The 117401-nt window shown below is 42.3% G+C and overlaps 2 protein-coding genes across 5 annotated transcripts in view; both read left to right on the forward strand.

The window, feature by feature from the left end:
• The window catches only part of TJP2 (tight junction protein 2), a 92879-nt gene extending 61460 nt beyond the window's left edge, over positions 1–31419 (forward strand). For all 4 annotated transcript variants that reach the window (XM_083701918.1, XM_083701919.1, XM_083701917.1 and 1 more), the window contains 21 exons: positions 141–265; positions 1806–1908; positions 2387–2948; positions 3685–3788; positions 3934–4087; positions 4836–4947; positions 5032–5165; positions 5901–5967; positions 7711–7861; positions 9797–9905; positions 10307–10517; positions 11054–11241; positions 12534–12629; positions 12718–12797; positions 12952–13162; positions 19507–19607; positions 20184–20396; positions 20771–20881; positions 21206–21541; positions 22201–22280; positions 30578–31419. In XM_083701918.1, coding sequence (XP_083558044.1) covers positions 141–265; positions 1806–1908; positions 2387–2948; positions 3685–3788; positions 3934–4087; positions 4836–4947; positions 5032–5165; positions 5901–5967; positions 7711–7861; positions 9797–9905; positions 10307–10517; positions 11054–11241; positions 12534–12629; positions 12718–12797; positions 12952–13162; positions 19507–19607; positions 20184–20396; positions 20771–20881; positions 21206–21541; positions 22201–22280; positions 30578–30743 — 3414 coding nt within the window. In that variant the 3' untranslated portion in view covers positions 30744–31419. The remainder of the gene's footprint in view (positions 1–140; positions 266–1805; positions 1909–2386; positions 2949–3684; positions 3789–3933; positions 4088–4835; positions 4948–5031; positions 5166–5900; positions 5968–7710; positions 7862–9796; positions 9906–10306; positions 10518–11053; positions 11242–12533; positions 12630–12717; positions 12798–12951; positions 13163–19506; positions 19608–20183; positions 20397–20770; positions 20882–21205; positions 21542–22200; positions 22281–30577) is intronic.
• Positions 31420–59686: 28267 nt separating this feature from the next.
• LOC310826796 (endosomal transmembrane epsin interactor 1-like) lies at positions 59687–88098 on the forward strand. The gene is made up of 6 exons (XM_083702134.1): positions 59687–59756; positions 60597–60676; positions 62373–62501; positions 63547–63654; positions 63775–63908; positions 87479–88098. The coding sequence occupies exons 1-6, from the start codon at positions 59714–59716 to the stop codon at positions 87681–87683; spliced, it is 699 nt and encodes a 232-aa protein (XP_083558260.1). The 5' UTR covers positions 59687–59713; the 3' UTR covers positions 87684–88098.
• Positions 88099–117401: the final 29303 nt, after the last annotated feature.

A 117401-nucleotide genomic window follows, 5' to 3' on the forward strand; every position in this document is an offset into this window, starting at 1 on the left:
AGTCGGCGGTGGTGGGAGTTTGGGAATCACTGGTCTAACTATGCCTCTATTTTGGTATTCTAACAATTTCAAATTCTATTGGCTCTATTTTTTGTTTTGTTTTTTAAAAAGAACGTTTTTCCTCCCTCTTTTCCCTTTAGGACTCAAAGCGAGGGTTTGGGATTGCAGTTTCTGGTGGCAGAGACAACCCTCATTTTGAAAATGGCGAAACATCCATAGTTGTGTCAGATGTCCTTGCAGGTGGCCCAGCAGATGGATTACTTCAGTAAGTAAACATGCTTGTAGCAGTAGCGCCTGTCTCTCTTTGCTCTGATAATTTTTTTGCAAAACACAAATATACCGTCTTTTTCACTCCACAAGACGCACCTGACCATAAGACGCACATAGTTTTTAGAGGGGGAATGCAAGAAAAAAAATTCTTTAAAGGGAGTTCCCTCTAGCTGTTCTGGCTTCTGGCTTAGCCGCGCAGCCTACATTTGCTCCATAAGACGCACACACAATTCCCCTTACTTTTTAGGAGGGGGAAAGTGCGTCCTATAGAGCAAAAAATACGGTAATTGGGAAGGCATAGATTTCACAAAATTTGTGTAATTATTTGATCCTGCCATTTTTATCTATGAGGCTGTATCCAGCCTAGATAGCTTTACTTTTAGGCAACCTTGCATAGTGGCTAGCACACTAGACCCTGACCAAAATCCCTGCTCAGCTGTGGGATGCATCCAGGTAAGAGCATCTCAGGGGCAGGGGAATGCCGTACGGGAGCTGCATGTTTGTTATGCAGGCAGCAAGGTTCATGCTGGACCCATGGCTCCCAGCTGCTTCCGTAGCATCTGCGTTGGCCTGCAGATCCCTGCCTTTAGATCCCAAACCTCAGAATTCTATGATTGGTTGTATGTCCTGGCTGGGGCTGATGGGATAGTCCAGAGCATCTGGAGGCACCTGGTTGGGAAAGGTCGTAGCAAATTCATGAAAGCTACACTGGTGTGCTAATGAAAATGTCGCTCTCCGCCCCGTAGTGGTGAAGACTGAACCTGGGCATTAGGACTGGGAGGATGTTGACAGGCCTCATGTGTTCCATTTCTTTGCTTGTGTTTTGGTCATTGGAAATTGATGTCTATGGGATTAGGCTCTGGGAATAGTTTGTGAGGACAATTAAATGTAAAACAACAAAGGGAGGAAATCTTCAACTTTCCAGCAATGTTGACCTACAATTATAATGAGACGTTGCTTATGTTATTAAGCAAATATCATTTGTCTTATACTGAATTTAACGGAACATAATGTTACTGTAGAGATAAACGAGCTCAGTTCAGGACTACGCTGGCTGCAGTGCCTGAACACAAAGGGATCTCCATGGGGCATTGCAGAGCCCCGTCTTCTCCCCTTATGTGCTCAGGAACTAAGAATGGCAGCATAGGAAAAGGCCTGGGGGGCCTGTTCATGGCTTCCATGTCCCCATTTCTTGACTGAGCTAAGTAGAGGGGGCTGGATGGGGGCAGAGGAGGCAAACGCAGGCAACCAGTTCCCCATAATGGATTGAGGTGGGGCCCTGCAGTAGGGCTGGACTGACCCCAGTCCCCACTCAACCAGAAAGCTCCCTGGGTGACCTGGGGCCAGTTGCTCACGCTCAGCCTAACCTACCTCACAGGGTTGTTGTGGGGAATAAATGAGGAGGGGGAGAAAAACGTAAGTCACTTTGAGTTCCATGGAGAAAAAGGAGGGATATGAAGGCAATAAATAAACAAACCCCACCCTTTTTATCAATGTTAGTATTTTCTAATTGACAACATGCTTCTGTTTTGCAGAGAGAACGATAGAGTGGTTATGGTTAATAATACACCCATGGAAAATGTGGCCCATTCTTTTGCTGTGCAGCAGTTAAGGAAAAGTGGGAAAGTGGCTACCATTGTAAGTTAACAAGTATTTGCAGAAATATTTGCATTCTATCATTAAGGAGAAGTTAACAACACTGCACTTAGAATAAGTATTAATACGTCTGAAATATAAAGACCTGATATTACAAAAACTGTAATATTTTAAATGGAAAGGGTGGGAAGGGAGATTATTTCTCAGGCCTGCTGTAGAGATGCTGATGTCTTGTAAAAAGCATTTACCTGCGAAGCTGATTATCATGTTTAAAGATGCTCAGCGAGTGCACAGGCTTTTCTCTGCACCAGTGACCTGCTGTTTAGGTGGGCATTCTGCTGGCATCTTAACTGTGGAGCAGCTGCATGGAATGCCAGCTTGGCTGAAGTGCTCTGCTACATTGCGTCTAAGTTGGGTTTGTTGGGTTTTATAAACGTAGTGATAATTTTTTTGCAGCTGAATGTAAAATGATTGTGGCTTTTACAAGGAAATACAAAATTGTTCTCATTTTTGCAAACAGATAGTTAAAAGACCTCGCCAAGTGCAGCTCCCAGCTGTGAGAAGAAGCCCCTCTCTGGACTATGACTACCGGGCCTTTGATGTTATGGATAGTCGTGCCGAGTTTGATGGCAGAAGCACTCGAAGTGGCTACAGTGAAAGGAGTTGGTATAGTGGGAATGGGGGCCGGAGCCAGAGCTGGGGAGACCACCTGGATCGGGGCTACAGGACTGGCCAGCACAGCAGAGAGCGCAGCTGCAGTCGCGATCGAAATCGCGGCCGGAGCATGGACAGAGAGAGGAGCTTCGACCACGAATACCAAAGACCCCGAAGCAGAGGCAGGAGCGTGGATAGAGAGGATGAATATGACCGGCGCTATGGTGGTGATCGGAGTGTGCCCCGAGACTACGACTGGAGAACCCGTCTTGAAGCCCCTCGTGAGAGGGAAGCCAAGAGCGGGAGCAGAGACCGGCTTAATTCCCGCAGCCCTTCCCCTGAATTGCAGCCTCAGTATGACTATGGAGCACATCAGGACCCCAGTGGGCCAGTTAATGTTCTCCTCACAAAAAGCAGATCAAACGAAGGCAAGTGCCCAGCATCTTTTGGTGGGAGGTTGAAAGGAATGCCTCCTCCTTGCTTTTACCTCCTCTCCCCTTGGCCGTTTAACCCATTGATTGCAAACCTCTGTTTGCTTGGCACCTCAGTTTTTATTTTTTCCTTATTGTTTCCTGAAATTTACACAAGCGCAAAAAATTAAACAAGAGACAAAAAATTTAGGATACCTTACAAATATATTGAGGACAAAGTGCCATGTAAACGTCCTAGAAGAACGTCTGGTACACACTCCACGGTGTCAAAACTACTGAGAAGGACCCAAAGATGCCTTAAATTTAAATGTATACCTTGGTTTACAGAATATAGGGCAAGCAATTTGATCCACTTCTTTTTCTCAACATTAGGAGCCCACAAGCTAGCATGGAACTCGGTCAGATCAGGAACCCATGAAGCTGAACTTGCCTGCCAGCCCTGCATGGTACCTTGCCCTGGCACTTGATACTTCCTTATTTTTGCATCCCAGGCAGTCAGCCAGATTAGTAGCTATATGTAAAATCTTGGTGACCCTCCCTACCTGACCAGTAGAGTCTATTTGCCCTGATGTGCCACAGCTGCATTGCTCAGGTCCCCCTTTGTCTTCCAATCCACTGAGAAAGACAAAATACCATTGATGGCTCCCTCCACTTGCATATATTGGAAACCAGTGGCATGTAGCATGCTTCATGTGTCAAGCTGCAAAACTGTCTCTTATTGTTCCACTTACAGAATATGGCCTTCGACTTGGAAGTCAGATTTTCATCAAAGAAATGACCAGCACGGGGCTGGCAACCAAGGATGGCAATTTGCATGAAGGGGACATCATTCTCAAAGTACGTTTTTGTATTAAGGGCCCTTAATTTCTTACGTTTTTGGGGAAATGGACACTTTGCAAGTTTTCCTGTCCATTTGCAATTAGTGAATGGAGAACCGTTTGTGCTCAAAGTGTAAGTAAATATGTTTGTCTCACACATCCAGATCAATGGTACAGTGACAGAGAATATGTCTTTATTTGATGCCAGAAAATTGATTGAGAAATCAAGAGGAAAACTCCAGTTGGTTGTCCTAAGGGACAGAAAACAAACCCTAATCAACATTCCTTCCATGCATGACAGCGAGTCAGAAATAGAAGGTGAGAGCTTAGAAGCAGAGCTAAAGTCACTTTCCTATTTAAGTATTTATTTGCATAAATAAAAATATACCTTCACAGAAATGTACTCAATTAGACACAAAACAAAAGTTGCTAAGTATAAAAGCTTGTGTGTTTTTTGTGGTACAGATTTTGAGACTTGGAAATCTGTACCAGTAACTGGTCTGAAGTGTGACCAAATGTCTTGAGTCAAGGCAAGGCATGTGGGTGAGTTCCTTTGCCCCAAGCCAAGGCCAATATGAGCTAAGAATATGCCACAGAATGTGTTTTTCATACCAGGTTTCTTCACTTCCATTGCATTCATTGATCATGCTGTTCTGTTGTATCCATAGGCTGGCTGAGAAAGAGACTACCTCTGTGCAGGCTGCCCACTAAAGGTCACTTCTTACATGGCATTTTTCCTGGGAAGGAAAAACTGTATTCAGTGCCAGATATGAAGTGATCATGCGGTCATGGATCTGCTGGCTAGAAGGCCACTTTGCATGTAACTTTCCCAGCTTCCTAATGGTGGTTTATGTAACTGGGCATGAGCGTTGGTCCTGCATGTTCCTTTCAGGCTCCCATCTACCTCTTGTGGGCTGCCTTAAGTTCACAGGTCCTGCTTTAACTAAGCCAAAGCGCTCTCTTCTATGTGAAGGGGGAGGAGCACTCCAGTATAATGTCAATAAAACCAACAAGGATGTTCAAATGTTTATTGTGCAGCTAAATTTATGCTCTCCTCTCTCAACAGATATTTCTGAAATAGAGTCAAACAGGTCTTGCTCCCCTCAGGAAGATAGGAGGCTGCACCATTCAGATTTAGATTCTCATTCTTCCAACGAAAAGCTAAAGGAAAAACAGAGGTAGGAAGGACGTGGTGTCACTTACATCTGTTACGGTTACTAGATCCTCAACTTTTCTATTAACTTTGTGGATTTTGTTTTAAGTGCAAAAGAAGATCCAGCCAGCAGACTATCCAAAATGGGAGCAACACCTACGCCTTTTAGATCAACCGGTGATCTCACTGCTGCTTTAATCTCAGAGACAAATAGTGAACCCAAGTACCAAGATGATCCTCCAGGTCAGTTTCACTCTCTCTCGACTTTGAAATGCTTTAATTTCAATAGGAGAAGCAGCCTTGCTTCATTCATAGAAATATAAAACCTGATCAGTTGTTAACACAGATGATTTTTAGGAAGTACATTTCATTTCTGCTGCTCCAGGCTTTCCCTTCTAATAATATACTCTGGTGCATTAAGAATCCTTCCCCTAAGCTACTTTTATAGACGGGAGAGAGGACCGCTTGTCTTTTTCAGCACACCAACTGCATACCAAATTATCTTTCAGTTTCTCTGTTAGCATTTGTTGTTTTAAAACAGAAAATAAGCTGAGACATTGGAGGCAGCCCAATAAAACTGTATGCGTTTCACACGTTTTTTGTTTTTTACTGGTGAACTTTGTGTAAACGTAAAAGAGGGGCACTACAGCAAACTGAGCTTGTGAAATAAATGCAAATGTAAAAAGAAAAATATTTTCCTTCCTCTGTTATAATAGAATTAATATTGGCAGAGTGTATTAAACATAGAGACATTGAAAGCCTTGTACCAGAAAAGGTTGGTTGGCCTTTGAGATCTGATTTGTGATATTCAGGTAAACCAACTTAAGAGAAAGTGAAAGTTATTTCTAAATAAAAAGATTTAGATACCCTAAACGTTCTTCTTTTTACTCTTTTTACTGTCTTTTGTGTTATTTAGAAACAAAATGGAAGCTAGTTCTATGATTCTGTGTGCATCATGTTGTTTTTTAATACATACAGTTGTTCAGCCCAAGCCAGCCCCAAGAACATTCCTTCAGCCAAGTCCTGAAGACCTAGCAATATATGGGTTTGTGTTTTATATTTCACCTATTACTTTCATACCTTAAATATGTATTGTAGTATTCACACGCCCTCTCCACCTCTCCACCTCTCCAAGCCGTCCTCGGCATGTGAAAGCTTTTTCAGAACACAAAAAACAGAACAGTAGTTGGCTGCCACCACTTCCTTATCTCAGAACAGCCCCCAAAAAGTAACCTAAGGAAGGTGATTACTCTTCAGCTTTACCAGGCTGCCCCCCTCTGTGTCACTTTACCGTGAGGCAGACAGAAATCCAACAGGCTCTGGTAGGCGACTAAGTGGTCAGGTACTGGTTCAGCTTCCCCAGTAGAAAGGCACAAAAGACAAAAGTAGGAAAAAGTCCTTTCCCCAGAATTTATTAAAAAGAAAGATTATTCAGAACATAAAATTTGGCACATCTCTTACAAATCCCAAACAAAAAATAAAAACATTCTTTAGTATCACTAACTACAGAACATACTCATCAGGGCAGGCCCTTTGCATGACGATGGTCTCACATGGCAAGGTGTGCTAGGCAAGATGGGTTGCCTGGCAAGATGGGCTGCGAAAAGGTCTGCATTTTGCAAGTTAGTTTCCTAAGGTTTTTTCCCTCTTGAACCCAGGGGGATTCAAAACTTAATCCAATCAGGTCTTTAGATTAATTAGCAATTCGCCAAGGGTTACATGGAGGAACAATAGCTCAGACTTGTTAAGAGACAGCTGAATCCTGTTTATCAAAAGACCTTGAAGATTAAAGCATTCCCAGACACAGACCAGATTCTTTGAGTTGTAAATTAGCCAGATAACAGCCAGGTGTCAAGAACAACAAATCAACTAGAAACTCCCTTTTCTACAGAGGAAGGAGACACCCAAGTTACACTTCTGAAGACAAGAATTCGGCAATTAAAGAACCAGATACACTTTCCCAGGATTCTACAGCATTTGGCTCTCCCATAATGCTCTTCTTTTTCATGAGCCAAAGTTTTAACTTGCTAAGATTTCCCAACATCATTACATGCATACATCAAAATGAGGTGTAATCATAGTTTAGCCAAAGCCACAATTTGCAAAATTAACTTCCAAAGAGGGTTGCAAATTGTGGTTTGGTACCAACCCTATGGTAGTTGAAATTGCAGGTGTAGCTGTAATATTAATCATAATTATCTCTTAGTGGGAGATACATAAAAAAGGAATTTGCACACCTGAGTTGGAAGGAGGCTCTGAGGCACTTCTAATCTCCTAACCATGTTAAGAAATGCAGCAGCGGCACTGCAGTAGACGGTCAGTTCTTGGCATCTGCTTCTGATCAGATCTGTAGATACAGGTCACTGCAGCCTGGGATCTCATGTGTCTGCTCACAATGTCCAGTCCCACCAAGCGCTCACACCTGTGAATACACAATTGTGTAAAACAAGGCTAGGATGCAACGGACTGTGTTCACAGGGAGACAGAGTTGTTCCCATTATTGTGGCTGCCTTTTTTTCCATTGGTGACCACAGAGTTGACTACCAGCTCATGGTGTGCACTGTTTTATGTCAACCTTCCCCCTACCACTATGTTTCAGTATACAGCACATGAAATAAGTGTGGTGGAAATCCCTGTACTTTTGTAATCCCATGGCTGCTTTAAATGTGTAAGTTTGCGATGCTGATGTCTTCACATGGGGACTATGTTGCCTCAGCTTTCATGTGCTCACACATGAAATGCTCTTACACGACTCAAATCATCTCTAAAACTCCTTTTCTTTCTCAAGTCCCGGTACAAAGATGGTGAAGTTCAAGAAAGGTGATAGCGTGGGCATCAGGCTGGCAGGTGGGAATGATGTAGGAATATTTGTTGCTGGAATTCAAGAAGGTACCTCTGCAGAGCAGGAAGGCCTACAAGAGGGAGACCAGATTCTTAAGGTATACATGCTTCTGCATAGCGCTGTTTTCTTGCACGGTTCAGTGGAGAAATTGCTGTATTTCAATATAAGTAGCTATGAAAGTTCTTTTAAAATAATATTTTAGTAAATGTGTTTGTTTCAAAACCTTGGATGGGATTCCTAATTTAAAAACAGTTGCTGAAGCAACTTGTTACGTTAAAACCTCTGGCAGCATCTTGACAACCCAGCTGAGGCAATTGTTACCTAGTTATCATTCTATTGTGTTTTCCACCAATCTTTGTGAAGGCTTACAGTACAGAATAGTACTACAGTGGTACCTTGGGTTAAGAACTTAATTTGTTCCGGAGGTCCATTCTTAACCTAAAACTGTTCTTAGCCTGAAGTACCACTTTAGCTAATGGGGCCTCCTGCTGCTGCCGCCGTGTGATTTCTGTTCTCATCCTGAAGCAAAGTTCTTAACCCGAGGTACTATTTCTGGATTAGCAGAGTCTGTAACCTGAAGCGTCTGTAACCTGAAGTGTCTGTAACCCGAGGTACCACTGTATTCCTTCTGATCTGAACTGATTGATTTCTGAGCTCACGTTCCTCCCAGCAGCCTCCTGGGCATCACTTGTTTTAAAAGAACTTTAAGCCTTCTTCAGGCATTCTAAAGCAGGGGTCAGCAACCTTTTAAAGTAGAGGGCCAGATCACTGTCCCTCAAACCTTGCCGCAGGCCAGAGCACGCACGCGCATGCACACTCTCTCTTTACTACAGGATCCAAAGATTCCATCAAAAAACAATAATAAAGTTCCAAAGGTCTCAGTTGCATGCCACAGCATATCTGTTCCGTTCTGAGACACCCTCCCAGGGTTCTGGGGTGTGCGAAGCTTTGTTCCCCCATTTTTAACTCTGCTACGGAACGTCTATCCCCCTCCAAGACGGGAAAGCGGAGAACATGTGTCCTGAACCGAGCAGTTCCTTCTGCAGAAGGACACGTGTTCTCCTCTCTCCCGTCTTGGAGGGGGAGACGCATTCGGTAGCGGAGTTAAAAACGGGTGAAACAAGGCTTCATACACCCCAGAACCCTGGGAGGGTGTCTCAGAACAGAACTTGTGGCGGTGGCAGAAGGAGTAGCGAGCCAGGGGAGAGCCGGGGAGGGGCTGCCTTAAATCACGCTGGCACAAACAAAGCCCAGGCCCCTTCCTCTCGGCTCTAGAGGGAGGGAGGCAGGAGGAAAGGAAGCTGCAACCAATGAGAAGGAAACAAAGCTGCTGGCACCAATCAAAGGCTAGCCCCCTTCTTCCGCAGGGCGGGGGAGAAACCAGGAGGAGGGAGGGAGGAGGCGCCGCCATCAGGGAGAGAGAGAGAAAAATGGCGCAGCCCAAATGATATGAATCAGAACCATGCAGCGATTTCTGGACCATCCGTGGGCCGGATTCAGAACCCATTTGGGCCGGAACCAGCCCGCGGGCCTTAGGTTGCCGACCTCTGTTCTAAAGCATGCAGCTGCTGACCATGGTTAAGTATCCCATGAAATCCTTCTCAAAGAAGACCCATTGCAATAAATGAACCAGTTAGCCATGTCCATTGATTCATTGGGTCTACTCTGGATACAAATCAATGGTTTTAGCCTCATCCAATGCAGTATTCACTTAGCTCTTGTAACAGGCAAACTGTTCTGAAACAAATAAGGGTGTCTGATCACCCCATATTACACATCTAAAACATTATTTTTAGGAGACGTATAGTGGTTAAAAGTTGGTTGTACTTGCTAGTAGAAAAATGGTTGGTACTGAGTCAGTTCAGAGAGGGAGATTGACATGTTCCTGCCCTCAGTGAATATAACCCAGAAATGTGTAAAGTTGGTTGGCTAAAATTAATATTTTGCACAAAGGCAAAACCAGCTTCTTCCTCTTTGGTGGTCTGTATCAAAGGAATCTTCTCTTAAAATCTGTTTGGTGGTTTTGTATCAGGTAAACACTCAAGATTTCAGAGGTATTATTCGAGAGGATGCTGTTCTGTACCTGTTGGAAATTCCGAAAGGAGATATTGTGACAATTCTGGCCCAGAGCAAATATGATGGTAGGCACCGGCATGTAAATTTTTGTTTATGTACTTCCTGCTTTTATCTATAGCTCAAGCTGTGTCTCAGTGTAGTAGGTGAACAGCAAATATAGCAGTAGTCAGCTGCTGCATTTTGCTCTGTTCATATTTAAAGATTTTACTGCATCTTATTGGAGAAAGTGGGTTAGTAGAAATAATTAAAGCTTCTCATTTCCATGCAGATTTTAAGTCAAAATTACCTGTATTAATGGCTCTTCAGTCATTTGCACACAGCAGATTCTTATGGAAAATATTTGCAAATCTACAATGTCCGGTAGTTTCTTTGTGCTGACTGTAGCAGTCTTCTAAGAGAGTCCCCAAAGCCCTGCTATAGACCTACTGAGAAAAATAATTGAACTAGATCTGGTCTTTATCACTAGTTTACAGAGATATAATGGCCTGCGGCAGAGGAGATTCTTTCTTCATAAGGACACATTTTGAATGTGAAAAGGAAATGCCACAAAGCTTAGCCTTCACCAGAGGGGAGGTCTTCCGAGTGGTCGATACACTGTACGATGGAAAACTGGGTCACTGGCTGGCTGTGCGGATTGAGAGCGAGTTGGAGAAGGGCCTGATTCCAAACAAAAGCAGGTATCTTAATAACCTGTAGATCATGATGTTAATTGATGTTACTCTCTCTTGTAGTTTATTCCATCTCTGTCTAGTGTTATCAAAAACAGATGGAGCATGTAAATAAGTACATGCAGAACTCAATTCTTATTTACAAGGGTCACTTGGGATCCTCTTCCCCAGTGGTGTCCTTGGGTTACACCCCTTTATTTGGTCTCATATAAATAAATAGTTGTGTTTTACTCTTATGTAGAAGAGGAAAGCGACACATTTAGAGGCAAAGACCTACGGTACTTCATGCATCTAACATGTAAAGGGGCTTTTGTGTCACACTGCTGTCCCTGCTCCTGATGTCAGGAGGTATTAGGGGAAGCAGCCAAAGACTTGGATATGTTACCTATACATACATGTACATACATAGGAATATAGTGATGGGGGCCATCCTGTACTATTTTATAGCATCAGTTGTGTCTATGATATGCTTTTCTGCCTGCAGAAATGCACACAAGTTGACTTGCTGACTTTTACAAATGGACTAAATGCTGTTTCTTTTTCAGGGCTGAGCAGATGGCCAGTGTTCAAAATGCTCAAAGAGATGGCTCCAGTGACAGGGCAGACTTCTGGCGGATGCGTGGCCAACGGTCTGGAATGAAAAAGAATCTAAAGAAGAGCCGTGAAGATTTGACAGCAATTGCATCTGTTAGCACAAAGTTTCCAGCCTATGAGCGAGTCATGCTCCGGGAGGGTGAGTGAGTGACAGCATATGAAAACTGACAGCTCATTTCCTCATTTGTAAAAGACAGCTACAGCGATTTTTTCTGGCAACTTAAACAAATCAAGCCAACTGGCTTTATCTCTAGGCTAACTGCAAGTGGTAAAGTCTGTCTCTGGTCACAACCATGTTGTGGCCTGTCCAAAACATCACATTAAATTTGTTTAGATGAGTGGTTCCCCCCCCCTTCAGTAACCAGTTCCTCTGCATGCCCCTCCTGTGGGCTGCCAAATAATGGAATAGTCCACAATACAAAATATGGAAACACAAACTATACTAACGCACAGTGTGTTCATAATGTTTTGAGAAGTTAAAAAAAGACATGTAAGCATTTCAGACATTACAATTGAGCTTCTGTTGTGCTGCTGTTATAACTGTAATGTGTGAGTCAGTTTTCAAAGTCAGGCTGGCTCATTTGTAGATACACTTAGTAAATACTCAGGACAATGGACTCTCTCCATCAGTGCTGTTGTGCGCCCCCTTTTCTTGAACTGTGTTGTGAAAATGTATGCTTAATTTTTTCTCTAAGTGTAGCTTATCTGCTGTCATGCTAGTATTGCATTGGCTAGAATACAGTCCATTCTCATAGATAAGCGTGGATTATTGTATATGTTAGGATAATAAATAGGTATTTTCAAAAAAACAGGCTTTGAATGTTCTTTGTTGGAACAAAATAGTGATGATGCCCTTCAAATCTGAATAACTCTTTTCAAGAGACCTCTTTTCAATATCTCTTGTGGAAAGCTTAGCAAGGAGTGTGCCAACTTTATTCTGGTTAAATGTGAGTTAGCATCTCAGCATGACACACCTGTGACTGCACAAAAGTGTTAAGGGACATGTTATTTTAAAATAACATTTAAGAGACATGTAGGGATTGTTTCAACAAAAGCAAACACACTGAAGCAATAGCTGCTGAGATGTAGAGTTAATAATTATTTTGGACTGCGTTAGAACAGAACATTTGCTGTACTGACTCGTGTGAGAGATGTTTCACAGAGCCATATTGTGTGAAGGGTATCTGCAAGTAATTGTCTCTTAAGTGTGTCAGCTGCTGTTTGTTGGCCTCTGCCAATTTCCAGTGAAAGTATGTCTGAATTGTGAGGAACTTTTCCCTTTGTGAGGACAAAATGTCCTCACGTATTTTACAGATGATTATGATGATTGGATGATTTGGGGGATATTCATTTCTGTATTTTAGAGGGAACAGTTTTTTGTTTTGGTCATTATAAAATAGAAACTAGTCATATGCAGCTTTCTATTTTCAGCTGGTTTTAGGCGCCCTGTGGTGATATTTGGTCCCATTGCAGACGTAGCAATGGAGAAACTTTGCAATGACTTGCCTGAGATGTATCATGCTGCCAGTAAGTCTTTCAGTGCTCCTCTCTTAACACAATCCTTCAGCATTTAGTGATCCACGGAAATGACGACATAGCTGTATTATTCTTGCAGAAACCGAGCCTAAAGATGCAGGCTCAGAGAAGTCCACCGGCGTTGTGCGTTTGAATACTGTGAGGCAAATCATTGAGCAGGTACACATATTCACTCCCCCCACCCACCCCTGGGCCGGTTCTCTTAGCTTTTTATCACGTTGGGAAGCCAAGTAGGAGATGCTGGGGATGGGGATGCTGTTATTTTGCTGTCCTTTTTGTACCTGTAACCTTCCTATTGCTGCACTTTTAACAGGATAAACATGCTCTATTGGATGTGACCCCAAAAGCCGTGGATCTGTTAAACTACACCCAGTGGTTCCCAATTGTAGTTTTTTTCAACCCAGATAGCAAGCAGGGTGTGAAAGTCATGAGGCAAAGGCTAATTTCCACCTCCAACAAGAGCGCACGGAAGTTGTATGACCAAGCAAATAAGCTGAAGAGGACCTGCTCGCATCTTTTCACAGGTAGGTGGAAATAGGTTGCTCGCTTCTTTGTTTGGTTTTCTTTGAAAGCATCTCTAGGTGCAGAGTGAATTTCACATGACAGCCCTTCTCAGTGCATGGAGCAAGTCTTATTTCAGTGGAGGTCGAGTAGGGATTATGTATTGGATGGTGTATGACCCATGCTTTTAAAATATGCTGGTCACTTAGTCCCATGCATGAAATATCTTTCTTGCTTTTTTCCTGTACTTCCTTTCATCACAGAATGAATGCAAGGATCTCAGCTAAAGCATCCATACAATAAGGTTTTTAGTTTAACTTCTCAACTTGCCCATGTCAGGCCTGGTCGTTGTCCTCTTCAGATCACCACACAAACGCTTCTTGTTCTTTTATAACTTTTTATTGCGTATTAACAAAACAATCTTATAAACGGTTCTTAAATATCATTCCTCAGAGTCACTTCTTTCAGATCCCTTCTGAGCTCTGCTTCTCCGTGACCAGCCACTCTCAAAATGGCGAAGGCGCCCTTCCCTTCGCTTTCCCACTCTTTTTCCTACCCTCCTGGCTAGAGCTGGCCTGTATCTCCCCTCCTCCCAATCTGAGCTAGAACTGAACCCTGGCCTTTCCTGGGAACAGCCGGTCCCTCCCTCTTGTTCCTCTTGCTCCCTTCTATTAGATTCACTGCTCTCCCTCCCCCCTTGGGGAATGCTTTCTCCCTCTGAGAAACTGGAAACGTCTAACTCTTCCCTGACATCACCCCCTCCCCTAAGCCCCCCTTCCTCCTCCTCCTCCTCGCTCTCCTCTGTTTCTGAAGGACCGAACCCTATGAACTCTTCTTCCTCGCTATCTGTCTCTTCAAAAATTTCTTGAAGATGCCAAAACAAAAAAAATTCCTTCCAGTAGCACCTTAAAGACCAACTAAGTTAGTTCTTGGTATGAGCTTTTGTGTGCATGCATACTTCTTCAGATACACATCTGAAGAAGTGTGCATGCACAAGAAAGCTCATACCAAGAACTAACTTAGTTGGTCTTTAAGGTGCTACTGGGAGGAATTTTTTTTGTTTTGACTATGGCAGACCAACACGGCTACCTATCTGTAACTTGAAGATGCCAGTTATGGGGTTTTGGCTTGTGGGGATATTTTCTATGAAATTCTCTCTGCAATTCTGGAACGTTTATTTTTTCTGCTGGTTCCCATGAGTTCTCAGACTCATCTAACCCTTTCCATGCAACCAAATACTGTAATTTCCTCCTACTTATTCTCGAGTCTAATATCTCTTCCACTTCGGTCTCCTCTTCCCCCATCATGCTGGGAAAAGGAGGTGGTTCCCTTGAAATTTGATACTTAATGCGCTGGTACAAACACTGACAATAAAGATCTATGAAATACAGGGTGTATTCTCATATTTTCAGGCAAATGAAGCTTGAAAGCAACTGGGTTAATTTGAGCCTTTACTTGGAAAGGTCCCAATCTCCTTGGTTCTAGCTTTTTACACCTCCCTCGTATTGGTTGTCCCTTGGTAGACAGCCATACCCAGCTCCCTACTTGGATTTCTTCCCCTGTCTGCAGCTCTCTTGTAAGCCTCTTTAGCTTCTTCCAAATCCTCTTTCAATATCTCATGAATGCACCTCAACTCCTCTATCATTTGTTCTGCTGCTGGTACTGCTAACTGCTCCTCTTGACCTGGGAATGCCCTTGGGTGCAAGCCATAGTTTGCCACAAATGGGGCTCTGCCCGTAGACACATGCATTGCATTATTATACGCAAACTCTGCTAGACTCAACTTCTCTAACCACCCGCTCTGCATAACACTGCAGATATTGTTGTAGTGTTGCATTCGTTCTTTCAGCTTCCCCATTGGTTTGCGGGTGTCCCGCTGACGTGAGGCTTAGCTCCACATCTAGTAACTGCATTAACCTCCTCCAAAATTGTGATGTAAATTGGGCCCCTCTATCTGAAATGATTTGTGATGGCATACCATGCAACCTAAAAATATTATCTAAAAACATATTTGCAGTTTCCTGCGCGGTCGGAATTTTGGCACATGGTATGAAATGCGCCATCTTGGTTAGCATGTCAACCACCACAAAGATCACTGTATGCCTATGCGATGATGGTAGATCCGTTATAAAATCCATAGACACCACATCCCAAGGCCTTCCCGGCGTGGGCATAGGTTGTAACAACCCTGCAGGAGCTGCTCTGGGTGCCTTGGCTCGTTGACATACTTCACAACCTCTTACATATTGCGTTACCTCCTCCCTCAACTTTGGCCACCAGAACTGCCGTGTGATCTGATACAGGGTCTTTTCTCTACCAGAATGTCCTGCAGTCGGGTTATCATGATGTTGCCTCAACACTTTACCTCTTAATTCACCTGCAGGTACATACAGCACCCCTCTCCTGTACAACAATCCACCTTTTTCCTTGAAACCTTCCTCTTCCCCTCTACCTTTTCTCAGTCCCTCCATTTTCTTTTGTGCAAACTCATCTGTTACTGTCAGTCGCTGGAATTCCCTGCCGTCCACTACTACGGCTGCACCCCCCCCCCACTGATCCGATCTCAGCATTTCTCGCAACTTGGGAGGTGCTTCTCCTTCCATATACTCAGGTTTGCGCGGTAGCGCGTCTGCACGAACGTTTTGATGCCCAGGTATGTACTCAATCCTAAAATTAAACCCAGCAAAAAACTCCGCCCACCTAATTTGCCTTTGGTTTAGCTGTCTAGCAGTTCTCCAATACACTAAATTCTTATGATCTGTTTGTACCACCACCTGATGTGACGCCCCTTCCAAAAAATGTCTCCACACTTTAAAGGCAGCATGCACAGCTAAAAGTTCCTTATCAAATATGGTGTAGTTTTGTTCTGATTGATTTAATTTTCTAGAGTAGAAGGCACAGGGTCTCCAGTCCCCTTCCTTGTCCTGTTGCAGCAGAATGGCCCCAATAGCCCTATCAGAGGCGTCAGTTTCTACCTTCATACGTTTACTTGGATCTAGGTGCATAAGATATTTTTCTGAAGCAAACACCGCCTTTAATTTGTCAAAGGCCTTCTGTGCTTCCTCAGACCATCTGAATGTCCCCTTGCCTCTTAGACAATCAGTCAGTGGTGTTGTGATTTTGGAGTAATTACCTATGAATTTACGATAGAAATTAGCAAATCCTAAAAACCTCTGTAGATCTTTCTTAGTTTTAGGTGCCTCCCATTCCACCACTGCCTGAACTTTACTGGTGTCCATGTATACCCCTTTGTGGGAAATGCAATATCTCAGGAACTCCACATTTTGTGTGTGGAACTTACACTTTTCTAACTTCACATATAACCTGTTGGTCCTCAATCTCTCTAACACCTGTGTGACATGTTTTACATGTTCTTCCATACTTTCACTATATATTAAGAGGTCATCTAAATAAGAGACACAGAACTGATCCAGTATACGTGCCAAGACGTGATTGATGAAGGTTTGAAATACCCCTGAGCCATTTTGCAAGCCAAAAGGCATTACCAAGAATTCAAATGCACCATACTTAGTACAAAAACTGGTTTTCCACTCATCCCCTTCTCTGACCCTTATCAGATTATATGCTCCTCGTAGATCAAGCTTGGTAAAGACTTTGGCTGACCTTACTCTCTCTAAGAGGTCATCTATACGTGGCAGTGGGCACACGCGAGGCTTCATTTGGCTGTTAAGGATTCTGAAGTCACATACTAATCTCGGTGCCCCTTCCTCTCCTTTCTTTTTGACAAAAAAGACGGGAGCACCCCCCGAGGCCGTGGACTCTCTAATAAAACCTCTCTGCAAATTCTTTTGCAGGAACTCCCTCAATGCTGCAGATTCTACTTCCGACATGGCATATATCTTGCTTGGTTGGAACTGTGCCCCAGGGACTAGATCTATCTTACAATCATAGGGCCTATGTGGTGGAAGTTTATCCACTTCTTTTTCACAAAAAACATCCCGATAAGCAATATATTATGATGGAATCTCACTTTCATTCCCCAGCAACTTCCCTTCTACCTCTGTTCCCATTACTTCCACTGAGATTTTTCCCTTTTGCCCCAAACAATGTGTCATACAATAGATCGAACCAAAAACCAAAGACCTTTGATGGCAGGCAATCACCGGATTATGACGATTGAGCCAACTCATGCCCAGCACCATCGGGCGCCCAGCTAGTTTGGTCACATGAAATGCCCTGGTCTCTGAGTGATTACCCATATCCATTCTCATTGGTGGAGTCTCGTAAGTCACTTCTCCTGAAAGTAGCGGTCTGCCGTCGATTGTTTTCACTCTTAGTGGGAAATTCAAAGGTAACAAAGCGATTTTGTGTTCCTGTACCAATTTCTGGTCTATGAAATCTGCTGACGCTCCTGAGTCTAACAGCGCCTCTACCTGGACCCTGTGTCCATTGGGTAGTTGTAGTTGCACCTTCACTGTTAGTCCTGGAATAGGTGGTTCAGCGTGAGAGCCTTCTATTGCTCCTCCACCCGGCTGCAAGCTCCCATTTCCAGCTGGGGACATTCGTTTCCCTGATGCAGTTCCTTCGGGCAATTGTCTTCTCCCATGTCTGCTCCAGATAGAGACTCCCATCCTTTACGATTGCGACATTGTCGTGCTAGATGCCCTGGTTTTCCACAGACAAAGCAACGCCTCGTGTCTCTTCCTCTCCCTGCATTTCCTCTTACCATGGAAGAGGTAGTAACTGGGAGGGGTCTGGCTGCCCCCAATTCCATGGGCTCTGGCCGCTCTTGTCCTGGCACGTTGCCCGCTCTGCTCTCTGTACTTTCGATAATATTGTTTTCCCGCCACCGTGGTCTCCATTGTTCCTTCTTTTCACTAGCCCTCCGTTCCACGCGTAGGCTCAATTGCAGGCACGTTCGGACCAGAGAGTCCAAGGAACTAGGTTCTGGCATTTGGGCCAATTGGTCTAAAATCTCATTATTCAGTCCTTCCCTAAAAAGGGCTGCACCTGTTGGGGAATTCAGATCCCATTTTAATTTCTGCACCAGCAAACTAAAGTTGGACCAATAAACTCCCACAGTGTCTTTTCCTTGTCTCATTCTCAGCAGCTGCCTAGCTGTGGTTATTTCATGCACAGGGTCTAAGAAAATCGCGTCTAGATACTGCAGAAAAATTTGTAGATTTCCTAGGGCGGCATCCCTCCGAGATATTAGGGGTATAACACAGTCCTTAGCCCTCCCTTCCCTGAAATTAATCACATAAGCAACCTTCTCTTGCTCAGATTGAAATTCTTCATCCTTTATCTCAATTATGAAAGAAATTTCTGTCTTGAAAGCCATGTATTCCGAGCTTTCCCCCTTGAAGCTACGTGGACGTATAGTAAATGTTTTACTCACTCTATCTCCACACGTCGCTTGCAGCATGGTTCTATGTTCTCCCAGTGCTGCTGATAGTACGTCGACTTGACTTTTTAACTGTAAGTTCTGTTGCCATAAGTCCTGTAATGTTAGCTGGAGCGCTGGGGTTTCTCCTTGCCCAACTGGCGCCTCAGCTCCCTCCATTTTGGCTTCTCCTTCTTACTTATAGTGAAGAGGCGCAGAGCAGAAGGTGTTCTGTCAGGCCTGGTCGTTGTCCTCTTCAGATCACCACACAAACGCTTCTTGTTCTTTTATAAAACGTTTTATTGCGTATTAACAAAACAATCTTATAAACGGTTCTTAAATATCATTCCTCAGAGTCACTTCTTTCAGATCCCTTCTGAGCTCTGCTTCTCCGTGACCAGCCACCCTCAAAATGGCGAAGGCGCCCTTCCCTTCGCTTTCCCGCCCTTTTTCCTACCCTCCTGGCTAGAGCTGGCCTGTATCTCCCCTCCTGAACCCTGGCCTTTCCTGGGAACAGCCGGTCCCTCCCTCTTGTTCCTCCTGTTCTCTTCTATTAGATTCACTGCTCTCCCTCCCCCCTTGGGGAATGCTTTCTCCCTCTGAGAAACTGGAAACGTCTAACTCTTCCCTGACAGCCCACCACATTAAATACATAACTGGTAGAATCTCTTGCTCCATCTTTCCAGTAGATAGCAGAATATACAATCATGTTTACAAAATATTTTAAAGATGCTATAAAAAACAGTTCCTTCTGAAATCAGGATAAGAAGCAATGGTTTGAGGTGATAGGAAAATAAAAAATAGTCTTGGCATTCTCATCAGTTAAAAGCAACAGCAGCAAAGCTTATTAATGATTTCTTCGGGAGTCTGGAATAACTATATAATCAGTGGAGAACATTAACACTATGGAGTGTTATATGGAGTGTTTCCATTGTTTTGAAAATGACTGAAGTAATATAGTGTCGTGTATGAGACTAATGCTTTGAAAATATAACCATTTTTTATTTTAAAAAATATCTGCAGCTACTATTGATCTAAATTCAGCCAATGATGGTTGGTATGGCAGCCTAAAAGATACTATTCAGCAACAACAAGGCGAAGCCGTGTGGGTCTCCGAAGGAAAGGTAGGTGGTCATAAGAATGTAGCAGCCCTTTTGGGTAAGGCCAGAATCTTGTTCTCACAGTGGCCAATCAGATGCCCATCGGAAGCTCATAAGCAGGGCCTGAGCACAAGAGCAGCCCTCTCCCCTCCTGTACCTCCCAGCAACAGGAATTCAGAAGGAGACTGCAACCAAGATTGCAGGCAGAGTACAGGCACCCCCCCCCACTTCTACACAATTGACTCTTCTGCACAATGTTTCATCGTGTTTTTAATATTCTGTTGGGAGCCGTCCAGAGTGGCTGGGGAAACCCAGCCAGATGGGCAGGGTATAAATAATAAAATTATTATTGTTGTTGTTGTTGTTATTATTATTATTAACTGGGGGGAAATGGCAAAAAACTTTGCCAGTGAGAATTGCAACCTAATGAAAACTTCCAGTATCTCATGTTGCTATTAGTAGTGAAAATAGAGTGCTATCATTGCTTTTAATGGTAGTCCCATCTATTGAAACTACTTTATACTGTGTCTTACTGTGTTACATAATGTGAGCCCTGATGTGACAAGGAGAGCATAACCTCTTCACAAAATCCCTTTACAGCTGGAAGGAATGGATGATGACCTGGAAGACCGTATGTCATACTTAACTGCGATGGGCGCTGACTATCTGAGCTGTGACAGCCGACTGGTTAGTGACATGGAAGACACCGATGGAGAAGGCGGGGCTTACACAGACAACGAGCTTGATGAGCCAATCAACGAGCCCAGAGTTTCCTCCATTAGTCGGTCCTCCGAGCCCGTGCAGCAAGAGGAGGTGAGAGATCCAGAAGAAGACTGCTGTTTTTCTCTCAGGGCATTAGGTGGTAAAACATTGACAACACATGCTCACTGAAGTGATGTGGGTGGGAAATTCAGTGGCATTTTGAGTTGTTGGTGTCTATTGTGTGCACTCCTATGTAGAAAGGAAGATGTTTTATTGCTCTAACAAGGGGGGGGTGTCCCTGCTTCAAATTACCTTGTGGTAAAATGACTGTACTGTACAAGAGCAGTACTGCTGGTGAATTATATTTAAAGGAAGAAAAAAACAGAAAACAAAACACTTTTCCCAGCAGTTGCAGACTGTAACTATGCCTCCCACAAGTCAATGCGTGACTGTATGCATAATGAGCTACTATTACTTGTCCATAGAGTTTAAGGAAATCCAGCCCAGAACCAAGAACTCAAATGAGAAGAGCTGGTAGCAGGGAAGTTCTGAGGGATCCCAGCCCACCTCCAGCATTCAAGCCTGAACCCCCAAAGGTAATTGGAGAGGAAGAGAACAACTAACTGGGGTCGAGTGTTGCATTTGCTAATAAGGGTTACTTACTGTATCTAAGAGCATTTTCCTCAGAAGGCCTCTCAACATTCCCTGCTTGATTCACAGCTCCACATTTTCATCTTAGCTAAACTTTTTCCCAGTGTGGTGCCTCAACTACCTGTTTTTCCTTAGCTCAAAATATCAGTAACCAGTTTAGGCTTTACAAACTATATTAACCAGTTTCTCATGGCTGATCATTTCCAGACCAAAACTGCTACTTCTATGTAAATACTAATGCTGTACTGGCTGTTGCCTTATGCTTTCAGGGTAAACTGCAAAACAGAGAAGATCCCTATGATATCCCTAAGAATTACGAAGCCAGAACAGGCAGCCCTAATGCTGCTAGCAGTGAAACTTATGGAGTACCAATGAAAGTGGCCCCTCCCCCAATAGCCATCAAACCTACTTTTGGGCGCCCCATATTGAAATCCTCTCAGCCACCTGTCCCATCAACGGAAGTGGAGGAGAAATCGGAGGAGGGGATAGAAGAACCAGGGAGCACACCAAAATCTGTGCTGGGGAAAGTTAAAATTTTTGAGAAAATGGACCACAAAGCAAGACTTCAACGAATGCAAGAACTACAAGAAGCACAAAATGCCAGGGTATGAAGTGAACCACAAACTGATTTTTTGCATTTGTGTCTGTTTTAGAAATTATTGCCACTCAAACTATTGAAACATCATAAAAACAGTGGATTAGATCTAGAGATCCTGTGAGCAGAGGATTGTACCCAATGCTAGTACATCACAGAGTAGACCTGTTGAAATTAATAGAAATGGCTATCTTCATTCATTTACTCTGAGAAGAAGTTAGTTGGCTACAAGCCACAGTTCCATTTGCAGAAAGAGTAATAGAGGTGATTTTGGCTGATTCCCCTTGACTATCTGCTATCTGCTATGGGGTTGAAGGACTCTCCAGAAGAGTGGAGCTGGAGATTGCTGAGGAGAAGGATGAACTGGAGCAAACGGCCTCTCCTTCTGTCAGCGGCAAACTCTAGAGCACAGCCACTTGTGGGAAGGCTAGGCTGATTCATTGGTAAAGAGAGAAATATTTTAATCTTTCCCAATAACAAGTAGGATTTTGAGTACTAGTAGCAGTGTACTAATAGCTTTATTCTCTGCTGCTTTGTATGCTTTTTGAATACTGTGACAATCTGTAAATTGGGGAAATGGAACTTGTTATCATGTCACAGTTACACTGGGTTTAGTCACCCATTAAGGGAAACTTCAAAATGTTTTGATTATACACTCTCCTTTTACAGGTGGAAATAGCTCAGAGACACCCAGACATTTATGCTGTCCCAATCAAGACACAAAAACCAGACTGGACCCAGGCTGCCAGGTAAAATGTTGCATGTTCAGGTATATGTTCAATATATCTCAAGCCAGTTCTTCATCATTACTAATCCCAAAGTGGATTACAATAAAATAATGGAATTATTTGTGAATATTACTGGCTTTGTGTCTTTGGGTTAGGGATTCAGTTATGATAGAGGTCTACAAGCTGGCAAAATTTACTTGCTGCCAAAAATAATAACTGATATACCGTATTTTTTGCACCATAGGACGCAGTTTTTCCGTCTTAAAGGAGGAAAGTCTGTGCGTCCTATGGAGCGAATGCAGGGGGGGAGGCAAGCAGGAAAAGCCCCCAGGAGCCACACACAAGCTTCATGCGGCTCTTGCGGGCTTTTCCCCAGGAGGGAGAAGGGACTGACGCGGTCAGTCAGTCCCTTCTCCCTCCTCTAGAAAAGCCTTGCGCAATCTCTGCAGCCGCGGGAGGCTACGCAAGGCTAAAGAGGAAGCCCGGCAGCGAGCACGATCCATCCCCTCGCTGCCCGGGCTTCCTCCTTAGCCTTGCGCCTCTCCAGTCGCGGGAGACTGCGCAAGGCTAAAGAAGCCAACTTTTAAAAAATATCTTTATCTCTACCTCTTTTCTTTTTTCGTCCTTTCTCCACCCCCTTCTTTTCCTCTGGATCAGTGTTATCATCTAGATTAACGTTTTAGTTTGGGGGGGGGATATTATAAAAAAGGAAACTTTGCAGCTTTTATTTTAGTATACAATAAAAACAGATTAAACAAAACACAAAAGAAGGAAAGAGCACAGAAGAAGAAGAGAAAAGGGAAAACCATTTACCAGAGGTAGATCTTAACCCTTGCCTCACCTGGGAGCTTCTCTGGGCACGAATTCCCTCGGCTTAAGTGAGGTGGGGGGAGAGTGGCAGGTAGGGGTGTACCTACCTAGACACTGAAGCCACATGTCTCTCCAATGAAAATTGGGAGTGGGCATTGTGTGAAGTGGCTGTGGATCTCCTGCCGAAGACGTGTAGGACTGTATAGAGTTGGGAGGGCCACCCAAGGGTCATCTAGCCCAGCCCCCTCACAATGTAGGAATCACAGCTAAAGAACGCCAGGCAGATGGTCCCCCAACCGCTGCTTAAAAGCCTCCAGTGGTGGAGACCCCCAACACCTTCCAAGGTCATAGAATTGCAGGGTTGGAAGGGAACCCCAGGGGTCATCTAGTCCAGCCCCGGTGGACAGCGGGCACGATCCATCCCGTTGCGCAAGGCTAAAGATGCTGCTTAAGGCTAAAGAGGAAGCCAAGGCAGTGAGCGGGATGGATCACTTCTTCTTTAGCTGCGCTGGAGAGGTTTAGCTCCTGGCTGGAGAGGTTGAGCGGCTATGGATCCCGCTCGCTGTCTTGGCTTCTTTGCTCTTTGGGGCTGGGGGGGGGGGGAATAATATTTTTTTCCCTTGATTTCCCCCTCTAAAAAGTAGGTGCGTCCTGTGGTGCGGTGCGTCCAATAGAGCGAAAAATACGGTACATTTACAAGTAACTAAGTTTATTACCTTTTCAGACTGCTCAGTGCCAGAATTGCTCTTTCCTATTGCTCATTGTGGTTCTGAATGGAATCCTGTCTGCATCCATCACCAGCCACTTGCCCGTACTTTAAAAGCTGCCCACAGCCCTTCCTCCATCTTAACTTGTTTCTTCTTATATTCTTGGCTGTGACCTCCTGCCCTTAGCCAACCAAAGATCTTCTGCTTCCTTAACTGGCTCCACCATTCCCCTTTGCTGTTCCCTAGACATGGAAGTACTCCCCCCGTGTTCATGGTGTCGCCACCACCCCTTTCTCTACATCCTTCCTCAAAACTCTTTTTTTCCTTCAATTTTTTAATTGATTTTCCACAAAATTTATAAACACACAAATAAACAAACAAACAAAAATCCTAACCTTATTAAAATTAATCTTATTAACATTGTTAAGCAATTTCCATGTATCCCCTTGCTTGAATTTCAGTGTATATCATTTTAACGGTTTTCCAAAAACAAAATTCTTATAAAATTAACTTAATCACTTAACATCTTTCTTTCTTTCTTTCCAATTTAGCATTAAACATATTATTTCATTGCATTACATATTTCACTCCTAAGCCTATCTGGTATTTGCAAACATTTCCAATTAAGTTAACTTAACATGTTTAACTACATAGTTTTAAATTTCGACCATTCTTGCTGATACTCCTCCTCCTTCTGATCGCGAACTATTCCAGTCAGGTCAGCCAGCTCCGAAAAGTCCATTATCTTCATCTGCTAATCTTCCACTGTTGATACTTCTTGTGCTTTCCAGTTCTTAGCTAATAAAATTCGAGCAGCAGTTGTGGCATACAAAAATAATTTAGCATGCCTGGTATTACAAGCCTGGTAGATGAAGGGAACGCAGTGGATGTAGCCTACCTTGATTTCAGCAAGGCATTTGACAAGGTGCCCCATGATATTCTTGTAAAGAAGCTGGTAAAATGTGGTCTTGACTATGCTACCACTCAGTGGATTTGTAACTGGCTGACTGACCGAACCCAAAGGGTGCTCATCAATGGTTCCTCTTCATCCTGGAGAAGAGTGACTAGTGGGGTGCCACAGGGTTCTGTCTTGGGCCCGGTCTTATTCAACATCTTTATCAACGACTTGGATGATTGACTCAAGAGCATGCTGATCAAATTTGCAGATGACACCAAACTGGGAGGGGTGGCTAACACCCCAGAGGACAGGATCACACTTCAAAACGACCTTGACAGATTAGAGAACTGGGCCAAAACAAACAAGATGAATTTTAACAGGGAGAAATGTAAAGTATTGCACTTGGGCAAAAAAATGAGAGGCACAAATACAAGATGGGTGACACCTGGCTTGAGAGCAGTACATGTGAAAAGGATCTAGGAGTCTTGGTTGACCACAAACTTGACATGAGCCAACAGTGTGACGCGGCAGCTAAAAAAGCCAATGCAATTCTGGGCTGCATCAATAGGAGTATAGCATCTAGATCAAGGGAAGTAATAGTGCCACTGTATTCTGCTCTGGTCAGACCTCACCTGGAGTACTGTGTCCAGTTCTGGGCACCACAGTTCAAGAAGGACACTGACAAACTGGAACGTGTCCAGAGGAGGGCAACCCAAATGGTCAAAGGCCTGGAAACGATGCCTTATGAGGAACGGCTAAGGGAGCTGGGCATGTTTAGCCTGGAGAAGAGGAGGTTAAGGGGTGATATGATAGCCATGTTCAAATATATAAAAGGATGTCACATAGAGGAGGGAGAAAGGTTGTTTTCTGCTGCTCCAGAGAAGCGGACATGGAGCAATGGATCCAAACTACAAGAAAGAAGATTCCACCTAAACATTAGGAAGAACTTCCTGACAGTAAGAGCTGTTCGACAGTGGAATTTGCTGCCAAGGAGTGTGGTGGAGTTTCCTTCTTTGGAGGTCTTTAAGCAGAAGCTTGACAACCATATGTCAGGAGTGCTCTGATGGTGTTTCCTGCTTGGCAGGGGGTTGGACTCGATGGCCCTTGTGGTCTCTTCTAACTGACCGAACCCATCTTTCTTGGGCAAGTCCAAACTTGTTATTCCAAGAAGAAAGGGCTCTGGTTTCTTAGTAAATGTATATTTCAACATTTTTTTCAATTCATTATAAATCTTTTCCCAGAGGTCTTTCACCTTGGTAAAAGGGTATGATAAAATGTACCCTCTTTTTCTTTACATTTCCAACAAAAATTATCACTGTTATGGTAAATCTTCGCTAGTTTTACCGGAGTCAAATACCATCTGTACACCATTTTCATTGTATTTTCCTTTAACACTGTACATGCAGTGAACTTGACCCCTTTCTTCCACAATCTTTACCAGTCTTCAAACATTAAATTATGTCCCACATCTATTGCCCAATCTATCATCACTGATTTGACTTGTTCATCCTTTGTATGCCACTCCAACAATAAATTATATATTTTAGACAAATTTTTAACTTTAGAATCCAACAACTCCATTTCCAACTTAGATTTTTCCAAAGCAAAACCATTTTTCTTGCCTACTTTGTACAATTCATTAATCTGGTGGTAATGTAACCAATTTATATTATCTTTTACTTGATCAAATGGTTTTAGTTTATAACCTTCTTTATCCTCCAATAACAAATCTGAGTATCTCAACCACTTGATGTCCATATTTAACTTTTTCTGGGCCTTCGCCTCCATTGGTGAAAGCCATCTGGGTGTCTTCCTTTCTAAGAGATCTTTATATTTTATCCATACATTATATAGAATTCCTAATTACATGATTTTTAAATGCATTATGGGCCCTTACTTTATCATACCATAAATATGCATGCCATCCAAATACATTGTCAAATCCCTCTAAGTCTAAAACATCAGTATCTTCCAATTGTATCCATTCTTTAATCCAGCAGAGAGCTGCTGCTTCAAAGTAATTTTTTAGATCTGGCAGGGAGAATCCCCCTCTTTCCTTAGAGTCTGTAAGTAGTTTGTATTTAATTCTGGGTGTGTCCCCCCCCCCCCCCCCCGCCGGTAGATAAATCTAGATAAAGCTTTCTGCCATTCTTTAAAACATTTCACATTGTCAATAATTGGGAGGGCTTGAAACAGAAAAAGCATCTTTGGCAATACATTCATCTTAACCACTGAAATCCGGCCCATTAATGACAATTTTAAATTTGACCATATCTCTAAATCTCTATTAACTTCATTCCATAGTTTCTCATAGTTATCTTTATATAAATTCAGATTTTTCCCAGACAGATTCACACCCAGATACTTAACTTTTTTCACAAAATCTAGGCCCGTCTTTTCTTGTAGTAGTTTTCTTTCCTCATGGTCCAGATTTTTCTCTAACACTTTGGTTTTGCTCTTATTTAACTTGAATCCTGCTACCTGCCCATATTATTGTATCAACTCCAGTGCTTTTACTGCACTGGAGTCTGGATCTTGTAATGTCAGTACTAGATCATCAGCAAAGGCTTTTAATTTATATTGTTTGGATCCTACTGTAATACCTTTGATTTGTTCATCTTTTCTAATCATACTTAGCAAGACCTCTAGGACTGAAATAAACAGCAGAGGGGAAAGTGGGCACCCTTGCCTGGTTCCCTTCTCAATTCTAATTTCCTCCGAGATCACATTATTTACAATAATTTTAGCTTTTTGTTCTTGATAGATTGCTTTAATACCATTTTAAAAATCTTGACCAACCCCCATACTCTCAAAATTATATAGCATAAATCTCCAAGATACATTGTCAAAGGCCTTCTCTGCGTCAATAAACATTAACATTGCTTTACAAATCTTTCTTGCTTCTAATTTTTCCAAAATATCCGCAACAGTATTCCTAATATTCCTAATATTGTCTTTCATATGTCTTCCAGGCAGAAATCCTGCCTGGCCCTTGTGGATATATTTAGATAAAACCTTCTTTAGCCTGTTAGCCAATATATTTGCAAAAAAATTATAATCCACATTGAGTAGGGAGATTGGTTTTTAAGATTGGATCTATCTTGACCCTGTTTAGGAATCAGAGTAATATACGCTTCCTTCCAGGTTTCAGGTGCTTTGCCCCCTCACAGAATTAAATTGGTTACTTCTACCAGTGGTTGAATAAGCCAATCTTTCAATGTCTTATAGTATTTTGCTGATAGACCATCAGGTCCCGTTGTCTTGCCAAGTTGCACTGAAATTATTGCCTCTAAGCATCTTCTCTTTATCTTTCAATTGCTCCATAATTTTATCTTTTCTCTCATTCTGTGACTTTCTCCTGATGAAATTTTGCTGTTTCAGAAATCCTCTCATCACTGCTTTGCTGGCATCCCAAATAACCCTAGTTTCCGTTCCCTGATTCATATTAAGTTCAAAATAATCTTTTAGGGTTTTTGGGCTTTATTCACAATTGAAGTACTTCTCAACAAATCATCATTCATTCTCCATCTGAAGGAACCCTCTACAAACATTTTCAGGTCCATAAAAACTGCATTATGATCGGAGCAAGTTTTAGGGGAAATTTCCATTTTCAATACTTTAGAAACCAAGTCTCTGGATCGATTCTCAAAAATGATTGGTTTGCATCTGAGAAAAAAGTGAAGTCTTTTTCAGTTGGATTTCTAACTCTCCATATGTCTGACAAATCAAATTTGTCACATTATATTAAAAAAAAGTCTTAGGTAATCTGCCAGTATTCAAATTCTTTTGTCTCTGAGTCCTATCCATCAAAGTAGATGCAACTCCATTCAAGTCTCCCATTAAAAATAATTTATAATCCAAGTGTTCCAAAATACTTGTTTCCAAGTTCTTAAAGAATTCTGCTTTGTCATCATTAGGTGTGTAGATTCCTAGTAACAAATATTTTTCGCCTTATGCTATAATTTCCACTGCTATGTATCTTCCCTCCTCATCTTTAAAAATCAATTTTTGATTCCATTTTTCCTTTATATAAAAAAGGTAAAGGTACCCCTGCCCGTACGGGCCAGAAAAATTTTAATAAATAAAAGACTTGGACAAGAATTCATTTCCTCGGACAAAGTGAAAAAAAGAGGAGTGGTGTTTTTTTTAAATAAAAAACCCACTCCTCTTTTTTTCACTTTGTCCGAGGAAATGAATTCTTGTCCAAGTCTTTTATTTATTAAAATTTTTCTATGTAATCTCATGATATGGGTTTCCTATAAACAAATTGCATCCAAATTCTGTTTTTCCAATACATGAAAAACCTGTCTCCTTTTCTGAAGTGAATTTAAACCATTGATGTTCCAATAATAGATTCTCAAAGCCATGATTAAAAACAGGCTGAGAAAATTCTTAAATGTTTTTTGACATTTAAAATCAGTTCTGAAGAAAGAAGACACTTTTTCCCCAGTTTAGAATGTTTCAGGGCAGCCACAGGATACAAAGTAACAAAGTCAGTAGGAATGGAGATTAAATGTTTCTTCTTCCATTGAGATTAAATGTTTCCTCCCAGAAGGTCTGTTGCCAAATGAAGGAGCCCAATTGTTGTTTAACACAGTCTTGCAGGGATTGTAGGCTTTTAAATCTTTTTTCCCCCTCTTCCCCCTACTTCAAAGCGCTGGGGCTCTTTTAGCCGAAAGAGCTCCCGACTGCCATTACCGTGCCATCCCTCTTTTGATTAATGTTGACTTTGGCCAGTAGCAGAGCTTGAGGTAGAGCAGAGCCACAGAGCCTCCCTCTCAAGACTGGGGTCACTGCTGCTCACCTGAACAGTGGTGGTGGTGGAAGGTGGAGGCCATTTGACACAGATGCACTGACGGGAACCATGCAGTGGTGAGGCTTCTCCTACTCATTCAGTTGTGTGGTATTAACCCAGTCCCAGTCCCATGTAGGGAAGCTGCAACAAAGCTGAAATAAAGAGGGTGGCTTATCAGCTCTACCACAACTGTGTAACACTGTAAAATGTCATGCACACAGAAGGACTAAATAAATAAGTAACACAACACAACAGTATGTTACCTTAACTAATTTTAATACTGATAACTCCAGAGGAAAAAAGATTCTGATAGTATGACAGAGAAAGAAGAGGACGGCTGGACTGACTGTTGTTCACAGTAACCGAAATGTACAAGTTGACACATGCACAACGGCAGTCCTTTGCACACTGCTCTGGAAGCTTTGTTGAACACAGTGGGTCATTATTTCTGCATAGGATTGGGCTGTATATTTGCAGAGACCTAAAGGAGTGGGGGTATATGAAATGCTGAATTGTTTCTTAGTCAACACTGATTTAATGTTTGCAACCCGAAAGCTATTCCCTGTGCAAGTAGTAATGGCTTCAAGCTGTTGTCCAGGGCAACTGCCTGGATTCATGTTTGCCCCGTGGCAGCAGTCCTGGGCAAGGCTGCCTGCTCCATTGGGCAGGACAGAGCAGCTCAGCTCAAGGAGTAGATTTAGGAGTCCTGTGAAATGGCAGTGAATGGTCAACCACTTACGACTGCTTATGGACTGCTGATACAAAACAAATAATGTAAACAGTTAGCCTTTTTTTGTCACAATGGGATGTTGGATTGACTCTTAATTTTCCTCCTCATGTGCCAAAAGGTAAATGGGGCCCTGGCAGGCACCTGCTGGTCAGGTTCCAATTTTTGCAGTAGGGAACTTTTAAACAGAACTGTTATTTGTGCAAAGCACAACGATGTGGAAGAGCACCATGCCAGCATTTTATATGGTGGGGATAAAGCTTGAAAAGAGCCTTGGAAGTAGTCATAAGACTGCTTTTAAACTGGTTATAGAGCTGCTTGAGACACTCTCTTTCTGAGCACCAGCTGTATCTAAATTCACATAATGTGCTTTGATGTTAGTTCCAGACCTCCAGAGCCGCAGAAAGCAGCAGGTAGACCTTACCTAGAAAAGCAAGGAAGTTACGGCAGTGATGCAGAAGAGGAGGACTATCGACGACAGCTAGCGGACAATTCTAAACGTGGATACTATGGACAAGCAGCTCGATACAGGGATACAGAATTATAGATTTCTTGGCTACCAGAACCATTGTATTGGGACACACCTGCATGGCCAAACTGAAGCCCTGGTAACTTTCAAAAAGTATATGTATATTTGGAGCTACTGATGAACTCAAGATGTATCTGCACACTGGAATGGCCAATATAAGTATTGGAGGGAGTGAATCACTGTTGCCTGAACGCTGTGGCCTATTTTATAAAAGGACCAAAAATTTATTTTTAATATTTGCATTAATTCCTGGCATTTATCTCTTTTTAACTCACTCTCTTCTTTATTTACATTGCCTTTTTAACTATTGTTTTAATTATTGTGACATTATGGAAGCATGATGAAAAACAGTTTTAATGCAAGAAAAACAAAAAAGTGCCTTTCTAACAAAAACTGTCCTGAGCTGATCTCTGACATCTGATGCTTCTGCAAAGCCATCGTGTTTCTGTTGCCTAACTTTGTACGTTTCATGGCTAACATTTTCCCTTTGGATGTTATTTTTCTACTTTAAATAGATCAGCATAAAAATTTTCATAAGCAATTGCTGTACATACGAAAAGGTAACTTTGTTGGCTGCCTGCCACAAGGCAAGGATGCCCCAAAACTGAGAAAATTATGTAGAAAATAAATCAGATGATCTGTGTCTTAAACCTTTTTGTGAGTCATGAAATAATAAAGGGATATATTCTACAAACAGTTGCCTTTTTCCTTTCAAATTTCAAATTAAATATTTTAATAATGCCTTGAATATTGAGTTGTTTATTAATATCAGATGTTTGAATGGAATGAAGTCATTATTGAAGATATTCCTTATTTTGTTTTTTGTCTACAAAGCTTACTTTTTCATTATTTAGAGGTCTTGCAGAAGAATGTTAGGAAATTAAAAGTTGGCCTCTTCAAGTGGTGCAGTCCATGAGCAAGGGAAATACAAAGAGATCACAGTGGTGGTGTAATACCCATTTTTGTGCCAATCCCATCCATGCTATTACGGACAGTGTATTTCCTCTTGAACCTGTGTGCATCCTCCACAGTTCGGAAATGCTTTTCAGACAGAGTCAACTCTGCACCTGGACAAGAGTGTGTTTTGGGGGGAGTATCTGTGCCTTTTGAAGAACTGTTGCAGCTGGAATGCTGTGAGGAGACAGGCAGGAGTTGGGGAATCTTTAGCCCTCTTGAGTGCAGGCAATCTGTGCTACTCTGTGGGGCTCTGTAAGGGAAAGCCATAGATCTGGCCTGTCAGCCACCTTGTTTTTTAAAGGATGCAAGTGAGATCTGCAAGAAAACATTGCACTATATCTATTCCCTAAGGGAAGTGCTTGTGTTCATAACTGAAAAACTGGCAAAAGAGTTCAGGCTTCTGGTGAGGTGGGAAAGGGATAACAAAAAGCCTCCCCCCAGACTGCTGGGGGGCATCTGGCTGAGGCATAGGACTCCCGGACAGCTAGTGCAGGCTGATCAGACTAGCTGGGGGAGGGGAGGTGACTGTTCCCCATTGTCATAGGTAGATGACTCCTTGGTGAAATTTGGGTTGGCTGCAGAAACACAGCCGAGGCGGAGAAATTTTGGAGAAAATACAAAAAACAGGAGGTGCGAAGCCTTTGCCAGCGGGAGAGGGAGGAGGAATATCTGAGGATAAAGAGGGAAAATGAGGAAGAAGAAAAGGAACAAGACTCATAATTAGATATAATAAAAAATTAATAAATTAGAATGGTGAACTTAAAAATATTAACATGGAATGTAAATGGGCTGAACAGCAAAGTAAAAAGAAAAAAAAAGATAGAACGTGTTACAGAAACAATTTAGATATTAATTTGCTTACAAGAAACACATGTAGCTAGGAGAGACAGGAGTCTTGATAAAAGAATTGGATTGACTTTGTAAATTTAGATAAAACAAAGAAGAGGGGTGGTATTATACATAAAACCCAAATTTGACCCGAAACAATTATTTGAGGATGAGAAGGGAAGAATGATTGCAGTACAGATAACAGCACAAGGTGAGAAAATAGTAATAGTTGGAATATATCCACCAAATGAGAAAAAGTTGGAATTTTACAAAACGTTAGAAGACAAAATATTTGAATATATGGATCAGAAGATAATAATCAGAGACACAAGTGGGGTAGTATCCCTAGAGATGGACAGGACAATTTAAAAAATGACTCAAGAAAGGGAGACTACCTACAACATTTCAAAATGGTAGAAAACTTTAATCTGATTGACATGGAGATTTAAACACCTATGTTCTCAGAACCACATCTGTCTAGCAGGAGAATTGACTTGGTATGGATCTCTAGAGAACTATATACAGTGGTACCTTAGGTTACATTTGCTTCAGGTTACACACTCCGCTAACCCAGAAATAGTGCTTCAGGTTAAGAACTTTGCTTCAGGATGAGAACAGAAATCATGCTCCGGCGGCAGCAGGAGGCCCCATTAGCTAAAGTGGTGCTTCAGGTTAAGAACAGTTTCAGGTTAAGAACAGACCTCCGGAACAAATTAAATACTTAACCCGAGGTACCACTGTATGCCCTGAAAGTAGAGATATTACCAAGAACACTTTGGGATCACAATCCAGTATTGCTTGAATAAGAGGAGAAAAAAAATACCTCATTTAGATGGAGATTAAATGAAGGAATTTTAGATTACCAAAATATTTTACAAAAAGCAGAAGGAGCCCTGAGGGATTACATTGAGTTAAATTTAAATCAAGGAACAGATAGAAAGATGGTCTGGGATGCCAGTAAAGCAGTAATGAGAGGTTTCTTCATACAACAATAAGCCTATCAGAAAAAAGATTGGGGGGGTACTGAAAGAATTGATTTAAAATGTTGGTTTTAAAAACCTGGAAAGGAGTCGATAAAACAAACAATGTTCAATGATAGTAAACCAGGAAACAGAGTGGAAAATAAAAAGGATGAAGCAGAAAAAAATTGAATATGCCAACAGGCCAGGTAAATTATTGGCATGGCAGTTAAGGAAAAAACAGGGCATAAATTAAATATAGAGGGGAAAGTGATAGACAATCTGAAAGACATGAGGCAATTTGTAAGATACCATACAGAACTGTATACCGAGCAGATAATGAAAATAAGGAGAAAATTGGTAGATACACAAAAACCCCAGTAGAACATCGTTTATGTCCTTGCCTTATGAAAATTAAAGAGGATCTTACACGTTACTTCCTCTATTGCCCCATTTACTCGGGCTTTAGAGACGCATTGCTGCAAATTATACCCAACTCTATAACCAGTCCTGAAGATAGAGTAAAATTTTTGTTAGTTGATGCAGACCCACGCATTACCCATGTAGTAGCGGTTTTTGTGATGAAGGCCATGAAAGCCAGGGAAAGATTTATGGACGACAATGTAAAGACCCCTTCATCGTCTGTTTAACTCGTTGCTCGTTTCCCCTCTTTTTCTATTTTGTGGGAAGAAGGTTTTGTTGGCATAGTATGTAATGAATTTTAATATTTTTAACTATTGTAGTGTTGATTTTTGTGCACAGGCATGGTCCTCTCAATAAACGGATTTGTTTTTGAAGATTATTTGCAAATCATATGAAAGGCGTGTTAAAGGACATAATTCATTAAGATCAGGCTGGGTTTTTACCAGGCCATCAGATGAAGGACAATATAAGAAATATAATGATATCACAGAGTATCTGGAGGTTAGGAATGAAAAACAAGCGACACTGATGTTGTTTCATGGTTATTTATGAAAAAAAACAATAGAAATTATGAACTTTGGGGAGGCATTTGGCAGAGGAATTGAGGCAATTTATTCAGACTAACAGGCCATGCTGATTGTGAATAATGTGATAACTGAAAAATGTAAAATAACAAAGGGGACAAGACAACAGTGTCCTCTGTCACTGTTATTGTTTCTTCTAGTTTTAGAGACACTGGTGAGAAATATAAGATAGGATGAGGAAATAAAAGGAATAATGGTAGGAAGTGAAGCATATAAAATCAAAGCTTTTGCAGATGACCTTGTGATTACTATGGAAGACCCAAGAAACAGCATACCAAGGGTCTTGGAGAGGATCCAGGAATTGGGTCAGGTAGCGGGATTCAAGTTAAAAATAAAACAGGTCTTGGTGAAAAATGTGACAGAGCAATATAAAAAGTATTTACAACAAACTACAGATTTATCTATATGGGGGGATCAAATATTTAGGTGTATGGTTGACAGCTAAGAATATAAATATTTCTAAAGTTAATTACACAACCACTTGGAAAGAAGAATTTAGAGATTTGGGGAAGGATGAACTACCGTATTTTTCCTTCTATAACACGCAGATTTTTTCTTCTAAAAAGGAAGGGGAAATGTCTGTGCGTGTTATAGAGCGAATGTGTGGTCCCTGGAGCCGAAAAATCATGCAAAAATCAAATCGCAGCGCTGCACGCTGCACGGAGAAGCGAAACCTGAAAAGAGGAAGCGTCTGCTTTCCTGCATTCTGCCTCAGGGTCTTACTGCCCACCCCCCTCTGTTTCGTTGCTGTGTTTGCTGAAACGGAACAAAGAGCAGGGAAAGCCCCTCCCCTCCAGGCAAGCTCCGGTGCTGCTGGGGGAGAGGGAGAGAGAGGGGGGAAGGGAGAGAGAGAGGGGGGAGGGAGAGAGAGAGGGGGGAGGGAGGGAGGGAGGGAGGGAGAGAGGGAGAGAGAGAGAGAGAGAGAGAGAGAGAGAGAGAGATGGCTGGCTTGGGTGGGGGGAAACTTTTGCCTTTCTTTCCTCCCTCCCGTTAAATCCCTCTCCTGCATTCTTAGCCAGCTGCTTCTCTGCACACCCCTCTAATGTCCCTTCTTTGTTTTTCCTTCGCTCCCCACTTAAAATGTGGTTACAAAGCATGGATCCTCAGGATCTTTGCATTGGGTCACCCCAAATTCACCATCAGATCACATAGCATGTCCATGGCTACAGCCTGCCCCCCCAAAATCACGCACCCACTGTTGCCTGGGGCTGCAATGGTGCAAAAATGTGGTTAAAAAGCATGGATCCACAGGAATTCTCAGGATTTTGGCATTGGGTCACCCCAAATTCACCATCAGATCACATAGCATGTCCACGGCTACAGCCTGCACCAAAAAAATCACGCACCCACTGTTGCCTGGGGCTGCATTGGTGCAAAAATGTGGTTATAAAGCATGGATCCACAGGTATTCTCAGGATCTTTGCATTGGGTCACCCCAAATTCACCATCAGATCACATAGCATGTCCATGGCTACAGCCTGCCCCCCAAAAATCACGCACCCACTGTTGCCTGGGGCTGCAATGGTGCAAAAATGTGGTTAAAAAGCATGGATCCACAGGGATTCTCAGGATCCTTGCATTGGGTCACCCCAAATTCACCATCAGATCACATAGCATGTCCATGGCTACAGCCTGCACCAAAAAAATCACGCACCCACTGTTGCCTGGGGCTGCAATGGTGCAAAAATGTGGTTAAAAAGCATGGATCCACAGGGATTCTCAGGATCCTTGCATTGGGTCACCCCAAATTCACCATCAGATCACATAGCATGTCCATGGCTACAGCCTGCCCCCCCAAATCACATACCCACTGTTGCCTGGGGCTGCAATGGTGCAAAAACGTGGTTACAAACCATGGATCCACATGGATCCTCAGGATCTTTGCATTGGGTCAGCCCAAATTCACCATCAGAGCACATAGCATGTCCATGGCTACAGCCTGCCCCCCAAAAATCACGCACCCACTGTTGCCTGGGGCTGCAATGGTGCAAAAACGTGGTTACAAACCATGGATGCACAGGGATTCTCAGGATTTTTGCATTGGGTCAGCCCAAATTCACCATCAGATCACATGTCTGTGGCCACAGCATGAAGCACAAAAATTATACATCCACTGTTTCATTCAGAATGTTTTTTCCCTTGTTTTCCTCCTCTAAAAACAATGTGCGTGTTATGGTCAGGTGCGTGTTATAGAGCAAAAAATACGGTAATTGGGGAAGAATATCATTAATAAATATGAATGTATTGCCAAGAATCTGATTTTTATTTCAGTCGATAACCATGATCAGTGGGGTAGGACACTTCAAAGAATGGAAAAAATATATTTCTAGATTTATCTGGTAGGGGAGTAAACCAAAAAGAACTGGGATCGGAAAGTCCTTCCTTACTGGGGGCAGGGGCAGCAGGCCCCTAAAAAAATCAGGATGGTTTTAAAAATTTGCTCCTGGAATGTGAATGGTTTAAATTCTCCTCGAAAAAAGGGGCCAAGTTTACCACGTTTTGGCAAGACAGAATTTAGATGTAATCTGTTTACAGGAAACACATGTTATTAGACTTCATGTTGTTGTTGTTTAGTCGTTTAGTCGTGTCCAACTCTTCGTGACCCCATGGATCAGAGCACGCCAGGCACTCCTGTCTTCCACTGCCTCCCGCAGTTTGGTCAGACTCATGTTTGTAGCTTCGAGAACACTGTCCAACCATCTCGTCCTCTGCCGTCCCCTTCTTCTTGTGCCCTCCATCTTTCCCAACATCAGGGTCTTTTCCAGGGAGTCTCCTCTTCTCATGAGGTGGCCAAAGTATTGGAACCTCAGCTTCACGATCTGTCCTTCCAATGAGCACTCAGGGCTGATTTCCTTAAGAATGGATACGTTTGATCTTCTTGCAGTCCATGGGACTCTCAAGGGTCTCCTCCAGCACCATAATTCAAAAGCATCAATTATTCGGTGATCAGCCTTCTTTATGGTCCAGCTCTCACTTCCATACATCACTACTGGGAAAACCATGGCTTTAACTATACGGACCTTTGTTGGCAAGGTGATGTCTCTGCTTTATAAGATGCTGTCTAGGTTTGCCATCACCTTTCTTCCAAGGAGCAGGCGTCTTTTAATTTCTTGACTGCTGTCACCATCTGCAGTGATCATGGAGCCCAAGAAAGTAAAATATCTCACTGCCTCCATTTCTTCCCCTTCTATTTGCCAGGAGGTGATGGGCCCAGTGGCCATGATCTTTGTTTTTGTTTTTTATGTTGAGCTTCAGACCATATTTTGTGCTCTTCTCTTTCACCCTCATTAAAAGGTTCTTTAATTCCTCCTCACTTTCTGCCATCAAGGTTGTGTCATCTGCATATCTGAGGTTGTTGATATTTCTTCTGGCGATCTTAATTCTGGCTAGGGATTCATCCAGCCCAGCCTTTCTCATGATAAATTCTGCATATAAGTTAAATAAGCAGGGAGACAATATACAGCCTTGCCGTACACCTTTCCCAATTTTGAACCAATCAGTTAGAATCAGTTAGAATCATAGAACCATAGAGTTGGAAGAGACCACAAGGGCCATCGAGTCCAACCCCCTGCCAAGCAGGAAACACCATCAGAGGACTCCTGACATATGGTTGTCAAGCCTCTGCTTAAAGACCTCCAAAGAAGGAGACTCCACCACACTCCTTGGCAGCAAATTCCACTCTCGAACAGCTCTTACTGTAAGGAAGTTCTTCCTAATGTTTAGGTGGAATCTTCTTTCTTGTAGTTTGGATCCATTACTCCGTGTCCGCTTCACTGGAGCAGCAGAAAACAACCTTTCTCCCTTTCTCTTAAATATGGAAAACAAATGGTTGAGATACTCTGATTTACTGATAGAGGACCAAGAAGGCTTTAAATTAAAACCATTTGAAGAAATTAAAGATAAGGTGAGTATGGGCACAAAGATTGAGAAAATTTCCACATTAATAATGGATCTTTCTAATCAAGTGAACCAACTGACAATAAAGAACAAAGAGCTAGACAAGATGGTACAGGAGATAAAGAATAAGTCATTAAAACAAGAGTAAGCCATGAAAAAAATTCAGGCTGATCAAAGAGATTCAAGGAAACTCCAAGAGAAAAACAAAGAGGAAACTGAGGAACTGAGGAAGGTTCAGGAAGAGACCCTGGATGCAATTGCTGTCCTGGAGATGAAGCAAAAGGAGATGTTGCACTTCCGAGGAGTTAAAGAGAACCAGGAGGAAGAAATTTCAACAAAACTATGGGGTCGAGGAAGATGAATTACTTTTGGACATTGAAAAAATATTTAGGATTAACAAGTCAAGAAACAAAAAGGGAGATTGTTTAGTATTTCTGAACTCGAGGCTACTCAGGGAAAAAATCCTATTAAAGAATAGGACTGATCCCTTGTGTATAGAGGGCAAAGTAATTGAAATTATGAAGGAGATCCCGACCAGGTTTTTAAAGAGAGACAATTACAGATTCTTAACAACAGCGCTGAAGAAGAATAAAATTCTGTTTAGGTGGGAATTTCCTGAAGGACTTACCTTTACATATAAAGAGAGAAGAAGAACCCTTAGATCGGTGGAGGAGACCATAATTTTTTGGAGGAAGTACTGGGAGGAGCTGGGAGGAGAAAAGCTCCAAGAGCGAGAAGAAACAAGATAAAGTTAGAATTATTATAACGACTTCTATCTTTCGTGCCCTTATATTATTTCTTTTTCTTTTTCTTTACCAACTACCCCTGATTTTAAAGTAGTTCATATAAATTTAATAAAACTGTATGGCCTTTAAGTGTATTTCCTGGAATATTAATGGTTTGAACAGTAAACTGAAAAGGAACAAAGTAGAATGTACCTTAAAGAAAGGAAAATGGGATATAATATGTCTACAAGAGACCCATGTATCTAAAGATCATATACAGGTACTAAAAAACAAGAACTTGGGTCTGGAGTTTATAGCCGCAGCGGCGGAAAAGAAAAGATGGGTGGTAATTTATGTAAAACCAGCGTTAAGTCCACAACTAATATTTCAAGATGAGGAAGGAAGAAATGCAAATACAAATAAATCAAGAAAGGATAATAGTGGTAGGAGTGTATGCTCCAAATAATAATAAATCCGAATTTTACAGAAAATTGGAAGAGAAGCTTTGGGAATTTGAGAATGGAAAGATAATTATGATGGGAGATATGAATGGAGTTATATCTATTGAAATGGATAGAACTGAGAGAGGGGGGAAATCAAACTCAGGCAGACTACCATTATCATTCTTCCAGTTGACTGATAATCTTAATTTATTCTATACCTGGAGATTGAAGCACCCCACTGAAAAGGATATTACCTATTTTTCCAAAAATAAAAAATTGGGAGGGAGAATAGACGCAATTTGGGCTTCGAAAAAATTGACACTGAGCTTGGTAAAAGCAGAGATTCTGAATAAATCTCTCTCAGACCATAATCCAGTTACTATACACATAAGATTTAAAAAACATACGAGAGGGAGGTAGAGGATGAACGACGAGGTTTGGAGAGATGAGCAAAAGGTGATTAAAATGAGGGAATTGTTGAAGGAATTTTTCGAAATTAATGAGAGACATGGGACAGACAGGAAAATCATCTAGGATACCATTAAAGCCTATATGAGAGGAATTGGAATACAACAAATGGCAAGAATAAGCAAGGATAAAGCAAAGGATACTATGGAAATAAATAAACAGATAAGGGAGAAGGAAAAAGAACTGTTGAAAAATCCAAAACAAGAGAGCATAATCTAGAATATTAAAATTTTACAATCCCAATTAAACAATTTAAAAAACAAAGAGGTAGAAAATAAGATTAAATGGACAAAACAAAGGTATTTTGAATCGGCAAATAAACCCCGTAGAATGTTGTCCTGGCTAACAAAGGAGAAACAAGCGGATAGGGTTATAAATAAGATTATTGAACAAGGAAAATAAATTACAGACCCGGACCAAATAAAAATGATGTTTAGGAATTTTTATAAAAAAATATACAAGTTGGAAGACAAAGATGAGAATAAAATAAAGAGTATGTAAGAGAAAACAAAATCCCTGAAATAGATGGCAAGGAATTTAGTAATTTAAACTTGTGCATAAGCTCAGAAGAAATAAGAGAGGTGATAAGGAAAATGGAAACTGGGAAATCACCAGGCCCAGACGGAATACCGATTACATATTATAAGAAACTAGAAGATGTAATAATCCCTAAATTTAAAAAGATCATGAATGAGATAATGGAAGAAGGGCAAATTCCTGACTCTTGGCGCGAAGCGTAGATAACCTTACTACCAAAACAAGGAATGGACCCAAATATTATAAAGAACTACAGGCCAATTTCACTATTGAATATTGATTACAAAATTTTTGCAGGTGTGTTAGCAAATAGATTGAAAAAGAGTAATAGGCAGGGATCAGAATGGCTTCTTACCAGGGAGACAGATAAAAAATAATACAAGAATAGTGATTGATCTTCTAGAATATATTGATATGAAACCTAGCAAGAAGGCGGCAATGTTACTGGTAGAAGCGGATAAAGCCTTCAACAGTGTGGCCTGGAATTTTCTGGTCCACACTGTGGAAAGTTTGAAACTTGGGAACAAAATTTTGAATGGTATTAAAGCGATATATGAGAACTAGAAAGCTAAGTTAATAATTAACGAGCCGTCTTAAGAACAGCTTCTTCTCCAGAGCGATCTCGGCCCTGAATGGGAAGCCTGGACTTTGAAAGTCATCTAATCTTCCTTGCTGTATTATACTGTATTGTTTTAATTAGTATTTTTATAGTTGTTTTGATTATGTGTGGAGTGCCCTACCTGGGTGGATGGAGCAGCCAAGTAATTTCGTTGTCCCCGAGAGGGGGCAATGACAATAAATATATTATTATTATTATTATTATTATTATTATTATTATTATTATTATAACTGAAGAATTCCAAATTGAAAGAGGCACCAGACAAGGATGCCCTCTATCCCCACTTTTGTTTATTATGACGCTGGAAACACTCCTAATAGCGATAAGAAAGGACCCAAAAATCAAGGGGATTAGTCTAGGTAATAGACAATATAAAGTTAAAGCGTTTGCAGACGATGGACTCGATGGCCCTTGTGGTCTCTTCCAACTCTATGATTCTATGATGTAATCATTACTACAGAAAACCCAGAAGAAAGTATACTAGAAGCACTAAAGAAATTGTTTGAATATGGAGGAGTATCAGGTTTTAAGTTAAATAAAGAAAAATCTAAATTATTAACGAAAAATATTGGGGTAAAGGAACAGGAAGAATTGGAAAGAGTAACAGGCCTTAAAATTACCACAAAAGTTAAGTATTTGGGGATCTGGATCACAAATAAAAATACCAATTTGTACAAGGATAACTATGTGAAGAAGTGGAAGGAAATAAAAGGACATCTAAATAAATGGAATAAATTGAACTTGTCCTTATGGGGAAGGATATCCTTGATAAAAATGTCAATTCTACCAAAAATGCTCTTCCTTTTCCAGACGATCCCAATAATTATCGGGACAAAATGTTTTAAAGGTTGGCAAATAATTTTATCTGGCAAGGTAAGAAGCCAAGAGTAAGGTTCAAAGTACTGATGGAGCCTAGAGAAAGGGGCGGGTTCACAGTCCCAAACCTCAAGCTGTATTTTGAGGCTGCATGCATGACATGGCTGTAATATTGGATGTTACTGACAGATACCGAAATCTTAGACCTGGAGGGCTGGGACAAAGTTTTCAGGTGGCATGGCTACCTGGGTCACGATAAAATAAAAGCACATAGAGGATTCACTAATCATTTGGTGAGAAAAGCCCTATTCGAAGTCTGGGAAAGAAATAAAACAATAGTAACAGCCAAAACTCCCTGGTGACTATCACCTATAAAGTCATCAGCCTTGCATAGAAGCAATATGAAAGATAGCTGGCTAACATATAGGGAACTCGTAGAAGAGATAAAAGATTGCCCAACAGTAAAGAAATTTGAAGAATTAAAAGAGAGGGGGGTGAATTGGTTAGAATATTTCCAATTAAAAAGAATATTTGAGAAGGATAGTAAGCTTAAGGGGTTTGATAAAAAAAATCTTGGTATGGGAAAAAGAAATTTTATATAACAACCAACAGACTCTTTCAAATTATATATATATATATATATATATATATATATATATATATATATATATATATAAAGATATTTATTAAAGTTTAACAATTACAAAGAAAGAAAAACAGACAATAATAATAAAAAATACAATACTTCAAAAATACAGGAAAATACAATGCTAAAAAAAGAAAAAGAGAAAAAAAGAAAAAGAAAAAAGAGAAAACCCAAAAACAATACAACTAAGCAATAACATTTAAAAACAATAACATCCAGTATTTTCATATCTTTATCTTTCATTTACTTATTTCCATGACTTCCTCACGCCTCCCTTTTTGTATTCTTAATTCATTATTGTTTCAGCAAGTCCTTTCCCTCTTTCTCAGATTTTATTCCATAATTTATCTTAACACAATTTAACCTTAAATTTTACACTTTAACTCATTAACAATCCATTTTAACTTAATTCTTTATAACCTTTCTGCTAAGACCATGTAGGTTCGTTCCGGCATCTTTCTAAAATTCATTAATTTTACAATACTTTTTAAAATATACTTTAATTTTTTTTCAATCTTCTTCCATTGACTCTTCTCCCTGGTCTCGGATTCTGCCAGTCATTTCCGCCATTTCCATTTAGTCCATCAGTTTCATCTGCCATTCTTCCCTGGTGGGCAGATCTTGCGTCTTCCAATACTTTGCAATAAGTATTCTTGCTGCTGTTGTGGCATACATAAAAAACGTTCTATCTTTCTTTGGCACCAATTGGCCAACCATGCCCAAAAGCAAGGCCTCTGGTTTCTTCAGAAAAGTATATTTAAATACCTTTTTCATTTCATTATAAATCGTCTCCCAGAATGCCTTAATCTTTGGGCATGTCCACCAAAGGTGAAAGAAAGTACCTTCTGTCTCCTTACATTTCCAGCATTTATTATCAGGCAAATGGTAAATTTTTGCCAGCTTGACTGGTGTTATGTACCACCTGTAGATCATTTTCATTAAATTCTCTTTTAAGGCATTGTTGTTGTTGTTGTTTAGTCGTTTAGTCATGTCCGACTCTTCGTGACCCCATGGACCAGAGAATGCCAGGCACCTCTGTCCTCCACTGCCTCCCGCATTACATTTAAGGCATTACATGCCGTAAATTTCATACCAGTGGTCCATAACTGTTCCCAGTCAGCCATCATAATATTATGCTCAACATCTTGTGCCCATTTAATCATAGCAGATTTCAAAACTCTGCAATTTTAGTCTGTCTCCCTCTTGTTCCAAAATTTCCCAATACTTCAGCCATTTAGCCTCCATATTAAGTTTTTTCTGAGCCTTTGCTTCCATTGGTGACAGCCATCTTGGAGTTTTATTTTCTAGCAAGTCCTTATATCTTATCCAAACATTAAACAATGCTTTTCTAACAATGTGGCTTTTAAACGCTTTATGTGCTTTAACCTTATCATACCACAGATATGCATGCCAACCAAATACATTATTGAAACCTTCCAAATCCAACACATCAGTGTTTTCAAGAAGCATCCATTCTCTCAGCCAGCAAAATGCGGCTGATTCATAATAAAGTTTAAGGTCTGGCAGGGCAAATCCACCTCTTTCTTTAGCATCTGTTAATATCTTAAATTTTATACGAGGCTTCTTGCCCTGCCAGACAAATCTAGAAATGTCTCTCTGACACTTCTTGAAACAGTCCATTTTATCCAAAATTTGCAGTGTTTGAAACAAAAACAACATTCTTGGCAATACATTCATTTTTATAACAGCAATTCGGCCTAACAGCGATAACTTCAAATTTGACCATATTTCTAAGTCCTTTTTCATTTCAGACCAACATTTTTCATAATTATCTTTAATTCACATTTATTCACATTCTTAGCAGTCATGTTTACCCCTAAATATTTCACTTTCTTAACCAGTATCAATCCTGTCTCCTTTTGAAACTTATCTCTCTCAGTCTCAGTTAAATTTTTCTCTAAGACTTTAGTTTTCATCTTATTCAACTTAAAACCTGCTACCTGGCTCCCGGTGGAGTACAGGGTCAGATTTAAGGTGCTGCTTTTGACCTTTAAAGCCCTTCACGGCCTAGGACCCTCGTACCTACGGGGCCGCCTCTCCTGGTATGCCCCACGGAGGACCTTAAGGTCCATATATAGCAACACCCTAGTGGACCCAGGCCCTAAGGAAGTTAGATTGGCTTCAACCAGAGCCAGGGCCTTTTCAACTCTGGCTCCGGCCTGGTGGAACGCTCTGCCTCATGAGACCAGGGCCCTGCAGGATCTGATTTCTTTCCGCAGGGCCTTGTAAGACAGAGTTGTCCCGCCTGGCCTTTGGCTTGGAGCCAATTTGATTCCCTCCCTCTCTCTTTTCTTTCTTTCTTTTTCTTCCTTTTTTTTCTTTTCCTTCTCCTCCTGCGATGAGGCTACATTTTAATATTTTAATGTTCCATTATTTTAATGTTGTATTTTATTTTTGTTTTTAAGTTGTAATCATTCATCTTGTTTTTATTATTGCTTGTAAGCCGCTCTGAGCCCAGCCTTGGCTGGGGAGGGCGGGGTATAAATAAAATTATTATTATTATTATTATTATTATTATTATTATTATTATTACCTGACCAAATTCTTGAATCAGTTCTAATACTCTTTTGGTGCTTGATTCTGGCTCCTGTAAAGTCAATACCAAATCATCAGCAAATGCTTTCAATTTGTACTGTTTGGCTCCCACTTGTATACCTTTTACCAATTGGTCCCTTCTAATCATATTTAACAAAACTTCCAGGACTGATATAAAAAGCAATGGAGAGATTGGGCAACCTTGTCGTGTTCCTTTCTCAATCTTAAATTCTTCCGTCACTACATTGTTCACAATTAATTTAGCCTTTTGTTCTGAGTAAATTGCACCTATACCGTTTCCAAAACCTTGACCAACCCCCATCCCCAATAAATTCTTCTTCATAAAACTCCAGGAAATATTGTCAAAGGCTTTCTCCGCATCCACAAAAATCAAAACTGCTTTAGTATTAATCTTCACTTGTAACTTTTCTAAAATATTGATTATATTCCTTGTATTATCAGACAAATGTCTACCCGGGAGAAAACCTGCTTGATCTTTATGGATTTCTTCTACTAACACCTTTTTTTAATCTTTTAGCCAAAATGTCTGCAAAAATTTTGTAATCCACATTGAGCAGTGATATGGGGCGGTAGTTCTTAAGCTGTGTCTTTTCAGACTCTGTTTTCGGTATAAGTGTAATGTACGCTTCCTTCCATGACTCTGGCGCCCTTTTCCCTTCCATTATTTCAATACAAACATCCTTTAAAGGTTGTATTAACCATTCTTTCAAAGATCTGTAATATCTAGAAGTCAGTCCATCTGGTCCTGGAGATTTACCTAATTGCATATTCTGAATGGCCCCTTCTACCTCCTGTTCCGTTATTTTATAATTCAGCATTAATTTGTTTTCTTGGGAAATTTTTTGTAGTCTGTTTATTTTCAAAAATTTGTCAATATCCATTTCTTTCTGCTTCTCCTGTGTATATAGTTGTTTAAAATACCTCTGGAAACACTTTCCGCTGGATTTTGTATATTCTTTCCTTCCACTTCCAAATTTGTAATAGTATTAAGTTTTTGTCTTTTTTTCAATTGCCAGGCCAACAGCTTCCCACACTTATTTGCTGATTCAAATGTCTTTTGTCTCATCTGTTTAATCTTCCATTCTATTTCATGATTCATCATTTTCATATATTGTACTTGGTATAACTTTATTTCTTTCAAAATCTCCTGAGACTTTGGTTTCGCCCTCAATTTATTCTCTCCTTCATTTATTCTTTCCAAAATTTTATCTTTTTTCTCATTTTGCATTCTCTTCTTAATTGCATTTTGTTGTATCAAAAATCCTCTCATGACGGCTTTACTTGCGTTCCAGATTACTCTTTTTTCCACTGTTGTGTTCATGTTTATCTCAAAGTAATCTCTCAAAGTTTTTTGGGCTTTTTTGGTAAATTCATCATTCCTAAACAAAGAGTCATTCATCTTCCATCTAAAGGAACCAGGTGGCATCAATTTCATTTCCATCTTCACAGCGTTATGGTCAGAACTGGTCTTAGGGCAAATTTCAACTTTGCTTATCTTCAGCGCCATTCCTCTGGTTACCCAGATTTGGTCAATTCTTGTCCATGTCATTTTAGCCTCAGAGAAGAAAGTTCCCTCTCTTTCCAGAAGGTTCTTCATTCTCCAGATGTCAATTAAGTCCATATTTTCAGTCATATCAAAAAAAGTTTTTGGTAGTCTTCCATCCTTAGTAACTATTTGTCTTTGTGCCTTATCCATATTTGTAGACACTACACCATTCATGTCTCCCATCAAAATCATATTGTAGTCAAATATTCCATCAATGTCTCATGTAGCTTTTTAAAGAATTCCGGTTTCCCTTAATTTGTGCATAAATACCTATTATCAAAAAAATTTCTCCTTGTTTTTGAATTTCAATTGCTACAAATCTTCCCTGATCATCTTTAAATATAAATTTAGGTGATAGACTCTCCTTTGCATAGAGAACCACTCCTCTTTTTTTAACTTTATCCGATGAAATAAATTCCTGGCCTAATTTTTTATTACTCAGTAGCCTCCTGTGTGACCTTATCACATGTGTTTCTTGTAAACAAATCAAGTCCAATTGCTCTTTTTTCAACAAATGAAACACTCTCCTCCTTTTTTCTGGGCTGTTCAGTCCATTCACATTCCAACTCAAGGCTTGCAATGCCATCTTGTGATTACTTTGATACCCCCCCAACTGCCCCCAGAGCTTGTTCCTCTTCTGTCAATAGTATTGGTACATTCACTGGGGAGTCCAATCCAAAAGACAATGTTGATATGTCCAGAATTCCCTTGCTTGGTGATATTCTCTCCCCTCTTTGCTCCGGTCCTCTGTCTGGTGATCCTCTGTTCAATGTTGTTGGCTCTTTTCTGATTCCCTTGTGTAAATCCTCTCTGTGGTTGTATCTTCTCCTGATCTTATTTTTATTTTCCTTCCTTTAAAACTAAATAACAGGCCTTGAGGGAATTCCCGCCTGAAATTAATTTCGTTCCTTCTCAGCAAAGCGACCAGATCTCCAAAATTGAACCTCAGGTCCAAAAGGTGTTTAGGAATGTCTTTAAATATTTCCACTCTTGACTGATGTATTACCAGAGTCTTTTCGTAGTGCCAACTCAAAATTTTATCCCTCTCTTCTTTAGATCGGAGGGTAATCAAACAGTCTCTTATTCTGTTCTTCTCCTTCTTACCTCCTCTTCCAAGTCTGAAGGCTCTCACAATTTTAAACTCTTTTTTCAAGTCCCGGTCCCAGTAAGATGCAAATTCCTCCGTGAGATAATCTATCAGAGAGTCTTTTTCTAGTTCAAGTATTGCTCGAATCCTCAGATTTGTCTGTTTCTCCTTAAGCTTAATCATAGACAGCGTCAGCTTGTGGTCCTCCACTTGCTTCTTCAGATCTGGAACCTCTGTTTCCAGTCGAGTTACCTTCGTTTCCACAGTAACAAACTTTTCCTTAACCTCCTCTGCAATCTGCCTGGTTAGATTGGACTCCTTAACCAATTTCTCAATTGCTTCTGTATTAGAATTAACTTTTTGTCCCAAACTATTTATGCTTTGTGTATTTTGGTCCAATTTTTTATTCATTTGTTCCAATGAATTATTAATTTTGCTCAGAGCACTTGCCAAAGCTTCTTCCGAAATCATTCCTTTTGTTTTAGAATGCATCAATGCAGCTGTAGATGAGGCAGGAGCACCAGATGTAGAGGCTCTTCGAAAAGACTTCCCAAACCTTGTTGTTTTTTCTTGAATTGAGGGATCTATTTTTTCTCTGCCATCTGCCATAACACACAGACCCTCAAGGTCAAAATACAGTCCCAGAGTCTTATCTTTAAAGTTGGAAAATTCCACTCCTTGTAGCAATTTCAAAGTCCTCCTCTAGAGGAAAATAGATATTGTTTCTCTTATGTTAATCCAAAGTATCCTTTTTTATATAAAGTTACAGTTGCACCAACAGACTCTCTCAAAAATATATAAACTGTTACAAAATGGGAAAGTAGAAAAAGAGGAAAAAGGAGACGCTATTAAAAAATGGGAACAAGATCTGGGCCACCCAATTGAATATAATGAATGGGAAAGACTATGGACAAAAAATATAAATTTTACAGCATTTTACTTAATAAGAGAGAACTATATGAAAATGTATCACAGGTGGTACCTGGCACCAGAAAGGCTTGCAAAAATGAATAAAACATATAATAATAAGTGCTGGAGATGCAAGATACAAAAAGGAACCATCTACCATATGTGGTGGACATGCCCCGAAATTGGGAAATTTTGGAGCATGATCCACAAAGAAATAAAGAAAATATTAAGAATATCATATAGTAAAAGGCCAGAGGCATTCCTTTTAGGAATGTTAAATGACGATATCCCAAAAGACAAAACTATTTTTTTCTTATACGCAACATCTGCAGCAAGAATCCTGGTGGCTAAGTACTGGAAAGGGAATCAGTTACCCACTAGGGGAGAGTGGCTATGTAAGCTAACTTAGAATTAGCCAAATTGACAGATATAATGAGACAAAAACCAAAAAGTGAGGTAAAAAAAGAATGGGAGTGCCTAAATGAATACCTCAAAAGTCAAGGTTTGAGGGCAGAAATCTGGCTGAGTCTGGAATAACCTTTTGAAGTGAAAGGATATGAAAGAAGGATTTATATCAAATGTTAGCATAGAGTGAATAAAGAAAACAGGAAGACAGGAAAACACAATGAGAGATAAAGGAGGTGCTGTGGGATTGGTGGAAGTCAATGTCTTATTGTTTTAATGTTTATAATATTAACTTGTAAGATATGGATTTGTTTGTTTTTTTGTTTTTGTTTTTGTTTTTTTAGTTTTTGAATGTTGATTTCTGTGTGTTGTGTATTGGTTTTTGATACCTTTCGTGTTGTTGTGTGGAAAATACTAATAAAATTCATTTAAAAAAAAGATAAGGTGAATTGGCTTCAATACTATCAAATCAATGAATTATTGAAGAGCGATAAGAGAAATGGTTTTGCAACAGAAAAAAACAAATTGGAGACGGAGTTGTTAGATACTAATGTTAAAAACATGTCTAAAATGTATAACCAGTTGTTGGAGTAGCATACAAAGGATGAACAAGTTAAATCGGTCATGATTGATTGGGCACAAGATGTAGTACATAATATAATGACGGAGGATTGGGAGAGGCTATGGAAGAAAGGGGTAAAATTTACTGCATGTACGACGTTAAAGGAAAATATAATGAAAATGATGTATAGATGGTATTTAACTCCAGTTAAATTAGCTAAGATTTATCACAGTTGTGATAATATATGTTAGAAATGTAAAGAAAAGGAAGGTACCTTTTATCACATGTGGTGGACATGCTCCAAGGTGAGAGACTTCTGGGAAAAGATTTATAATGAATTTTAAAAAATGTTGAAATATGCATTTATAAAAAAACCAGAGGCCTTTCTCCTTGGAATAATAGGTTCTGAAATGACCAAGAAAGATGTAAAGTTATTTTTGTATGCCACAACTGCTGCTCGAATTTTAATAGCCAAGAAATGGAAAACACAAGAACTACCAACTGTGGAAGAATGGCAGATGAAAATGATGGAATATATGGAGCTGGCTGACCTTACTGGAGAAATCTGTGACCAAAGAGAAGTGGAATACCAAGAAGAGTGGAAGAAATTTAAGGACTATTTGAATAAATACTGTGATATTAAAAATTAGAAATTACTTGAAAGTACCAGAATAGGCCTAGGATTAAACTAAGAGTTAATTAAATAAATAAGATTTAGAACCTAAAGGAAAGTTAAGAAATTTTATTTTAAAATGATACCAGAAAACTGCTGCATTTTAATTACAAGGAAATTCAGACGGGAGGGCTCAGAGGAAGCCCAAAATATGTTTATGAGGTTAGAAGTTTAAATAAATAATTAATTAATTTGTGTTGTTTAGTTGTTTAGGTTGTTAGGTATTTAGGTACCTTGTTTTTATTTTCTTTTTTGTTTGTATTTGTGATCTTGTCTTTTTTCTTTTGTTTTTTCTCTGTTTTTCTTTTGTTGTGATATGTGTTATATCTGTAAGAAACTTAATATATTTTTTTTAAAAAAAGCAACAACTAAGAAGAAACTCAGGCCTTGAACAGGAAATGGATTTTCAGGAGCTTATCATAAGTTTGAAGGGGGACATTGGAGGAATGAGAGGAGATTTGGAGGAAAAAATCAATACAATTGATGGGAAATTAGAAAACACAATGGGGGAAAATGAAAAAGAAAATGAATAAATAAAGAAAAAATTAACAGAAGTCTTAGAAGGAATGAAGGAGACAGATAAGAAAGTAGAAGAAATAAAGAATAAAAATCATCAAATGGAAGAGATGGTGAAGAAAATTAGCAAAGAACAAAGGGAACAAAGAAAATAAATGGACAGATTGAAAAAGGAGATGGAGGAACAAAAAGCAATCCTGGAAGCTACTGGGGATGAGCTGGCAATGATACAGATGCAGATTAAAGAGAAGACCTTGAGATTCAGAAATGTTCCAGAAGAGGAGAGGGAGAATATCTGGAAGAAGATGATCAAAATTTTAGCAAAGTGGCTACATTTACAGGAAAAAGACATAATAGAACAGACGGAGAAAATCTTCAGAGTGAACTCAAGAAAAGCAAAAATGAACAAATGGCTAGCGGATTGCATCATTGTATTCACATCAAACTGGATGAAAGATAAGATCCTCCAAACAAAGAGTAAGAACAAGTTAACCATGGATGGAAAAGAAATAATAATTCTGATAGACCTCCTACCCAGGTTAATAAAAAAGAGACAGCAATTCCAATTTCTAACAAAAGCATTAAAGGCCAAATCAATAGCCTTCAGATGGGAATACCCAGTGGGAATTTCCTTCAATTTCAAAGGAAAAAGAAGACGACTTGAGACATTTGAGGAAGCTGATATGTTTTGGAGCAAGTACCAAGGAGAATTAGGAGGAGGGAAAAATGAACTAAGAAATGAGGAAGGAAAAAAGGGAGAGCTATCGGATGAGGCGGAAGAAGAAGAAAGCTCAGCCAAGGGTGGAAGGATAAAGAACTATGCCAGTGGTAATAATCAGACCAATAACTACTACAGAACTCTTCTCCTTTACCACCACAGATAACTTAAACTCTTTCTACTAACTTTACAATTTTTAATTAATAAAGAGTGAAATTTAAATTATCTTGGAACGTAAATGGTTTAAACAATAGGAGGAAAAGGCAGAAAATAGAGAGACAGAAGTGGGACCTTGCTTGTTTACATGAAACCCACATTAATATTAAGCATAAAAGATTATTGGTAAAGCCAAAGTTAGGGGAAGAATTCATCGCATCTGATGTAAGAAAAAAGAGGGGGGTTGCAATGTATGTTAAAAGCAAATACAAACCAGAATTGCTATATGAAGATAAAAAGGGGAGGATTGTAAGTCAAAATATCACTAGAAGGGGAAACAATTGTGGTAGCGGGAATCTATGGATCAAACAAAAGAAAATCAGAATTCTATGTTAAAGTAAGATCATTATTAATGGAATATATAGATATGAGAATTATTGTGTTAGGCGATTTAAATGGAGTAATTGAACCAGAAGTGGACAGATCGCAGAAGAGAGGGGGAAATGAAGGGAAGCTACCAAAAAGTTTTGTGGAAATGGTAAGGATTTTTTATTTAGTGGATATATGGATATATAAATATCCTGTTGAAAAGGAGTTCACTTATTTCTCAGAAGCAAAAAATTCATAGAGCTGAATCGACAGTATATGGATTACTAAGGATATGACAATTAAAGCAGAGAATGCCTAAATATTACCAAAAACACTTACAGATCATAATCTAGTATCATTAACTCTTAAAAGAAAAGAGAAGAAAGGGGGGGAATGTGTAGAATGAATGTTTTCCTATTAAAAAACCAAAGAGTAATACAAGGAGCCAGAAAGTTGATGGAGGAATATTTTGAAAGCAATTGGAGGAAAGGGACAGATGTAAAAACAGTGTGGGATGCTGGGAAGGCAGTTGTTAGGGGATATTTCATACCACAAAACTCAATAGCATATAAGAATAAAGAAAAAAAAGGAAAGGGAGCTTTTAGAAGAAATTAAAAGGAAGGAAAAATTGGCCTATGCAAGCAAAAATAAAGAGAGATTAAATCAAATTAAATTAAATTAAATTACTGAGAGTAGAATATAATAAAATTATAGAACAGGAGGTAGAAAAACAAATTAAATTCTGGAAATATAAAAATTTTGAATGGGCAAATAAACCAGGCAAGATCCTTGCCTGGCAATTAAAGAAACAAAGAAATGAAAAATTAATAAATAAGATAAAAGCAGAAGGGAGGACAATAAGGGATATTACATAAATTTAAAAAGAAAGATGAAGTGTCAATAGAAGAAATAGAGGAATAAATAAATAAAAATAAATTAATAGAGATAGCAGAAGACCATAAATTATTAAATGAACCAATATCAACCGGAGAAATCAAGGAATTGATTCAAAAATTACAAATAGGGAAATCCCCAGGCCCAGACGGCTTACCAGCAGAATACTATAAAGAAATGTTAAATGAATTAATCGACCTACTAAAAGAAGTAATAGAGGAAGCAGTAGAGAAGGGGAATATTACAGACTCTTGGACCCAAGCATATAAAAAGCTCCTGCCAAAACAAGGTATGGACTTGGAATCTGTCTCAATCAATCAAACCTTTATTGCAGGGGTGTCAAACTCAAATTCATCGGGGGCCGCATCAGCAGTTTGGTCACCCTCAAAGGGCCGGTTGTATCTGTAGGACTATGTGTCCACTCTTTATTATCATAAATTATTGTCACTGCATTCAATTATTACTGTTTTTTTGTAATAATGTAAGTAATAACTAGCTTTGGTGACTGGGAGCGGCTGCAGAGACCACATAACACCGGTCTTGAAAGACCTACATTGGCTCCCAGTACGTTTCCGAGCACAATTCAAAGTGTTGGTGCTGACCTTTAAAGCCCTAAACGGCCCTGGTCCAGTATATCTGAAGGAGCGTCTCCACCCCCATCGTCCATCCCGGACACTGAGGTCCAGCACTGAGGGCCTTCTGGCGGTTCCCTCACTGCGAGAAGCAAAGCTACAGGGAACCAGGCAGAGGGCCTTCTCGGTAGTGGCACCCGCCCTGTGGAACGCCCTCCCACCAGATGTCAAAGAGAAGAACAACTACCAGGCTTTTAGAAGACATCTGAAGGCAGCCCTGTTTAGGGAAGCTTTTAATGTTTGATGTATTTTAATATTCTTTTGGAAGCCGCCCAGAGTGGCTGGGGAAGCCCAGCCAGATGGGCAGGGTATAAATAAATTATTATTATCATCATCATCATCATCATTATTATTATTATTATTATTATTATTATTATTATTATTTATCCCGTGAGTCCTGTATCTAGCAGTATTTTGCTTTTGTCTTCCCAGTACCCACATGCATCAGGCCAATTTTATTCCAGGCAGTAAGTACTGGTACCTTACTCAAGACTGGTTAACGTGCTGTAACTACCAAAGCCTGATTTCCAATACGTGCTTTCGCGTGTGTGGGTGGCATTTTAATCCGCATTAGTGACTGACAAGGTGAAACTGGAGCAGGGTAGTGATTCCAAATCACCGCCACATTCAGAATAAAGGTTTGCCATCGACTGGTGTATTTGTCTCATCAGTATTGTAACAATTCGATTCGGACCATTGGTCCATCTAGCCCGGCACTGCCAGGCACTGACTAGCAGCGGCTCTGCAAGGGTTAAGGCAAGAGTCTTTCCTGCGCTAAACAGCCTCTCCCCAGCGAGGGGTTGCTCGCAGAGCACAAATGGTCACGTTCAGACCAATCCACAAACTCCTTACGTTGCGTTAGCGGCTGATGTGGATCGGTAGCCTGCAAATAGTTTAAACTGCCACTTCTTGAACAATAGACCCTGCGACAGGAGTAACCACTCTATTATGTCGACAAGCAAGGTCGAAGTTCCACTGGGATTTATTTAAGTGTTTGCTCCGGAGGAAGCGGTTTGCGGATCGTGGCCCTAATGCAATTCCCAGCTAGTTTCCCCATCCCAATGTAATTATCCTTATGGGATTTTTATGATTACCAGGAGCTTTCCTCGCCTTGCAACTGCCTCTCTGCAAAAAGTGAACACGTGCCTTGGGAGGAACGAGACTTCTTTAGAAACCAGCGCGCTTTTTCGCGTGGTTGCCGCTGGTGCCAACCGGGGAGGCGCGGAGAGAGGAACCTATAACTTGATATCTCTTTCTCCGCAACAACTGCTTTTCGGAGAAAGCTCTGCAGAGCGAGCCGCTAAGCAGGTGTGAATCCGGCGCTCTGATCCCCCGAGCTCGGCTGGCGCGCCAAAACGCCGCCGCCCGAAAAGGAAAAGTCCTCTGTCACCTCGCCATTGGCTAGCAGAAATGGTCATGGCTTGCTATTGGGCAGCGTGGAGGAGAGAGCCCTCCTTTAGGAACGTACTATGGCTTGTCTGGCATTTTTCTCTCCTGGGGGGGGACGGCGCGTGCCTCCTTTTCCGCTTTGCTGCTCGGAGCAGGACTCCCGTGCGCTTCACTTTCTGCGCGCTAAAGCGAAGAGGCGGCACTGCGGCAGCCAGATTTCGTGCGGAGGGAAAGCCCAGCCTTGTTTGCACAACTTCGAGCCAGTCAGTCACGTAATAGCATCAGCCCACCCCCGGGGCCGGCCTCCTTTGCTCTGAATGTGCGGTGCTGCCAGCCCCTCCCCCCCCGCCCCGGTCTTTCCCTCAATACACACAAGCTTTCTCCTTAAAAAAAAAAAAAGCGCTGGCGGCCGGCGGCGGCTACACAGGCCGCATGAGGAGGTCTGCCGGGCCGGATTTGGCCCGCGGGCCTTGAGTCTGACACCCGTGCTTTATTGCATTAGCATACAGCCATAGCAAGATAAGACAAAAATGCTAGAGACAAGCAACCAAATAAAATTCAAAGCGATATTACTGGCATTATGACATTTAAATTATCCTAAGACAATAATGTAAAGATTTAGTTGCCAGCACCGGGAATCTAAAGTGCGGATGTATATAAAGCATATAATGAGGCATCTAATCATAAGCCTGCATTTTTATCAGAGCTTGTATATTTCGATCAGGGCCTGTATCTTAAAATGAGCTTAAAGATTTTCAAATGTTTCATGCCAGGCAGAAGACTAAAAAACCTTGGCAAGATGTTTTTCCTCCTAAGACAAGGGGGCCCCCTGATTTATAGCAGAAAACAATTCTCAAAGTCGTAAAAAGGGAATTACAGGCTGAGAGCCAAGGTTACACTGACCCTACAAATTAAGGGTTGGTAAATAGTAAAATGAGCCATATCTTCTTCCTAAGGTTAAAAAGGCCAAGAGCAAATGGAAAAGAAAAGCAACTGGTCTGGCTGGAAGAAAGAGAGCATTTTTGGAAAAGTCTTTTCTAAAGCTGTTTCTTGAACTGAGATCCTTTTAAGATTTCTTTTCCTTTTAAAAGGCTACCTATGATAATGTATGAAATATATTAGCTTAAATGTAATTATGCAAAGGATTTAAGAAATGCTAGATTCTTATTTCATAGAGTCATATTGCAATAGGAGACCAGAAGGGCAAATGAGCCCAGCCTCCTGCCAGACAGGAGACGCCATCGAGCACTCCTGATATATGGTTGTCAGGCCTTTTTGTTTAGACACCTTCAAATGAAGGAGATCTTTCAATGTTGATGTGAACTAAAGATCCTTGAAGATAAAAATTTAAGATTAACCATCTGTTTTGGAAGGCAATAGGGCATGCTATTAAAAAACACCAAAGGCACGCAATTAATAAGATAAAATTGGGGCACCTAGCCCCTTTTTTTTGTAACCAGAGAGCTAAAACCTTGCAGAGCATCATTTCAGGCTCTAGTCATAAATTTGGGTTAATGCAAGGTATTTTTAGATATATTTTTATTTTTGTGGAGTGTTAGTAAACACAAGTGCCTGTTCTTGCAGAGATAGCAGAGTTGGGGAAGGTGGAGGGAGTGTGGAGTCAGTACCCTATCAAAGACCTTCAAAGCAGGTGATTGATGCTATGTGAATGCAGCAGTCTATAGCTGCTTATATGCAGGTGGGTCACGGCCCATGTGGATAGTTGCTCATTGATAAGGGTTAGTCTCATGAGGTGAGGCTTTGGCTTGGAACAGAGCGGAAACTTATTTCTAATTTCTTGTCCATCTCTAGACAAGAAGAGGTAGAAAATGAAAGTTTTTTGGAAAATTTTGATATTATGTCTCATCATACAGCTCAGGACCAGGGTAGTCTCTTATACACCCAGAAGATTACTGCGGTCTGTAGGAAAGTTTCACCTGCAGATTCCAAGGTTCTCAGGAGCAGGGCTGTTATTATTATCATTATTATCATTATTAGCGTGGCTGCCCCTGTTCTATGGAACAACATTCCTGTTGAGATATGTCAGACACTCAATTTCTGGTAACAATTGAGGAAGGTCACAACCAAAGAAGATATCTTATGCACATAACCTTGGTCAAATGAGAAACATGTACAAATGGGTGCTGTGTATTTAGTGTGGTGTGTCACCTCATGCAGCAGTTGGTTTTAAGAACAGGCCATGTGGTCAAATATGTTGATAAAGGAAGAGCAGAAGGATAAGCAGGGACCTGGGCTGCCCTTGCCCAGATGATGGACATCATTGCTGATGTTATGGCTCCAGGCCTGCAATTGTCCCATCTGTATAGTTATTTTATTCTGTTCTGATGTTAAACCACCAGTTGTGGGGGTCTGTGATTTGAATCATAGAATCCTAGAATCATAATTTATAATTTATTGTTGGAGTGGCATACAAAGGATGAACAAGTCAAATCAGTGATGATAGATTGGGCAAGAGATGTGGGACATAATTTAATGTTTGAAGACTGGTAAAGATTGTGGAAGAAAGGGGTCAAGTTCACTGCATGTACAGTGTTAAAGGAAAATACAATGAAAATGATGTACAGATGGTATTTGAATCCGGTAAAACTAGCGAAGATTTACCATAACAGTGATAATTTTTGTTGGAAATGTAAAGAAAAAGAGGGTACGTTTTATCATATGTGGTGGACCTGCCCCAAGGTGAAAGACTTCTGGGAAAAGATTTATAATGAATTGAAAAAAATGTTGAAATATACATTTACTAAGAGACCAGAGCCCTTTCTTCTTGGAATAACAAGTTTGGACTTGCCCAAGAAAGATGGGTTCGGTCAGTTGGAAGAGACCACAAGGGCCATCAAGTCCAACCCCCTGCCAAGCAGGAAACACCATCAGAGCACTCCTGACATATGGTTGTCAAGCCTCTGCTTAAAGACCTCCAAAGAAGGAGACTCCACCACACTCCTTGGCAGCAAATTCCACTGTCGAACAGCTCTTACTGTCAGGAAGTTCTTCCTAATGTTTAGGTGGAATCTTCTTTCTTGTAGTTTGGATCCATTACTCCGTGTCCGCTTCTCTGGAGCAGCAGAAAACAACCTTTCTCCCTCCTCTATGTGACATCCTTTTAAATATTTGAACATGGCTATCATATCATGAATACTGATGCTTTGTTCCATATTAGATGTTCGTTTTGTAGCTGATGGCTTTTAGTATCTTTTTTAATAACCAAGAAGAAAAAAGTGAAAATTTAAAAGTTCTCAAATTTATACAAGTTTATGATTCATATATGAAAGTAGAGATTTCAGTTCTGCTTATATCATCTAGAAAGCAAGCATTAGTTTGTCACCACTTCCTTGTCTCATTGGTTTTAAAAATTGATTTCAAGAGAATGTAAGTGCAACTAACTTAATTTTAATATGGATAACAAAATTGATTTGAAAATCAGTACAGCACAGATGGCAGAATTTATCATTGAACCACACTCCTCTTTCCCCCTTTTCTTTCTTTTGTAACACTAATGTCTCAACAAATGAAACTGATCTGTAGAAAATGTAACTTGAAAAAAGAGACATTGGACATACTTTTGTAAACCAAAAAATCTTTAATAAAAATATCGTGTTTGTTTTTATTAAAAAAATCTACACTGATAGAGAAGTTTTCTCTTTGTGAGCATGAGACTTATAGAAAATTGTGCAAAATCAATAACAAACAAAAATGACTAATAATGTAAAGTGTAAAAAACATAAAGAACATAAAGGCCTGTTAAAGATAAAATTCTCTAAAAGTTTGCCAGTCCACCACCTGTTTTTGCTTCCTGGTTAAAAGCATTCTGTGATAGAATTAGATGAACATCCTTTTATGTTTAAATTTAAATTTAAATTTTAAATGTGTGTTTTAATCTGTGCTTGGAAATGGATCTTTTTTTCTTTTTACATGTATATGCTTACTCAACTGAAGAGCAAAAGAAATAGTGCAACAAATTTTGGTTCTATTAGCAAAGCAGGAAAATTGGCATCCTACATTCAGCACTGAAACTGCTTTTCTGTATTTTACTAGTACAGTCATACCTCGGGTTGAATGCGCTTCGGGATGAGCGCGTTCGAGTTGCGCTCCGCGGCAACTCGGAAGTAACGGAGCATGTTACTTCCGGGTTTCACCGCTTGCGCATGCACACTCAAAATGACGTCATGCGCAGAAGCGCCGAAACGTGACCCGTGCAGACGTGCGGACACGGGTTACGTTTGCTTCTAGATGCGAATGGGGCTCCAGAACGGATCCCGTTCGCATCTAGAGGTACCACTGTAGAGCTTAAAATGTGTGGAATACCCTTGAAATTAAAGGGAACAGTGGGAGTCCTCTACTGTCCCCATTCCTCTTCAATAGACCATCCAGGTGTGAAGAGTTGTGTGCTTGGGAGGGTGCACACGTGTGTTACAGGCAGCACACTGAATTTATCAGATATGTATTCCTATTGTGACCCAGTCAGTGGGTCATGAGCTCCTACCTTTATAATCAGAATTTTGTCAGTGCTCTTTTAGAGCTTCACAGTTAGAGCTATTCAACATGCAAATGATGGGTGATGAACTCTCACTTCTTAATAACTATTTGTTTTTTATTGTTCCAGGTAATTTTATCGGGAATTATAGGATTAACCACATGGAAGAGACCAATGATAATTCTGGTATGTGTTGGTTAATATGTTCTGGTTTGGTTATAGCACAATAATTTATTGCCCAACTAATGCTGTTCTATAGAATTTGTGTGGGTGAAATATTGAATCCACTTACTTGTGAGTAGTGTCAAGAAGATTATTTGCAATAAGAACAAAAACCCTCTTGAATTAATTAGAAAAGAAAGATCTCTACACAGTAGATCAATACTTTCTGCACTAAGAAATGAAAACTGACAGAAAACCCTATCTGTATCCAATGTTATACATTATATTAGCCTGGTAATTTTTAGATAAGCATGAAATATACTTGGAAACAAATTACCATATTTTTTGCTCTATAGGACGCACTTTTTCCCCTCCAAAAATGAAGGGGAAATGTGTGTGCGTCCTATGGGGTGAACGCAGGCTCCCTGACTTCATTGATAGCAACGCAAAACCTTCGAAGCCTGTGCTCCAGAGGCTTCGCGTTGCTTTCGCTGAAGCCAGGAGAGTCTGGTCTTTGAGGCTGGCGGTGGGGGAAAGCAGCGCTTCCCCCCACTGCCAGCCCCACAGGCTCGGGGGGAAGCAGGAAGGCGCGCGACGCCTTTGCATGGCTCCCGACCTAGTTTTGAGGCTGGTGGTGGGGGAAAGCAGTGCTTCCCCCCCACCGCCAGCCCCACATGCTCGGTTGAAAAGCCCGCAGGAGCCATGCACTCTTTAAAGGGTACGCGGCTCCTGTGGGCTTTTGCGGGAGATGGGGGAATTCCCCCACCTCCTGTAAAAGCGTGCAAAAGCCACGCCCACAGGAGGGAGAAGGGACTAACTCGGCCAGTCAGTCCCTTCTCCCTCCTTGGGGAAAAGCCCCCAAGAGCGGGGCGCTCTTTAAAGGGTGCGTGGCTTTTGCGGGCTTTTCTACGAGGTGGGATTCATCCTGGGATGCCAAGGTGCTCAACACTAGATGTGATCTGGTGAGGAGACAGTTTACCTGATTGTGTCTGAAGCATGACTGTAGATGACTGTGCTTGTCATGTAAAGCTTTACTGTGCCAGGAGACTTAGAATTGCAAGCACTGTATATACAAACTATAAAGCAAACTATACCTCCCTCCAATACTAACTAAGGCTGCAGTCCTAAGTTTGTTTTCTCAGAAGTAAGAAGTCAATTTAGTTAACAGGGCTTACTGCCAGGTAAGTGGAGTTCGGATTGCAGTCTAATTATATCCTATTATGTTTTGCTCTCTTAACAAAAAAGTGGCTTAGAAAAGGAATAACAGTAACCATATTATCAAATAATAAACGGATTAATTCGTGGATCTATAGATTATCTGTGTTCAGATACCAAATCTGTACTCCTATTTCCATAAGCCTTTGGCTTACTTGCTTAGTCCTTATCTCCCTGAGCATAAAAATGCAAAACATGGAGAATACTAAAAAGAACATACCCATGTGGTGTTCAGACCCTAAATTATTGGGATCACAGTAGATGTCCATTACATTGGTAATGAGGATGTTGATACAAAGCTTTCTCAAAGAGGAGAAGGGGTGATCTGAAGGAACCACATTTGGTGTCCATTTGGGGCCAAATAATCCTAATTTATAGTCTAATGGAAGAATGCCTCAGCATGCTTTATATTTTGCTAAAGCTGGCAAAGAACACTGGCAAGCTATGATTTGAGCAGTTGCTTTGAACAAGGATTGGCTTTCAGTTCTGGTTTGAATATAATGGCAGTTTAGGATTATATCAGACCAGGAAGCACTAAGTCCTTCATGAGAGGAGAAGAAGGGGGAGCTCTTCTATTGTTTATTTGGACTTAAGAGTTATAGGAGGGTGGTGCTTCTTAACCACATGCCCAGCTCAGGGGCTGATGGCATACCCTCCGACATTCTCTGATGAAAATAGGGACGTCCTAAGGGAAAGTGGGACATTCTGGGACCACATCAGAAACTGGGATGGCTTCTGTAAATCTGGGAATGTCCCTGAAAAATAGGGACACTTGGAGGGTCTGTGATGGACCCCAGCACCTTTGGCCGGTGAGAGCAGTGGGGATACCCTGGATGTGGTTCACATCCTAAGCGGACTCCTTAACATTAGTCTACCCCATCTGACTCTGTGCCTACAGCAAACCTGCGTTCATCTGTAAACAATAAAGTTGTGGCCAAATTTGAACCCAGTGTATGTTTTCTGTTTTATTTGCTGTTCATACACCCTTCTATACGGGATGCAGGTGGCGCTGTCGGTCCCAGCTCCTGCCAACCTAGCAGTTCGTAAGCACGTCAAAGTGCAAATAGATAAATTTCGCAGCGGGAAGGTAAACGGCGTTTCCGTGCGCTGCTCTGGTTCTCCAGAAGCGTCTTAGTCATGCTGGCCACATGACCTGGAAACTGTATGGCGGCTCCCTCGGCCAGTAAAGCGAGATGAGCGCCGCAACCCCAGAGTCGGTCACGACTGGACCTAATGGTCAGGGGTCCCTTTACACCCTACAGACCTTACACCCTTCTATGGCCTCAGTGCAACTGGGCCCACAATTTTTCCTCAAGCAATACATTTATTAGAGTCGGAAATTGCTTTATGGATTTTAATTCTTCTGTACTTCGCTTTTGCATTCAGTGCAGTATTTTTCAATTTACTGATTCAAATTCCTCTTTACTTTTCACAATATTGAAGGCTGATGTGGGTGAAAGTAAGTTTTGTTTCTGTTGTGAAGAATTTCTGCCAGAAAAATGCACAGAGAAAGACAATGCGCTGAAGCTGTATCCTGCCCAACCATGTGGTGCAGTTCACCTTCTACTCAAGGTAAGTCGCCATGTGACATGGACTGCATTAGCAAAGAATAAACTGCAAGAAAAATGCACTTTGGCATCATGTTGTAATTTCATAAAGAACCCATTGCTCAGAATGAAAGAGGAGGTTAACTTATAAAGTCTTGGCCTATAGAATGAGATAGCCCTTGAAAGTCGTAAGACACCTTACTTCTAGGGTATAGACGCAATCTACAAAGCAGTGGTTGCTGTTATGATATAAGCAGCTTGTCCGTAGTAGTTATGGATTTTGGAATAGTTATGGATCTTTTTTAACACAGAGTGATCCCATTATCCTAGTACGGGCATCCTCCCCCATTTATGCATGTTCAATTCCTGTGCAGCTGTGCATATGTGTGGTCCCAGAATCCTGGAAGTTGGGGCAGAGACGCAAAGAGCTCCTCAGCAAAGACCCGCTATGTGGCTCACAAGGAGATGCTCCCTGGAGCCTGGAGTGGATATCCTCTTGGAGCTCTGGGAGGGTCTCCGGGCAAGCCAGAGGCTTGCTGAGGCTGCTCAACTTGACACAAGGAAAAGTTTTCCTGTGCGTCAGGCAGTGGTGTAGTGTGGGGGGTGCAGGGGGGGCCAGCTGCACCGGGCGCAACATCTGGGGGTTAGGGTGCGCAAATCCACGGGTTAGGGGGGCAAATCCATGGGTTAGGGGGTGCAAATTACTTGCCTTGCCCCGGGTGCTGACAACCCACGCTACGCCACTGGCGTCAGGTGAGCAGCCTCAGCGAGCTTCTGGCTTCCTTAAATTTCCTGAAAAGAAATGCAGGTGACTTCCAATTTTACACAATTTCAGTGAGGTGTGCAACAGTTTGGAACGTAACCCCCATGTAAATGGAGGGACATCTGTGTTTCAGGGAGTGGAATGTAGCAAAACCTGATGCAATTAAAATGTTTCCATTTTGTTTCGGTGTGCTTTATAGAAAAAGTCCACATTTTAAAATGATGCTTATTGTCATCTGTTCTGTTGGCTCACCTTTGCATACCTTTATTATTTTTGTAGTCTTTTTTTCCTTTTTGTTGCACTACAGAAAGTTCTTTTTGCTCTCTGTGCTCTGAATGCTTTGACCACTACTGTCTGCCTAGTAGCTGCTGCCCTACGTTATCTGCAGATATTTGCCACAAGAAGATCCTGCATAGTAAGTGAGTGCAGGGCACAGTTTTGTTTTCTAAAAGTGCAGAAGGAAGTCAGTCTTCCATGAATTCTGCTTGTGGTTTCAGTGCAGAAGTCTTTACAAAACAAACATTTATCTTGTCAGGGAGAGCCCCATGTTTATGTGGAAGAAGCTGAAGAACAAGGCCACGCTTCTGATCCAGAAGATTTTGTGCCACCAGTACCACCTCCCTCATATTTTGCTACATTTTACTCTTGTATGCCTAGGATCAATCGCAGGTAAAATGCTGAAACTCAACTATCCCTGGATATTCTGGTTCACCAATAACTGATTTAAGCAACAGTCTTATTGCCACTTTCATTGAAATCATGATTTACATGTAACTTCTCGCACCAGTGGTACCTGCAGTAATTTTTGACTGACTTCAGATTATAATTTTGTGGTTTTCATGTAAAAACTTCTTGACACTTGTTTCTGGATAAAAGATATATAGTGATTTGTTGAAATTTGATATTATAAAGCTGCTGCCTTGAGCCACCATAAAAACTGATTGCTAGACTCCCAACTGCTTCAGCACAGAAACTCTCTGAAATAGCTTAGAGAAGGGTGAATTGATTTTAAATTTTAAAAATTCCATTTATACTGTAGATATTTCTAAATAAGGTGCATATGAATTGATTTTTCTAAGCATTAAAGCCTATTGATCAGGCTGGTGCTGCCCTTTGGCAGAGTGAGGCAGCTGCCTCAGGCAGGAGAAGCTAGACGGAGGTTGGCCGCGCTGCCTGCCTTGCACCTCTTCAGCTAGCTTGCTGTCCTCAGGTGTGGTGAAGGATGCTATTTCATTGCCCGTGTTGAAATAAGAGTCAGCAGCCAGGTTGGTTTCTGTATGTGGAATAAAAATGCTGGTATAAACTATTTGCCTCCAACCTATTTCAAAATAAAAAAGGAGTATAAAGCTTTATTGGCTGTGGGAAAAAAGGCAGTTTGAACACAACTCTTGGTCTCTGCTATTGAATGCTTCGCTAAATAATGAAGTTAAACTTTTTTGCCAACTGGTTTCTGGTATGCTCAGAAGTAACTCCCCAGCCCCTAACTGCGCTATTCCAGCCCATGTATGGGAGAACCATTATAAAACAATATTTACTGACAATATGAATTTCCCTCCGACCATATGTGATGATTATTTTGTAGAGTTGACAAAGCTCTCACTTTGGAGGCCAGTTACAGCAAAAGAAGTCTGTGCGTTAAAGGACAATCTAATGTGCCCTCAAATTATAGGCCAGGTAGTCTCCTTTCTATAATGGGAAAGCTTTATGCTTGTTTCCTCTCTGACAACTTTTTAAAATTATAATATATAATGTCTGAGGCCCAGGCTCCCTTTCGTGTGGTGGAGTCTCCTTCTTTGGAGGTCTTTAAGCAGAGGCTTGACAACCATATGTCAGGAGTGCTCTGATGGTGTTTCCTGCTTGGCAGGGGGTTGGACTCGATGGCCCTTGTGGTCTCTTCCAACTCTATGATTCTATGATTCTATGATAACCTTTCAACATCAGATCACTGCCTCGTGATGTTCCACTTAGCAGAGAAATACACTAGACCTCTGCAGTGAAAACTATCTGTTGCCTTTATGGATTTGAAATCTGCTTTCGACTCAGTTTCCAGATTGAAACTATGGACCAAATTACATCTGTTACTGCAGGATAAATGACTCTTCTTCCTATTAAAGCTCTGTACAGTGAAATCAAATTGCAGGTTAGATGTGGATTGCAGGGCCAGCTTTTGGACTGGATTGAGTTGGCTAGGGGAGTGAGACAGGGCTGTATTTTGGCCCCCACATTGTTTAGCCTTGTACTAAATGATTTAGAGCAAAGTCTAATGGACCCAGATGGTCATCTCCCAAAAATAGGAACCAGAAAGACCAATTTTTTGCTAAATGCAGGCGATGCATCCATCCTCTCTCGTTTCAGACCTGGCTTGAAATACCAACTAAGAAAGTTCTCAGATTACTGTTCTGTAAACAGGTTATCCATCAACTCTGAGAAATCCAATATTTTGGTCCTCGAGAAAAGATATGCCCCTTGTAAATGGGTACTAGATAGCCATAATCTAGAGCAGACTAAATGCTTCCTGTACCTAGGGCTGTTGTTTCACCACACAAAGTCCTGGAATTGCCACTGGCAGACTATCTGTCAGAAGGTGGAGATGAGAAAATTTGCTATACTCTGTTTCTTTTTCACAAAGGGAGGTCACTATGTTCCATCAGCGATAAGGCTGTGCAATTGGTGCTGTGCAATGCCAGGTCCATAGGCAACAAAACCGTCACCATGCGTGACTTTTTGTCTCGCAGGGGATTGACCTGGCTTGCGTGACGGAGACCTGGGTACGGGAAGACGAAGTAGTCTCCCTACATGAGATAACACCCACAGGTTTCTCTGTCCTCCATCAATCGCGGACTGTGGGTCGGGGGGGAGGAGTAGCGTTTGTTAATCCAGGAGGATTGCTCTTTCAGAGCTCTTCCATCACCGGCGATCTCCGGATTGAATGTGTTGGTCTCGTGTGGGGCACCAAGGAGAGCTTGGCTGTCTGGCTGGTGTACCGACCACCCAGCACACCGGCAGCCACCCTGTCAGACCTGCTGGAGGTGGTGGCGGGCTGGGCCTTGGAGTTCCCAAGCCTACTGGTTTTGGGAGACTTCAACGTCCATGCCGATGCCACTCCCTCCTCACAGGCTCTGAACCTAGTGACTTCCATGGCAACACTAGGGCTCTCCCAGTTTGTTTTGGGCCCCACTCATCAAGCAAGCCACACGCTGGATCTGATCTTTGGGGCTGGCATAGATGTGATCATGCTCTCCCCTGTGGAAGTGCCATGGTCTGATCACTACGTTCTGAAAGCCAAGATTGACTTCACACTCATCCCCTGCTCGGGTGGCAAACCTATTTGGGCTCGTCCGCGAAAACAAACGGATCCTGATAGATTCCGACAAGCCTTGCGGGACCCTGCTCCTCCTGGCGACTCATTAGATGACCTTGTTGAGGACTGGAATAACCGGCTCTTGGCAGCCATTGATGAGATCGCGCCTAAGCACCCTCTGCGACCCCCATCGAAACCGGGCCCCTTGGTTTACTGAGGAGCTCCGGAAAATGAAGCAGGATCTCAGACGGCTAGAGCGAGTATGGCGATGGACTCGTGACGGAGCTTCAAGAACATCCTATAGGACGCTTATGAAAGCCTATGAGATGGCTATGAAAGCTGCTAAGAAATCTTACTTTGCATCCACTAGCTCTCACCCGGAACAACTTTTTAGAATAATTAGGTCAATAACATCCTTAGGAAGACAACTAAATTTAAGAACAAATTCGACCCACAGCTGTGAAGCATTCGCGAGCTTTTTTGCGGAGGAAGTCCTGTTGCTCCGCCATGACCTCCCTGCCAATTTAGATATAGTGACTGAACTGGAGGCCCCTCGACTTTTGGACCATTTCGATCGGATACTCCCTGCTGATGTGGATAGATTCCTCCAAGTTGGTAGGCCCACCACCTACCTTCTTGATCTGTGCCCGTCTTGGCTGATTAGGGAGTGTCCAGATGTCGTGCGGACCCCCCTGGTTGAAATTATCAATTTGTCCCTTAGCACAGGGACATTCCCAGGGGAACTGAAGGAAGCAGTGGTGAGTCCACTCTTAAAGAAAACTTCACTAGATCCCTTAGACCTATCCAATTACCGCCAAGTTTCAAATATTCCATATCTGGGTAAGGTAATTGAGAGAGCGGTTGCTGAGCAACTTGGTAGGTTTCTGGAGGAAACAACAGCTTTAGATCCATTTCAGTCTGGTTTCCGTCCTGGTTTTGGAACCGGAACGGCTCTGGTTGCCCTAACAGATTATCTCCGTGGACAACTGGATCGAGGCAGGTGAGAACTGCTGATTCTTCTAGATTTGTCAGCAGCCTTTGACATGGTTGATCATGATCTTCTGGACCACCGCCTTGCAGACGTGGGGATACAGGGCATAGCTCTAGCTGTGCTCTTTTATCTCTGGTCGGGCACTGAGGGTTGCACTATGGAGGGAAATGTCATCACGCCATTCCTTGGTGTGCGGAGTGCCACAGGACGCAATCCTCTCCCCGATGCTTTTTAACATCTTTATGCGCCCCCTTGCCCAGATTATCCAGTGCTTTGGGCTGGGCTGTCACCAATATGCTGATGACACTCAGCTCTATCTGCTGATGGATGGCCACACCGACTCGGCCCCGAATGTACTGACCAGATGCTTGGAAGCTGTGGCGGGATGGTTTTGTGGGAGCCGATTGAAACAAAATCCTTCGAAGACAGAGGTCCTATGGCTGGGTTGGGATGGCATGGGGATGAGGGACCAACTCCTTCTCTTGCGGGGGCCCAATTAGTGCCATTGCCTTCCGTTAAGAGTTTGGGTGCAATCCATGATGCCTCCCTTTCCACGGAGGCGCAGGTTACAGCAACAGCCAAGGCAACATTTTTCCACCTTCACCACATCAAGCAATTGGTCCCTTACCTTTCCTGCCCCGACCTGGCCACAGTGATCCATGCGACGGTCATCTCCAGGCTTGACTACTGTAATTCATCTACGCGGGGCTGCCCTTGAAGCTGTCCCAGAAACTCCAGCGGGTGCAGAATGCGGGTGCAGAATGGTCTCTGCCATGGGAGCATATTCACCCAGTGCTTTTCAAACTGCACTGGCTCCCGGTAGAATACAGGGTCAGATTTAAGGTGCTGCTTTTGACCTTTAAAGCCATTCACGGCCTAGGACCCTCGTACCTACGGGACCGCCTCTCCCGGTATGCCCCACGGAGAGCCTCAAGGTCCATAAATAGCAACACCCTAGTGGTCCCGGGCCCTAAGGAAGTTAGATTGGCTTCAACCAGAGCCAGGGCCTTTTCAACTCTGGCTCCAGCCTGGTGGAACGCTCTGCCTCATGAGACCAGGGCCCTGCAGGATCTGATTTCTTTCTGCAGGGCCTGTAAGACAGAGTTGTTCCACCTGGCCTTTGGCTTGGAGCCAATTTGATTCCCTCCCTCTCTTTCTTTTTTCTTTTACTTCTCCTTCAATGAGGCATTTTAATATGTTAATGTTTCAATATTTTAATGTTGTATTTTAATTTTGTTTTAAGTTGTAATCATTCAACTTGTTTTTATTATTGCTTGTTAGCTGCCCTGAGCCCGGCCTTGGCTGGGGAGGGCGGGATATAAATAAAATTATTATTATTATTATTATTATTATTATTATTATTATTATTATTATTATTATTATTATCTTCAATGCGAAATCTGTTTCCCAACTCCTTTATGCTTCAAACGTCTGGTACAATGGTTTGTTTTCTAAGTTAGATGGGTTCCAAGCTAAGTTCCCTACTTCACGTCCCAAACTGTATCCCTAACTCAGTTCTACTGTTGGAAACAGGTGAATGCCCACTCTCCACCAAAGCATGGTGGGCTGCCTTGAATTCTGGCCTGGGGAAGAGATTACTTTTGCATCTAATCAATGAGGAGTCTATCAGCTCATGGTCAGAAACTATGGCCGGAAAGCCTCAATTGGTCTTTCACCATCCTTTTTACATCATCTGGGCTATGATATTCCCTTTAAATCCCTGAGGCAGAGGTTATGGGATATTTCACACAGCGATCTTCACTCTAGATTCTATGTAACCTGTGGACCGTTTGCATCTAGAATCCACTATGGCCATGATCTTCAGTTACCATCATATTTCATGAATCTGTCTGTACCTATCGCCGATTATTCACCAAAGCCAGACTAAATGTATTTCCATCAGAAGTACTAAATGACAGACTGTCTGATATACCCTGTCAGAATAGGCTCTACTTATGCTGTCAGGGTGTTGACACTATGAAGTATATTCTACTACAGTGGTACTACCTTGGTTCCCAAACTTAATCCGTTCCGGAAGTCCGTTCCAAAACCAAAGCGTTCCCAAACCAAGGCATGCTTTCCCATAGAAAGTAATGCAAAATGGATTAATCCTTTTAAAACATTTAAAAACAACCCCTAAAACAGCAATTTAACATGAATTTTACTATCTAACAAGACCATTGATCCATAAAATGAAAGCAATAATCAATGTACTGTACTATAAAATAAAAAGATAGTATTGTAGATGATAAAAATTACAATTTTTTTTTCTTACTTGCACTGATGATAGTCATTGTTTGGATGGGGGGCTTTTATCCATTTCTGCAGTCACACAATCAATCAATCAATCAATCAATCAGTAGCTGAACTGGGTTCCACACAGTCACAAAAACAAATTAACCGAAAAAGCCTCAAAAACAAAAACGCAAAATAAATAGCAAAAACAAAAGCGCCAAACTTAATCCGTTCTGGAAGTTTGTTTGATTTCTGAAATGTTCGAAAACCAAGGCACAGCTTCTGATTGGTGCAGGTGCCCTGGAAACAATAGCCAACAGCCGCATCAGACGTTCAGCTTCCGAGAAACGTTCAAAAACCGAAACACAGGTTTTCAGCATTTGAGAACTAAGGTGTTTTGAGTGCCAAGGCGTTTGAGAACCAAGGTACCACTGTACATTGTGAGCAGTTCAAACAAGCCAGGGATCAGTTAATTAAACCTCTGTTGGTAAACATAACTGGAAAATCTGAAACCTTCCACCTATCCTTGGAGATATGTCAAATGATACTATTCTGGCTGGGGCTAAGTTCCTCTCAGAAGTATTAAGAAACAGAAACCTACATGCTCAGATGAAGCATAGCGATCACCTTGGAACCCTTTCCCCGTATTTCTGTTTTATTTTGCTTTTGAAAATGTTTTTTGGGTTCTTTGGACTGAAATAAAGTGTGTGTGTGAATGTAGTGCTATTTTATGCTATTTTGTGCAGCAAAATGTCTTGGACTTCCCTGCCGTCCATTAGTATCCATATAGAACTTAAAGAAGTAACTTTCTCCTGGTGTAAACTATATACACTTTCTTATATATGTAATAGGGACACAGGTGGTGCTGTGGGTTAAACCACAGAGCCTAGGACTTGCCAATCAGAAGGTCGGCTGTTTGAATCGGCTGTTTGAAACGGCGTTTCTATGCACTGCTCTGGTTCACCAGAAGTGGCTTAGTCATGCTGGCCACATGACCCGGAAGCTGTACGCTGGCTCCCTTGGCCAATAAAGCGAGATGAGCGCCGCAGCCCCAGAGTTGGCCACGACTGGACCTAATGGTCAGGGGTCCCTTTACCTTTATATATGTAATAATAAAATTGTTTTTTGCAATTTTAGAAGATATTTCACTTTTAGAATTTTAGCAAATGGTATATGATGATATATTCTTAATTATTTGTGTCAATTAGATAAAAATAATTTGTGTACTTTGTACACATAATTTACTTCAAAATATAGGCTTCTGTTCTGTTGTTCTGTTCTCTATATTCATTCAAGGGACTGTATTTGCAGAACTTTGCAGAAGATACTGTGCTAGTTACTAGTTGAACTATATTTTTCCATGGGGAGCAAATTTTCATGTTGTTTAGTTATTTTATAATTCGGAACTGAGTAAATAGGAAGGCATAAAAAGTGTAAAACAGGAATAGAGTAATCGGTTGGTGGATTGCTCTAGTGAGATACTAAATGACATCTCTTGGGACCAGTGACTAGATACTAATACATATGATGATTTGCCAGACCCTGGTCCCCAATATCAATCCCATAATAATAAATTTAGTAAATGAGTAATTGTACCCTATAATTGTACTCTATAATGTCTGCTTTGAAACCTTGCTAGTTAACACCCTTCTCCTTAAATTGTGTTTTTTTTCAAAGACTTTAATTATCTTGGCATTCTGTTACTGATGTTTGGAGGATCTTAGCAAGGGTGGGGAATTGGATCAGGCCAAGAGGCCAGATGGTTACCCCCACCTTGTGGGTCAAGTTTGGGTGCTGCTGCCCACTTTCACCATTTTTTGTTTTTTAAATAATATTTATTCAGAGTTTCACCGTTACAAAAAAAGAAAATCAGAAAAATACAACAAGAAAAAATAAAAGAAAAAAGAAAAAAGAAAAAAATACAAATCTCAAATTACATCTTTTCATTTACTTATTTCTTGGACCTCCTCACACCTTCCTTTTTGTATTCTAAGTTAATTCGTTATTCCAGCAAATTCTTCCCATATTTCTCAGTTTTAATTTAAATGATTTGTCTTAACAAAGATTTAACAATCTTATTAATTAAATCCACATATCCTTTCCATCTTTTACTATATTCTGTTATTCAATTTACCTTAGTTTCTTTAATCTTATCTTGCCTAAAGTACCTTAACATTTCAAAATTTAAGCCATGTTTATACATAACGTCTTGACTCCTTTCTACTAAAGCCAATTAGTTCCTTTCCAACATATTTCCTAATATTCCATTAGTATTACACTAATTCCAAAAGTAAAAAATAATTTTTCTTATTATAAACTTTTCCTCTAATTTTAATCCAACATCCCTTCTTCCTGGTCATGGGTTATGTCAGTCCCTTCTACCCATTACATCCAGTCCATCAATCTGGTGATCTTATATCCGAGGTCCTTAAGTCTCTTCTATGCCCCTTCTGCAGATTTTCTTGTTCTTGTTTGCGCTTATGCACTTCTTTGTCTTTTGTTGATTTCTTTCGTAGTTTCTTATCATCATCTTTGTAATCCAAAAAGTAGTTTTCCAAAAAGTAGTTGTCAACCTGTTTCATAGTCCCACCAGAGTTCAGAGCTTCCTTGACTCCAGACACTTCCAGACAGACTCCAAATTCCATCTTCCACTGCAGCAACTTTTGCTCCTGCAGGATTTTGGATCTCTCCGTTTGTGTTGTTTCAGTTGTAATCACAACTTCTTCTGTCTTCTTCTGCCCTTGGACTTGCCCTGTCGAACCAGTTTCCTGAATTGGTCACTGTATAACTTCTTTATCCTTGTTTCCTGTTAATCCATATTCGCTGGTTACAGCAGTCATCAAGTCCAACTTTTCATTCATCAAATTCATTTTCTCCTGCAGCTGCTCCAGCATAGCATTTGTCTTGCCAAGGGCAGACACCAAAACTTCCTTGCAAATCATTTCTGTTCAAAGTCAAACGTCTGGTCCCACGATCACAATCTGACAGATGTAAAGTCTCAAGTAAACTGCAACAACAGACTGACAGGCTCCCTCTAGGGGACACAATTTCTATTTGTGTCCATCTTTAAAATGTATCCAACAAAGAAGATTACTTTCGATTTCAAATACTTTGTTTCTTTAAAATGCAGAGATGCAGAAAGCGGCGTTGAAGTTAATTTGTTTCTCCTTTTTTAACTATCTGTCAAAATGCTCCCCTTTCAATCAATGGACATCTCAAACAATTTCTGTCCTGACACCCCGTCCCCAGATTTGGGACGATGGAAACTTAAATTCCTTTACTCTCCTCCTGCAGGATTAAACAGTCAATTCCCCCCCCCCCTTTTCTCCTGCTTCCCAGGGGGTTTTCTTGGTTGTGGATGCAGGAAATTTCCAACTTTAAAATGATTTCCAGGCTATTAGATTACAAGGTCTTTGCTTCAGTCTGTTTACAAAAAGCGGAAGGCGGACTTCCTGTTTAAACCTTCCCGCTTCGTTGCCTAATTCACAAATTTAACAAGTTTCTTGATCCAATTTTCCGTTTTTACTCACGGGTACTTGTTTTAGAGTCCAATTGTCATCAGGAAAAAGTCAGCGCTCTCCGGCGATGGCTGTGCGGCTTCCCTCCGTGAAGGTAGCAATCGGTTCGCAGCACCGTGCTGCTTCACCCCACTTCACTCCGGAGCCCCCAAAAAGGGGTTTCCTCGCGAGTAGGGGAGGCGCTCTTGGTGCTCAGCCGAACCCCACGTTCCCAGGCTTCTCCACCTGGGATTTCTAGCGGGTCCCCGCCTTCGCCATGACGGGAAGACCCAGTTTCCACGGAGCCTGTTCCTCCGGTTGGAGGAACTCCGCCATTCGCCGATGGTGCTAATCCGGAAGTCCAACTTTCACCATTTTGGCTCAGAGGCTTCTAGAATTGGTATCTGAACACCTAAAGATAGAATTCCTCACAGATGTATCTAGGATATGTATTTTCTCCCATGGAACATTATCCTCTTTTGCGAGCTGTCGTATCATAGTGCATGCTTATTACCTAGTTCTGTATACAAGTATAACATGGTGCCATCCCCATTTGAATTATATGAGATGTTTTCCCTTTCATCCTGAACGGAAGGGATCTCAGCTTTCTGTAAGGAGGCAATTTGAAAGCTGCTCTGCAACCTTTCAGATGTCAAAAGACCAGCATTCTGATTCCAGGACGGTTCCCATGGAGCCTGTCCCTTCTGTACAGGCCTGACTTGTCCCAAAACATTCCCAAGTGCCTAACCAATCCAAACTCCTCCTCCCAGCACCCCTATCTCTTTTTTCCCCCTCATTCTTTTTTATTAGTTATTTCCAAAAAGAACACAAGGTAATACACAAATACAAAGAAAATACACAGAAAAGAAAAATTAAGAATAATAAACAGCAATTATCATTTCCATATCATCCATATAACATAGTCGTCTCTTACGGGGCTTCCTTCAGCCTGTCCGTAAATCATTCGAAGCAATAAATAAAATTACAGGTTTCATTACTTATATTGTCATTATACCGATTCCTAATTCCTGTTTGCTTTGCACAATAACTCTTAGTCTTTCACAGTGCGTCTCTAAATCCCTTTAGCGTTATTTGCCCTTCACTAATACATTCCAGATAATCTACATACTTTTCCCAATCTTTGGTGAACACTTGGTCTCTTATGTATCTAACTTTTCCTGTTAATCTATCCAACTCTGCGTAATCCGACAACTTAGATCTCCACTCCTCCACCGTTGGGGTTTCCTGTAGTTTCCACTTCTGGGCTAATACTACCCTTGCTGCCGTAACCGCATAGTATACCAATCTGCGATCTTCCTTTTTTATCTCTTGTCCTAATATCCCTAGAAGAAAGATTTCTGGTTTCTTTATGAACGTGTACTTTAATATCTTCTTCAATTCAGTGTGTACTTTCTCCCAAAATTGTTTCACCCTTCTGCACTCCCACCACATATGGTAGAAGGAGCCCTCTATGTCTTTACATCTCCAGCACTTATTATCCACCTTATACATTTTTGATAATTTCATGGGTGTCAAGTACCACCTATAAAACATCTTCATGACGTTTTCCCTTATCGAAGTACACGCCGTAAAGTTTACCCCCTCCTTCCAAAGTTTCTCCCAATCCTCAAACTGTATACTATGACCTATATCCCTTGACCAATGGATCATCACCGATTTGACTTCCTCATCGCCTAAATTCCAGTCCAACAACATCCTATATATCTTAGATATAATTTTCACTTTATTATTTATTATTTCTGTCTGGAATTTTGAGTCTTTATCTGCATAACCTCTTTCTTTGATATCTTTACTAAACATCTGATTCACCTGATGGTGATGTAGCCAATCGTAAACATGTTCCTTTGTTTGCTCATACGGTTTTAGCTTCCATTTCCCTTCAACCTTAGTTAGTAGCTGATCATAAGTTGCCCAATTGCTTCTCATATTAATGGTTTTTGTACTCATTACTTCGAGAGGTGAAAGCCAATGTGGTGTTTTCGGCTCTAACAGATTTTGATATCTTTCCCAAACTTCGATTAAAATGTGATTCGCAAACCCCTTGTGTTCTTTCCTTTTGTTCTTCCATAAGTACGCGTGCCAGCTGAATCTATTATCGAAGCCCTCTAAGTCGAGCAGCTCCGTATTCACCAATTTTACCCATTCTTTTATCCAACATAGGCATGATACCTCATAGTACAGTTTCAGATCCGGCAGGGCAAAGCCCCCTCTTTCCTTTACGTCTGTCAGTAATTTAAACTGAATTCTGGGTTTTTTGCCCTGCCATATGAATCTTGAGACTATCCTTTGCCATTCCTTAAAGATTCGACTCCCTTTGATTATAGGGATGGTCTGGAATAGAAACATCAACCTTGATAAGACATTCATCTTGATTACATTAATCCTTCCCCAGAGTGAGAATTTTAGCCCTCCCCATTTCTCTAAATCTTTCTTTATTACCTTCCACATCGGCTCATAATTATTTTTAAATAAGTCTATGTTTTTAGGTGTTAACCAGATGCCGAGATATTTGACTTTTTTGACCATCTCTATCTGCGATTGTTGTTGGATTGTTTCAATTATCTTTGGGTCCACGTTTTTTCCTATCATTTTCGTTTTTGTCTTGTTTAATTTAAAGCCTGCCACTTCTCCAAATTGTTCTATTTCCTTTAATATTTCCCCTATTGCCGTTGCTGGTTCTTCTGTCATTATTACTAAGTCGTCGGCGAAGGCTTTGGTCTTATAAACATTCTGTCCTACTGATACTCCTTTTATATTCTCGTTTTGTCTTATTGAGTTCATAAGGACTTCTAACACAGTTATAAATAGTAACGGAGAAAGCGGACATCCTTGTCTTGTTCCCTTCTGTATCCTTATCTCCTCCGTCACCATATTGTTTATGATCAATTTGGCCTTCTGTTCTGTGTATATTGCTTTTACCCCATTAAAGAAATCGTTACCCACATCCATGTGTTCTAAGTTCTTCAACATAAAGTTCCATATCACGTTATCGAATGCCTTCTCGGCATCTACAAACACCATTATAGCTTGTTTGTCAATCCTAACAGACAGGTATTCTAGCATATTAATTATATTTCTTGTGTTGTCTCTCATTTGCCGACCTGGCAGGAATCCCGCCTGGTCCCTGTGAATAATTTCTGATAGCAAAATCTTCAGCCTTCTTGCCAGAATTCCTGCAAATATCTTATAATCTGTGTTTAGGAGTGAAATTGGTCTGTAATTTTTAACCTGGGTTGGATCTGCATCCTGTTTGGGGATAAACGTAATATATGCCTCTTTCCAGGTCTCTGGGGTTTCTCCTTTCTTTAAGATATTGTTCATAATCGTTTTTAGAGGTCCCACCAAAATAGATTTCATTTCCTTGTAGTAGCCGGCTGTGACTCCGTCAGGGCCTGGTGCCTTACCCCTCTTTAAATCTTTAATTGCCTCCTCTATTTCCTCATTTCCAATTGGTGTATTCAAACGTTGCTTTTCCTCTATTGAGATTTTTTGCACCCTTTTATCCTTCAAGAATCTCTCTATCCTCCTTAAACCAACTTTCTCTTGATCTTTATACAAATTCCTGTAATAGCTGAGGAATTCGCTCTTAATTCATTGGGGTCGGTTCTTTCTACTCCCTCCACTGTTATTTTATTAATTACACCTTGCTCCTTCCTTTTTTTGATTTGCCAGGTAAGCCATTTGCCTGATTTATTCGCAAATTCAAATTTTTTTTGCCTTAGTTTTTTAATGTTCCACTCCACCTCTCTATTTATTATTATAGCAAACTGGGCTTGTAGAATTTTAATTCTTTCCTTCGCTTTTTGACAATTTGGTTTTTGTGATAGTTTTTGTTCGTTAACCAGCACCCCTATCTCTTTCCACACACTGAGACCTCTTAGCTTTACCTCTTCTACTGTTCCTGCACATCACAGGAAGATACATTGCATATATATCTTCTTAAACTGATTGTGGAGCCAAATCAATTATCTTCTAAAGCACTGAAGGAAGGAAGCTACACACAAACACTGTACTTTATACATGCTGAGCATTTCACTGCTACCTGCAATCTTGCTGTCATCCCAGTGATGAAAATACTAATTAAGTAATTGCTAATTGAGATAACACTATTAACTGTTAAGGCTTCCATAGGGGAAGAAGGATAACAAGTGAATATTTCATTAAGAGCAAGGATAAGTTCACAATTTTGTGTTGAAGTAGTATGGATTATAATCTTTCTTTGAGAAGTGTATGTTTTTCGTTTTGGTGGAACACTATTAATGTATTTTTCACTCTATAGGACGCACTTTTCCCCCTTTTGAAATTATTATTATTATTTCAAAAGGCATAATTTGTGTGTGCATGCATACTTTCCCTCCCCTTTTTTTCTGCTGTTGGGTGTCTTGATAAGTCTATACCATATGTGATTATTGTTGTTCATAGACCAAAGAAACTGAAAACAAATCCAAACCTGGATCAGTCTGGGTTCCTCTTGTGTTAGCATTTCTGTACTCTGACAGGCACAGAGGTTGCTGCTGCTGACTAGCAGGATGATGAACGGATTGAATTCAGCCCTCTCTTGCTTTCTGACCGCATGCCAAAGACTGCATCCGTTGTGACTGTAGCCTCATAGTAAACCATCAGAAAGCTAGGCTCTTCAGTGGAAAGAGCCATGTCCTCTAGAATACTAATAATAATAATAATTTTTATTTGTACCCTGCCCTCCCCAGCCAAGGCTGGGCTCAGGGCGGCTAACAAGCAATAATAAAAACAAGTTGAATGAACACAACTTAAAAACAAGATTTAAATACGACATTAAAACATTGAAACATTAAAATGCAGCCTCATCACAGGAGGAGAAAGGAAAAAAGAAAGAGGGGGAGGGAATCAAATTGACTCCAAGCCAAAGGCCAGGCAGAACAACTCTGTCTTACAGGCCCTGCAGAAAGAAATCAGATCCTGCAGGGCCCTGGTCTCATGAGGCAGAGCGTTCCACCAGGCTGGAGCCAGAGTTGAGAAGGCCCTGGCTCTGGTTAGGCTAATCTAACTTCCTTAGGGCTCGGGAACTCTAGGGTGTTGCTATTTATGGACCTTGAGGCTCTCCGTGGGGCATACCGGGAGAGGCGGTCCTGTAAGTATGAGGGTCCTATGCCATGAAGGGCTTTAAAGGTCAAAAGTAGCACCTTAAATCTGACCCTGTACTCCACCAGGAGCCAGTGCAGCTGGAAAAGCACTGGGTGAATTTGCTCCCATGGCAGAAATCCTGTGAGGAGCCTCGCTGCAGCATTCTGCACCCGCTGGAGTTTCTGGGACAGCTTCAAGGGCAGCCCTGCATAGAGTGAATTACAGTAGTCAAACCTGGAGGTGACCGTCGCATGGATCACTGTGGCCAGGTCGGGGCAGGAAAGGTAAGGGACCAACTGCTTGATGCGGCGAAGGTCACCTTGGCTGTTACTGTAACCTGCGCCTCCATGGAAAGGGAGGAGTCAAGGATTATACCCAAACTCTTAACGGAAGGCAGTGGCACTAATTGGGCCCCCGCAAGAGGAAGGATTTGGCCCATCTTCCCCATGCCATCCCGACCCAGCCATAGGACCCGCTGATTTAGTTTCAATTGGCTCCCACAAAACCATCCAGCCACAGCTTCCAAGCATCTGGTCATTGTGTCCTGGCCTGAGTTGGTTTGGCCATCCATCAGCAGATTGTGCTGGTCCCGGGGGCTAACCGAGAGCCGAGGTCCGAGTCCAGTCTGAGGTCAGTGGTGCGGTATGAAGGTTGTCCGTCAAAGCTGTAGCTGGGTCCATGGCGGGGAGCCAGGTGGAATCAGGAACTCTGGCAGAAGAGCAGGTCAGGCTGCAGGCAGGAACAGGCTAGCAACAACATGGGACTAGGACCGCAACCTGGGACTGGGGGGTGACTGGCTTTTATCTGCCCTAAGGCACAGGGCGGCCCCGGTCCACAGGTGACTCGCCTTTCCTGGCCCGGAGGTGAGCACTCCTCCTGCAGGAACTTAGTTCCCTCCGCCTCTCTGCCCTGAGCCTCTGCAGCTCAGGAGAAGTTGGAGGGTTACCGGACCCAGAGGCAACCTCAGCTTCCTCTGATGGGGCTAAGAGTGGGGCACCTGCAGGCAATGGGTCCTCCATCACCTCAGGAGCCAGAGCAGACTCAGCTGGTGCCTGCACCTGAGGATCCAGCACAGGTGAGGAGCCTTCAGGCTCAGGCCCCAGCCCCGGCTCAGCTGGTTCTGGAGGCGGGCACTCCTGTGCAGGCTGGTGTTGGAGCCAGCCATCACAAGTGACACTTCTTTAGGGTAAAATAAAGACGCAGAAAGCCAGTAATATTTCCATGATAAGAGAGAGCAGCCCCTCTGCCTGCCCTTCTCCGATTTATTCTCCTTTGTTCTGTCCAGCCGCATGGCCGTTTGCCAATCTCATGTTACCTACATCCGGCCAAGCTTTTATTGCCCCCATCATTACATTCCAATACATTGTAAAGCTCAGAGTGCTGGTCACGAGGTCCGGAGGTACCCTGCAGTATTTACAAACCTCTGCCATGGCTTTATGACTCCCACATGCCCTCTTTCTTTATTTTATTAATCAGAGTCATAATTGTCCGTTCCAATATGGTTATATCGAGTGCGATAAGCGACTCTTGTGAAACCGGAAGCGGGCCGCGGACTGGAGAACCATGCAGTACACATAGAAATTAAAGAAGGAATACATTGTATACAGCAACACAAAATAATGCAAATAACTACTATAATGATCACTAAAATCAATAAATGTCGAAGCCAACTTCCATCCGGAAGCCAAGAATATAACCATGCCCATGGATCAACGGAAGGAGGGGGGGCAAACGGATTGTGGGCTACCATAGTTTCCATATGGTCGATCGTCGCAGATATGCTGACATTATTATCAGGAATAAACGTACAACAATGAGAATGAACAAGTGCACAAACTCCTCCTTTTGAGGCTAAAATCACATCTAAAGTATAACGATTCTGTAAAACCACTTCTCTCATTGCGGACACCTCCTGGTTGAGTTCCTTCAAAGCTTTTATGGTATCACTGAATAATCCTTCAGTCCAATTTGCTAGCCGATGGAGGTCCCTATAGTTCATTGCTGCACCCACTGAGGGCAGCAAGGCCCGAGAGATCTGGGTACCGATATATTGATTTATAGGTGAATTAACCTCCCGACGATTTCGTAGTCTAAGAGAAGATGGTAACTTATCAACCTTATACAACAACGGAACCACGATACCTAAGGTACATGTGCCTGTGAGGTTTCGAGGAATGGCTTTGTATGCTTTTTTGCCACAAAGCAACCATAACTCTCTTTGGAGTAAATAGCTGATATTACTACTCTGTTGGGACCAATTAAAGGCTTCAGTAAATAATGAACTGATATGAAATTGCTCATCTGCGGCATTTGCTAAGCCAGGGATAGAGGAATTCAGACTCCATATTTGCATGGTAGGTTTCTTTCCCAATTTTTAGCCATGCACTCGTGTCACTCCTACAGCACTGAGATTGGTCACTGTATGTTCCTGTAAGAGAACAAGAGCTATTAAAAGTGAATTTCAATGTATATTGACAGTTTTGATATATTCCCCATGATTCTTTCCCCTCTCTAATTTGAAAACAAACGGGGGCAGGCTCATGGAGGGTCAATTGTACTGGAGGCCAAAAGGTTTGCTTAGGGGATATAATATTAGTAAATTGAAAGGATCCATTGACAGGCACACCATGAAACATTAAGCCTGAATGGCTGGCAAAAGGGGGCATGTGCATACACAGCCAGCATCTAGAAGCATGCAATAAACTAGTAAACTTAATCATATCTTGTACAAAAATATTATTCCTCCATATCTTATGATAATTTTCTCCCCTAAAAGTCTTATTCAACAACACAGTTCTTCTAGTTCGAGAGTGGCTGAGCCGTGGAAACTGCCAGCCTGAGTAGGATTCTGACGACTGCGGCTTGCCAGCTGATAAGGTGAAATATGGTGGTTTCAACTGGACTAGGTCGTCTGCTTCTCTTCCTTGTATAACGGTGCAGCAAAGGATGGCAAGGCAAATGGTTAGGAAGGCGCTTCCATGGTTGAAGATGCTCGCCATGGCCGCACGCATCGAGCTGGAACCCACAAAGGCTTGTCCTCTAGGTGGCGCATGCGGAAAGGTTTCAATGCTTCACCAACAAAATGTTGACAAAGTGTAGGGGAGTTCCGCATGCTGTGAGGCAGGACAACCCACTGATATTGCTGGGTGGGTTGAGAATTGTTATATACTGGCAATGTAAAAGCAAACCATTTCTGTCTGCTGTGGTCAGTGGGATGAAGACGGTTCACTGTGGCCGAAAGTCAATTGTTCAGAAATAAGCTGTTCAGAAACAAGTTGGTGCTGCTGCTGCTGATTTTTCTTTTGGTAGATGCCGTTCTACCCACCCTGGGGTATCGGTGATCCTGGTTTGCCACACTGGAAATATGTTGTATCGTTGGCTACAGGCTGGTTTTTATTTAGCGCTGCTGCCAGCAAATGGGCCTTGTGGGTGGCTGTACCAACAGACTGACAAATGCGAAGCATAGCTGCTGTGTCTGTGGTAGGATTGTGTATTATCGGGCGCAACGCAACTTTACAATCCTCATTTGCATTTTCAAAGGCCAATTGTTTGATAATTATTTGTTTGGCTTCAGGATTTTCAATTTGTCTACTCACTGCTGTAATCAGCCTGTCCATAAAGGAAGAATATGATTCTCTAGGTTCTTGTCTGATTGAACCCCACCTAGACTGGATACTGGTGGGTTCCGGGATTTTTCTCATTGCTTGTTGAGCAGCAAGAGCAGTATCCCTCAATAAGATCTGCAGCAGTGCGGCTTGCACTGAAGCCTGAGCAAAGGGCCCACGCCCCATCATAGCATCCATCACATCTGCGAGGGTAAGATTAGGATTATTCCCTCTTGCTTGTTGCGATAAGGAACAGGCAAGTACTGCACGTTGAAAAGGGGTAGCTTGTTCTGCCGCTGAAAGAGTAGGGTCATTTCCAGCCAGACCACTGTATTTTTGCAGGATTGGGTCCTCTGGTAAGGCACTGTAATCTGGAGGTTTGGGGTCTGGAGCTGCTGGCAAAACAAGTGCTGGAACACATGGCAGGACAGCAGGCTGAATTAAAGAAGCCGAAGGTTGTGTTGGCAATACAGCCATGGAGATATTTTTTGGTGATAAAGAACCCATAGCATATCGAATTTTACACCAAGCATTTAAAATTCGAATTCCTATGCTGGGATGTCCATGAAAATGAGTCCCGATCGTATCCCAATGTTTTATTTCCCATATTCCATCCAAAGGGAACCAGGGACAATGTTCATCGATGGCCAGAATGAGCTGTATCAAATCACCTTCTGGAACTTCCAATTTGTTGGAGGAGAGGAGAAATTTTAAATCTCTTAAAAATTTCTGTTGTGGAGAAGACAGACAGCTGCCCATTTTTCTAAAATCAATATAAAAGGGATCAAACTCACCGGGATCTTTTTTTAAAGATGTAAAAGCGCTTTGAAATCCTTGCCGGACGTGGTGAGCCGATGATATCCACTGCTTGGATCGAAAATCCTCTCACAGTGTCTTTTAAAATCCTCTTAGTCTGCCTCAGACTGTTTCCTTTAAGTTGCTTCTCACGGTTCTCTTTGAAGTCTGTCTCACACTGCTTTCTTTTAAGTTTTCCTCTTCTTTTAATTGAGCCTCAGAGAGGGCACCACTTGTTGGAGCCAGCCATCACAAGTGGCACTTCTTTAGGGTAAAATAAAGACGCAGAAAGCCAGTAATATTTCCATGATAAGAGAGAGCAGCCCCTCTGTCTGCCCTTCTCCGATTTATTCTCCTTTGTTCTGTCCAGCCGCGTGGCCGTTTGCCAATCTCATGTTACCTACATCCGGCCAAGCTTTTATTGCCCCCATCATTACATTCCAATACATTGTAAAGCTCAGAGTGCTGGTCACGAGGTCCGGAGGTACCCTGCAGTATTTACAAACCTCTGCCATGGCTTTATGACTCCCACAGGCTGGGATTCCTCAGGTTCAGCCTCTGAGTCCGAATCCCAGACCGTCACACAGATAGAGCTGAGTGTCATCAGCATATTGGTGACAGCCCAGCCCAAAGCTCCAGATAATCTGGGCAAGGGGGCGCATAAAGATGTTAAAAAGCATCGGGGAGAGGATTGCACCCTGCGGCATTCCACACACCAAGGAGTGGCGCAACATCTCTCTCCCTAGCGCCACCCTCTGTCCCCAACCAGAGATAAAACAGCACAGCCATTTACGGGCTTTGCCCTGTATCCCCACGTCGGCAAGGCGGTGGTCCAGAAGATCATGATCGACCATGTCAAAGGCTGCTGACAAATCTAAAAGAATCAGCAGCTCTCACCCGCCTCGATCCATTTGTCTACGGAGATCATCTGTTAGGGCAACCAGAGCCGTCTTGGTCCCAAAACCGGGACGGAACCTGGACTGAAATGGATCTAAAGCTGATGTTTCCTCCAGAAACCTACCAAGCTATTCAGCAACTGCTCTCTCAATTACCTTGCCCAGATATGGAAGATTTGAAACTGGGCGGTAATTGGATAGGTCTAAGGGATCTAATGAAGTTTTCTTTAAGAGCGGACACAGCACTGCTTTCTTCAGTTCCCCTGGGAATGTCCCCGTGCCAATGCTTGACTATGTAACATAGCTAGACTCTTAGAGCAGTCCAGTTTTCTCTGCATCTTTCCCTTTCCTCCTTCCACACAACAGTTTTATGAAGAGCCTGGAGACAATCTCAATCAATTTCCTTTATTCGACCGATAGTCATAAATAAAACACAGAAATAAAACACAATACAGAATTATGAACTAAAACATCATAGGGGTACATGAATAAGGTAGGGCCACAGCACTAAACCTCTCACAGATAACCCACATCAAGGCATTCAATTGTACGTTTCCGACGCTTGAGTGCCAGGAAAAGGAATTTAGCCACTGACAAAGTTGTTTTCCTAGAAGACTTATTTAGCAGGTATGCTGTCTGCTTTCCTCTTTGTCGGGGACTAAGCTGGGGTAAGTATGGGGTTATAAGATACTGTCTTAAATCGTTGTAGAAGGGACAGCTCATTAAAATGTGCTCTGTGGATTCTACCTCACCCAACGCACAATGGCATAATCTCTGGTCATATGGGACTCCTCCATATCTTCCCTTCAGGACCGCCGAGTCAAGAACATTCAGCCTAGCCGCGGTAAATAGTCTGCGGTATTCCACGTAGTGGATATCCGCCAGGTAGCGAGCTGGAGCAGCTCGGTACATCTGCTCCCCCAGAAACAGCCCAGGTTTCACACGGGCTATGTCCTCCTGTCTCGCAATATCCCTTAATCTTTGGGCGATCACCGCCTTTGCGTGGCTATACGTCATGGACTCTATATAAAGGGGGGACAACCCGCACTTCTGCACTTCCTCCACTATCTCCCCTTCCCATGGAGATTTAAAGTTATCCCTCAGAATCAAGGGGGCCAAACCCACCGGTCTGAAGCAAAGCTTAAGCCAAAGCCATAACTTCGCTTTCAGGGCCACATACCTAAAGGCTTGGCAACCGGTTTCCAATCTCATGATTGCACCTGCCACGGAGGGGGGCATCCTGAGTATGGCCCTGAGGAATTGGGTTTGGATAGATTCCAATTTTTCAAAGTCCCTACGTGAGCCCAAGGCAATGCCCACCAGTAGAAGAGGGAGGACTTTCATTTTAAAGAGTCGCAAGGCAACTTTGACAGTTTGTGCTTGTTTCTTAGAGTACAGGGTTCTAATCACCAAGGCTGCTTTCGATGCGTTCGAGGCTATGTATTCTCTGTGCGCCAAGAAGGACCTATTTGATCTAACAACCTGACCCAGGTATTTGAAGCAGCTGACCTGCTCTAAAGGAATACCATTAATTGACCATAAATTAGGTTTCGGTCGAGCGGCAAAGACCATTATTTTGGTCTTGGCATAATTTAGTTGGAGCTCATGTTGGGTCACATATTCATGAAGAGCTCGAAGCATCCTCCTTAATCCGATGGGGGACGTAGCTAATAGGGCGGCATCGTCCGCATACAGCAGGACATTCAAGGCTCGTCCTGCCAGTTTTGGTGGATGGAAATCAGTATTTGCCATATGCACCACTAGCGAATTAATATAGAAATTAAACAGGGCAGGGGCAAGCAAACAGCCCTGTCTTACCCCCCTAGTGGTGGCAACCGGATTGGAGACTAGCCCCTTGCTATCTAGCCTAATCCTCAGGAAGGTATTTGTATGCAAATTAATAATCAGCAGGAGAAGGCGGCGGTCGATAGATGTCGCTGCCAATTTTGCCCATAGCTGGTTCCTGGGAATTAGATCAAAAGCCTGCTTAAAGTCTATAAAGGCGACGTGGAGTGCTTTTAGGCCATTGTCAGCATACTTGGTGGCCAAGTGACTTAGGATCAAGATTTGGTCTGTTGTTGATCTTCCAGGGCGGAAACCCGCCTGTTCCTCTGCGATGATGTTGTTACTTTCCATCCAGGTCGTTAATTTGTTAAGTAGAAATCTTGAATAGATCTTCCCGATAACATTTAGCAGGCTAATTGGTCTAAAATTGGCCGGGTCTGTGCGTGGCCCTTTCTCGTGGATTAACACAATCAGTGCAGAGTTCCAGCTTGGAGGAAATTGTGCTGTTTTGTTTATATAAGTAAAAAGAGCTGCTAAGGGTGGACACCACCAATCCTTATTGGCTTTAATAACATCTATGAAGATAAGATCGTCTCCGCGTGCCTTGCCCGCCTCAAATTGGCCTATAAGTGTTTCCACTTCAGAGCAGGTAACAGGATCCCACTCAGGCAAGGGGGCCAATTCTATCCTTTCTCCGCTGGCAGCGTGAGCTGCATATAAATCGGAGAAGAAGCTTTCCCAGGTGTCAGATGAAATTTGGGGTTCTATCCTTGACCACGGTCTACCCAGGTATTGAGAAATTTGGTGCCAAAAGGAGGAGGGATTTCTGTTCGCAGCCCTTTACAGTATGAGGTGGTGGCAGCTGATAGTGTCTTGCAAATGGAAATGGCTTGGACTAATGGAAAGTAAATTGATTGTGCAAGATAAAATACTAATCAAATGCTGGCCATCCCTGCCACCTCCTGTAGTCTGCCTGATCTATACAGAGTCATTACTATGCAGATTCCCTTCGTCAAAATAAAAAATAGAAAGCAAGAAGTGTGAAACAAAACTAAGTGAAGCAGAGTTCATGGAAAGAGTGGAACTGAAGTGTTCCCCTGTCTTTTCCCTAGTCCCAGATTGGTGCACCTCTCTTCTCTTCACTCACAGTAAAATAGTAGGATGTTTAGACACATTGGACTCAAGCAGGGCTTTAACCCCTCTAGTTTCCCTAAAAAAAATAATCTCAAAAAACTGGAATGGTAATTATTGCTCTTTACTTAAATCCTGTAGGTATCAGTTTCAAATTTTCATATAAAGCCAACATACTAAGTAAAGCATAGCATAATAGACCATTTAAGTATGGGGAGTTTAAATATATAGGCACATTATGCACCAGATAAAAATATGTCTGTTAATTAGGAAATGTGAATGGCTTGGGATTCAGAGTATAAAAGTTTGCTGTCTAAGGGATGAGCGAGAAATTCAATTCACATTTCATGATCATGGCGCTGAATTTTCACACAGCCTGATCTAGACTTAGCTGTGAAGGTTTTCTAGAGCTGCAGCCTAAACATGAAAAGGAACTGAAGAATGTAAGGAAACATTAATAGCACATAGGAATGTGAGAGAGGATCCTTCTGGGACACCACAGAGGCCTTTCCTGCCGACCTTTTACCTGGGAGTCAGCTGTGCAGCTGGCTTAAAATATAACAGCATCTCCAGCTGCTTATGCCACTTTCTGTTGCTCATGTGATGAATTTCCAAGATTATGTGTCTAACTCCCAGCATTTATTTAAATCACATATACTTTTATTGGATTTAGTATTTAAATGATTTGGCTTATGTTTTCACAGATAACAGTCTCTGTTTGGGTTATGTTAGAGGCCCTGTGAAGATTCTTGAAAGAGTATCCTACAAATTGCTCTTCCACAAAAGAATGATATCTGCTGTGGTCACTGAATTCTGTGGGACCACTTTCCATAGAAGAGTCGAGGGAACTTTATAGCTGATACAACCTTTTTCTCCTAGGATGCTGGGTTCTGATGTCATCCACTGCCACATATTTATGGAGCCAGAATTAAAGGAGTTGAGGTTTTTTGTCCGCTTGATTCCCCACCTCCTTATGAAGCTGTGGTTGGCCAGAATCATGCGCAGGTACTGTCCATTGGATTCCACCAACTTGATGTGCTTTCACAGCAGGTTATTGGATTTTCATTTTTCTGCTGAGGAATAAGTAGCTAAATACGTTCAGGTTTTAACTGGAAGTTGCTAAATTGGGAATGAAAGATATTTAGCTAGTTTGGATTTTATGTCTCTTGAGTATATACTTTTGCTTTTTTTGTAGTGTTGTTTTTTGTAGTATCCTAGTATTAGACTATATGCATCTTGACTATATACTTTTGGTTTTTGTAGTATCCTAGTATTGGATCCAAACATAGTCATGCACTGAGTAGACCCATTTAAACCAGTGGAACTCAACCTCATTGATTTTCAGTGAATCTACTCCATGTATGGTGAGAATCAGAGTCCAGTCCCTAAACCTGAGTGTAATACTAGAAGTTGAAAAGGCATAAATAGTATATTCAATTTCACTGGTAATCTGAATTTTAAAATATATATAACATGTTTTGCTGTTCAAAGCAGGCTTTGGCACTGTTCAAAGCGGAGAGCGAGGGAACGGTCAAGAGGAAGGTTGCCGGCTGGGCGCACGTGCCAAGTTCAAATGTACAGGCGAGCGGCACAGCAGGTAGCTCGGATAGGGAACCAGGTCCTAAAGCCCGCCGGAAGGAGGGGCAAGAATCAGGGGGGTCAGTGTCAGAAGAGTCCAGAAAGGATGAAACCCCAGCGGGCAGGAGGGCCCAGAGGAGGAAGGAGCTAAGGAAGAGGTGGAGCAAGGCTAGAGTCTTAAACTGGTGTGGAAGGGGAGGAGATTCAGACGGAACTTCGCCGGTCTAGACTTTGAGACGTAGAGCTGCACGCTGCGGCTTTGAAATGGAAACTGAACTTCAATAAAGACTTTTATACATAACTACAGCCGGGCGTTGGTCCTTTGTGAGCTGGGACCTAGGGGCGGCTCTGACACCCTCTAACAGGAGGGAGAAGCTCCGTGGAAATTGGGTCCACCACTGCAGCGAAGTGGCAGACCCTCAAAAAACCCACAGGCGGGAGAAGCCTGGGGCCATGGGACTCAGTGGGCACGTCGTGCGCCCCTCCCGAACTGTCAAAGGAGCTCTGAAAAGAGCTCCGGAGCGGAGCGGGGGTTTGGCGCTGTGCTGGGAGTCGATCGCTACTTCTGCAGAGTGAAGCTGCACAGCAGTTGCCGGAGAGCGCTGACCTTTTTCCTGTGAAACATCGAACTGAAACATCTACCCGTGAGTAAGAACTGGGGAAATTTGAAAGGATCAAAGAATAAGACTTAAAAGAAGTGAACTTGGAACTTGACTTTGAAACTTTGATCCGGGACTTTGATCTTGAATTTGAACCTGAAAACGGCAAAGTCTAAACAGGAAGCCCGCTTTGCCGATCTGTAGACAGCATGAAAGCAAGAGACAAAGGAGCTTGGAACCAAAGAAATTGATTTGTCATAAGAGCTAAATTGCATTGCCTGACAGGAGACCCCCCCCCCCTTAAAAGAGAAAGGGGGGGATAGAACCCACCACTCAATCTTTGATCCTGGACTGCCTTAAGTAATTGAATGGTTACTTTGATTGCACCGCTTTAGAGACATTGTAAGTAGTACTGCAGACCTCTGCAAAAGAATAGCTACTCTTTCAAGAGAAACTTTGAGCCTGTAACTGTTGCTTTCTGAGTAACATTGATATACTTGTAAAGACATTGTTTTAAAATTACCATCCAGGATACATTTTGCTACTCTGCTCCCCTAGAGGAACTCTTTGTTATAGCTGGGGATTTTCCGTTGCAGCTGTTATTTTCGTTCACTGCTGAGAAACAAACCTGGGAGCTGTGAGAACTTTCTGAGTGACCTTGACTTTTTGAGACACAGGAATGGATCAAGACAATTCACAAGATAAGCCGCAGGAGAAGGCGCAAGAGAAAGAGAAAGAGAAAGTAATAAAATATAAAACTAGACAACAGTCGCAATTGTTGACACAGCAGCAACAACACTATAGAAGAGCATCTGTAACAGGTCTTTCTGCCTCACAAGCCACAGAAAGAGAAGAACTTAAGGGAGCAAGACCAGCAGGACCAGAATCTACAACGTTGGACAAGATCCTTTCAGCTTTACGGAATCTGACAACTAAGATAGATCTAAATACCTCAACTATCCAAGACCTTGGACAAAAGGTGAATGACGTAGGACAGAAAGTGAATTCCAACACCCAGGCAATTGACAGGTTACTGCAGGAATCCAAGGAGACTAAGCAGACAGCAGAGGAAGCGAAAGAGAGGATTTTGGCGGTAGAGGGAAAAATACCGCCAATAAATAGAAAACTGGATGACTACAAGGCACAATTCTCCCTGATTGAACTTAAGGAAAAACAGGCCAATTTGAGATTAAGATCAGTCCCAGAAACAGAGGAAGGAGAATTAGTAGAGGTTTTTTGATTCAACAAAATGCTATAAAGAGGAGACTTCAAGAGGAAAGAAAAGGAAAGATTTTAGAGAAAATTAGAGAAGGAGAAAAGAGACTAAGGACTAAACCAAAGTCGCAGGAGATCCTGCAAGAAATTAAGTTATATCAGGCACAATACCTGAAATTGGTCAACCAGGACATAGAATGGAAGATTAAACAAATGAGGCAAAAAACCTTTGAATCGGCCAATAAGTGCGGAAAGCTGCTAGCCTGGCAACTGAAGAAAAGACAAAAACTAAACACAGTGACTAACCTTGAAGTAAATGGAAGGAATATACAAAACCCACAGGAGATTAAAGACTGTTTCCAGAGATACTTTAAACAATTGTATGCACAAGGACCACAGAATGAGACTAAGATTGAGAAATTCTTAAAAACAAATGGATTACAAAATATATCTCAAGAGAATAAATTAATATTGAATGATAGAATTTCTGAACAGGAGGTTGAAGGTGCCATTAAGAACTCGCAACTTGGCAAGTCTCCAGGCCCGGACGGGCTTTCCTCCAAATACTGCAAAGTAATGAAGGATTACTTAATTCAACTTTTAATGGAGGTCTGCAATGAAATTATGGAGGGGAAAAGAGCGCCGGAGTCATGGAAAGATGCTTATATCACGCTTATACCGAAAAATGAATCAGAAAAGACACAACTTAAGAACTACCGCCCCATATCCCTACTTAATGTGGATTATAAATTTTTTGCTGACATTTTAGCTAAAAGATTAAAAAAAGTCCTAGCAGGAATCATACATAAAGACCAAGCAGGCTTTCTCCAAGGCAGACATATGTCAAATAACACAAGGAACTTAATTGACATTTTGGAAAAATTACAAGTTAACATTAACACAAAAGCAGTACTGATATTCATTGATGCAGAGAAAGCCTTTGACAACATTTCTTGGAGTTTTATGAAGAAAAACTTGCAAGGGATGGGGGTGGGAGAAAGGTTTGGAAACGGTATAGGGGCGATTTATTCAGAACAAAAGGCAAAATTGATAGTGAACAATGCGGTTACAGATTTCCCCTCTGCTTTTGCCCAATTTCCCCTCTGCTTTTCATTTCAGTCCTGGAGGTCCTGCTGAACATGATCAGAAGGGACCAACAGATTCAGGGTATACAGGTCGGAGCTAAACATTACAAACTGAAAGCTTATGCAGATGACTTATTTTTGACACTACAGGAGCCAATCTCTAGTACCAGAAGAGCTTTGGAAATAATACAAGAATTTGGTCAGGTGGCAGGGTTCAAACTTAATAAATCAAAAACAACGGTTTTGGAAAAGAATTTGACACCAATAGAGAAGGAAAGGTTTCAGGGAGAAACAGGTTTAACAGTGATGAAAAAAGTAAAATACCTAGGGGTGAATATGACTTCGAAGAATGCTAACTTATTTAAAGATAATTATGAAAAGTGTTGGTCGGAAGTGAAAAAAGATCTTGAAATGTGGACAAATCTAAAGCTTTCCTTACTGGGTAGAATTGCAGTTATCAAAATGAATGTATTGCCAAAATTGTTGTTTTTGTTTCAAACCTTACAAATAATTGACAAGATGGACTTTTCAAGTGGCAAAAAGAAATTTCTAGATTTGTCTGGCAGGGCAAAAAGCCCAGAATTAAATACAAAATTCTTACTGATGCAAAGGAACGAGGGGGGTTTGCCCTGCCGGACTTTAAGTTATATTATGAGGCGGCAGCCTTTTGCTGGCTGAAGGAATGGCTACTTCTTGAGAATACAGACATTCTTGATTTGGAAGGACATGATAATGTTTTTGGTTGGCATGCATACTTGTGGTACGGTAAGGATAAAGCTCATAAGGCGTTTAAAAACCATATTGTCAGAAAAGCATTGTTTAATGTCTGGGTCAGATATAAAGATTTCTTGGAGAATAAAACCCCAAGGTGGCTTTCACCAATGGAAGCTAAGGCCTTGAAAAAACTTAACATGAGATCGAAATGGCCAAAATATTGGGAAATTTTAGAACAGGACGGGGACAAAATGAAATTGCAGAGTTATGAGAAACTTAAAGATAAGGTGCAGGATTGGTTACACTACTTCCAAGTAAGAGAGGCCTATAACTTGGACAGGAAAATTGGCTTCCAGGTGGAAAAATCGAAGTTGGAAACAGAATTGTTAGAACCCAGTGCTAAGATTTTGTCGAGAATGTATAATCTGCTGTTGAAATGGAATACTGAGGATGAAACGGTTAAATCTGCTATGATAAAATGGGCACAAGATATTGGTCATAACATTATGTTTGCTGACTGGGAACGGTTGTGGACCACCGGTATGAAATTTACGGCATGTAATGCCTTAAAAGAAAATATTATGAAAATGATTTATAGGTGGTACATGACCCCAGTCAAGCTAGCAAAAATTTATCATTTGCCCGATAATAAATGTTGGAAATGTATTTTTTTTATTTTTTTTTATTCAATTTTTTAAACACATACAAAAAAGACAAGCACAACACATAATAAAGACAAACTAAAACAAAAACAAACATGTATAATTTCACAATCTTATTTTCGTATACCTTCTTTCATCCGACTTCCCCATACCTCCCTTTCACTGCATCCTTATTTTACAATTTTTTAGCAACCCGTCAATCCATTTATCCATTTAATTCCCTTTCATTAAGTTTTCCTTAATTTATTAGTTACAGCTGTCATTCTCTACTTCTTACCCCTTGACATCTAACCCTCCTCAATTTTACAACAATTTTTGAGATACATTTTAAATTTCTTCCAGTCTTCTTCCACTGTCTTTTTCCCCTGGTTGCGGATTCTGCCGGTCATCTCTGCCAGTCCCATAAAGTCAATCACCTTTGTCTGCCATTCTTCCAGAGTAGGTAGTTCTTGCATCTTCCAATACTTTGCCAGAAGAATTCTTGCTGCTGTGGTAGCATACATAAAAAAAGTCCTGTCCTTCTTTGGCACCAATTGGCCAACCATGCCCAGGAGAAAAGCCTCAGGTTTCTTAGGAAAGGTCCACTTAAGGACTTTCTTAATTTCATTATAGATCATTTCCCAGAAGGCTTTGATCCTCGGGCAGGTCCACCAAAGGTGATAAAAGGTACCTTCCGTCTCATTACATTTCCAACATTTGTTATTGGGCAAATGATAGATTTTTGCAAGTTTGACTGGGGTCATGTACCACCTGTAGATCATTTTCATTATGTTTTCTTTTAAGGCATTACATGCCGTAAATTTAACACCAGTGGTCCATAACTGTTCCCAGTCGGCAAACATAATGTCATGACCAATGTCTTATGCCCATTTAATCATGGCTGATTTCACCATTTCATTCTGTGTATTCCATTTTAACAGCAGATTATACATTCTTGACAGATTCTTAGTATTGGGTTCTAACAGTTCTGTTTCTAACTTTGACCTCTCCTTCTGAAATCCTATTTTCCTGTCTTGTTTGAATGTCTCATTTATCTGATGGTAATGTAACCAATCTCTAACTTTGGACTTTAATTTCTCATAACTCTGAAGTTTAACCCTTTCGCCTTCATATTCTAGAATTTCACAATATTTTGGCCATTTAGATTCCATATTAAGTTTTTTAACCCCCTTAGCTTCCATTGGTGACAACCACCTGGGAGTTTTACTTTCCAACAGATCCTTATATCTAATCCAGACATTGTATAATGCTTTTCTGACAATATGTTTTTGAAACCCTTATATACCTTTACCTTGTCATACCATAGATATGCATGCCAACCAAAGCTATTGTCATACCCTTCCAAATCCAAAATGTCTGTATTCTCAAGAAGTAGCCAGTCTTTCAACCAGCAAAAAGCTGCCGATTCATAATAGAGTCTTAAGTCCGGCAGGCCAAACCCCCCTCTGTCTTTTGCGTCAGTTAGAATCTTAAATTTTATTCTGGGCTTTTTGCCCTGCCAGACAAATTTTGATATATCTTTCTGCCACTTCTTGAAACAGTCCATCTTGTCCAATATTTGTAAGGTTTGAAATAAAAACAACATTCTAGGCAATACATTCATCTTGATAGTAGCAATTCGGCCTAACAAGGAGAGTTTCAACCTTGACCATATTTCTAGGTCTTTCTTTACTTCTGACCAGCATTTTTCATAATTGTCTTTAAATAAATTCACATTCTTAGATGTTAAGTTTACCCCCAGGTATTTCACTTTTTTCGTTATTTCCAGACCTGTTTCACTCTGAAATCTCTCTCTTTCCTCTGTAGTTAAGTTTTTTTCTAACACTTTCGTTTTCTGTTTATTAAGTTTGAATCCTGCTACTTGACCAAAAGTCTCGATTAGCTCTAATACTCTTTTAGTACTAGTGTCTGGCTGTTGCAAAGTCAATACTAGGTCATCTGCAAATGCTCTTAGTTTATAGTGTCTAACTCCGACCTGAACTCCTTTAACCAACTGGTCCCCTCTAATCATGTTTAACAAAACCTCCAGGACCGATATAAAAAGCAAAGGGGATATTGGGCACCCCTGTCATGTGCCTTTTTCAATAGGAATTTCTTCCGTTACCACATTGTTTACAATTAACTTTGCTTTTTGTTTAGAATATATTGCACCTATACCGTTTTCGAAACCTTGGCCTACCCCCATCCCTTGGAGATTCTTCTTCATAAAACTCCAACAAATGTTGTCAAAGGCTTTCTCCGCATCCACAAAAATCAAAACCGCCTTTCTGTTAATGTCAACTTCTAATAACTCCAAAATGTCTATAATGTTCCTCACATTATCTGACATATGTCTCCCTGGGAGAAAGCCAGTTTGGTCTTTATGAATCTCCCCTATCAACACTCTCTTCAGTCTTTTTGCCAAAATGTCTGCAAAAATTTTGTAATCCACATTAAGTAAAGATATTGGGCGGTAGTTTTTAACCTGGTTCTTTTCAGACTCTGTTTTCGGTATAAGTGAGATGAAAGCTTCTTTCCACGATTCAGGTGCCTTTTTCCCCTCCATAATTTCATTACAAACTTCCTTCAATGGTTGCATCAACCATTCCTTCAACGCTTTATAATATCTAGCGGTCAAACCATCTGGTCCTGGTGATTTTCCCAATTTCTGAATGGCACCCTCTATTTCTTGATCTGTTATTTTTTCATTCAAAATCATTTTACTTTGTTCTGAAATTTTTGGTAGACCATATTTTCTAATAAATTCTTCTATTTCTTGCTCATTGACTGGCCCTTGTGCATACAATTTCCTAAAAAAACTTTGAAAGCAATTACTTATCTCATTAGGTTTGTGGATAATCTTTCCGTCCATTTCTAGACTTGTCACGGTGTTCAATTTCTGTCTCTTTTTCAATTGCCATGGCAGAAGTTTCCCACATTTATCCGCTGATTCAAATGTCTTTTGTCTCATCTGCTTTATTTTCCATTCTATTTCTTGATTCATCAATTCCATATATTGCATCTGGTGATACTTTATTTCTCTCAGAATCTCATGAGACTTTGGTTTGGACCTCAATTTCTTTTCTCCTTCTTTCATTTTTTCTAAGATTTTTTCTTTCCTCTCATTTTGTTTTTTCCTCTTTATAGAGTTCTGTTGAATTAGGAAACCTCGCATCACGGCTTTGCTTGCGTCCCAAATTGTTCTTTTCTCCACATCTGTTCTCAAGTTTATCTCGAAATAATCTTTCAATGCCTTTTGGGCCTTCTTGTGAATCTCTTCATCTTTAAGTAGGGTGTCATTCATTCTCCATCTAAAGGATCCAGTTGTTGTTAGTTTCATCTCCATCTTTACAGCGTTATGGTCGGAGCAGGTTTTTGGGCAGATTTCTACTTTTTTTACTCTTGGCGCCAGGCTACTAGTAACCCATATTTGGTCAATTCTTGTCCATGTCATTTTTGCTTCAGAGAAAAAGGTTCCCTCTCTCTCAAGAGGGTTCCTTGTTCTCCAGATGTCAATCAGATCCATAGTTTCAGTCATTTCGAAAAAAAGTCTTTGGTAGTCTCCCTTCCTTAGATATCACTTGTCTCTGTGCTTTGTCCATGTTTGTGGAGACAACTCCGTTCATATCTCCCATCATTACGATTTTATAGTCCAGGAAGTCCATTAAAGTCTCGTGCAACTTCTTAAAGAATTCGGCCTTCCCTTCATTTGGTGCATAAATTCCAACTATCAAAATTTTTTCTCCTTGAACTTGTATTTCAATTGCCAGATATCTCCCTTGTTCATCTTTAAATATCATTTTTGGGACCAATTTTTCTTTCGCATAAATCACTACGCCTCTTTTCTTCACTTTATCTGATGAAATGAATTCCTGTCCAAGTTTCTTATTTATTAATAATTTCCTGTGTATTCTGGCAATGTGGGTTTCTTGCAAACATATTAGGTCTAATTGTTTCTCTTCAAAATATGAAAAACTTGCCGTCTTTTTCGGGGAAGGTTCAAACCGTTACAATTCCAGCTAAGAAGTTGCAGAGACATTTTGTTACTTAATATCTGTTCCTCCAACTGCTCCCAGTTTTTGTTCTTCCTCTGATGGTGGTAAAAGCCCAAATGACAGGTTAGCAATGTCAGTTGGTTCTTTCTCCTCTACTGTCCCTTTCTGTAGATCTTCCAGGTATCTCCCCAGAAACTGTTCTTTATCTTGAATTGTTCTTATTTTTATCTTCCTTCCTTTGAAATTAAAAGATAGTCCTTGTGGGAATTCCCACCTGAAAGGAATGATATTTTTCTTCAGCAGGTCGACCAAGTCTTTAAATAAGGTTCTCACCTCCAAAATATATTTAGGGATATCTTTAAAAATCTGTACTTGACAATTCTGGATCACCAGCGCCTTTTGATAGTGCAGGTTCAATATTTTATCTCTTTCTTCCTTGGATCTCAGTGTAATCAGGCAGTCCCTTGGTTTCTTCCCCTGTCTCCTGCCAAGCCGAAAGGCCGTTGTTATTTCAAGCTCATCTTTTTCCTCCCATTCTTCATGCCAAAATTCTGCAAAGTTGTTTCTAAGGAATTCCGCAAGGTCATCCCCCTCACTCTCAGGTACCAGTCTTAATTTCAGGTTTTTCTCCTTTCTCTGTAGTTCCAGTAAGGACAGGGCTGCATCATGTTCATTTACTTTTTTTCTAATCGGTTCAAACTTTTCCCTTGTCTCTTCTGCAGTATTTTTTGCACTTTCCGCGATCTTTCGTGTCTCAGAACTTTCTTGAATTAGTCTATTTATAGAGTCTGTGTTAGATGATACGCTTGCTGTGTTCAAATCCAATCTTGCTGTCAGTTCTGTCAATTTTTTTGGAATTCTCTGTGGATTGCTTTGTTAGTGCCTCCAAAGATTGATTTATTTTTAACAATGCCTGTGTCATAGGATCCATAGATGCTGTTATTGTCTTTTCCTGTGCAGCTGGTGTTGTTCCTGATGTTGAGCCCCTTCTCTTCTGCTGTGCTTGCTTTGTTTTGAGTCTGGTTACTATCTCATCTGAACCACTCATGTCCTCAAGGTCGTTCTCACAGGAAAAAGTTGCAAGTGGAAAATCCCACTGTTTCTTTCTCAATGTAACAGTTTCTCTTTAGGCCCTCTAGAGGGAGCATTCAATTGTATCCAAAGGAAAAAGGTAACAAAGGAAGCAGGGAGAACATAGAGCAATGAATAAAAAGTTCAAGAGCTCACTCTGTAAATCCACAATTGTTTCAATATAACCAAAAAGTCCGCAACTTTCTTCCCTTAAAGTCCAGTAACTTTGTTTCAGACAGAGACCCCACTTTGTATCCAGTTTAATCTGACAGTTCACTTTTCACGGTGCCTTGCTCTGGCAGCCCGACTTAGGGGGGGTTTGACAGTGAAAGATCTTTTTTCCCAATTATTTTCACGCAGGTTAACAATGTCCGATTATCCTCCCCCCTTCTCCTGCCTGTTGGGGGGAAATCTAAATCCGATGTCAGGTTTGACAAATTGCAAAAGGTTTTTCCTTTCAAATGCAGCTTACTCTTTTCGTTGCTTTGTTAGTCATGCAGTTCGGGGAGGCAGACTTCCTTATTTTATGCCTTTCCCGTTTTCAGTCAAATTTCCAAATTTAGTGTCCCATTCAGTCCCTCAATCTTACTCACGGGTGTTGCAGTCAATTCTCAGTTTCAGGAAGGAATCGGCGCTCTCCGTTCATGGCAACGCGGCTTCACTCCACGGGCTGGGTAGCGACTCTCAGCACCGCGCTCACTCCCGATGCCGCTCCGGAGCCTTTAAAAAGGCTCCTTCACAGTACCGGGGGGCGCAAAAGGTGCCCACCGAGTCTCCTTGCTCGCAGGCTTCTGCGCCTGTGATTTTAGGGGTCCCCCGCTCACCGTAGCGGGTCAGACCCGAACACGCGGAGCAGTCCTGCCTCGGAGCTCGAGGCAAGGGCAGCCATTAAACGCTGGCGCCAACCGGAAGTCCTCTAAATGTTGGAAATGTAAAGAAACGGAAGGAACATTCTTTCACCTTTGGTGGGCCTTCCCAAGGATCAAGGCTTTCTGGGAAATGATATATAATGAACTGAAAAAAGTATTTAAGTATACTTTCCTAAAGAAACCAGAGGCCTTTCTCCTGGGCATGGTCGGCCAATTGGTGCCAAGGAAGGATAGAACCTTTTTTATGTATGCTACAGCAGCAGCAATAATACTCATCGCAAAGCACTGGAAGACACAAGACTTACCCACCCTGGAAGAATGGCAGATGCAAGTTATAGACTACATGGAACTGGCAGAAATGACCGGCAGAATTCGAGATCAAGGAGAAGAGCAGGTGGAAGAGGACTGGAAGAAGTTTAAAGTTTATCTACAAAAACATTGTAAAATCTATGAATGCTAAAGGCACTGTAAATGAAATGAAGGGGTTCTAGTGATTAAGATAAATAAGAGTGTAAAGGGAAGGATAAAGGATGAATTTGAATAATATGAGAATTGCTGAACTAATTTTAAAGTGGAATACGGAAAGGAAGGCGGGTGGAAGCAAGGAAAATAAGATCTGGAAGGCTATTAATTTGAATCAGAGTTTTTCTTTTTAATCCTGAATTTTCTTTTTCTATGTTTCTTTAATTTTTGTTATTTTGTCTTTTTGTATGTATTTTTGATGTATGTGTTTGTTGGTTTTTGTGATGCGAGTTAACTTTACTGTTGTTAATTTTTGTGAAACTTTAATAAAATATTATAAAAAAATAAATAAATAAAACTAACCACAAAACTGGGAGCGTTTTAGCGCTTACGCACAAGCAACCCCTTATGCCATTACAGCAATCCGTCAGTTCTTGACGTTGTTTGTGCGAAGGAAGGGCATCATGAGCAACCCAACGGGAGTCGGAGGAGCGGAGGGAGCCGGAGGAGGACCAACTCTAGAGGAGAGAAACAGAGATTTGGAACACCAGCTGGCTCTGCTATCAGCGCGACTCGATGAAAGGCGAGCTCAGGATGCACAGGGGAAACTCACCCCCATTGCAAGGTAGGTACCGGGACTGGTGCAGAAATTCGGGGGGGATCCAAAGGACTACCAAGCCTTTAAGACAGAGATGCAGTATGCTCTGAACCTGCAGTATGATGACTTTGCCGACGAGGGGGCGAGAGTAGCCTTTGTGATCGGACACCTGGAAGGAGGGGCTAGAGAATGGGTTAGACCCCTGATGGCATCGGATAATGACGCCTTGAAAGACTTGAGGAATTTTTTTTTAGCTATGGACTTGATGTTTTCCAGCCAGATTGAGCAGGGCATTGTACGCAGGCAGTTGATGGCGTGCAAACAGGGGAATCAATCAGTCCGAGAGTACTGGGCGCGATTTGCTATGATCATACACAGACTGGGGTGGGATCTGGCTTCGGACCCGATACAGATGTTATTCGAAGAAGGCCTAGCCCCTGCAGTGAAAGATGAACTTTCCCGCACGCCCCGCTTGCAGTCGATGGATCAGCTGACCAAGGCTGTGCTTGCGATTGGTGCGCAACAGGAAGCAAGGGCTCTAGAGAAGCGGGAAGGCAGAGGAGAGCGTTGGAATGATTTCTGCATTCCTGAGATGCCAGAACAGTCTTCCCAGCCAGTGGAGCCAATGGAAATTGGAGGCGTGCGCGCGCGCACGTGGGGCTTCAAATTCAAACGAAGGGCGAAAGAAGGAGGGGAAAGCCGCCAAAAAGTGTTTCCTCTGCCAACAGCCAGGACATTTTGCCAGGGTCTGCCCTCAAAGAAAGGCATGGCAAGGAATGGTGGGGGCTGTTGGGAGTGAGGAGGAGGGGGTTAAGGAGCAGGTAAAAGCCAACGCCTGGCTGCCGACGACAGGGCACAGCAGCCAGGCCAAGGACCTGTGAACGTGCCCAAGCCTGAACCCCCCCGAGCAGCCATCGCCATAGGGGTGGTGCTAGAGCTGCCCAACGGACATCCACTCACGATAAAAGCGCTGTTAGACTCAGGCAGCTCTTGCAATTTCATGAGTAAGGAATTCACGTCAGAGCATCAGATACAGACTCTGCCCCTAAGTAGTCCTTTGCAAGTCACCACGATTGATGGGAGGGAACTTCTGGGGGGAGAAGTAACCCAACAGACTGTCCCATGAGAATGAGGGTGGCCAGGCACATGGAAGTCATTGCCTTTCACGTAGCCACCCTGGCGGGACCACCCATCATATTGGGAATGAGCTGGATGGCGCTACATGATCCGTTAGTGGGATGGCACCAGCGGACAGTCTCTTTCGGGTCAGCTCACTGCTTGGAACACTGCCACGGGGGGGGGGGGGACCCAGGGATGGCAATGGCCAGTTTGGCAGGACTGGCGGTGGGGGGAAAAGGAGAAATACCACCGCAATACGCCGACCTGTGTGACGTCTTCAGTGAAAAGGAAGCAGATAGACTACCCCCTCATAGGCCCTTTGACTGTCAAATCAACCTACTCCCAGGAGCTCAGCTGCCAGTGGGCAAACTGTACGCCATGTCGGACAGGGAGATGCAGGAGTTAAGGGAATTTATAGACAAGAACCTAAAGAGAGGTTTCATAAGGGAGTCGAGAGCGGTGGGGGGCAGTCCAGTGTTTTTTGTAGACAAAAAAGACACTAATAAGCCCAGGCTTGTAGTGGACTTTCGGGCCGTCAATTCGGTGTCAGAACCAGTAGCCTTCCCCATGCCCAGGGTTGACGACATTTTGACCAGGGTTAGGAAGGGAAAGATTTTTACCAAGCTGGACCTAAGGGGGGCGTACAACCTGATCAGAATGAGGGAGGGGGATGAATGGAAAACCACCATGTTTACCCCCCTGGGGGCCTTCGAGTACCTCGTTATGCCTTTTGGATTACAAGGGGGTTCAGCATGCTTTCAATCTTTCATGCATCACGTTCTAGGACCCTTGCTGTACAAGAACTGTGTGGCCTTCTTAGATGACGTGTTGATCTACTCAGAGGACGAGGAGCAGCATGTCAGAGATGTCCGGGAAGTGCTAAGCAGGTTACAGGTGAACCAGCTATGGGTCAAACTGGAGAAGTGCCAGTTCCATACAAGAGAGGTGGAATTCCTGGGGTACCGGTTGTCCGACAAGGGATTATCCATGGATCCCGGCAAGGTACAAGCGATACTGGAATGGAAGACACCTAAGACCACGAAGGACGTGCAGAGATTCCTGGGGTTTGGAAATTTCTATCGGAAGTTCATCAAAAACTTTGCCCACTTAACTGCACCCATCACCGATTGCCTCAGTAGCAAGAAGACGTTCGTATGGACGGAAGAGGCGCAGCAATCTTTTGACCGACTAAAGAAGGCGTTCGCTTCGGAAGAACAGCTCTTGCACGTGGATCTGCAGAAACCAATGAGGGTGGAGACCGATGCATCAGACCGAGCGGTAGGGGCAGTACTGCTCCAGCCGGGAAGAGATCCGTCTGACTGGAAACCATGTGCTTTCTTCTCCAGGAAGTTGAACAAGTCGGAACGGAACTACACAGTGTACGACAGGGAACTGCTGGCCATTTATGAAGCATTTCGATGCTGGAGACATCTACTAATAGGGGCACAACACAAGATCCAGGTGTGCACAGACCATAAGAACCTGGAATACTGGAGGACGGCAAGGGTACTCAACCAGAGACAAGTGCGATGGGCACAGGAGTTTTCCAAGTTCCATTTTGAAATTCGCTACGTACCGGGGGAAGAAAACGTTAGGGCGGACGCTCTCTCCCGGAAGCCAGAATATATGGAGGGAGAGGGAGCGCCGGAAGAAAGACATGTGATACCCAAGGACCACTGGGTGTGTAGGGCAGTATTGGTTGGGCAACGAGAACTGGCAGAGGGGACCGAGAGCGACGAGTACGCCCAAAACAAGCTCAGAGAGCTCCGGGGAACAGGGGGAAACCCGGGGGGGTTGAGGAAAAGAATGGGGCGCTGTACTACAGGGGGGCGTTGTATATACCAGAGGGACAATTGAGGAGTAGAGTACTCAAACAATTACACGACAGCCCCACAGCAGGACATTTTGGTCAACACAAAACCATGTTGCTAGTCACCAGGCAGTTCTGGTGGCCAAAGGTGAGGGAAGATGTACGGGAATATGTCAGGGGGTGCGACCGCTGCCAGCGAGCCAAAGGGGAGAGGGCAGCACTAGCGGGGTTGCTGGAACCATTACCCACACCAGAAAGGCCATGGGAGGCAGTGTCCATAGATTTTATGACAGATTTGCCCAAATCTAGGGGGGAAACGGCGGTCATGGTGGTAGTCGACTTGTTAACTAAGATGTGTCATTTTATAGCTTGCTCACATGCGGTGACGGCGGAGGAAACCGCCGGGCTGTTTGTAGAACACATTTTTAGGTTGCATGGCGCCCCCTTGAGGGTGGTCTCTGACAGAGGAAAACAATTCACGTCCAGGTTCTGGAGGAACCTCATGAGCCTACTGCACATGGAGGTCAATTTCTCGACGGCCAGACACCCAGAAACGAACGGGCAAGCAGAAAGGGCAAACAGTATTTTGCAACAATACTTGAGGTGTTATGTCAATGAGAGGGAGAGTGACTGGGTGGAGAAATTAGCCCTGGCCAAATTTGCCTACAATAACGCCGAGCATGTGTCCACGGGCATGAGTCCATTTATGGCCAATTGTGGTTGTCACCCTAGGGCCTTTCCAGGGGGAGGGGAGGAAAGATGGAGTGTACCGGCGGCAGAACATTTTGTAGAAGAAATGGAAGCAATACACCAACAGCTGAAGTTGAATTTAGAGAGGGCCAAGGAAGCGTACAAAAGGCAGGCAGATAGAAGCAGGAGGGAAGGAGAGACCATAAGGGTTGGGGACCGGGTATGGTTGTCAACACAAGGGTTACCGTTCAAGGGAGGTTGCAAGAAATTAAGACCGAGACGACTGGGCCCCTTCGAGGTTACACAACAGGTGAATCTGGTGGCCTTTAGGTTCAACCTGCCAAACAACATGAAACTACATCCAGTATTTCATAGATCCTTACTATCACCATACAGGGAAGGGCGGGAATTCCAGGGACTGGAGGGAGAGGTTCCCGCGGCACCACCAGTAGAAGAGAGGGAGCGCAGCAGTCATGTAGCGGAAATACTCGATTCAAGGTGGAAGGGTAAACAGGTGGAGTACCTAGTGGCGTGGGAAGGGGAACCGGAGTCAGAAAATACATGGGTACCAGCGGAAACCATCAAGGATGAGTTTCTCTTGGGGGAGTTTCACCGTAGGTTCCCAAGGAGGCCCAAACCCTTAGCTAGGTTCTGGGAGGAGCAATTTGGCACCACAGACGATGAAGAGGAGTTTGAGGGATTTCCGGGCTCTGGGCAGGAAGAAGAATATGAAGAGGGGGAATCAGATTGGGAAGATTTTTCAGGAAGACGGGATAGTAGTAGGTGGAGAGCAGTTTTCGAGTCATCAGAAGATGGGGGAGATTCTTTCCGGGGGTTCCCAGCCTCACCGCCCAAAGAAAACGGGAGGACAGGGGGTGAGGGGGGTCCTGGAGGGGAGGTGGATGTCAGGGAACTGCCATCAGAGCGCAGGGTGGTGGAGAGGCTCTCGGATGCTGGGAGACCCTTGGATGCTGAGGAGGGAACCAGCAGGGGGAGAGGAAGAGTTTCTGCTGAAGAAGGAGGGGAGGAGGAGACAGTGTTGGAGGTGAGGCACAGAGACGCTTCACGCGAGACCAGTGGTGAGAGCTCGGGGCTTCCCCTTGGGACGCCCACTCTGCGCAAAAAGCTGTCGTGCAGAGAATCAAGGAGGAGACTTTCTGTCAAAGAACTTTTATGTTGGAAGAAATTCAGGAAACGCCCACTGACGGATTCTGCCAGTGATTAAGGCAGCCACGCACTCATGGCTGTCCGGCTAGAGAGAGTTTAAAACTAACCACAAAACTGAGAGCGTTTTAGCGCTTACGCACAAGCAACCCCTTATGCCATTACAATAGGTTTTGAATAAATGCATTGGTTTATTTAAACTTTTTTGCAGAAATATTATATTCTATCAGGGAAATGTTGAATTCAGGAACCCTGATAGAATAAAGTTTATGGCTTTGTATCACTAGATGGATGAGGACAAACAGATTCAAGCTGACTTATGGTAGATTTCTGTTAATATAATGCTTTTAGAAATGTTGGTGGCAAAGAACGGTATTGGTTGTCTAACTGCAGAGCAGCTGGATGATGCTAACTTTGTGCATCTCTGGCAGAAATCCTGAACATGGCTTTTGACCCCTGAACAAGACTTTGTCTGCCACTCACCCCATCTTTGCAGTTCTCCTGTTGATTTGTCCTTTGCAGGCAGCAGCTAAAGAGGTTAGCAGATGGTTTTAGCAATTCAAGCTGATCTTGAATTGAATTGAGTTGAGTCTGTGGTTCAGCAAGCTTTTGTCTACACCCAGATGGGCAGGGTAGAAATAAAATTGTGGTTCGAGGACCCGACCCCCGCAGTGTGGAAAGAATACACAAGGACACGTGATATAAGGTTAATGGGCAAAGAAAGGCCACAACTTTATTGATTACAGCAGTGAAAAGGTATTGGCTTAGGCATTGGATTTCTTGAACAAGTGGGTTTATTCACCAGTAGGTGGAGCCTGTTGATGCCGATCCAACTATAGGCTCACCCCTAATGTCACCGAGGGTCGTGCCATGGCCTCCCGCCAAGCAGGCATCGGACAGAATACACGACCGCCAGATTCCTTTAACGGAATACCCCTAAAAATTGAAGGCATAGGCGATGGCCACACCTAGCTCTTCGACACAGCACAACACATTATTCCAGTGCCTAACCGCCACCCGAGCCCCAAGGCTCGCCGCCAATACCCTCATGGCTGTAACCAATCCCGGATGCTATTAATGACGCTATCTAACCAAATGTCGTTCCCCAGGTCTGATAAATGCACCCCGTCATTCCGATATAAGGCGTGCTCGCCGATACGGATACGGTCATGATAAATGATTTGGCCATACATGAAGCGCACCCAACGGGCCACTGCCCGATTTATGAGTTTCCTGGTTTTTTCAATGGCCATACAGCTTTGCGCTCCGCGCCAAAAAGTCCTCTTCAGCAAAGAAGACCAGAACACCGTCGTTCTGGGACATAAAGCAGCGAACGCATCCAAGTCACTTTTTATGTTCGCTAACAAGTCCACACTTCTCCTATTAGTCAAGTCATTCTCTCCCAATTGGATGACCAGGATATCGGGAGGGCCGAACGCGGCTACTTTCTCCCACAGCAATGGCATAAGCTCGACCCAGCGCATGCCTCTTCTCGAAAACCAGGAAACTCGAACTCCAGGTGGTAAACCAAGGTTAGGCGCAAGGCCGCGGCTGGCTGCCCGAACACGGGCCCAATGGACTATACTGTGGCCGCAAATCCACACGCATCTCCTGAACACAGCTGAGGATGAAAAGGAGAGAGAAAACCGGTAAGTAGGAGGACAACGGAGGGAGCACTCTAACGTATGTAGCTTTTGTACGCGTTGGATTTCCACCGGCCCATTTCTTTGATCCTATCCGCGGGCAGGCCCAAGTGGGCAGCTGTTGTTGCGGCACCGATCCTGAATGAATGCGCCACATATTCTAGGGAAGGTAGGCCACACTCCTCAATAGCTTTGCGGAGTACCCTGGTGAACTGGTGCCTCAACAATGGAGACCCATCCTCGTGCACTAAGAGCGGACCTGGGCCGGGTGGTCTAAGGTAGAGGTACCGCCTAGTGTCCTTTACCGGGCATGGGCCTTGCTGCGCCGACGCTGTCAGCTTAACCAGAACCCCTTTTCCAGCCTGATCCGTTTTGGACTGGCATATCCTGACCGTCAAAGCCGACTCAGACAACTGCACGTCCTCCATAAGAAGGCCATGCGTAGAACCCCTTGCGCTAGCTTCCACCACAACCTCGCCAACTCTCAAAGCGCCAAAAAAGGTGATGGCGTACGCCGCAGAAAAGAGGCGGGCCTCAAACTTGCTCCAGCAAATTGACCTAAGCTTCGAGCGTATTTGAGATAGCAGCCCATAAGAAATTGGCTTGCGGCCCTCGGTCCTAGGGGGTTGTGACCTGCTCCACCCTTCAATAGCTCTACGGATAAGAAAGTCGCTACACGGGTCGGAAGAAAAAGTGGCTTTAGAAAAGAAGCTGATGGCCGCTACACGTATCTTTAAGGTTTTGGGAGCGCGTCCCAAATCATCAAGGTGGGAAAGGTACTGAAGGACATCGTCTGTGGTGGGTGGAACGTTATGTGAAAGCCCAGATATCCCAAACCTGAAACCCAGGAAATCGCACCAGGCCTTCTTGTAAGACCTGAGAGTTGATGGTGCGAGAGACGTTAATACTCCCTGAATCACTTTGCGTCTCCAACGTTCCACAGGTGCTCCAGAAAGGGTTCGGGCAAAGGTTGTGCACCAGGAGCTAGTGACCGGAAGCGAGACATCTGAAAGTGAGACAAGGCGTCGGCTATATCATTACTGGCCCCAGGAATAAATTTGGCAGAAAATATTATGTTGTACTCAAGGCACCGGAGAACGAAGGCCCGCAGAAGGGAAGAGACCCTCTCAGACCGAGATGACTGCCTGGCTAGTATGTTCACCACTGCCAAGTTGTCGGTCCTGAAGCATACGCGGCGATTACGGAACTCCTCCATCCAGAGGTGAACGGCCACGACTATAGGAAAAAATTCAAGAAAGGTGAGATCCCGTGTGATGGCCTGCCCCTGCCATCCCGATGGCCAACGTTGCGTGCACCAACGACCCCTGAAGTACAAGCCAAAGCCTAAAGACCCAGCTGCGTCTGATTGTACCTGGAAGTCTGATGACAAATTTAAAACATCCTGCCATAGAGATACCCCATTATACCTTTCCAAAAATGTCATCCACACCTCCAGATCGGCCTTAACCGACTTGGGAAGACGTACCCTGTGATGTGGGTGTCTGAGACCAACTGACAGCCTGGCTAGACGGGCGCAGAAGGGACGTCCAGGGGAAACTACCCTGCAAGCGAAGTTAAAATGGCCTAATAGGGATTGGATTTGTCTAAGGGTGATTTTCTTAAGCCTCAGGGTATCTCGAATTGTTTCTTTAAGGGCATCAATCTTTTCAACGGGTAGGCGGGATGACTGGGCCATTGTATCTAATTCGATGCCCAGGTATGTGAGACGCGTAGCTGGTCCCTCGGTTTTTTCTGCAGCAAGGGGAACCCCCAAGTCATGGGCCAGAACTGAGAAGGCCTCAAGCAAGGAGGCGCATTCTCCCATGTTAAATTTACCCAAGAAAAGAAAATCATCCAAGTAGTGCGTGACGCCAGTGGAATTGGTCCTAAAACGCAAGGCCCAGTCCAAGAATGTGCTGAAAGTTTCGAATGCCGAACAGGCAACTGCGCAACCCATTGGCATGGCCCTGTCAACGTAGTATTTTCCTTGAAATTTAAAGCCCAGCAACCAAAAGTCACTGGGGTGAACTGGTAAGAGGCGGAAGGCAGATTCGATATCGCACTTTGCCAAAAGTGCCCCACGACCAAAACTCCGAATTAGTTTTACTGCCTGGTCAAAGGAGGCATATTTTACCGTGCATAGCTCCTGTGGGATGGCGTTATTTACTGATCTGCCTTTCGGATAAGAAAGATTATGGATAAGCCTAAATTCCCCAGGGGTCTTCTTTGGAACAATGCCTAATGGTGATACATGTAAATTTGATATGTGGGGCCTGTCGAAAGGGCCAGCCACCCTGCCTGAGCTAACTTCCTTGGCTATCTTTCTCTCGGCGACTTCAGGTCTTTCTCTAACGGATTTTTGATTGGGGGAATCTTTTGCTATCAAGGAACCTACTATAGGGATTCTAAAACCACTGGAAAATCCTTCCCGGAGGTAGGTAGCTGCATTTTTACCTGGATAAAAGGACAGAAGATCGCAGAGGGGGGCGAGCTTAATGGGGGAAAACGCTAACTCCAAAACTACCTCACCTTCTGTTCCCTGCCGCGGGGGCTCCCCTGGAACTGGTGTGATGGAACCCCCGGCCTCCACGAAAGGGCTGTTTCCCCCCTAAAGCAAGATGTAACGGGGTGAGCGCCAGCGCATCTGTTGCATTCATGCGGGTATTTACAAGATGGCCTTTGGCACAACCCCTTATTGTACTCCCAGCATACCCTGCGCTTGTAATCCTTTCTTAGCTCAGACCTAGCCGAACGATATGAGTCCAGCGGTTTCTTCTCTACATATGGACCAACTGCTACTGACCAGATACCGTTCTCGATCTGATCCCAAAGTGCTAACGGGATCCTGGAAGCCTTCCTACGAAACTTTTTGTCATAGCTTATGGCGGCGGCTTCCCCTGAGAGGGCACAAGCAGTACGGATATGCGAAAGATAAGCAACAAGATGGACCGCTCGCTTAGGGTAAGCAGCAACAATCGTACCCATAAAGGCCTGGAAGTCATTGAGCCAGTTTTCAAATGTCCTAAGCACTGACGGGTACTTGCTCTTTCTCTTCCCATAGGAAGGTCTCTTTTCGCCTCTCCCTAATTCCTCTGCAGGGGGAACCAACTTGAACATATCGACAAACTCTCCATTTAGGATTTTAGTGCGTGATGATCACCGGGGATGATCACCGGGGATGACATCTGAGGTGGAGTAGGTGGATGTGGTTGCGTCTTTTACGAGAGCCCCATCCTTCCACTCCTGGGTTCCCCCAAACTTTTTCCGGTGGCAATTGGCCCTCCTGGAGAGCGCCCAGTCTGGAAGGCCAGACACTTCCTCGCCTTTCCCCCAGTAGGAACCCAGGGATGCATCACTATCATACTTGGAAGAAGTACCTGTGTCATCGTCCGTGTCATCCTTCCTTGATCTGCTTCTCCTACAAGTGTGCTTCTTCTTCTTGCGCCTCTTACCCGAAGGCTTCTCCACCGACGCTGCGGCGTTGGCGTCCCCCACCTCCTGTTGCTCGTCCTCTGCCGCCAACAAAGAGGCTGAATCCGGTGACTGCACCCTGGGCCGCTTGTCCTGTGAACGGAGGCTGGCACCGCAACAAAAGGCTGCTGAACACGCCCCCCTCCAGGCACCCGGTTGGCTGCCAGCTGAGGGGCGTGGGCACCAGCCACGTGAGGTGGGGGCAGGGGGCTAACACAACCACTCCCCTCTCTTGCAGGGAGGAGAGTCTTTATCATCATCTAAATACAGTTTTCCCCTAACACCCCCCCCAAAAAAACAGCCCCAACTACGGCCAGGTAATTACATTAGTAATATAATGAAATAAAAAAATATTTCAGCAGTTGCTGGTTTAAAAAATATCATTCCACATGCTTCCATGTGTCTTAGGTGGTTTAAATGCATGTTCTTTCTTTGATGCATATGTAATAAAGGAGGACCATGTTATGTAAAAGTTATGTAGTTTCTCACGTTTTCTTTCACATACCCTTTCTGTTAACATTTCCATCAAAATTAATTCCCAGACATAAGCATACCAAACTTCATATAGGTTCACGTTTAATGTCCTCCAGTGTCTAGCAACAGCAAGACGTGCTGCAGTTATAAGATGCACAATTAAGTCTTTGTCTCTAAGATTTTGTGCTTCATCTGCAAATATGGAAAGCAATGCTATTTTGGGATCTAAATTGATCGATTAAGATGTAATTTGTTCCATTTCCTGAAATATTTTTTACCAGAAGTTTTTTATCAATGGGCATTTCCACCACATGTGTATAAATGTTCCTTCATTCCCACAATTTCTCCAACATTGCAGAGAAATATTTTTGACTATTTTGCTCAGCAGTGTGGAATGCAAGTACCATCTGTGGGTTAGCTTTAAGGTGTTTTCTCTTATTCGGGCAGAAATAGCTCAAAAGGGGGCTTTTTGCCACATTCCTTCCCACAATCCATCATCAATCCCTTCTCCTAAGTCTCTTTCCCATCTAGTCTTCAACATGGAGGGCTTTGAGGTTGAAAAATTTACAATCACTTTATAGATTAAAACTATTAGACCATTACCTCTAGGGTCTCTGGTATATAAAATATTTTCAAATGTAGAATCATAGAATCATAGAATCATAGAGTTGGAAGAGACCACAAGGGCCATTGAGTCCAACCCCCTGCCAAGCAGGAAACACCATCAGAGCACTCCTGACATATGGTTGTCAGGAGTTAGTGACTTCGTCCCTTGTTTGCAGATTTGTGTGCTACTTATAAAATGGATGACTTGATGGATTACCATCCAATTGTGGGAAAAGTTTTGAACCATTTCTTGTAGTATTAACCCAGACAAAGGGGTGTTTTCTTTGTAAAAGTCTTTAAGCCAAAACAGGCCCACATTTTCCCATTTTTCAAAGGGGAATGTTCTGTCTCTATTATAGAAAGTAGGGTGAAATGCCAATGGTATTACAGGAGAAAGCTGTGAGGCTACCCTTGGGAACCATTTCTTCCACACTTTTAGATTATAAAAATAAAGAGGAGTTTTCTATCTCAATAATTTTTTTTTTACTAATTTGCCAAAATGGGACCCTCTTACTGAATTCTGTTCATTTGGGTTTTTCATATTTACCCAAGCTATTTGTTGAGATCCTTGAAATACCAGAAAAATGCTATGTAGATGGGCATACATCATATTAGGTACTGCCACCTCCTATGCCTGGTTTATATAATGCTTTATATGGTAACCTTGGCCTTTTATTCTGGTGTATAAATTTTAGAAGCATGTTTTGCCAATTTTGTAATTTTTTGTCTTCTATGGTTATTGGTAAGAATCTGAAGAGGCACCATCATTTTTATAGTGGCGATTTGGCCCAACCATGACAGCGAACCCTTGCTCCAAGTTTTCAATTTTTGTCTAAACTCTCGGATCATTGGACCAAAATTAAGCTTTTCCAAATTTTGAAGGACTCAACCGACTCCAAGTCTTTATTTGGTTTTGGTAGGACTATAACGTGTGTGCTTTTCCAAGTTCCATGTATCAGGCCATGATCCTTTATATCTGTAAATATTTCAGCAAGAATGGGGCCTTATATCATTTTTGTATTACAGTTGAACCTTGGTTTTTGAGCTTCTCAGAAGCCGAACAATTCGGAACCTGAAAGACGAAAACCCAGAAGTAATTGCTTCCGTTTTTGAATGTGCCTCGGAGGTTGAACAGCTTCCGAGGCGTGTTTCTCCACTTTTTCAATGCATTTTGCCAACCGCCCTTTGATCCTCAGTTTATGAAAGTTTCACAAGTCAAAGAGTCTTCTGGAACAGATTACATTTGAAAACCAAGGTTCCACTGTATTACTGAAGGAATGAACTTGGCCTTTTCTTTTTGTCCACAATGTTTGCTTCTTTGTGTTTGACAGATTTGAGATGGTACTCCTATTTTTAAATTGTTTTTATTTGGTCTTTCTGAATTAACTCCTTTTTCTATGGACCCAGCTGTTCAACTTGGGTGATGTCAAATTCAGACATCCCATATTAAGTGAGCCTTTGTGCACAGGACTGAGATGTAGCCCTGTGTTACCTGGCAGGTCATTCAGCCTATAGAAGTCTCCTGTGGTCTACACAGACCATGTGGAGGGTCCATCCCAAGAAACCTGCAATGGTAGGAGGATGCTTGCTGTTGGATGGGGGGGGGAGAGGGTGAGGATAGGGAACCAGCTCACCATGATAAGAATGTATCTAGTAGGGCTTTGGAAGCCTTTTGTTCTGTAGATGTGAACGTTGTCACCTATGGTACCAGCTGTTTCATGAAATGACTGAATAATGCCCTAACATTTCTAAGATGTTTTGCTTAAACTTTGGTTCCTTGAGTAATGTGAACATAATTTTGCCAGATGTGACACACACACACACAGTAAAAATGTTTTTGGATGTTGCTCTAGAATGCCCTGTTGGTGATACCTGTGACAAGGAGTATTTTTTCTCTTTTACAAATAACTTAGTGTGAGTAATACATAGTTTTTTAAAAATAATAATTGCTTGGGAGCCAATATTTGATTTAGAAATAGTCATAGAAATATGTTTGAAATAAATATTAATACATGTCCCGAGGATCTTTTTTTTCTACACACTTCATTACATGCAAGCGTATTCTAACTGATTTTCTTTTCCCTTCTGAGTTGTTACTTTGTTCTGAGTTGTTACTTTGGCTGCTGCCTTTATTTCATTTTAGCTTTGGGGAGGAACCAAGATGGCAACGGAGAAAGCAGCCTAGTCAGTGTCCTCTGCTTTTAGTTAAGTTTTTAAGTAGTTTTTAAGTAGTTTTTAGCCACTTCTTGGTTTTAAACTCTCAATTTTAACGTCTTACCGGCTGTTTTATCACCTCCTCGCTTCTCTTTGCCTTTAGTTTATTGTTTTATTGTTTTAGTTTATTGTTTTATTGTTTTATTGCTTTACTGACTCGCTGGGCAAGAGAAAGTCGCCGGAGAAAAGACCTTCACCCCTTCACCATCCTCTGTCAGCCTGTTCCTGGTGACCTAGATGTTGGAGAAAAATCTTTAAGCTGCACGAAGAGAAACTCCCCTGTTTAAGGTGAGGCCTTTGGGAGTTTCCCTTTCATCTGAGACCGACCCGCAGTGGGCCCTGCGATAAGCTCTGAAGGAGAATCCTATATTAGTCTTACTCCTGGTCGGAGTAGGACTTCAAAGGAATGGTCTGTGTTGCTTACCGGTAGTCTCCCCTGTTTGCCGGCTTGTGAGGGTGAAGGTGAAGATGCCAACATTCATATGAACAGGCAGTGAAATATACCCCCACTGCAAGTGCTGGTAGACTAGAAGGAAATATTTATCACCTGGGTTGACGTTGAAATACTATCCCCCCTCTTCTCGATATCTGAAATATGGGATATGGGAAACGTCTTAGAGACTCCGAGGAGATAGTCCCCGTTCCGAGATCAAAGCAAACAAGGGTCGAACCATGTCACTTTAAAGAAGGGAGTAATCTACTGGATTGTTCCTACATGGTAGAAACGCAGAACCGTTTCAACCCACTGATTGATTGCGTGTCTGCACTTAAAGATGAAGAGCGAATAATTCCACAAACAACAAGCGATGTGGCCAACAGTAAGAGTGTAGTCACTCCTCAGAAGGAGGAACCGGTCCTTGGCACGGCCAATCATATGACATTTGAACAGTCCCATTTAATAATCAAAACCTTGCACTGTATATTCAAAAGACTAGATGATCTTTCGTCCCAGCTGTACAGCCTCCAACAAAAGCTAGTTACTACTTCCCCAGCGTCAGCTGGTGTTAAGTCCCTTGAAGAGAGGAAGGGGACGAGGAGTTTGTCCTTAAACAACAAACGTACCGACAAATTTAAATACAACCTGAACCTTCAATTAGGTCATCAATCCTTGATCTTAACACCAAGGAAAGTGAGCCTAACTATACAAAATGGGGACCCAAGATGGAGAACTCTGTGTGGTGCCAAGGATCTCTTAAAGGTGCTTTTAAATATGGAGGCAACACAAATTGACCTCTGTGCAGTCCTCCCCCTTGTCCATCATCATAAATCCCAGAGAGTCCTGCTTGCGTTCCAATCCACAAAAATTCCCACTATCATACTACGAAAGAAAGCATTTTTGTTTCGCTGTGGGATAGTACCAACAAGAGCCTTTATAGACCCCAAGCCTAAACCCCTACTGTTGGAGGCAACAACCAAAGAGGGCTCAAAATCTGCTAAACCCGATCCACCAGTGGACACCGGAGTGGGTGATCTACCCCAGGAGAAGAGTTATGTGGCCTCCACTCCCCTAGCAAAGAACAATGATCATCCGGAAAGTGGGCTGACACCACCAGAAGAGATCGAACTCATTGCCTCCTTCGCAGATTTACCAGTGGTGGAACAAAAAGAAATTATTAAAAGACTGGAATCGCTTAAAACCCAACTTATTAGGAAGCTCAGCACCAGAATACTCACGTACAGCGAATATGTCTCTCTAGAAGAACCAGATCATATGGATATCTCAATATCTAATGCTAAATGCATGTCGGCAATGGAGGATAAGATACAACCCCAAGAAGCAACTACCAGTCCTTCCCTCCAAGCAGAACAATCCTCTGTGCTCTTAATAGACTTGCATGACCATCCATCGAAAAACATACCTGAAGAAAGCAGCACACAACAGGAAAAATCCCCTTCTACACATTCATCGATGCCAGACCTGGAACCTTCTTATAGCACTGACCAATCAAGAGAAGAGGTGCCTTTGCCAACCTCCCCAAATAGTCCTCCCGCCCAGCCTCATCCCTCCTTGCGGAGTATTATGGATTCAACAGCAAGACCAGTGACGGAACTGATTGAAGACCCAACAGGCCACATAAATCAGGTAGCCCAAAAGACCAGTAGCAGGCTACAGAGAGACCAAACTTCTGACGAGATAGCTGGTCCACCCCGGGTGGCCCTCCAAACTCTTTTGGAAAAGGGGTCCGCCCCTGTTCAAGGTCCTACTCCTAGTAGATCGAGGGGCCAAGCTCAACAGTCAGATGACCTTGTAAATCCCACTCAGCCTTTACGAGAGGTTTTTCATCAGAGGAAGATAACTGATTTCTTTATTGGCTCCCCTCTTCCCGTATTAAAGTTGAGCCAATTTTCTGAATGACAGTCAATTGGAGGTACGGGGAAACCCCAGCCTTCAATATTAAGTTGGAACATTGCTGGATGGAAAAGTAAAAAATTAGATCCAGAATTCCAAAAATATATTAATTCCTTTCTTATTATACTATTACAAGAAACTTGGGTGGAGGAGGAAATTGAGTTAAATGGCTTTGAGTTTATATGTCTGCCTGCTAGCCCGTCAACGAATGGTGGCCGCCCTAAAGGTGGCCTTACAATTGGTATCTCCCTTAAACTTCGGGCTAAACTTTCACTAGTGCATGCACTTCCGCCTTATGCTATTACCGGACTGATCTCTGGTGGAAACTTCTCTTTATTGGTTACAAATGTCTATTTCCCTCCGGGAGGGTTAGCAGCTGATCTTACTTCTAGATGGGAATCCCTAGAGGATTTTTTACTTTCATGCTATCTTAAATATCCCAATGTCCCCTCCATTACTGGAGGCGATTTTAACGCTCGGATAGCCTCAAATTGGGAGGCTCTTAAAAAGTCTAAGTGGTGGATTGACCCTGGCACTCAAACTTACGATCTAGCATACACCCCCACTAGAATATCAAAGGATGTAAAAGTCAACAAGGCGGGAGTGATGCTTTATCAGATGACTCTACGCCTTAATTTAATAATATTAAATGGCAGGTGTCCTCCAGACATACCAGGAGAGTTCACCCACCTGGGGTTAAAATCCAACAGTGTTCTCGACTATGTTTTGGTTTCCCGGGATCTATTTTTGAATGTCACCTCCTTTAAAATTGATAATGCCCAATTTAGTGACCATCTTCCCCTGACAACCAAGTTATGTGTTGACTGGCAGTTGCCCGACCGCTCCCACCCAATCCTGGTGACTGTGGAGTCGTCCACTAGAGTAAAGGGGTCTAGATAGTCCCCTGCCCTCGCTCATAGATATATGGATTTTATCAGAGAAAAGTTTTCTGGTGATCAGCCGGACGTAGGAATAGTCCCGCGTGATCCTATTACCTGCTTGAACTTTTTTTCTTGCCTGATAGAAGTTTTAACTCGCTTTTTTACTTCTCCTACCTATGGAGTTAAAAACGACTATTTTAAATTTGGCGCCCCCTGGTTCAACTCTGCTTGCAAACTAGCCAGACTCCATCTTCATACAATATACAATGACTATAAACTTTCCGGCGCTCCGGCTTTACCTCCATCTTATTCCCTGGCTAAAAAAGCATACAAACAGGCCCAGAAATCGGCCAAACGGGAATGGCATTCAAATCGTTGGCAGACTATAATTTCTGCCTCAAAATGTCATAACTCCCGGAAATTTTGGTCCTTAATAAAGGGAAGAAACACGAAATATCCCTTAACGGTGATCCCAGCCCCTACATGGGAGCAGTTCCTGAGAAAATATTTCTCAGTGGCAGAAGCTCCGGCACTCATTGGAGACCTTCTAATTCCCTTCCCGTCTGGCCCAATACCGACCCTGCTGAAATCCTAGAATTGATAGCTGAGCTGAAAACTGATAAGGTCCCTGGGCCAGATTTGGTCCCAGTTGAGGCCATAAAGCTTCATTCTGCATGGTGGGCAGGGATCTTAGCTAAAACGTTCGACGCAATAAATGCCACGGGCTTAATACCAGGAACGTGGAATGAGGCCATTATAATTCCTATCTACAAAAAAGGTCCTCCCGGTGACCCAGGGAATTATTGGAATATCAGTCTGCTATCGTCCATTGGGAAAATATATGCCCGTTTTTTCCTGACAAGGTTGATGAAGTGGTCAGTTGAGGGTGACCTGATTGGACATGAGCAAGCTGGATTTAGATCAAACCGATCCACAACAGACCAGGCAATTATTCTTTATCACTTAGCCCGGAAATACTCGACACCTCGAGGGGCCAACTTTGCGCAGCTTTCAGAGATTTGAAAGCTGCGTTTGATAGTATTCCGAGGAAATTACTATGGGATAAACTTGCCTGTTGGGGAATAGATAGAAGGCTCCTGTGGCTTATCTCCCAACTTCATGCCGGGTCCGTGGCCAGGGTGAGAATATCCCCTGCTGGAGACCTGACTAACCCAGTGCCAGTAAATAAGGGTGTACGCCAGGGTTGTATTTTAGCGCCGCTTCTTTTTAACTTATTTATCAGTGATATGAGGAACCCATTAGCCGTCGCACAAAACTTTATCCACACCCCTCGCATAGCTGATTACCGTTGTCCTTTACTTCTCTACGCAGATGATGCAGTACTACTCTCTTACTCCAGAGTGGGTTTAAGGAGGGCACTAAAGATTTTTGCGACATATTGCCATTCTAATCATCTGTCTATCAACCACACCAAGTCTAAAGTACTGATATTTTCAAGGAGTCAAAAACTTTATTCATGGAAGCTGGAGGGCACGAAAATCGAACAAGTACATAAATTTAAATACTTAGGAATTTATTTTCAATATAATTTA

This window comes from Podarcis gaigeae (assembly GCF_964106915.1).
Source record: "Podarcis gaigeae genome assembly, chromosome: 11".
NCBI classification, from domain to species: domain Eukaryota; kingdom Metazoa; phylum Chordata; class Lepidosauria; order Squamata; family Lacertidae; genus Podarcis; species Podarcis gaigeae.

Bases quoted from the DNA above. Each gene is read 5' to 3' on its own strand.
- LOC310826796 (XM_083702134.1), top strand. From the start codon at position 59,714: ATGGAAGAGACCAATGATAATTCTGGTATGTGTTGGTTAATAT. The intron at 63,655-63,774 runs GTAAGTGAGTGC...TTATCTTGTCAG, and splicing joins CCACAAGAAGATCCTGCATA to GGAGAGCCCCATGTTTATGT. The intron at 63,909-87,478 runs GTAAAATGCTGA...TTTTTCTCCTAG, and splicing joins ATGCCTAGGATCAATCGCAG to GATGCTGGGTTCTGATGTCA.